General features: G+C 39.1%; 1 protein-coding gene across 1 annotated transcript; it reads right to left on the bottom strand.

The window, feature by feature from the left end:
* Positions 1-34,979: 34,979 nt before the first annotated feature.
* Positions 34,980-124,346, bottom strand: l(2)k09848 (lethal (2) k09848). Its single transcript, XM_067148843.2, has 7 exons — positions 124,217-124,346; positions 123,747-123,993; positions 101,732-101,936; positions 94,059-94,160; positions 79,327-79,430; positions 47,293-47,494; positions 34,980-35,596 (listed from the first exon to the last, which is right to left on the bottom strand). Exons 1-7 carry the CDS (start codon positions 124,287-124,289, stop codon positions 35,387-35,389), a joined length of 1,143 nt encoding a protein of 380 aa, XP_067004944.2. The 5' UTR covers positions 124,290-124,346; the 3' UTR covers positions 34,980-35,386.
* Positions 124,347-124,617: the final 271 nt, after the last annotated feature.

Below are 124,617 nucleotides of genomic sequence, written 5' to 3'. Positions count from 1 at the left end.
AATTTTATCATGGGAAATTAGTTAATAGTACAGTGTATTATCGAACTAATAACATGGTAGAATTAGATTATGGGTAGTTAACGATGTTCCCTGACAGTATTTTATGTAAATTTGTAATAAAAGGTCTTTCCTACCTCAGCAATAAATACACATTCCTGAATCTTACAGGAATGGAGATTGATTTTTTTTTTTTAAAGGTGAAGCTTTAATATATAAGCAAGTCATTTATGAATTCACAGCAAAAGGAACGTATACAGTTTAACCTTTTGTTATTTCTCGTGCCATGTATATCGTCATTGTACCTGAAAAAACTGCTATGTGACAGTGTTGCTGATGAATTACTGACCAACAGCACATATATCATTAGGAATGAGAATTCTCTAATGTAAACCATACAATATTGAATCCTAGATGACTAACCCTTTCCAGCCAGAGTTCTAAGCTAAAATATTTCCCATAGTGGTTTTTCTATGTGCAACAATGATAGATCTCTCTTATACTTTAATACCGGTACGTATTTTTAGATACCGGTATATGTTTTGTTTTGTTTTTGTTTTCTGAATGTAATGTATATGAAATATATATCCACCATGTTTTTACTTTATATTGTAAACTTGGTTTGGAGATGTTTTTATTACACTTCCTTCCATTCCTCTTCTTCATTTTGAATTGCATAACAACTAACCTTTTGATCAGTAACCAGTCAGGTACAGTAATTCATTTTTTAAACTTTATTTTTACTTCTGTCCTTATTCTCTGAGAAATCTATTGCTGCTAGATTTTGATACACACATCAAAACATGTCTTACATCAAATATGGTACTGAACACAAAACTGGACCTGCCTCGTGTAAGTATGACACATTTGCACTACAAAATAAAAACAAAATCATTTCTGTACAAGTCTGCATGTGAAGGCAATAACCTGTCCTATTATACCATGTACTGACAAAAGGGAAAGTGTGATAGTTTGGATGCAAAATTTCTACTACAAAAATTTCTCATCAGGAATGGTACTTTCAAAGAGCAAAAATGTGGTCCTCCTTTTGGATCTCAGTCTTTTACATTAATCTTGAAAGTGTTAATGGATAGCAATGGTGTAGATATGACTTCTGCTTTGCGGGGCGGGGAGAGGAGAGGAAAGAGCTATATGAATAATAATAAAATGCAGTTTAAATGGCTTACCTGTAGAAACAGACACCAGAAACAGTCATCGTGCACTTTGTAGATGACCTATCAGTGGAGGATAAAGTTACATTACAGCATTTAAGTGATGGGAAAGTATGTACTGAGAAGACAGTAACACAGGCATCCAAAACATGTCTCGCTACTTCATAATTGAGATAAATTATTACCAGTAATCTATTGGTGAATTAATTTTTTTTCCTGTACATTGCTCAGAATTTAAAAAGAATGAAATTTCTATATCGGCCATGACCACAGTAATAAGGAAATGCACTTTTTATATTATAGTAGTATTATATAGTATTATATTTCTGATCATTTATGTCTTATACATTTTTACCTTACCAACTATGATAACAGAGATATTCATGAATTTGGATTTTTGTTGCCAAGTCCATATCAAGTGCCGAGCCACGAGAAAATGGGTAAACAAAATTTCATGAAAATCAGTATGTAGAGTCGGAGAATAAGGAACTACTGTCTACACTATAAATAATTTTATTCTCCCTGATTGAAATGGTAGTTTAGGAGAAGGTGCCTGAAATTACATTTTTAATTACCTATGTTATTGGCCATATCAAATAGTTCTACAAAACTAAAGTTACAGAGAGTACAATTTCCGGTCATTTATGTCTCATTCAGTTATACCGTACTGGCTATAAGATTGGTGTTGATGGTGATTAAATTGTAAAGATAATTATAAAAATGAGAAAAACATTATGAAGGAATGATCGCTTGAATAATAAGACGAGAGGAAGTTATGAAAGAAAGGAGAACTCTCTTTACATTAGATGCCCTAATATCACAGAGTTGGAAGAAAACTAAATGTGAAGGCCTGCAATATACAAAGCTCATCAAACTTATCAACAATAACATTACATCGACCATTGTTTGTTGTGATATGCTTTGTGTCTTCTGCAGCCATTCATCTCCGATAGATGGGATTACTGCTGCGTACCGAGTATAACAGCTTGCCTGAATATTGGCGGGAAGTAGCTGGGCAGTTTAGATCTCTCTTTTAGCATGCCATTCCTCTGGTTCATAAATTTTCTGATACTGCTGGAACATAACACACTGGTTCATCATAGTATTCCAGCTACTGGATCCCTACTCTGAGGCACTGATTGGAATGAGCAGTGTGAACACTTGATGGAATAATGGCAGAGGAGTGTTTGCAGCTGTCTGCGGCCTGGTCTTTTCAGCTCTGGAACTTAGTACTGTTAGATCGGTAGCGTAGAAATGATCGTTAAAAGTGAGAAAACGTGCAGGTTTCCATTTGATCAGGTATTTCATATGATAGCATTGCTTTTAATCACGACATTCCTACTGACGCCATTGTAATGATCTATGTTGCCTTTAGTTGGGAATTCAGTTGAGAATTCCGTAGGGAAGCACAGGTACATCAGCTAGTAATAAATAAAATAAAAAGCATGAGATTCAATCACTTAACATGAGTTACAAATATATGAAGTAAAACACTTTCCTTTCAAAGTGTAAGAAGTCATAAAATCAACTCTTAGTCTTCTTTTTTGAGCAACTTTGGCAAACAACAGAGGAATTTCCTTATGAAAAGTCAGCATGGCAAGGGGAGCCTCCGTGGCTCAGGAAGCAGCGTGCCAGCCTCTCACCTCTGGATTCCGTGGTTCAAATCCTGGTCACTCCATGTGAGATTTGTGCTCGATAAAGTGGAGGTGGGTTAGGTTCTTCTCCGGGTACTCCGGTTTTCCCAGTCATCTTTCTTTCCAGCAACACTCTCCAATATCATTTCATTTGTCAATCATTAATCATTGCCCCAGAGGAGTGCAACAGGCTTCGGCAGCCAGCACAATTCCTATCCTCGCCACTAGATTGGCATTCATTCCATTCCTGACCTGGTGAAACAACTGGAAACAGGTTGTGGATTTTCATTTCAGACAGCATGGCAAGGCCATTTGGTCTTGTCTGAGAGGATGAATTTCATAAATAGGTTTTTATCCTTTCAGAGATGAAAAGGATCTTTCTGCCATGGATATTGAAACTGGTAATGTGCACAATATTTGCAGTAGTGGGGTAAATTTCAGGATTACACTGTTGAAAGGCCTCAACTGCTGTTCTGGAAACTAAGTTCTTCATGGCCAGTCTAGATTTCCATAAATACAACTCTGCGAAACTTTCTGTGCCATCTTTAGTATCGGTTCTGTAGGCACATAAATCCACAAAACAGTACTTTGTGACTTAGCAGTAGTTCTCTAGTTCAGCCATTCCCAAACTGGTCCATGGACCCCTGGGTGGCTGCGATCATAATTCAAGGGGTCTGCAGTAATAATGTATGTTGTAAGGATTTGAAGAGTGAAAGTTTATTGCTCACACACAATTCCTAGACCATTATACTAAATTTAGACATGATGTCTTCACTGTTGCATAACTTAAATACAGTATATGTAACTCAACAGCCGTGAGGATTCATTGTGCTGACCACACGTCACCTCGTAATCTGCAGGCCTTCAAGATGACAGTGGTCGCTTGATAGGCCATGGCTCTTCGGGACTGTTGCACCATGGGGTTCGGTTTTGGTATATGTAACCAGGCGCGGTTTCTCCATAAGGACTGCAGGGCTGTAGACCCTCCCAGTGCTTGGCGAAGACTAACAAAAAATATAATTGCATATCCAAAATGTTTACTTCTTTTGAAGTATTTAAGCTAGTGTAACTCATTCTAAATCTGCCAGAGCTAGAGAGGCTGAGTGCAGTAGCACTCCAAAGAGTATGTGACACACTGTCACTAGTAAGCAGCAAGGTTGGATTCCCACTGTTCGGGCTGTGCCCTACCCGCATGCTGCACAGTTCACTCTGTGCACGGAGGAAGTGGAGAGGGAGTCGGGTGTGTCAGCATACCAGCCGGACTGCAGCCTGACCAGCCCCCAGCCAAGCGGTTGCAGTGCTCTCGAAGAACAAGTAGTCTAGCCGTAATACCAGCATTTTTTTCCAAATCACCCTCACGGTTTGCCTTGTTGGATGGCATAACTTAAAGGATGACTTGCGTATGTAATACCAGGTGGAATTTTAATAGCCGACTCATTAACACAGTTTGCGAAAATAGTCTCTTCAAGAGTGTTTCCAGGAACTTCAAAATAACAGGAATCAAGCAACTGTACAAGCAGCCACAGGGCTTTTACGCATGATAAATGATCATGACTTCAATTTCTGGCTTACATTTTTCCACTGCATCATGCCTCAGGTGGACATATTGTATAGCCAGCTACAACATCGTTTTGCTAACTCATTGAGTATTCATAAGGCAGTGAATGAATTTCTCCACTCTATCAATATAGAGATAAACAAGATCCCTTTATTAGTTGATCAACTTGAAGAAAACCCTTCTCCAGCGAGGAATAGGAAAGGAAACAATGAGGACATAGTTGTAAAAGAGGAGCGTGACACTATTTCCCATCAGGCAAAAGAAAGATTTGCTTTGCTTTAACTAAGCATTTGTCCACTGCAAAGTTGTTCAGTACATCTCCTTTTTGAAGGATCTACTGACTCCCACAACTTTCCATCCAGTGAGCTTGATGTCACCATTGAAGCCTACCCATTCTTGTTCAAAGAGCGACTGGTGACCGAACTGTTTTATATCAAAGACAGGAGTTCCGAAGTCTCTCCGTACTTATGAAGATGTATGAGACAATGTTGAGCACTGGACTTCATGAATTCTGCATAGAAGTATTCACTCTGCTCTGAATAATACTGACCACACCCATGACAATGGCTGAACTTGAAAGGTGCTTCTCTACTTTAAAACGAGTGAAAATGTTTTTAAGGAGTACAATGTAAGATGAACGTCTTTCAGCATTGGCAATGATTAGTGTAGAAAAGAATCTGATGGACAGTATTATCAATTCCAACAACACAGTGATTGATAAATTCACTTGTCGTAAAAAGAGGAGAATGGATTTTGTGTATAAGTAAATGTGAAAGTGAATAAATAAAAGAGCTTTGTTAAATTAAGTGTATATTATCTCTGTGCATTAAATAATGTTACAATTTATTACAGATTTGAAAACTAGAAATCAGTAGTGTCTGATTCATCAAACTTTTAATAAATAGTAAGGATAATTTAAATGTGTTCTTTAGATTAATCATATTGCAAAGTTAGCTGCAGCCCTACTCAAAGGGAAAATCACAAGCCGCCACTGTAACTCCTAATTTGGCCGATAGATGGTACAAGTTAGCAGCAGATAAAGAAGAAATACTACAAGGTAGTGTAAGTGATGAAATTGTGAGACACTTGGAATTGCTAGTATCAACACTCAGACCATATTTTCCGCCTCTGGTTGAAAAAATCTTGTGGATCAGAAATCCCTTCCCTTGGGGAAGATCAGCTAGCTGAAGTATCTTGGCAGAGAGAAAGTGAAAAATAAACTGAAGTACGATGTGGGTGGAGATTCAGATGGAGTGGCATGTTTAGCTACAGGAAGTTCCGTGAATGTATCACAACTCCACATCTCTGATTGACTTTTGGGTCCATGACATGCCCTATACCCTACAATTTCTAGAAAGGACATACTGCATTTAATGCCTTTCACAATAACATACGTGTGAGAGTATACCTTTTCTGCTCTCACATGAATGAAAACAAAGTTCAGAAACAGAGCCAATGTAGAGGTTGACCTTTATTTTGAGTGACTATGCTTGAAAAATGCTTTGTCTTTGGAAAACAGCACCATCCATCCCATTGATCCAACAACTGCAACAAGTTTCTGCCTTATTGACAGGGCTAACGGCTCCCTGAAAGTGAGTTGACCATGGGCCATTTGTTTCCAAACACTATATTGTTTTGTTTAATCAAATTATTATTTTGTCCTTAAGCAGGGGAGTTTATATATTCTCTATTTGCTTAGGCTATTATGAATTTGAACGCTGTATTGGGCGAAGGCCTGTAAGGTTCAATGAATCATCTACTACTACTACTACTACTACTACTACTACTACTACTGGACATGTTGCTTGAGATCAAACTGTCCACCATGCGAAATGCTGAATTCCTTCTTGCACAATGTAAAAAAAACATGTTAATCACCTGAACCAGGTCTAACCCATGTTAAAGTATCTTCCTATTTCTTCAAGTACCGACTTGACTGTACTGCTATTACTTGAAGCGTTTCTTCTTCGCTGGTGAACTCATTACGATTCTCAAACTGTATGGATTCAATAAATTATCACTGCAATGAAGTTTACGAACATGTGTAAAACAGCTAATCGGAAATGAAGTATATTGACAACACTATCAATTGTGCGATCGAGTGATCTTCAGGAGTATCAATCTAAACACAGACTACCATAAAATCTGTATCTGAACAGTAATAATAAAAAATATATTCAAATTAATGTGCAATTTTGTTATATGCATATTAAGGGGAAGTATTGTGTTGAGTTCTATGATAAGCCAGTGCCAAATATTAAAAAACGGAAGAAAGTGTCGTATGGAGAAATAAAAAACTTAAGGCTAAATTAACAGTAAAAAAACATAATACAGGAAAAAAAAAAACCTGGCAACCTTAGTGTTCAATGAGCAATTTTGCAGAAGCTGCAAGAACCACACAAATCACAACATTTAAGTGCAGTGCATTGGTTGATCAGGATTGCCTTCACCACATGCATACATACTCGTCAAATTTTCTCTCATTCTAACAAACATTCGGAATTAATGCGACAGTAATCATTTGCCCTATTATACTGTATGGTAGTGATAAAATTTATGTCGACTAGTGTAGAAATAAGTATCAATCACCGCTGATCTTCATTCAATGCAGTCACCTGGGTGGCACTGCCCTATTGTTTACCTAGTCTTTTCTTAAATAATTGCACAGAATTTGGAAATTCATTGAACATCCCCTTAGTAAATTATTCTATTCTCTAACTCCTCTTCCTATAAACGAATAATTTCCCCAATCTGTCCTCTTGAATTCCAACTTTATCTTCATATTGTGATCTCTCCCACTTTTAAAAACACCACTCAAACTTATTTGTCTGCTAATTTCATTCCATGCCATTTCTCCACTGACAGCTCAAAAAATACCACTTACACGTAACAATTCTTATTTTGGTCCATATTGAAATGTACGTAAAGACAAAGAATATTACAAATGTTTATTAATTTCCACCTATCTAATACAAAGTGAGTTCTTGTGATTAAGAATTCTATTTTGTCATATTAATTACAGGGACATGTTTCGCCCATTATATGGGCATCATCAGCCTTAAACTCCTACCTGTAGGATAAAAATCAGGATCCTGATTGTTCTTAATCGAAGTTTTGAAGAGAAAAGTACATATCATAAAGTTGAGGATACTTGTTGTTGGTACTTGTTTAACATTTACGTACTAAAATACGTCTAAAAGATGAAAGAGTAGGATGACCATTGTTACAACACTCTTATAGTAAAATCTTTTTTTAAATTTTACAATAAGTCCTTTATAACTTTTAAGAATGCCCATAGCTAAAAATGTGATATCAAGTTGCATGTTAAAAGCTCTAGGTGTAAGGCTCATCTCTAAAAAGATAGTAGGCAACTTGATGTCTTTGGAGTGTACAGGCCAGGAAAGGGTAGCGCTGATGCTGATTCAAAATTATTTGATAAGATTATCAACTATGTTGGAAACTATATGGAAAGGAATGTGATAGTAGCAGGTGATCTCAATTTACCAAATGTCAATTGGGAAGGTAATGTAAATGACAGAAAGCATGAACAACAAATGGCAAATAAGTTAATATGGTAAGGGCAGCTGATTCAGAAAGTGACGGAACCAACTAGAGGGAAGAATATTTTGAATGTGGTGCTGGTAAAACCAGATGAGCTCTATAGAGAAACCGAAGTAATAGATGGTATTAATGATCACAAAGCTGTTTTTGTCGTGATTAAAAATAAATGTGAAAGAAAGGAAGGTATTAAAATTAGGAATATTAGGCAGTACCATATGACTGATAAAACAGGCATGAGGGAGTTTAAAAAAAGTAACTATGATCGGTGGAAAACGGTAAATAAAAATGTAAACAGACTCTGGGATGGGTTTAAAGCAATTGTTGAGGAATGTGAAAGTAGGTTAGTACCATTAAAGGTAGTAAGGAATGGTAAAGGGAGTTAGAAATGGCTGTGGAAGTAAGGAGAAATTGAAGGAACTTACTAGGAAATTTAATCTAGCAAAGAAGTCAGCTAAGTATAATATGATGGCAAGCATAATTGGTGGTCTTACAAATTTTAGTGAAAAATGGAAGAGTATGTATAGGTACTTAAAGGCAGAAACAGGTTCCAAGAAGGACATTCCAGGAATCATTAATGAACAAGGGGAGTGTGTATGCGAGGATCTTCAAAAGGCAAAATTATTCAGTCAGCAGTATGTAAAGATTTTTGGTTACAAGGATAATGTCCAGATAGAGGAGGTGACTAATACTAAAGAAGTATTAAAATTTACCTATGATAACAATGATATTTACACCGGGCGAGTTGGCCGTGCGCGTAGAGGCGCGCGGCTGTGAGCTTGCATCCGGGAGATAGTAGATTCGAATCCCACTATCGGCAGCCCTGAAGATGGTTTTCCGTGGTTTCCCATTTTCACACCAGGCAAATGCTGGGGCTGTACCTTAATTAAGGCCACGGCCGCTTCCTTCCAACTCCTAGGCCTTTCCTATCCCATCGTCGCCATAAGACCTATCTGTGTCGGTACGACGTAAAGCCCCTAGCAAAGAAAAAAAAATGATATTTACAGTAAGATACAAAAGTTGAAAACTAGAAAAGGGGCTGGAATGTATAATATTTCTGGAGATGTACTAAAGGCAATGGGTTGGGATATAGAACCATATCTGAAGTACTTATTTGATTATTGTTTGCATGAAGGAGCTATTCCTAGTGATGGGCAGTCTGAGACTAAGTCTCGAGATTTCTCGAGATTTCTCAAGACTAGCGCAGGCACTATTTCTCACGAGAAATTTCGAGAGATCTCAAGAGCGTTGTCCCCTCACTGTGCGGCGAGCAGCGTGTCGTAGGCCTACAGGTAGTCGGAGCTGAATGTTGTTTGTGCCAAGTATGAGAATAGCCAACCACGGGCCTTCTCCAGTTCGTAAATACATGTCGTCAAGCGACTAGGGCATTCATTTCTACCAAGGTCTATTTTGGGGCATAAAGGATACGCATTTTGTCATTGTATGCACTGGTAGGTACACGAATGAGTGGTTTAAGTACAGAAACTGATGGCTACTGTAGGTACACGTAGGCCTATCTGGATACTAGAAGCGTGCATTATTCGAACTCGAGACGAGGCAAGATGCGCCTTGTTGCATATGCCACCACCATTACGCATGAGTGGAATATGTAATCTAAAATGCTTCAGTTTGTTCCAATTCTTTCGACATATAGATGTACATTGTTATCAGACCCCACATTCAATAACATATGCCCACTGCTTGTGTTTACCGATATTTTGGTGATGAAGGAAATAATTCCTTACAATGTTATAGAGTATTCCCGTTATAATTAGGTAGCCTACTTCGATATATGACGGTGCAATGTGAAATTGTACTAGTTGTAAGCGACAACTTGAAGACGATGTCCAAAACGCAATGTAAGTCATGGACGTCGGTTATTTTGAAGAGATGCCACATAGCGCAGGTCACTGTGTTGTTTATTCAAAAGAAGTAAAATACGGTACGTCGGCAGAAATACTTCTGGGATGATCCGACACTTAAAAACACATAATATAAATGAAGAGGAATAGTCACAGAACATCTCCGGCCCGGTCTGAATCAGAAGAAGCTACCCTGCCGACAACGATTGTGAGGCATCCAGGTAGGTTTACATCCTAATAATAGTTATTAACAAATTATACGGGTTGTTCAGCTAAGGAGTCCACCTGAAATAACTCGTGAACAGTTTAAGATACTGCCATTTTGTCTTCACTTTCGTTAATGGTATTAAGGGGCTCAAGTTCAACATGTAGTGCTTTCCTAGGCTTTTTGACAAAATTTATCGTCACACATGTTTCCATATGAGAACTGCTGATGATAACTATCAAACTTACACTCGTAGTTACTGGGACGTTGCGTCGCACAGCTCGCAGCACATGAGAATCGATCTCGAGAGCGTTACCCATCACCACTGCTAATTGGAGCAAAGTCGGGCATTTTAGATTACACGTTCCACTCATGTGTAATGGGGGTTGCATATGTAGCAAAGCACATCTTCCTCGTCTCAAGTTCGAATAATGCACACCTCTAGTATCCAAGTAGGTGTACATCCTATCTACAGTTGTTCACAAATTATGCAGGGTTATTCAGCTAAGATGTCCACCTCAAATGAGCCGTGAACAGTTTAAGCTACTGACATTCGGTTTTCACTTTTGTTAATGGTATTGAGGGGTTCATAGTTGAACATGCAGTACTTTTCCAGGCTTTTGACAAAATGTATTGGCTCACACGTTTTCATATGAGAATGTTATTTCATGCAATAACTGCCAATGATATACTATCAAGTTTACAGTCTTAGTTACTGGTACGTTGCACAGCTTGCACTACAGGAGGATCAGTCTTGAGATTCTCGAGAGAGTCTCGAGATCTGCAACATCAGTCTTGAGAGTCTCGAGCGAGAGCATTGCCCATCACTAGTAATCAGCTCAAATGGGCAAAAATATGGACTCAAAGGAAAGGCTCCATAGGTAAGCAGAAGGCATCACATCTCATCCAAAGAGGCATGTTAGATATGAGGAAAATGCACATATATACCTTGTCAGTGTAATATCAATGTTAAGGGAAGATTGTTGACAGAGGAGAATAAACTGTAAAAATAGAGACTTTGTAAGCATCAGTTTACTTCATACATGCGAGTATGGATATCTCGTCACATATAGAGAGGAGCATAATGGCCGGTCAGCATGGAAAGAGGGAGAAGTAGCAATATATAAAAGGGCAAGGACAAACTCCATATCTTCATACACTGCCACTTTCATATAGAGTGGCTCACTTCACATCAATCGCAGTTCTTCAACATCCTCTTCCTTTTTTTTTTTTTTTTTTCAGCCTCCGAGTCTGTTTTTGCTTCCTAGGTTCATCAGGAGGGCTACAACAATCATTGAGGGGCCTTCTTGACAGAACTTCAGTTTTGATATAGGAAGTTTAGGATTAAAAGGAGGCCTGATAAACATAGGAGAAAAGATAACAAAATGATAAGGAATACAGACTACAGCAGGCTAGGAACACAGGACAAACACAAAAGGTGAAAAGGAATCCAGCAAGTGAATACTGTATAACTAATAGGAAGTATAGGTAGTGTATGGTAAGCTAGACCTACAGACGAAGTATTCCACGATGCTCTCTATCTGCTTCCCAACTAACAGAAATGTGCACAACTGGAGAATGATTGTGGGGGGAGGGCATGGGATTTATTACACAGGGAAAGATAAGTGATGTATCACTTGTAGATTAGAACTAGCAAATAAGTAGCTAAATTAAAATCCTCTTTATCCTATCACTTGTAACTCAAAAAATGGCATACCAGTAATACCCACTGCTATTACAGTAGAAACTCTGTTAACCAAAACAAAGGGAAGGAACAATGTTTTAGATAATCAAAATTTTGGATACTAATTGAAAAATCATTTCTAGAGGTTAAGAATCATTTTTTAAAGGTTTAGATGAAAGTAAATGAAGACAATAGGCTACATATATGATGATGATGATGATGATGATGATAGCAAACACTCGTAATCGAGTAGGTTTGTCTTCCAGACAGCATGCCTCTTCATCTATGCGTTCATAGGTGACTATACAGTCCAATGCGGGAGTTACACAATTTGTCACAGTGATGACAGGTAGTCCCAGGTGGAGCAGTCTTGTTGTTTCTATTTCTCCTCAGCACTTCTCTTTCTTTCCTAAGTTGCCTCTTGTCATTCGCTGTACGTTGGCAGTTTTCTTCAAAAGACAGTGTGCCATGATGGACTAGTGATTTCCAGGATGAACGGTCAAGGGCTAAGTTCTCCCAGTTATCGACATCAATGTTACATCTCTTCAAGTTAGCCTTGATTACATCTTTAAATCGATTCCTCTGAACGCCTACACAGCGTTTACCTACTGATAGCTCAGAGTAAACACTTGTTTGGGAATGCGATTGTTGGGCATGCGAACTACATGCCCTGTCCATTGTAGCTGACGTCTTTAAACCATCAATTCTATACTGGTGGTGTGTGCCTCTTCAAGAATGCTGATATTTGTGCGCCTGTCTTGCCAAGTTATTTGCGGTATTCTCCTCAAGCAATGCTGATGATATTGTTCCAGCTTCTTAAGGTGTCGACTGTAGCATGTCCAGGATTCAGAGCCGTAGAGTAAGGTTGGAACTACAACAGAATTGTACACAAGAATCTTTGTTGGGATACTGACAACATGACTGTCAAAAACTCGAGATCTTAACTTAGCAAAGATGCTCCTGCACGGTTAATTCTGTGTTGGATTTCTAGATCTATATTTGCGCTTGATGAGAGGGTGCTGCCAAGGTATGGGAAGGTGTTTACAACTCAAAGGCTTACTCCATCAACTGTGACATTGATATCTCTTTGACATTCCCCAGGGGCTGGTTGGTATAGGATCTGTGTTTTGCTGGTATTCAGTTTGAGTCCGATCTTGTTGTACGCAGCGGAAAAAGCATTCAGGATTATCACAAGCTCTTCTTGTGTCTGAGCTATCACAGCATTATCATCAGCGTATTGTAACTCAACTAATGTTGCACAGAATGTCCAAATTCCTGCCTTTAAACAGCCCAAATTAAAAAGTTTACCATCCATCCTATAAGTTATACTGTATGTATTCCTGGAGAGAGATCATCTCTGGCAAGTTCCATGACAGCGGCAACATACAAGGAAAACAAAGTGGGGGCTATCATACAGCCTTGCTTAACACCAGTATAGATATGGAATGGCTTTCCAATAGAGCCGTTGCCAATAACAGCTGCCATCATATTAGTGTAGAGCAATTTCAAGATGGCAATAAATTTCTGTGGAAAACCATATAGAGCTAAAATTTTCCACAAAGCTTCTCGGTTCACAGAGTCAAATTCCTTAGCAAGATCAATAAAGGCAATATACAGAGGTCAATTTTGTTCTCTACATTTTTCCTGAAGTTGACGACCTGTGAATATCATATCTGTGGTTCCTCTAGAAGGCCTGAAGCCACACTGACTCTCTGGAAGTATTTTCTCCACCAAGGGTACAATACGATTTGCCAAGATTTGAGCAATAAGCTTTCCCAGGCATGATAGTAAGGATATTCCCTGATAGTTATTGCAGTTTGTTCGATCCCCTTTGTTAAATATGGGAACTACCAGACTGTCTCAGAAATCAGGAAGCATTTCTTCAGTGCTCCAAATTTTGACAATCAGTTATTGTATGTGACTTATGAGTTCCTCACCTCCTTCTTTGAGAGTTTCCACTGGTATACCATCAGGACCAGAGGCTTTGTGACACTTTGCTTGATTGACAGCATGCTTAACTTCATCTAGTGTTGGTGGGGAGCAAAGTTCTTCATTGATGGGAGCTTGTACCTTAATTAAGGCCATGGCTGCTTCCTTCCCACTCGTAACCCTTTCCTATCCCACCGTCGTCATAAGAACTATCTGTGTTGGTGTGACGTAAATCAACTTGCAAAATATTCAAAATGCTCTTTCCACCTATTCATGAAGAAGTATTGATCTTTTAAAAGTGTACACTTATCGCTGGACCAAAGGGAATTCTTGCCAAAGGTAATGGGACCATAAACTGCTTTTCTCGCTTGGAAGAACTGTCGTGAATCTTTATCTGCTAGATATTGCAACTCTTTTGCTTTTGCTGTCCACCATGCATTCTTGAGCTCACATGTTTTTCTTTGGACATTTGCTTTGACAATACTTACAGTTTGTTTCTTAGTGTGGGAGTTCATGTCCCTTCGCCATGCTTGCAAGGCTTTTCTCTTCTCCGAGATCAATGCTTCAATTTCTTCTTCATTTTCATCAAAGCAGTCCTGATGTTTTCTGGTCTTATATCCTACTGTTTCTTTGCAAGCATCTTGAATAGTGGTCTTCAGACTCTCCCAGTGTTGTGTTACATCAGGTTGATATTCCTTCACCAAAGTCCAATGAAGGAGCTCTTTGTATTTTGAAGTACTTTCTGTATTGCCAAACTTCTCGGTGTCAAAAGTATGTCTGCAGCTCTTCTGTTGTTTCCTCCTCTGGGTGGACAGTGACAAAAGCATCACTGATCTAATAAGTCAGTAATCTGTCCAACAGTCATCAGCTCCCGCCACTGCTCTGGTGATGAGAAAATCGCATAGATCTTGCTTGCGGACGATTACATATTATAAGTTAGAAACTTCATTATGTTCCGTATTGAACTGGGATTACAGTAAACTGAAAATGTTAAGGATCCAAATTTACTGATGGGAGTTAGATCATATGTACTTGTAGGATGCTAATTAATTTATTATTTAATTACCTATTCAATACATTATAGTTTTATACAATTAGGATTTGATCTTTATTACCTTATGAAATATGAGACATGTTTCACCTTTCATAGAAGGCATCTTTAGTTATTGTACCTCCTCAAGGTTAAATCAGGCACCTGATTTATATAAAATATAATTATTAAGATTTAATATTAAGATACTTAAAATAGGAGCAGTCTAAAGGAAATTGAATAACAATTTTTGGTATTATTGTGAATAACAACAATATCAGCCGTTGGCTGTTGATTAATAGTTGTGACAAAGGTACATAGTACAGTGCTTAGCAGCAGTGGCCTGTTTTGAATTTATAAATATTACAATTTTTTGGAATGTTAGGAAAAACATTCCAGCAATATGAGAATGTTAATTGAGACTTTATTCAGAAGTAAAGTCATAAAAATTGAAAAACTATCTGTTTGAAGACTTAGGTTTGAGGCTTCTGGCTTGGAATAAGTAATTGATGATTTAACATTTGGCATAAACGGACAACTTGATTGGAGTATCTTAACTTGTTTACAACCTTAAAGTAACAGCAGTCGAAAAGAAAGAATAAACAAAATTGGTACTACTGTGAATAACAATGACAGCTGTTAGCTGTTGATTATAGTTGTGTCAAGAGTACATAGTGCAGGGCTTAGTAACAGTGGTCTATTTTGAGTTTTTAAATATTACATTTTTCAGAATGTTAGGAAAACATTCCAACGATATGAGAATAGTTCCCGTAGACCTTATTCGGAAATAATGTTGTAAAATTGAAAAAAGAAAACAACAGACTGAAGTCTTTGGCTCGTGATATTTGTCTTTTAAAAGTAATTGATGTTTTAACATTTGGTGTAGTCAACAGCAAAAGGATCAAATGTTAAAGTAAAACACAACTTGATTGGAGTATCTTGACTTAAAATAAGCCTTCTTTAATCTTGAAGTGAAGTTGTAAGTAACACAGAATGGTGGTGTTGGTGCGTGCTGGATGCTAGCGTGTTGGTGAAAAGATCTAATTTATGGAGGATGGTGTGTAGTCCATCTGTAATTAAAAAAAATTATTATTAAACTTCTTGTTCACAAGAATGAGCTAAGCAGTAGAGTAAATGTTAAGATCACTTACCCCTTAGGCCGCTAAAATGTTATTTATTCGTGTTGAGTGTTGTCGGACTAATGAACGTCGCTTGGTTCCTACTTCTCGTATTGTATCCACAAGGTCGTAGTGGAGGGGGAAGCACTTGGGAAGGAGGAACTATGGGCTTGTTGTCATGCGCAGAGGAGAGTTGACGGAAACGGGGGAGGTAGAGGGGAGGGGCGTGCCTGTCAACGTGTTGGGAGTGTTAGCTGACATGGTATTCAAGATTTAAAAAAAGTTATTGTCTTGAAAATTCATTTTTTGAAGTAGAATAGGAATTTGATCATAAAGGGGACTTTTTATATCTATTATATTATTCAAGTTTTTGTATTTGTTAAAGTGTTGGTCCAAGAAGATGCCTAGCTTTTCAAATTTGGTCATTAGCCTGCCTTTCTCAATTCTTTTTATGATTTTTTAATCCCATTCTGTTGTGGTGAAATGGTGACCGGTATTCCTCATGTGGTTACTCATCACAGAAAAATTATTATGTTTTTGAGCGTTAAAGTGTTCTAAATATCTAGTTTGGAAGCTACGTCCAGTTTGACCTATATACAAAAATTTGCATTCTGCACAACTGAGTCTATAAATTCCTGAGTCTGTGTAGCGGTTATTATTTACGTTGACAGTGTTTTGATTTTAAAATGTTTTGAATTGTGTTCCGTGTTTTGAAAGCGATATTGACTTCGTGTTTTTTTTTAAAGGGGGTTAGCTATCTGATGGATAATTGAATTAGTATATGTAAAAGTTGCAAACTTTGGTTTATTGGGGAAAGCTGTGTTGATAGTTTTACTTTGTTAATAATTTTATTAATCATGCCGGTGTTGAAGCTGTTGAATTTGGCTATTTCTTTTATGTAATCTTGTTCTTTTATCAAATTATTTGCCAAAAGGGGAATTTTTAAAGCTCTATATTTTAAACTGTAATATGAAGCTAGTTTATGGGAGTTGGGGTATAATGAATTATTATTGTTAGCGGAGTGAAGGAAAGTTTTCTGTAGATCTGAAAGTTGAATTTGTTAAAAGTGTTTAAGAATGTGATGTTATCGCTGCTATTGCATTGTTTGTCAATTATTGCTAATGCGTCGTCGACATAATGGAGCCAAAGATGAAGCCCATTAACGGTTTTTTTTTTTGGTGTGTTCCAAATTGTCCATATAAATGTCCGCTAATATTCCTGAAATGGGGTCACCCATCGCTAAACCTTTCTGGTGGTATATTTTATTATTAAATGTAAAATAATTGTCGTGACACAGGCTTTGCCACGACGAGAAATGATGAATAATCAGATTGACTTCCTCCGAGCGGTAATGAGGGGTTGTTCAATGGGCCTGGGAGATTTGCTACGTGTGAAGAGACGAAGTCCTCTGTTTCCCAAAACCTTCCTTTAATAGCAGACTGATGAGTATGTATAATTATATACAGTATTTCCTAACTTCAAATGACGCTGACATAGAAGACTTGGCGTGGTCGAAGTATTGAAGTGAATACTCTAAGTCCACACTTGGACATTATTATTATTATTATTATTATTATTATTATCGGAGACCTGACTGACAGGGCTTCCGCCCGCACTCCTAGTAGACTTGTTCCAAAAAAAGCCTCGATCAGGGTGTGTACCCCTGTTTTATACCTTCACTAACTTTCGCCTCCCTTCGAGAAGGCCATCGAAGTTCTCATCCTATGGAGACTGTCCTCAGACACACAAAAACGGAATTGCCTCCTTCCGTTCACTCTCTACCCACCTTTTCTGAAGATATACTACGCACCTATAGCAGGGTGCAGCATGTGATTCACCTACTTCGACCAAGCCTTACTTCTAATTACACAACTTGTTGCTTACAGCTTTTGGTGTGCCTTCAAACTCTTAAATCTTATATGATTCTTAAATTACTTATATCCTTCTCCCAGCATTATAATTATGATTCCTTGGCCTTACTGCCATTACATAGTCATTACTATTAGCTTATAATTTCCCCATAATATTAATGTATGTCTCAGCGACACCATTCCTCCTACGTTCCCGGTCAAGGGTTCGATCCTCGGAAGAATGAGTCCTGAGCTCCAACTGGGGTCGACACGACACCTCCCCCCTTCGGGGAAAAATGAATGCAATACCTCTGCATTCATTTTTACTCTTACTCTTACATCCTGTTAGAGTCTCCATGCTCTTGTTCGTGGGTGCGCTGTGCCAAGTTATCTCTGATAATTGCTCTACCCGTAGTAGGGCGTTCATGTAACTCTAATCCCGGCAGCGATCCTGAGTGGCTGAGGGCCCTTTCAGCCAGTCGAGGATGCTGAAAATGGACAGTAATGTCCTCATCAGAGACCTTAGCTCTGTGGTCATTAGCGATCACATTTTGAAAAATACATAAGTTGGGACAGCGCTCTCTACTGTCTTCTATGCATTTACTTAAAGATCTACACCTTCTACAGCAACCACAACAGTAACAGCAACAGACTATTATAAGTACTGCAAACAAAATAATACCAGTTACAATTTGATATACACTTGTATACTGTTGTGTCATTTGCATTTTAAATTCCTTTTCTTTCTGCATTACCAGTGCTTCTACATCCTCAGTCTTATGACTGGCTAACCTTAGGTCGCTTATATGATTCAGTAAGCTTCCTACTGTAACCCTATTTAATTCTGGTACATCTTCTAATTTGATATCACTGTCTAATTGTTCACAACAATCATATATTAGCATTATTTCTGGCACTAAGTCCTTCTTTGTTGTCGTATTCACTGAACCTGCACTCTGAATTTTACTTGTGGGACTGTAAACTGTACACAAGTCTGTGAATTGTATTATTCCCACACCATTTAAACTTATATCACTGGTGACCTTTGTTTCATGAGGCAATACAAAAATATACATATTATCATCAATAGGTATCCATATGAGTTCATAAATCGACATCACACTTTTCTTGCAGTCTTCTGGAATAAAACTAACACCAGTTAACAACTTGACAATACAACTACCTTTTGACATTACATTATTAATAGGAAAATTTGCCTTGCATAATTTCTGTCCATTGTCAGTCCGCTTGCATTGTTTCACTTGTTCATCACTTAATTCTACATATGTCTGTCTTTCTTGATCAACTAATACATACTGTTTTTCATTAGATATATACACAAAATGGTTTGGATTACTCTTCATGGGAGAGGGGAAAGGTATACAATGGTACAAATTGTACTTTATTTTGTTAGTAAGAGGGGTGCGTAAAATATACACCAAAGTATCTCGAGTTATATATACACTCACTGATGATATTTTCAGAATCAAGTACCCATAAGTGACTTGCAAATCATATGGCAGATCATAACCCTTAGGGAAATCTCTTTGGGCCTTCTTATATGCCCTTACTAGATCATCGGGACTTAACACTTGGACACTCACCGTGCCTGTCTGAGAACTTACAATACTATCTAATAAGATCTGATAATGTTCATGCAATTGCATCAGAAATCCTTGCAACTCAATTAAGTGTTTATTTAATGATATTTGCATTTCTGATTGTCTAAAAGCCTCATTTGTACCCGTTGTTTCATTCTGAATGAAACTCTTAAGTTGCTCAAAATTTTCACTTAGTTTGAGTTCATTTGCTGTGATGTCATACAGAGTATTATTGACAGATTGCAAAGTTGACTTTACAACTAACATTTGTCTTTTTGCTACTTGTATCATGGACAATTGTTCCTGTTCTAGTTTCTTAATTTTGCCTTCGTAATACATTGCATCACTGTCATCAAACGTACCAAATAACGTCTTTGCGATGGTACCAATTGCATTTATTAACCTGCGCTTGCTTCGTTTCCCGTTGCCTTCCGGTGTTTCGATCCTAGTAATTTTCCTAATTAAGTCCTTAATCCCTTGAATCCTTTGAAATTGTTGCTCTACTAACATTATCTCATGTTCGCACTTAATATGTACTTCCTTTTCTATCTGAATACAGAGGGTTTTAGTCTTCTGTAAATTTCTACGGGCTATCACAAATAGATCTGCCAAACGTGTAAGGTTAATATAAGTAACCAGTTTCCATTCTACAGTGTATAATTGTACTTCTCCTTGATAATCAAAATAGACTCCGGCTGTATTCTCGTACCATTTCATCTTGAAATCCAATTGACTGGTGGGTATGGACAGCCCTAGCAACATAACTGTGACGACCAGTATTCTCCAGGTCGTGCGGCCTGTCACCCCTTTCATCTGCTTGGTTCGCTCACTTCACTGCAAGGTAAACACGACTTTCATTTTCTTTGTTACTCTACCTTACACACTATACCGTTAGGTGTTGTGGAACCTACCCTCAACTGTTTATCTGTACCTGAATACACACTTAATGTGACTGACTGTCTTACTGTAACGTTTGTCTTCTCATAATTATACTCTGTACTAGTCTACTAGTATACTCGTGAGTAATTTAAATAAATCTACGAATTCCTTTTCGTAACTGATATCTCTGTGAAACTTCACTCTTGGGCAGCTCTAACAAAATTTTAGAGCCATCATTAGCCCATTCAAAAATTCTCTCCTTGTTTGACGTACCTGCGTCACTTCTCCTTATCCTTACGGACAGATGAAAGGCATCATTGGCAATTAAGAATTTGAATAGCGTCTGTTAAAGACTGCAGAGGATTTACCTCCAGGAATGGTTACAGAAGTTAAAGTTAAATACAGGTATGAATCTACCGAAGTGATCTTTATGGGATTGTACTCCGTACCCTTGGAGTCACATCTCACGGGACGGTTCTCAACGTGGTGAGAAAATTCCCTTCAGTGGATTCTGTTCCCACGAGAATCACACTGTTGTGGAAAATCACCGGCCTAATGGTGATATTTCCCAGGCAGAACCCGCCTCACTGGGTTCCATGCCTCACTCAGGGCGCCCGTATTCGTGCATAAAGGACTAAATACAAGGCCATTCCCTAAGTGGAACCTTTAGTCGCCTCCTACGACAGACAGGTTCGAATCGTGGTGTTATTCTGGCTGTGTAACTGTATGGGAAGAAGAGTACCGAAGTGTAGACTGTTGTTTGCGTAAATCCCCGACACCACATGGGGTTATCCTTAGGATAACGACCCTTATTTAGATATCATATGGATTACGTAAAACATTTATCTGTGAAATTTTTCTGTACCATAAATGAATTTCGTTTCAGTGGAATTAGGCTTGGCATCACGCCCCTTCTGATTTTAATAATTACAAGTAGATCTCATTTATTTTTACATACAACGCTACCTAATTTACTCATTTAATTTTCTAGTGACAGTAAGTGAAGGCTTTTTCAGAACGTGTACATAGCAAGTGTAGATAATTTTAATCCTCATTATAAACTAGAATTCTCTCCATACTCAGTTCGAACCCTGCGGTTCCTTTTTGACGAGTTGATATCTGGACATACAGTCTCGTCACCTGTAGTCTTTCTGACGGGTACTTAGGACGTACTCACAATAGTACTCCCGTACCAAAATTCCTACGTTCCTCTCTTACTTAGGTTAAAATTTCTAGTACTTTCCTGATTTCGACGCGACCTGACAGAGTATTTCAACTAACTCTATCAGCGGTACACGATAATCCACAATGCCGTTGGAGTGAGGGAAGTGTAACTCACTGCGACCTAAATAAGAACCATCACCTTACATCCTTCTCTAATTAATGTACAGTTTTAGTCTATTCTGGTGAACTATAATTTGTTTACCACGCTTGTTTACCTGTAACGTGCAATTCACTCCCGATACTTTAGTAATCTTATAAGGACCTTGATATGGTGGAGAAAATTTCCTTGAACGTCCCCTTCGTAGGGCATCGTTACGTAACAACACGAGATCTCCTACTTTGAATGAAACTTCATTCTTAGCCTTATCATAGTATTCCTAATCTCGTTCTTTGGTTTTAATTAACGTCTTTCTAGCTATTTCATGGCTCTCTTGCAGTTGTCTGGTTAACTGCTCCAAGACATTCTGGCATTCATTATAATGTGGTTCTGGTTTCCTTTGGAGAACACCAGGAATATTTGCCTTTCGCGAAAATATTAATTCAAATGGTGTATAACCTGTGCTAGTGTGCTTGGTCGTGTTATACACAAACATTGCCATAGGAAGATAACTATCCCAGTCATCTTGAGAACTGCATACATAATGTCTTAAATATTCTGCTAGCACCCTATGAGAGCGTTCCAAACTACCGTTAGATTGCGGTCGAAATGCCGCTGTATGGACCTTCTTGATTCGCAATATTCTACATAACTTCTTAAAAACATCTGACATAAAATTTGCACCCTGATCTGTCAGTATAATATTTGGTATACCGAATATACTAATTACTCTATTAATCAGAGTTCGTGCTATGGTTTCTGCACTTTGGTCCGGCATAGCACTCGCAATTAAATACTTAGACAGCTGGTCTTGACAGGTGAGTATGTACCTGTTTCCTGCTTCCGTTACATTTAAAGGTCCTACCACATCTAGTGCTATTTTCTCAAAGACTGCTTTCGGAGTATCTGTGATCTCCATCTTTGCCCTTACTTCAGGCCCAGTAATCTTATTCTTTTGACACGATGGGCATGAGCGTATATACCTTTCTACATCCTTTTGCATCCCTTCCCATTGATAGTGGTCTTTTATCCGGGCATACGTTCTGGATATGCCCTGATGGCCTGATACTAATGACTCATGACATTCCTTAATAATCTCTAATTTCTCCTGTTCTGTTAGCTCCGGGCTAGTGTTTCTAGCCTCTCCGGTTACATCCTCACTATCACTACCTTCTTCGCTTCCACTCTCAGACTCTGTCACCTCTGCCGTGGCGTCCTCGGATTCAGAGCTGAGTCTCCGTGGTTGCACATTATTATCTGAGCTAACAGGTGCTCCTAAGGGGTCATTAGCTTCACGCTCCTCATTACTAGTCTCTTGGTTATTATCACTAGATTTAACTACTCGCACTTTCTGATCAGGCTCTTCGTTTCTAACTGGAATTCTACTTAAGGCATCTGCGTTGCAGTTACGCTTGCCTTCCTTGTACACTATTTCAAAGTCGTACTCTGCTAATTTCAATCGGAATTTAATTAATCTAGAAGATGGGTCTTGGACATTAAATACCCATTTCAAAGGCTTATGGTCTGTTACTACCGTAAAATGCCTGCCGAACAAATACGGCCTAAAATACTTCACACTCCAAACAATTGCTAGTAATTCTTTCTCTGTCACAGAATAATTCTTCTCAGCCTTATTTAAAGTCCTGCTAGCGTAAGCTATTGGCAAAGCCTTACCTATCTGTCCTTGTGACAGCACTGCTCCTAAGGCCTCATTACTAGCGTCTGTGGTCAATATGAAAGGTTTCCCAAAGTCTGGGTACTGCAATATTGGTTTCTCTGTTAACTTTTTCTTTAAGATCTGGAATGCCTGCTCTTGCTTATCCGTCCACTCGTACGGTACTTCCTTCTTAAGCAGCTCGTACAGTGGTTTCGCTATCTTACTATAGTTCGGAATAAACCTACGATAATAGCCTGACAAGCCTAGAAATCCTTTCAGCTGTTTCGTAGTGGTAGGCTGAGGATATTCTCTTACTGCTTGGACCTTCCGATCATCAGGTTGAACACCGTCCTTAGTAATCACGTGTCCTAAGAAAGCTACCTCCGTTCTTAGAAATTCGCATTTATCTGGACCTAATTTGAGATTTACCTCTCTCAATCTCTGAAAAACATCACGTAATCTCTGATTGTGGTCCTCTACAGAGCTAGCATACACAATCAAATCATCCATATACGCCAAACATTTAATGCCTTCTAAGCCTGCTAGTGCCGTTTTCATCAAACGCGTAAAAGTTGCTGGCGCGTCTCGAAGTCCCATGGCTAATCTCTTGTATTCATAGTGCTTTCCTAAGGCAGAAAATGCTGTCTTTTCTCTGTCCTCAGGCTTCAGCAATACCTGATGGTATCCACTGGCCAGATCCATAGTGGAAAAATACTTCGCCTTTCCTAGGGCATCTAATATTTCAGAAATTAATGGAATTGGATACGTAGTTCCTATGGTGACGTCGTTCAAAAGTCTGTAGTCCACTACGACCCTCCACTTCTGTTTACCAGAAGCATCTAATTTCTTTGGGACTAAAAGGATGGGACTAGACCATGGGGAAGTTGAAGGAGTTATAATATCATCCTGTAACATCTGATTTATCTGGCGACCTATCTCCTCTTTCTGAGCCTCAGGTAACCTATACTGCCTCACATGAATTGGAGGTTGATCTACACGTGTGGGGATAGCATGTTGGAGTATATTTGTATGCGTTAATTTATCCCCTTCTAGGTGAAAAATATCCTGATAAGCCATGCAGATAGCGTAAATTTTCTCCCTGTCTTGGGGAGCTAAGTGATCTACTCTAAGCAGCTCCCGTATTCGCTGCGTTCGGGATTTACCTTCCTGATTATGATTATTATTATCATCCCTCTGCGCGATCGGCCTCTTGGCCTGACTATCGCCTTTTACGGCTATGGCTTCTTCAACCTTGTGTACCTCCGCTGTATTTTCGCTTTCTATATCCAATAACTTAACTACTGGGCTTTTTAATCGCCATTCCCTGTCAGTAGTGTTCAACATACTAACGAGTGCGACATAATCCTTGGCTTTCGTTAAACACTCAGCTAGGTATACACCTGGCTTTACTTCCTGCCGCTCTATCAAGCCTTCGGCTGACTGTTTGTCTACTTCTATAGCTACGATTTTCTCCACTCTTGGTTCGAGCACCACCCACATATCCTCTTTCGCCCTAGTGGGTATCTTTTTCCTGCTATCACAGCATAGCCTTCCTTATAATTTAAGACGCTGTCTCTTAACACGTCCTTTCCAATTATACCGTCTTGTTTCAATTTAAAGTCGTTGTCCACTACATGGAAGTCTGGACATCTACCACCAACGGGAATTCGAACTTTTCCTTTGGTTTGCTTCGAACCTTTCATTATGCCTCTTAACTTCAGAATTTCCTTGCGGTTAACCCGAGCACCGTAAGGAACACTACCTTCCTTAATAAGAGAGACATCACTTCCTGTGTCGATTAAAAATCTTAAGGCATCCTTAGCCCAGTTACCGTTATTAATACGGTACCCTCCTCATGCTGTCCGACCTTACTGGGACTGATGGTCTTATGGGAGATCTCAAGCGTCCCTGACTTGTCTCCCTTATCTAGTTTAAAGCCTCTCTCTCGTTTTTAAACCAGCAATCTTTAGCTGAATGCGACCATCGCTTACAAATTCTACACCGCGCCTTTTCGCGTGATTTTTCACAGGATTTATTATTATTATTATTACTGTTACCACTCTGAATATTCCTAGTTCGACTTCTAGGCAAGAATTCTGTTCTACCTTTGGGCTCCCTATCGCATCTGGTGCGACACTGCCACTGTAGGTGGCCAACTCTGCCGCAAGCATAACAACGCCTGAATTCTGGCTTCGAATCTCTACATGGGCACTCTGCCTTCTTGTGCCCTCTTTCATTGCACTTAAAGCATTTCGGTCCCACCTTATTCGCGCTCTGTTGGTAACCAGAGGTGCGCACTATGTTCACCTCGTTACCGGTCTTACCGGTCTCTTTATTCCTGTTTTGGTTATCTAATTTCTTTCTACACTGCCGTGCCCAATGGCCTGGCTTTCCGCAATAATTACATTTTATCTCTCCTGCGGCGTTTCTTCGAGGAGTAAGGGATTCCTTTGCCTTTGAACTCTGATTCTTCTGCTTACAATCTCTAGCTATATGTCCCTCCTTATTACAATTAAAGCATATTAGTAGCACCTTGTTATAATGGGGAGATTTACTAGGATTTTGCGCCCCTTGCGTGGCCTTGCCTTGCCACCGACCCTTCGTGTAGCTTACCGGCTGGGTGTGCGCGCCTTCTCTTCCAGAAGCCGTACTATTCCTGAGGAGTGCCTCTCTCTCCTTCTGGGAATTAATCATGGCTTCTTCTTGTCTAGCAATAGCTACAGCCGCCTCAAAAGTTTGAGGGCTACGATCCTGTAGCTTACCTTGTATTCGCACTGTATGAATCCCTGAGTGAAAGCCACTATTGCGATTTTCACTAGCATTCTGCGCTGCCCTGTATGATATTCTATCGGTTCATTTTCTAGGATAGCGTTCCGAAACATCAACGCCATTTCTTCAATCCGATGGGCCCACTCAGCCACCGTTTCTTTCGGTCCCTGGCTTTTTTGGAACAATTGACACAAATACAAGTCAAAAGTGCCCTGTTTTCCATAATATTCCCAAAGAGCTTCCTTAGCTCTTTCCCAGTTGATTATGTCACATCTAGATAATAACTTTTCGCGAGCAGAACCCGTAATCTTTGTCAAAATATATTTAAAGAATAACGGTTGGTCCCTATCCTTGATCATACTCTGTGCGGCATCCACATTAGCAATAAACTCACGTAATTGCTCTGGTTTAGCACCACTAAATTCATGACCTATTAACCGGTACCCTTCAGTAACAGACACGTATAAATGTCCATCCTGTGCATCCCCCGCACCATCATAGTCAGAAACATTATCTGGCACATCATTGGGTACATTGGAATCTGCCATATTTACAACACTTGTGGGTACTTACCACTGCCCGAATATCTGCTGTCTTCTCTCGGCGTCTCGGCGTTGAGCTCCTCCAGGTGCCTCCTGCTGCTCTCCTGTCCTGATGTCTGCTTCCTTCTGCGTCGGCTGGAACGGTAGGTCTCTCGTCTGCTGCTCTGGACCGGATCTGCGAATCTTCTTGCTAGAGCTAGCCTCTTCTGCGTGGCTCTTAAAAAATCTGTCTCTTCACTGAGGCGGAATCGAACCCAGTACCCCGCAGCTGCACACCAGTTTAGTTTTTCTGTCGTGACACAGGCTTTGCCACGACGAGAAATGATGAATAATCAGATTGACTTCCTCCGAGCGGTAATGAGGGGTTGTTCAATGGGCCTGGGAGATTTGCTACGTGTGAAGAGACGAAGTCCTCTGTTTCCCAAAACCTTCCTTTAATAGCAGACTGATGAGTATGTATAATTATATACAGTATTTACAATCTCCTTCCTAACTTCAAATGACGCTGACATAGAAGACTTGGCGTGGTCGAAGTATTGAAGTGAATACGCTAAGTCCACACTTGGACCTTATTATTATTATTATTATTATTATTATCGGAGACCTGACTGACAGGGCTTCCGCCCGCACTCCTAGTAGACTTGTTCCAAAAAAAGCCTCGATCAGGGTGTGTACCCCTGTTTTATACCTTCACTAACTTTCGCCTCCCTTCGAGAAGGCCATCGAAGTTCTCATCCTATGGAGACTGTCCTCAGACACACAAAAACGGAATTGCCTCCTTCCGTTCACTCTCTACCCACCTTTTCTGAAGATATACTACGCACCTATAGCAGGGTGCAGCATGTGATTCACCTACTTCGACCAAGCCTTACTTCTAATTACACAACTTGTTGCTTACAGCTTTTGGTGTGCCTTCAAACTCTTAAATCTTATATGATTCTTAAATTACTTATATCCTTCTCCCAGCATTATAATTATGATTCCTTGGCCTTACTGCCATTACATAGTCATTACTATTAGCTTATAATTTCCCCATAATATTAATGTATGTCTCAGCAACACCATTCCTCCTACGTTCCCGGTCAAGGGTTCGATCCTCGGAAGAATGAGTCCTGAGCTCCAACTGGGGTCGACACGACATAATTATTGTTTAATACAAAAGTTAATAGTTTATCAAATTCTTCAATTTCAATTTTGTTTAGTCCACTATGTTTAGAAAGGTTGTTTTTTATGATGTTGGTTGTTTCAGTAACTCGGATGTTCGGATACATGTTAGTGATATCAAATGAATGTAAAATATGGTTGGGTAACAGAGTAAATTTATTTACAGTTTCGCATAAGTCAACTGAGTTTTTAATGGGATTTTTGTTGTTGAATGTGAAATGTTTTTTTAAGAAAATAATGTAGAAATCTTGAAATGTTGTATGTCAGACTGCCTCTACTGTTGATAATTGGCTGGATAGAGATGTCTTCTTTGTGGGTTTTGGGTGAGGTTTTGATGGTGGGTAACCTTGGAATCATATTGAATAGTTTAAGATTTTCTTGGTCGTTGAAAAGGAAAGTTGAATTTTTGAGGAGTGTTTTTAAACTACATTGTATTTTTGTTATAGGATCTTTGTTCATGATAGTGTACATTTTATCCAAAAAGAAATCTTCATTTTTTTTGATGTAGCATCCTTCAAGTATAGTAATCTTCAATACGGAACCATAATGATATTTATCACTTGCAAATTTAGATCATATGTCATTTAAACAAGATTGGTACTAGTTTCAACGCTCATAGCCCATCACCATCAGCCAATGAATCAATTGAGCAAATCACAACTAATAAAAAAGATAAAACACATTATAGGCACCTACAAAGACAAATGTTAAAAAGTAAATACTGTAGTAACAAACCCTAAAAAATACCTCCTTTCTTTTTACGGACCATGAAAAATTGAAGCTTTTAAATATGAACCCAGGTCTACCTACAGCTAAAGCCCTCCCAAAGATCCATAAGGCCAATATTCCCATCCGCCGTATTATTAACTATAGGCCTAGTCCTCTGTATAAAGCTTCTCAATTTGTCCAAAGTTTCCTGGCTAAAATCTATCACTTTCTTGCCAATAAGTTCATTAACAACACCACTTAACTAATTTAAAAACTAAAGATCTTTTACTTACAACCTAACCACTCCCTTCACTCTTTTGACATAGTCAACATGTATCAAAGCATACAAACAGCAAAGCTTTTCCCATTATTGAAAGTAACTTGAAGAAATATAGTCCTCTTAGCAAACTTGAAATACAAGATTTCATCTCCATTCTGAAATTAGTCATCAATAACAACTTTTTCACTTTTGACAAAACTATTTATCAACAAGATGGATTAGCAATGGGATCACCTGCCTCTGGAGTCTTAGCAGAGATCTTTTTAGATTATCTGGAACACTCAAAAATCAACAACAACTTTCGTAACATTCTTCTATAGGCCAGATACGTTGATGACACATTCGTAATTATGAATGAAGAAATTAATAATGCAACCTCCACCCTTCAGGATCTTAACAGCATTGATCCCCATATTAAATTTACACTTGAGTCTGAAACAAATAAAGTAACCAATATTTTAGATCTGACTATTCATAGATACCCCTCCACTTTAACTTACAAAATTTTCAGGAAACCTACATAAACTGCAACTACCATTCGTCAAGACTCCACACATCCCCAAACACATAAACGTGCTATCTACAATAGTTTAACCCACTGTGCCTTCACAATACCTATGTCAAAGAAAGACTTGAACAACAAATTAATACTATTCGGGAAATTGCCAAATTTAACGGTTATAACAGGTGCTTTTTAGAACAGATAATCAATAAATTCAGACATCGACCTAAGACCACTCTTACTACAGAAAAATCTAAAGCTGCCACTTCTTCCACCTTTACTTTCAACAATGATGTCTACAAAATTACTAATCTCTTCAGAAAGCATAATGTAAAAATTTCTTTCAGAATAAATAATAGGAATTCTGAAATTCTGCACAATTCCCTGTCAGTTAATGTATCCAACACTTTTTTAAAGTCCGGAATCTACAGATTCAAGTGCAACAAATGCAGTTCCTCATATGTGGGACAGACAGGGTGCAATTTTATGGTTAGGTATTTGGAGCATGTGAATATAAAATATCATAGGTTTTCAGCAATAGGTCAACACATTTCTGACTCCTGCCACAAGTTTACCAACACTGGACACGATTTAGAGATCCTTCAAATGGCTAATAAAGGGCCTCTCATGAATATAATTGAAAATTGTTTTATCCATTTTGATCAATACTTTAATTCTAACTTAAATGAAATTTCTGAGAAGCCTAACATTCTTTTCGATTTCCTAATTAAATGGTTTAAAAATATTAGGATTCTAAACACGAGTGCATTCTTTCAAGCTGTGCGCAATACACATCCCCGTAAATTACCCCCACTACCTCATCCTTCCTCCCATGCTCTGGCTCCTCCTCTTTCCCCTCCGCTACTCGGCCTCTATTATTGCACTTTTCAGTAGCCCAGCTCCACTCATTTCAACAACTGCGCCAACATGCTGCTCAAGGTGAGTTCGCCTCTTTCACTTGACTTTCTTTTCGTCTATGTAAATTTTATCACGCCTAATTTGGATTTCAATCTTTTCATTAGGTCTCCACGATTCCATATCGAACTGGGAATCATAATATTGGTTCAAATTAATGATCCTCACACTACCACATTGTTTGCTTCAGAACCACCTCAGCTAAGCCTGTTGAATACCACAGATTAAGAGAACAAGATTTATTCTTCCCACGGATAACACATGTTTCGCAGTTTCTTTTTAAGAAAACTAAAGATACACCTTATGATCTATATGCCTCAAGCTGGACTATTTCCTTGTGTATCAAGACTTAACAACTGAGTTACCTTCTCATATTTTATAGAATTTTATATGGTCAGACGCACCATACTCTCATCATCTTGTACCACAATTTTAACTTGTTACTATTTAACATTTGTCTTTGTAGGTGCTTGTCATGTGTTTTATATTGTTTTTTGATTAGTTGTGATTAGCTCAATTGTTTCATTGGCTGATGATGATTACAGTCAAAGAGGTGCCAGTGTTTCGATCTAGGATGCTGCTATGATGTTTTGGTCAAAGAGGTGCCAGTGTTTCGATCTAGGATGCTGCTATGATGTTTTGAAGCGATCCCTTTGGCGAAAGATGGTGTTGGTGATTATCAATCCATGTTCAGCACATTTTGAGAGGAATCTAATACCATTGAAGTTTTCACTGCCAACTCCCTCCTTGCCAATGACACCATTCCATACTTTGTGGTCCTTTCCCACTCTGGCATTAAAATCACCAAGCAAGATTATTTTGTCTAGGCAATTGATGTTTGTTAGGATGTCATCCAGATCTGAATAGAATGTTTCTTTGATGTCATCATCGGAGTCTAATAAGGGGGTATATGCGCAAATTACTGTGGCATGCTGGTTGCCATTTAATCGAAGTCTTAATGTTATGATGTGTTCATTATGTCCAGTCAGAAGCTCCAGCAGGTCTCTGAGAAGCTTATTCTTGATGGCACAGCCTACTCCATGTATTCGGTGTTTGTTGGTAGGTTTATCCTTCCAGAAGAAGGTGTATCCAGCACCGTTTTCATTCAACTGACCTTCTTCAACACAACGGGACTCCTGAAGTGCTGCTATGTCTGTATTATATCTTCGTAACTCTCTACCCACAAGGGCTGTTCTCCTTTCGGGTCTCTCATTTGAAGGGTCATCATTAAGTGTTCTTACATTCCATGTAGCAAAATATCATTTCATTCTTGTTCGACCGCACTGAGGTGATACCATTGGACGCGGCTATCCAATCGGTACTAGAAATGGCTGACTATGTTTAGGGCACCTTTTCTAGCCCCTTCCCCATGTGAGGTGAGCAGAGTGGACACTAAATAGGACTGCTCAGTCGTAGATGCAGCAACTGAATTGCTCTACAGCCACAATCCTAAGCAAAACGATCGATCACACATCTACCGCCTACGTGCCAAGTTATTACTAGAAGCTTCCAGACATCGCAATCCTGCCCCTGTCGCAACTTCCTGATTGCCGCAGGACTTTTGGAAGAGTCAATTTGTTGTTGGAAGACTGCTGTGCATGAGGTTCTTTTTGAGTGAGAGTGTTGCTGCACTTCAACAAATGCACTGTACTTGATGACTAAGAAACTGTTTCGAATGGCAAGCAGATGCAAGACGACTGAAGGGTTCCTAGTCACTGCAGCCTTCGTCCGCCATTACAGCTGAGGAGGGACTTACTGTCCTATGCCTGGTCCGCCGCTGAGGACTTTCTATGCCGTTGACCAAATATGGTTCATCCGCCTTTAGGGGAAGTTTTCCGCCCTAAGGGCTAGAGAGTGCCCTGAACTATGATGAATTTATGTGTCATTTCCTACACAAAGGCTTCGTCAAACCTACTAAGGAAGAGCTCATCCGCCCATGGCCATTGGTTCTCCCCTAGTTTGCCAGGTTTGGTACTGGCCGCCTGACCCTCGGCCAGACAGTCGCAGGTAGTACCATCTATTGTCACGTATGGTAGCAGGGTGTTCCTGACCTTCGTTGACAAAGTATTTTAATACTGGAAACCCGAACTACTTAACTGTAGGATATTTACAAAACAAAACGATATTCGATAGTGCATGTACTGTAAACATACAGTAGGCCATACTTTTTCCTTAAAAAAGTGATCTAATTTTTTGTTCTTTCTTTTCCTCTTGCTTGTTATCCACTACGTTACACTACAGTTTCATTAGCAAGGCTTTGCTTCGTCACATCTTTCGACAAGTCGTAATGCTACCTGAAAATACAAAATACTTTGAGAGAAAACTCATATTCTATACAGCCCAATTTTACCAACCCACACTGTGTTTAAAACTCTTACCTCAAAGGCAATGAATATCTCGTATGTGATGCCATGGCTGGTGTTTTCTGCTACATACCTTCTTCATCGTCGTCATATGCTGTGTACTCAGCTGAATCACACTATGCGTATGATATCAGGGACAATTAGATCTACTCCCACTTTCTGGCTACCTGTTCTATCCCATATTCCACCACCTCACCTCCGTCGAGAAAATGCTCTCCTACGAGATTATAAGAAAATAACTAACAAGAGTCAACTGCCAATCCATGGTGATATGAATGATGCTCTTATTAACAGGATGAAATCTAGACACCCACCTGTTAGAACAGCCAGAAACCTAGCAGACGCTAACTTTAATCTGCTTCAGGCCTGGAAGCAAGTATGGATGTCCAGTGTTCCATCAGAATATCACAATCGACCATGGCTGAAAAACAAACCAGAGGGTTTCGATCTTCCACGGAAGACCCGGACAATTATCAACAGGATTCGCACTGGCCATAGCAGATGTGCCGACTCCCTCCATAAATGTAGAATACTTAATTTGGCGGCGTGCAGTTGTGTTGCTGTGAAGCAAACAGTTCGGCACATTGTGGAGCAGTGTCCTCTCACTACCAGGGAAACCCAAGAAACTTTTTTTCTGCTCTCACCCTTGTGTGTTGACTATGAAAATAATTTGAACCTGTAAATACTTCAAACTGTAAATATTATGTATTACTACTGTATTTATATGTAATGTGATGTTTTAGCCATACGCTAAATAAATAAATAAATAAATAAATTTGTCATGTGATTCATGGAGTACCATGTCAATAATGTCTTGGTCACTGAAATAAACTTGCAAGTCATCACCATTTACCCATTCACATACTTCACCTTTGTTGATCACTTCACATCCTAGTATCTGTACTTTTAGGTCTGTACAAGTGTCTTTCTCACTGTTGTCCTCAACTAAAATCCTGTCAAAAAGTTTATTGCCACATTTTTCCAGGGTTGCCAACTTTATTTTCTCTCAGGATTGAGCACACTGGTAAATCACATTGTTGATGCTGATGCTTTACAGGATTTCAGGAACACTTTTTGAGTTGTTTGTCTCTTGCAACATGTATCTAAGAAATAACGACTGAATTGCCTTTTGAAGCATTCCATTACAAATTGGTCTAGGGGCTGGATCAGATTTGTGATATTTGCAGGTAAATACTGAACAATGTCACCATCGTGCAGATTCTGTGGGTATGTAGGTCCTTTATCGATTAATAACAATACTTTTCTGGGAAGGTTTTTAGACTTTAAAAAAAAGACTCAACTCTGGTGACAAATTCATCTCTAAACCAATCAGTGAACAAGTGGATATCCAGGGACGTTTTTGTTTTCAGTAAAAGATAGGAAGAGCATTTGCCGAAATATCTTTCAAAGTCCTGGCTTTTTTTAGATTTTCCTATGCGCATAAGCTGCAGTTGGTGAGTTCCAGAAGCATTACTGCAGAACACAACAGTCACTCTTTGTTTGTTTGTGTCCAGGAGCACTTTCCATTTCTTGAAGCAAGTGGTTTTCTGGGTAAAATTTTAAAATTCAAACCTGATCTTGAAAATCATCTGATCTTTACTGTATCCTTGCAGAAATGCATCCATTTTGGTTTTGAAAATGTCTGCAGCATTGACATTGGCAGACAACATTGCCACACAAACAGTTACTTGATACAAGCCATACTATATTTCTGCTTTTCTAGCCACCTTGCACTGGCTTTAAACCCTCCTCGCCCATCAGTTCGGATAACATTTGGTCCTCATAATGTATTCCCTTGTGTCTCTGTTGCATAAACCATGAAAACACAGTCTCATTTATTTATCATTTTGACAGGTCTTCATGTTTTTCTTGTAGGCATTTTTGATGTACGCTCTTCAAACTTTCTTTTCATTTTCATTCAGTCAGAAACTGCGGAAACACTAACACCAAAATGGGCTGCCACAGCACGCAAAATCTCACCATTTTAAATTCTTTTAACTGCTTCTAACTTTTCTTCTATCATTATCATGACCTGTTTCCACTTGGTTGACACGACATACAATAAAAGAACTTCACTTAAATGTTCTATCACCACCACACGAACAGATACTGTACTACCACACGACCGATGTTGACAAAGGAGAGAGCCAAAGTGATCTGTTTTAGCATGTGTGGCAGCAGTTAAGGTTAAATTTCATGCATTTTGCTACTCATCCCCGTGTAGAAGGGTTCGTAGTAGGGTAGGGACTTGAACTTTCTTTTCCTCACTCGCTCTCTATTTCATACAAACGGATTCATTTGCTTGAAATACAACGAACATACAGAATAACATAAATTTTATTTACTTCGTTTTTTCTAATTTAACAAAAAAAAATTCTGATCATTCCAGTTCAACGGTATTGCAGTTAAAGTGTTTCGGATAACGGAGGTTCTACTGTATATAGGCACCGACACAGATAGGTCTTGTGGCGACGATGGGACAGGAAAGGGCTAGGAGAGGGAAGGAAGCGGCCGTGGCCTTAAGGTACAGCCTGGTGTGAAAATAGGAAACCACGGAAAACCACCTCCACGGCTGCTGACAGTGGGATTCGAACCCACTATCTCCCAAATACTGAATACTGGCCGCACTTAAACGACTGCAGCTACTGAGCTCTGTACAATGAAATTCCAACCCCTCAATAAAAGCACACGTATAAGACTGAAGAATTTATTTTACAAAAACATTTTTTCTTCTCACATTTCCTGAAGTAGCATATTATTTAGCTGTTATAAGTAATATATTTTGATAAAAAGTATTTATAAGACAGGTAAAATGCACAGTTCAACAAAATTATCATGTTAAATAAAGAAAAACTGCTTAATATTTCACACTGCACCCAACAGTTACGATTGCTCAGCCCCCCACAAATAAAAAAAATTTAAAATAATTGTAAAGTACTGATAAACTGAGTCACTCCACAACGAAAAATTCAATAATATTTTGCCTTTTCTCTTTAACCTCTTGGAGGAATTGTAGAAAGATACTATCTTGTTTAACCTGTACATACTTTACATTAAAAAGCAATAAATAAAGCCATAATCCATAAACTCAGGAATTTATTCTTCTTTTTTTCTTTTTAGGAACAGGATCTTCTTCAATAGATTCCATGTTTTCAAACAAGTCATTAATTTTACTTTCATGGTCAACATTGTCACTTACAACAACACAATCCCTATCTGATTCACTTTCGTTTGATGTTTTTTCCATAAAGAACTTCTTTCTAACTAGGACACAATTCAGTCTGGATCTCAGGTAATCCTGTAACAAAAATTAATTTTATTTAGCAACAGAAAAAAAAAAAAAGACCAACACACATCTTTGTACATTAAGCAAGTCTAATAAGCTGTGGTACTATGACCTATGTTCAACTGAGTAGCAAGTTAAATATAAGGAGAGATAGGAACAAGAAAGGAACATACAATAAGACAATAGCAGTTCAGTGTGGAAATAGGGAGGAACAGGAAACAAGGCCAAACAAGAAAACACACAACAACAAGAACAATCACCACATCTTCATACTCTGCCATCTTCAAGTAGATATGCTCTCTCCTCATCAATCCCAGTTCAACATCCACATTTTCTTAGCCATGACGAGCTTGTTTCTGCCTCCCAGCTTCATCAGGAGGGCAGGCATCAACACTCGTTGAGGGGCCATCCTGACAGATCTTGTCTTGTTATGGAAGAAAGCCAGATAAGTACAGGAAAAGGAGAGAAACATAAGACAGTGATAAATACAGGTGGTAAAAGATTAGGAACACAAAAGGAGAAAAGGATCCCATTGGGATAATGTAAATATTGGAAAGGAACAAACAAGCAAATCAAGTTCTAATCAGAATTAACAAAAGATAACCAACATGTGGGTACATTAACAGACCTTTTGACATAACCAACATGTGGGTACATTAACACACTAAGAGGAGTCAGTTAAAATTATAGAAAAACATCTAAAAGAGAGCAATTCAACATGAAAAACAGAAGAAATAATTACTGTTAAAAACAACCTTAAACCAAAACAGTTCGAGCCTAACAAGAAAATGTATTCACAAAATGAACGATTAGTCATGAGTTCATCAATATCAGGAATAACAGGAAACATATTCTTAAATAGCATTGAGAACAACTCTTAACCGACCAACGTGCCAAAGTACACGTGGATGACATAATATGCGTGTATGATAATGATGTCACAAATGTAGAACACTTACTTGAAACACTATATGCACGATGCAATCAAGTTCACAATGGAACCAGAAACAAATGGATCGACTTTTTTGGACATCACAATCAGTAGAAATAAACTGTCCTACAAGATCCAGAAAAACTGAGAAAAGCCATTATGGTCTCAGTTTCAATGACGGTGAAATCCTGACATTCACCTCCCCGTGGTAGAGAGGCAACGGATGTTTATGACAATTTAGTTATATGCAGGCGGCTAACGAATGAAGGGACCGAGTATCTTCCGGTATAAGAAGATCCCCTCTACCAAGTGCCAACAGTCTCCTTGAGGGTGGATGAGCGAGTAGAGGTTAGGGCACTCTATTGTCCTTGGGACAGGAAATGGTCCCAAAAGGCGGAAGAACCTACAACTGGTCAACGGCATTAGAATGCAGAAGGCAACGGGAAACCACTGCATTAAAGATATTGAAGGATATCCCTTTAAGTTCACATGGCATGGCTCTTTAATGTAAAATTATTATCCGGAGTTTCTATTCCCCCATTCGGATCTCTGGGGCAGTTTTGGAAAGATCAAAATGTACGACGACAAAGTTTGAATTGAAGGACATCTGAAGACGGCACAACTGCACTTCAGAAGATACTTTCCATGCTGCAACATCACGTTCGGAGCTGGCTATGTGGACCGCCAACCTCCACTAGGAGGAGGTGCCTCAAGAAGAAGACAAGATATACAGGAAACCTACTCAAACAACAAACACAACAGACAATTCCAATCACGCAACCACACACAAATTAGCAGGACTGAACGTGATGATACATAGAGCTATAACCATACCAATGAGCAAAACAGATTTTAACAATGAAATACAAATAATACAGTAGACTGGCTGTTAAAAGAAACTAACAGAAAAACCTAAACAAATCCCTACCTGAAAACATTAACTATGTAGTTCTTAATTTTGTGAATAAAAACACTTGCAAAATAACTAACATATTCAAAAAGGAAGGATTTAAAATAGCTTTCAGAACAAACAACACATTACTAAAACAAACTGATAAATGTAATCTAAATAAAAAAGATAATTTCTCCAAATCAGGAATATGTGAACTTAAATGCCAAGAACCAAGGGCCCGGTTCTATTCCTGGCTAGGTCAGGCATTTTTACCTGGATATGAGGGCTGGTTCCAGGTTCACTCATTCCATGATTACCTTTAATTGAGGAGCTATTTAATGGTGAGATGGCGACCCCGGTCTAGGGAGCCAGGAATAACGGCCGAGAGGATTTGTCACATTGACCATGTGTCACCTCGTAATCAGCAGGCCTCCTGACCAAGCAGCGGTCGCTTGGTAGGCGGAAGGCCATTGGGGCTGTAGTTTGGTTTGGTTTAGGGGTGTTTGTAAGATTATAAGTATGCATATTTCATTTTTGTGAAGTTTAGCCATATAGTTGATCGTTCATTCATTCCCGGATTTTCAGTTTTCCTCCGTTGTACGTTTTTTTTACCAGGGTCCCTCTAAAAACGGGGAATCAAGGTTTCACTGTAGTTAACTAATGTGTAACAAGTGAAATTAATTTATCATAATAATAATAATAATAATAATAATAATAATAATAATAATAATAATAATAATAATAATAATTATTATTATTATTATTATTATTATTATTATTATTATTATCATCATCAACTGAAGAAGAAGCATAAGAAGAATAAGAATTTACGATGTTATTTTAGAGAAGAAGAATAATGGTGAAAAATGAAATCAAAATATTAAATCGATGATGATTAAGTGTAACGATAATGATGCTCTCCACTGATGAAAATAATAATAATATTTTTTTAATTATTCTGGGTGATGATGTGGTCGGAGACTAGGGAAGTCATCTGGCGAAATGACGTAATGTCCAGTTGTTGTAAATAATAAAGTTTGTGATGTTAAATGTGATGGGAAATCCCTACATCTGGATCATTAGGTCAGAGTCCCTTTGTCGTTTCCTTCAGTTAATGATAGCATATCTTGGTTAGGAACCGGGGGGCGGTATTGTAATATCCCGGGTTGGTCTCATCTCAATCAAGGTGGAGGCGATGACATAATTCATGTGATCACGCCCACCTTGCCAACAGGTAACGGGTCTCAACCATAAGTGGCCGTGATGTTGTCATGAGGGTCGTGTTTCAACCCTCAGCAATCAACGGTTCAACCACCCAATTGAATGAGTGGTCTACAGTGTCAAATTTATTATGTAAATTTTCAGGAATGATTTGCCAAATTATGGGCAAAATAAGGGTCAACAAATTTTTGTGTATGTTCCAGTTTATCTTTAAATAAAACACTCCTTCAGCATTTGCAAGGAAACAGTACCAAGTTCTTGTTCTTGTAGAATAGTAAACCCTTGGTGACCATTTAAAATATCTGTCCCCTTTTCTAGGAAGGAGACTCCAATTTTTCTCTTTAATCTGTTTTAATGTAATTTTGTTTGTGTTTTATGACGAGCCTTAAAGTTAATAATTTGAATGCCCCCTTCAACCCTGTAGTACTGATTAGATGGCGCCAAGATAGTTAATTGGAGATTCCATATCTTCATTTTTTTGTTATTAGTTGCGTTAGATTCGAACCGTAACACCTCTGAGATAAAGGCTGGTTGGGACTCAAGCTTTGAGCGGGTGCAATATGTCGTGCGACTTGCGGTCTATTTCCTGTTGCCCTGCTTACTCGTAACTTATGCTTAACTTTTGGACACTAGTGTAAATGAGATGAAAAAGTTTTTAGGACTAATGTTTGTAACGGGACTAATTAAAAGAAAAAAATTTGAAATGTACTGTACAGAGGACATTATTTCTGGGGCACCTATTTTTTTCAAAAACTATGGCACAAACCTGGTTCGAAAACATATTTTCATTCTTGCACTTAAAAGACATTATGAGGGGAATCCTGATAGATTACGCAAAATTATGCCAATTTCCAAAGGGCTCAGCACTCAATTTTCTGTTTTGTATACTCCAGATTGGAAAATCACCTTTGATGAAGGAATGTTAGCTTGGAGGGGCCGCTTACGTTTTTGAGTTTACAGTTCAGGAAAAATAACAAAGTATGGGATCCAAGTATGGGATTTTAGTAAGGATGGTGTCTGAATCTCCTGCAAGGTACATATGTAAGATGAAGATCTATGATGCAAATGGCATGAACATCCAAGACACTACATTTGACTTGTTAGATACCTACCTTGGCCAGGGGTACACAGAGTATATAAACAATTGTTATAATAGTGTAGACTGAGCCAAGGAACTGCATGAACGAGAAACGGCTGTGAGTAGTACAATAAGGCAGAATAGGGAACTTTCTAAGGAATTCAGTGAAAGGCAGAAAAACTTGAAAAAAAGGGGAAATGACTTTCGATAGGGACAATGAAGTATTGCTATGTTGATGGAAGAACCAAAAGGAATTACCATGATTTCTCTCTCTCTTTTTTTTGCTATTTGTTTTACGCTGCACCAACACAGATAGATCTCATGGCGATGATGGGATAGAAAAGGCCTAGGAATGGGAAGGAAACGGCCGTGGTCTTAACTAAGGTACAACCCCAACATTTGCCTGGTGTGAAAATGATGGGAAACCATGGAAAAACATCTTCAGGGCTGCCAACAGTGGGGTTCGAATCCATTATCTCCCGGATGCAAGCCCACACTCATGGTTTCAATAATACATTCTGCAGAAATGGCTGAAGTTTCGAATAGGTTTGGGAAAATAAAAATGAAACCTGTAAGCATAATTGATTATAATTAGTTTATGCATGGAGTGGATACAGGCGGACAGTATTTGGCAATGTATCCATTCATGCGACAATCAGTGAAGTGGCCAAAAAATATGTTTTTCTACATTTTGCAGTGTACATTTTTTAATGCATTCAGGCTTTTCCAAAAATCCAATCGAAATTAAAAAATAAATTTTCTGACATTCATGCAGATAATATGTAGAAACTTCTTACATGATAGTGAACAATCAGAAGCATCAGAAGCTCCGAATATTTCTGTGTTGCTGGTCCCATTTCAGTCTTTAGTAGAATCATTAGCATCTATGTGTAGCCCACCGGTGCAGACCCCTAGGCAAACTCCGGCTAATGATCCACCATTTAGACTTGATAGGAAAATAAAGAAGCATGAACTTCATAAATTCCCAGACATTAAATCAGTTTCGCAGCTAGATGGTGCAGAGTGTGCACAAAAATCAACTTCTGGCATGAAACCAGGTGCTTCTGTGGAAATTGCGGTGTTCCTCTGCATCCAGGAAAATGTCAAACCCAGCACCATAGCCTCAAGCACTAGTAGTAATCATCCACAAGGTACGTTGACATTTTCAATATTATACCTACAACTGTTTTCTTACAGTAACATTTAATGTAAAATAGTGCACTATAGAGCTGAAGGGACTTAACCTTTTCACTGCTGCGATCAAGTATACTCAAGCTGCCTGAAATAGCCCGCCAGTGCTGTGATCGAGTATACACGAGCCAGACTGTACGCCGCCAGTGCTGCGATCGAGTATACTCAATCTGCCTTATAGCTGTGTTATATGCTTCTGCAATCTATTAGTCACACTTTAAACTAAGTAGTTTATATTATTTCTACGAGAAGTTCTACAGGAATACATTTTTCTTTTATCACACAGTTGTAAACATAGTGTTTGAATGATGGCTGCCACGTATGAACGTAAGATGTGTCTGGAGGAAATCTCACACTTTTAGAGGAGACTGAATAGTGAAGAGATAGCGAGTGATAATAATGTTGATAGTGGTGATGATTTGCTGCCAAAGAGAGAGGAAGAAATGACACTGACCTAGGCCTGCCCACATGGTCACATGACGAGTTTGCACCGAAGGCACTTGGATTTCAAGCACCAAACCTAGCTATATCAAATAATAATTTAATCCCTGAATGCCCTGAAATTGATTATTTCGAGGTATTTGAGAATGAAGATATGTCAGCACAGGTAGCGGACAAAGCAAACAGATTTTATAAACAGACAGTTGATGCTGAGTTTAGTGAGTCTGATAGTTCTGTGTGCGTGATGCTAGAGGGAAGAAGACACGAAGGGAATCCAGGTACATGTGTAAGGAGTGTGATGTAGCACTGTGTGTTGATCCTGGTTTTAAGGGCATTTCACACAGCTACAAACATATGAACAATGTCTTTCTTGTACAGTAGTGAGTGTCATGTTATCTTACTTGCCATCTGTTCAGTGCTGTGTTATTTATTTCACATGTAAGTTAAAAGAAGGACCCATAAAAATATCACGAGTATACTCGGGATTTTAAAACAGGAACTTTTCAGCGGCTTATACTTCATTGTTAAGTTCGCAAAATTTACTTTCATTGTTACCACTGCCACAGTTTTTCAATAGTGTGTCCATTTTAACAATAAAAAATGTAGATAAAACAAGAATCACAATTTTGTAAATAAATGCTATGTTAAGAAGTTAAAGCACCGGCTGAGGATCTGGTAGTGAGCGTGTTAAAATCACTGAAAACTGACTGTGTAAGAACTCTGCGCCTCAACAGAAAGGACATCCCGAAAGATCTGATCAACATGAAACAAAAACAACAATTACGAGGGATGTTTTGTTGTTTGTTTATAATGTATTATTTTTTATTTCATTTGTTCCCGCTTAATTTGTAAATAACTGAAAAGAAAACTTAATTAGTGTAGTTATCAAGGTTTTGGCTGATAAAGTTTACTGGTTTGTGGAAGTCTGGGAAGTGATTGAAAAGACTTCACTTAAAATATTGATGACCGATGTGATTATTTTGCATATTTTATGAGAGAAGACACAGAAATTCACTACAGTAGAACCTCAATGCATCGTTCCCAGAACTGTCGTTTTCTGTATTCATCGTTCAATTTATTCGATCTCAAAAATGTTCCATATAAACCAATGTCAAATTTCCCTGCATTATCATTCCTTGAACTATCGTTTTATCGCATCGATCGTCAAATAAATAGAAGTATTCTTATTTACAAGGATTAAAATATAGGCACTGTAAAACTCAATTTTACCACCATATTTTGTGTTGCTATTGACCGGCTAGGGCTGCCACCTTCGTTGAAAATGAGAAAAATCGCACAGCTTAAAATAGTCAGTGTGTGCTGGGTACGTTTTAATTAGTCACAAGGTAATTAATTGCATCATATCTTGTGGAGTGTGTGGGATGCTAGAGGCCTGCTGACCACTTTGTTGCCCCCTGCCCAACTGTCTTGTTACAAGACAGACCTAACCAAGCCAGACCAATAATCTTTTCACTAGCCTGGTCTTGAAACTAGTTCCTAAGTTGGCAGCCTTGCATAACCCATTGTTACATCATCCAAGATGCTTTCTAAGCTCTGTGACATCGCCCGAGCTGCGTTGTGTGGGATCTCTAACCTATCGTTCACAAAGGGTCTACGGAACCTTTACCACAATACAGGTTATTGCCGTAATATTCATGTATATCATTAATAGAGCCCGGAGAATATGTAATAAATTTTTAAAAACGTAACTTAATATATAAGCTTTATCTGATGTATTCTTGTACACAGAAAAGGAAACAAAACCGAAAAAAGTTAAAAGTGCACATGTTATCCAACCTCAACATTTAATTTGGAGGCACAATTAATTACTAAATATTTTTCCAAATTTTCTGCGGTCATCGAATCCTGTCTGTCTCTCAGGATGTTCTTATACATAGAAGAAGGCCTTTCAACTTCACATGAAGTCACGGACATATTTCAAATTTCCTGGAAAAGAAATATTTAATTGTGGACGTGCTCAAGCAAGGAAGGTCTTTATTAAGAGAGAAGAAATTTTATCTCATCAAACACAAATATGCTTATTAGAAAAATGTTTCTGAAGACTTCTATATGGAGTGTAGCCCTGTATGGAAGTGAAGCATGGGCAATAACTGAAGAAGGAAAGAAAGGAAAGAGGGGCTTTTGACTTATGGCATTAAATCGAGGACTGGACAAGGGATCACAAAAGAAGAGTCACTAAATCTGAGAGCAGAACAATGTGACAAAGTTTGTGCAAGGGAAGATTGATAGACACAGCTCGAGACACCCAAGACTTGCACCATCAACATAACTAAGGGATGCGATTCATTGACAGAATACCTCACTTTAAATTATTAAATTATTTTTAAATGTTAGAGAGGTACAGGCTTTTCAAACTATTTTAAAGTGTTTAATTAAAAAACCTAAATCGATATAAAATTAGTGAAAGAAAGAATTGTGTTTTCTTTCAAATGCGCTATAACCTTCAAAATATTTAAAATATGTAATATTTAAAATATTTACTATGCATCAAAATATGTAAAAACATGTAGATGTAAACTCCTGGAATAATGGTCCTTTTAGTGTGATTCACTGACATTTTTGTTTTTCTTGTAGCTACATATATGGGAACAGAATATGTAATTACCTATAATCCAATAAAGACATTTATCTATCTATCATTAATCTGCAATAAGAGAACTGACCTTAAAAGTTTTCAATTATTCATCATCATCATTTCCCCTTATCCAGCTCCTGTCGGGTCGGGGTATTTATGGCGCTTCTCCATCTTCCTCTTTCCTTCCACCATTCTTCTTCCACGATCTTGTCCCAGTCTAAATTTTGTCTTCTTACATCGCTCTTCACTGTTTCAATCCACCTTGTTCTAGGTCTTCCTCTTGCTCTCTTGTCCTCACATTTTAGCTCCAGCATCTTTCTTGGAATTCTATTCTCCTCCATCCTCTTTACATGTCCAAACCACCTTAGTTTATTCTTTTCAACTCTCTCATTTAGCTTTCCTATCCCAACTTCCTTCAAAACACCTTCATTTCTCACTCTGTCTTTCCTTGACTTTTCTATCATACATCTTAGGAATTTCATCTCACTGACTTGAATTCTACTATCTTGCCTGCTAGTCAAAAGCCCAAGTCTAAGCTGCATAAGTCAGTATGGGTACATAGTATATTTTGTACATTATCTCTTTACGTTTCCTTGGTACTTCTGTGCTCCAAACAAGTTTTCTTATCCTTTCGTAGAATGCATTACTCTGCTGTACCCTCCTGCTAATCTCCATGTCCACCCCAGCATTTTGTATTAATTCACTTCCTAGGTATTTAAAGTTGTCCACAATTTCTAGATAGAGGAGGAGACTAATGCTAAAGAAGTATTAAAATTTACATATGATAACAATGATATTTACATAAATTATGTATCACTGACTGGCCGGTACAGGGAAACGTGAGGCAGGGACGGGATTGATGCTCTACTTCATTTCAACATCGGAAACAGTGTCCGGCGTGCTGGCCTTTGGTCACAGGGGTCCCGGGTTCGATTCCCGGCAGGGTTGGGAATTTTAACCATAATTGGTTCTAATTTCCTGGAATGTTTTGCATTCCGTACAAATGTCAACACCATCAGCTTCGTGCAAGTACTGTATCACAACTTCCTGGTGACAGACTATGTGACGCTGGAGGGTGAGAGGGGAATCACTCGCTCGGCCTTGGCCTGTCTTACTGACATCTATGTACCCGCGATGTAACTATCAGTGGAGTTAGCTGTCGACAGCAACGAGACTAGTGGCGATAATTTGAAATAAAATGTGAATCTAGAACTGACTCCGGCCGCCTCTTAAGTGGCTGTTCAGCAGCCTATAGTCTTATTTAAGTGGTTGAAGGAGTGAAAGTCGAATGTGTTATGATAAGATAACATTCTTCTTTAAGTAGTTGTTGGAGCAAGGAAAAAGTATTCGGCTGTCTATAGACGTATTTATCTTGTTTGAAGGAGCGAAGTCAAAGGTATATTGACGTTGATAGAGCTTTTTGGTGTGAAGTCTGTAACAAGAGGAGAGTGAATGCTTAGGAAAGGTATTTTTGAAGAAAATGTGGGTTTAAAAAAAGAAAAAACATGGAAAATGTATAAAACACTTACCCTTTCGTCTGTAAAGATGTAAATCAGTTACAGAAAGGTTGTTGAAGAAAAACAACGTTATGTGTAGGTTCATTTATGTCTTTGACTGTTATGGTGTTAATCAGTTGCTATGGTAGCGTTGAATGACTGACAGTTGTGCTTTTAGTATTGTATAGAGTGAGATTGGCGGAGGAGGGTGGGTGGAGGGGAGGGGATAGGCGGGGCGTTAAGTTTATGTGTTGTTGGTTGCGAGAGATTTGCGTGGTCGGACAGGGAGGGAGTCGTGTTGGGTTGCGGTAGAATTGCGGGGGGCGGACATGAAAGGAGTCAAGTTAGTTAAAGTAGTGGAGATTCTAGAAGATGTTAATTTAAGATTTTTAAGAATGTAGTTATGTTTTGAATTTAGGGTTTGCAACAATTTGGGTAAACTTTCGTATAATGTATTCTTGACTTCAATTAAATCATTGAGGTTTAGATTTTTGTTGTAGTATTGGTCAAAAAATATATAGATGGTTTCAAGTTCATTCATCAACTTTCCTTTGTCTACTCTTTTAATATTTGTGAGGTCTTGTTCTATCGTTGTGAAGTGATGTCCTGTTTCTTTCATATGGGAGCTCATAGCTGAGAATTATAAAGTGTAAGTGGTATGTTCCGAGCTGTCAGCGGAGAGATGGCATGGAATGACATTAGTAGACAAATAAGTCTGAGTGGCATATTCAAAAGTAGGAAAGATCACAATATGAAGATAAAGGTGGAATTCAAGAGGACAAACTAGGCAAATATTCATTTTAGGAAGGGGAGTTAGGGATTGGAAGAAAAACGTTATGTGTAGGTTCATTTATTTCTTTGACTGTTATGGTGTTAATCAGTTGCTATGGTAGCGTTGAATGATACCGTTATATGTAGTATGACCCTATCCGGCTCCATGGTCAAATGGTTAGTGCGTGTTGGCCTTGTTCAATAGATTTCCAATTTCTTTGAAATAATTTAAGAAAAGGCTAGGAAAACAACAGATAGGGAATCTGCCACCTGGACGACTGCCCTAAATGCTAATCAGTATTGACTGATTGATATTGTACAGAGTGACTTCCAATTTTCACAGTGCCCTTTCCTTGCCATTCCCATCTCGACATCACCAAAGTCTTGCTTTTCTCTGTACTGACTTTCATGCCATGTATTTTTGCATTCAATACATCCAGTTGTTGCACTTCTTTGCTGTCCTTTCCCCAGATCACATCATCATCTGCAAATAGCAGTATCTTCATCTCTTTATCTCCATAGGTTTCCTTTGTTTTCCTTTACAATTTCGTTCATGACCATAACAAAAAAAAAGAGGTTATTACGAGATGTAAAGAAAAGTGAAATGAAACTGTGTAAAAGTCATGTTTTTTATTTTCATCATATATATCATGGTTGCTATATTTTGATACCGTTATATGTAGTATGACCCTATCCGGCTCCATGGTCAAATGGTTAGTGCATGTTGGCCTTCGGTTCAAGGGATTGACTCAGGGATTTTTAACTTTCCTTGTTTAATTCCCATGGTTCGGAGGCTGACCTGCACCCCGCTCCAGAGGCCACACACCATTATTATTTTTGTTATTGTTGTTGTTATTATTATTATCATTATATTTACATGTCGAAAAATGCCCAAATACAGTACCCTTCTTTTACAATTTTCTTTTCTCCCTATTTTTTATGTTACCCGCATTTATCGTTTTCACACATCCAGCATCATTTTCCCCCTCCCCTTGAAGAAAGATGCACTGAGGTTTTACTCTATATGCACAAACTAAATACAGTACTATACACTTTAAAAATGATTTATTCTTTTATTGCTTGAAGGTTACCTTGTAAAGCAGCCTGCAATTGTTTAAGTTGTGTATCTTGATGTGTCGATCAAGACCCACACTCACGATATATGGTTCAGATGGATGACAGACAATGGAACGAATGCTTCCTGCCGATCCTTTATAGTGCTTAGAGATGATACCCTTGCCACGTAGATCCACCAGCATCATATGGCCAGTTCCACTGCCCACAACAACATGACTGCAACAAATAAGGTTTCAGCTTTAAGTACAAATAATATGCAGGAATTTAAAAAGAGCAAAAATTAGATCAGAAAGGAATAACAGAGAATGTACAAGAAAAACAGTTCAAAGAATATTAAATTCATTTCTTCCACTAACAGAGAAAAGCAGCAGAAAGCTGAAAAATCAATTAAATACAGCAATTGTATTTTTGTTTCTAGTGTCAATGCTCAGGTGTACATTCATAAAATAACCAGTAATTGATCTACTGTTTTCTCATTTTCAGGACTACACACTGACATAGCTCACCAACCAAACTCTAATACAATGCTAATATTATAGCTTTAGCCAAGTCTAAGGATATTTGGTCTCCAAAATACATATAGACAATGCTTACCATCTTTCATTCAACAGATACAGCTAAGCACTTGCAACAAGAATGTTAGTTAAGATTCCCAGCTCGAACCAGATTCAAGCCATGCCAGAAGCAGGAAAGGAATGAATCTTGTAACACAAATAATGTAAATTCAAGTATGAAAAGGATCTCTAGAAGAATACAATCACTTCAAAAAATTTACCCAACATCCAAAAAGACTGACTGGCTGGAAATAAGCAAGAAGCTTGTAGTTTCAAGCGACTATTAATACTGAGATCATAACTACAGTAGACTCCCTCTAGTGCAGCATTGGTTAGTTCGGCCGCTGGAAAGTCCGGCTGGCACCTGTCCTTGAATGAAGAGGGAAAAATAAGTCACAATGAGGGAAATGCAGCTTTACAATCGGCAGCGACTTATATCGAGCAACAGACAGAAGCAAAAGTAGCTGATGTAATGTTTATAAAGAAGTGGTGTGATATTGCTTTTAAATCTCCAGTACTAACATCCGATCTCTAAGACCGACCGCAGAATTATTCCCCTATAACTTTAGTGCGCATGCTTCGTTTAAGCTTTGATCATTGGCAGCTTAAAATCGGTCAGTTTACTTATTGTTGCGTGAATGTTAAGTGCCTGGCTCAAGTTCTTACCAAGAATTTCTTTATTTTGGTCCTTCAGACCAAAGTTAGTACTCGTGCTACTATCTCCTGGAAATGAAACGAAATGAATTATGAACGTGAACAAGAGTACGTGCTGAAATTACTACTGGAATATGAAGAGAATGACGTGGGTGAAGAAGATTTTGTAGAAGAAGATCACTTTGAATGTCGTGACAAAGATTCGGAGTCAGAACAGGGCGTGGAGGACGTTTTTGGAAAAACCACTTAAGGGAATCAAAAGAATTGAAAAAGCAGGTGAATTTTTAAAATGAGTACCGGTATATCTACAGTGTATGTCGAAAACTTTACATATTACACACATGGAACTTGGTACTTGGAATGTCCTTCAAAAATAAATAAACAGGTCACTCATTTCTGTTTTCAGAAAATCCATGTAGGTGGGGGTGGGGGGAGGGCTGATAAAGGGGTTGAATTATTTTTGTGCGGATACTTATATCTCAATATCTGAAGATGTTACAGATGTGGAAATATGTACAGTAAAACCTCGTTAATTCGAAGTCGTTGGGACTCAAAAATCGGACTTCGAATTACGTGATTTCGAATTAACCGCCAATTCGCAATTCAGAAGTACCAACCCTTGCTGCATTACAAAATATTCTAAGGCTCATTACTGCATGCGGTTAACCTTGATTCACAGTTTATACCTTTCAAATGCCATGAAAAAAAAAAAAAACTATTTCCAAAATGTATCCAAAAAGGTGCATTTACAGTATTCAAATAATGCACTTGGACATCTCACTGGCAAACATAACCTCACGCAACGAAAGGAAAAAAAAGCACGATTCAAATACGAGAAGAAATCTATGCTGGCTCCCATGTGCAAGTACTTTATTCATTGGATTACTATACTGTATGCATTTTAGATGCCTTGTATTTACACAGAAAGTACCCGATGACCTTAAAATAGAACTATCCTAAGAGTATCCTTGTACGATTTCCCACCATGGCACTTCTCTCGTACTTCAGAAATGTAAACACTTGCCGCATCACCAAGTATTCTAAGACTCATTAATACATGCAATCACCTCGATTCACGGTTTAAATCTATCAAATGCCATGGGAAAAAAACTATTTCCGACATGTATCCAACAAGGTGCATTTACAATGTTCAAATAATGCACTTCGATAAATCACTGACAAACATAACCTCACACAACGAAAGAAAAAAATCACACAATTCAAAGACGAGGATAAATTATGCTGGTTCCCCTGTGCAAATGCATTATTTTTTGGATTTCTGTACTGTTTGCATTTTTAGATGCTTTGTACCGGCATGGAAAGTGCCCGACGCCCTTAAAACATTGTGGCTTATCGAACTTTCCTATGACGAGGGGATAAAGTTTCTCGTTTCCATGTGAAATGCAACGCACTACAATGAACCCCATCCCCCACTCTTGTACGATTCGCCAGCTGGCACTTTCTCCTTTAAAACCATAAGACCGTTTGGGTTCACATTAAAATAAAGCAATGCAGTTTCATCGGCAATGACAATATTGTTCGGTGCCTACGAATTTATTATATGAACCACGTTTTTTCGTCAACTGTCGGCATCGCCAGTGTTCACGGATTCTGTTTTTTCACACACTGCCTGTTGCGTGACATTACAGCGTTCCTTAAAAGGTTGAATACAAAAGAATTCCGAATTCATTCAACTTAGTAATCATGAAGCACACTGTAGACTCACCGAAGTGAGTGTAAATGCGGAAAGCTACGGTAGCCCTCCACGTTCCGGAACACGCGTTCTTTTATGACGCGGATAAATTTTGAGTTGAAATTACTCTGTAACATACTATTGTTTTAAAATGTAAAGGCAGTTTCGAATTAAAAGTCTGAATTTCAGTAATGGGGCCGACATTGTACTTCGAATTACGAATTATCCGTATTTCGAATTAAACAATTTAAATAACACGCAAAACTGTATCTCACGTTTCCGGGAACGAGACCTTCTTTGAATTAGGCGGGATTTTTGAATTAACCGATTTCGAATTATCGAGGTTCTACTGTATTTGTAATCTCCTTTAAAAATAAAGAAACTTTTTTTTTTTTTTTACTTGAGAGAAGACGTTCTCACGTGTACAGTTCTATGTCGCATGGTCATCTCAGCCCCAAAAGGCAATACCACACACTTGGTTTACAAAGAGTTTCTGGGGTAAAAGAAACTCAATTTTTCAGTGAGGTTTTATACTTCAGGGATTTTCAGATAATGTCTTAGTACGGTACCGAGGAATGATTACTTTTATCAAATTACGAAATACACGCAAGAAGCCGCGGGTAACTGCTAGTGTGTACATAAAGTCCACTGCAGATCGTACAGCACACAAAATTAACGTATTTCCCATCACCGTCAACTGCAGGCTTGAATACCAACCAAATACGACTTTTAAGTTTAGGATCCGGTTCAGAAGTCTTGTATTGTTCCTTCTTTTTTTTTACTTCACGATTTTTTGCCACGGTTTCCTTTCTTTAGGAACTACAATCCACATTCATTTCCGATAACAGGAGATGGAGAAGTCAAACTGAAAACCACAGCAAATTTAATCGGCTCCACTCGATCGTAATGCAACGCGCTCCGCGGACACGCAGTACACTGTACACATCGAAGCAGTCAGCCCATAGAACTACCACAGCGCTGTCCTTGGCTCACCGCGTACGAACGACAGAGCGCTGGCCCAGACCAGCGCGTGCGATGACGTCACGGGCTTCTTATGTTCAAGCCTTTCAAAGCCCATTGCAGCCTACTGCCGAGGCAGCTCATGGGCTGGACCTCTCTGCAGGACTCTGAACTACGTTGTCATAGTCAGTGAAGTACGAGAAAGTTGTGGAATATTGTTGGCGAATAGTGCTGTTCATACTTTATAGTGTTGCTTTAAATGATTCATACTTGTATTTTAGAGGTGTATATAGTTTTCAAACAAGTAGTTTAATAACTGGCTCTAAATAAAAGTGATGTGTGGACATACTTCACAAAAATCAATAAAAGTGAAGTTAAGTGTAATACATGTACCAACATTTTCAAAAGTTCCAGCAATACCACAAATATGAAGGCTAATTAAATAATAATGTTATCTGCTTTACGTCCCACTAACTACTTTTACAGTTTTCGGAGACGCCGAGGTGCTGGAATTTTGTCCCACAGGAGTTCTTTTATGTGCCAGGAAATCTACCGACACGAGGCTGATGTATCTGAGCACCTTCAAATACCACCGGACTGAGCCAGGATCGAACCTGCCAAGTTGGGGTTAGAAGGCCAGTGCCTCAACCGTCTGAGCCACTCAGCCCGGCTGAAGGCTCATTTGAAGACACATACATTAAAACATGAAATATTATATACATTGCCTGTTAAAGGAACTTCAAGCACGAAAGGAATATAAGTCAGCGGCAGGGCACAGCAAATCGTTCTTTAATCTGGTGAGGCTGAAGCCCCTCCTACAACATCCTTAGCAGTGTCTGCATCTGTATCATCACTGGGAACTGCTACTGGGAAGTTCATTACATCCACTACATTGGTGATCAACGCTGAGTTGTCGTCACCAAGTACGTCTACAACTATACAGCAATCATTAGGAGACATAAAAAAAATTTCAGGTTAGTTTTACTAAACACTTTGGCAATTTATTGTAACTATGCAGCCGGAATTTTAACCATTTAAGAGATTGTCGTTTTTATATATAATTAATGTATTTTTTAGACCTATTAGCCCTATGAGCCCGGCGAGTCAAGATAGCATCCCTACCCTGTGCTGGCGTGATTTAAACTGTAAGAATAAATCACAGTTTTGTCCATTTTTGCAGTATAAATAAACAAATTTATATACATATTCTAGAAAAAGTGGACTGTCACAAGAAATCAATTTTAAAATGCGTACCTTCAGCATTGGAAATAATATCAGGCTACAATATTGGTATATGCTGTTATCCTTGTTGTTCACGTACTTGAATTTCTAATTCACTCAGAAAAGTTCGATAGTTTTCCGTCACTGAACAACAGAATTACACATTGTTATTCCCAATACCTAGCTTTGGTATTGTAACACTCAAAACATTCTCCTATGCAAAGACCTATATCATATTTACGGCAATATACGGTCGTCATTTTCTTCACAGCACTGTCGGTGTTGTGTTTGGACTCGTAGTAAACCTTGAACTACGCTGCGAGTGTCCTTCCTTCTTCATGCCCACTGCAATATTATTCTGTGTGGAAAATAATCTCTACCTACTAGCCTTCCAGCAGATGATGCTTGTGATTCTTCAGTAATTTCAGTAGCAACATTTTTCACCAAATCATTTGCCAAACGTTCACAAAATATCGATAGGGGAAGAAAAATCGGGCCTGTTCACAGGAGCAATATCTTGTTTCCATTGTGTTCGCATGCTTCTCACTTCCCTTCGTCTTTTTGCGACTGGTTCTTCTGGTGATGAATATGATAATTCATCATCCTGAGGTACTTGTAGATTTTCATTTTATTCTTCACAATCACATTCATACAGATCAGAATCCGAATCGTTTACAAGTTCCGTAATAATCTGTTCACTTATCCGTGGGCTGTATGCAAGCATAGGATTTCCTTTACTTGTACTAGGTCCGGAATCCATATCTCGATATACAGTATCAATCAACTACTTGAGAGATGATTGCAGACTGCTGACTCACTAGACTTTCATTCTAAATCTGTGAAGTCATATACCGGTAATCCATCATTAGAACACATGCACATAAATGTGAGCTTATCGAACCAGAGCGTGGGAGGAGTACGTATGTCAACAATTAGGTAAGATCTAGCTGAGCGCACATGGCTACAAAACTTTGTCCCAAGGTTGCACCACCAATCACTATCGATCGATAACACCAACTATCAATAGTAAAGGAAATCGACAACACGTTAAAACAAAATCTAATTCGGTAACATGAATAGCTTTCGAGTGACTGAATTTCAAATTTCATGGTAGTAGTATTACTAACAGTGGCACTCAGGCACACGCCGCATGGTAGTAATATTACTACCGCAGGGCGCGTAGTGTTAAGCAGAAAGTAAGCCTATTTTTTAAAGAGACATTAGTTGTCTATTTTAAATTCACCCTTCTGTTCTCTGTAGCAATACCTTTCTGGTTTTGTTACAGAATGAGGTTCGCGGCACTGTAACATCACTGAAGGACTTCTATACTTTATTTGCAAAGATGGCATGCCTTTGTCTGTGGCTGAAGGAGAAGGATTCCAGCGTCTTATGAAGGAAGCAACTCCTCTCTATAAAGTGCCCACCAGAAACTCTGTGAAGAGCCTGATTAACAAAAAATATTTGCTAAGCTCCAATTTTAAGATGACCAAACATGTAGAATACTTTACAATTACAACGGATGTTTGGTCTGAGATGATGACAACCACCAGCTTTCTTAGCTTGACTCAGCGCTCCGGAGAGTGTAATCTTGTGAACTTGTGACATGCAGTTTGATACTACGGTTTTAACCAAGGACATTCTTATAATTTTATGTTAGACAAACACCTACATTGATATCCTCTTTTTACGATTTGTAAGAACAATCAGGATCCTGATTATTCACCTTACAGGTTTGAGTTTGAGGCTGATGATGCCCTAAAAATGGGCGAAACATGTCCCTTGTAACCTTTTATGATAAGATTTAATTTACTAGATATCTTTGTATTGAATAGGTGGATATTAAAATTACACTTGTAACATACTTTGTAGTTACATACATTTCAATACGGACCTAACATGAGAATTATAACGTGTAAGAGTAGACTGTGTTCACCGTATATTTTAGATCACCATAGTTGATGTTGATTACATTCGGGAGATTAGTTGACTGTATCTACATTTAAGTTATCAAGAGATATTATTGTCTTATTCCACCCTCATTTTGCTATTAATGGAGACCAAGCAGATAATTAATTCTATGTCTGATATTATTGAATTGAGACTTTTTTCTTTGCTACTGGCTTGACATGGCACCGACACAGATAGGTCTTATGGCGACGATGGGATAGGAAAGGCCTAGGAGTGGGAAGCAAGCAGCCGTAGCCTTAATTAAGGTACAGCCCCAGCATTTGCCCGGTGTGAAAATGGGAAACCATGGAAAACCATCTTCAGGGCTGCTGACAGTGGGGTTCGAACCCACTATCTCTTGGATGCAAGCTCACAGCTACGCATGGCCAACTCGCCTGGTGACACTTTTCTTATTTTTTTAAAATTTATATTTCCTTCCTTATACATGGGTTTTTCCTTTGGTCTGTTTAGAGTTCTTTATTTTTTATTTCTCCCTTTCATGTGGCTTAATCTTTATTTGACATGTGTAATCATACATTATCCGCCCGACTCGTTGGCTGAATGGTCAGCGTACTGGCCTTCGGTTCAGAGGGTCCCGGGTTCGATTCCTGACTGTGTCGGGGACTTTAATCGCTTCTGATTAATTCTTCTGTCTCGGGGACTGGGTGTTTGTGTCCGCCCCAACACTCTCCTGTTCATATTCGCACAACATACTACACTACCAACCACCACAGAAACACGCAATAGTAATATCATCCCTCCATATAGGGCTGGCGTCAGGAAGGTCATCCGGCCATAAAACAGGGCCAAATCCACATGTGCGACACAGTTCGCACCCGCGACCGCACAGGTGTGCGAAAAGTGGTAGGAAAAGAAGAAGAAACATACATTATCCAATAATTATATACGGCAACTTCGAGTGCCTCTCTGGCTGATGGGATTAATATCTGTTCAACTTTGTCATTCTGTACGACATCTTGGTATATACAGTAACATTTATGGTACAATAAAAATGTGAGATTTCTGTTATTTATGGTTGTAATTGTGCATTAATTTGTCACAGTTTTCAGTGGAGCATTGACATGTTTAACTTCTTTTTATTTGATCTTACATTGTTGCACGTTCTCTACGTTCTTTTGTTTGTGGGTGTTTCTCTTATTATGTCGGGTGCCTTGACCTTTACATTTGTCCTTGATATGTGGAGGCGTAGCTTTTGTTTTTTGGTGATTGTCGCAGATCTTGGGAATGGTGAAGATGGATTTCAGATTTTGTGCATAGATTATTATCCATTTCCATGTCCATGTGGTGTACCGTGTTTCTCTGAATCCAAAACGACTTTTTTTTTTTCCTTCCCTCAGAATCTCATGTGAAAAATCAAGGGTCATCTTGCATTCGCAACCTAACAGTAATGAACACCACTGGCAACTACCACGGTAAGCACGCTGCTTCCTTTCACCCCTCACCTGCAAAACTCATTGACCATCAACGTCTCCTTCTTTATTATACATCGTTAGTTGTGGCAACCGGTTGTACAGTCCCTCTGTGTAATGTCACTGGTTCTTGGGAAATAGTGACGAGAGAATGACATTCTATTAGCCTCTACAAAAAGTTCCTTAGCAGATGGTGCAGGTGTAACACACTCCACACAGAAGCCGAAGAGAATGAACTTCCCAAGACAGTACTCAGGCTGAGTAATAGAATGCACTGAGGCAGACTTTATGTAACCAGAAGAGTTATTTAATCGTTCATAGTTCATCCACAATTAAGATTCAGAGGGGATGGCAATTAATGCTGAGGTCTATCTCTGTAACACAATAAATTACAGTATGTCATAGGAATAAAATTAAGTAGAATATAGTTTGTGTCAACACAATTAATCAAGTCTGGAAATGTAATTGCTGATCAGGACAAATTATTAAATTACTGTAAGCAATACTTCGATTCCTTGCTGAATTGTGATGATCCAGAAACCTGTATTGGTAAACCATCCAGTTCCCCATCAGAAGAACAAATACCAGAGCCATCATATCAAGAGGTATTACAAAGTATTATACGTTTAAAAAACACTAAAGCTTCAGGTAGTGGCAACATTCCTGCTGAGCTTATTAAATACGGTGGAGAAAGATTACATAAATACACATATAAGATCATTCTACGGATATGGCACGATGAAGTGATTCCAAAATAATGGCAGGAATCACTTACTGTCCCAATTCATAAAGGAGGAGATAAGGAATAACTTCAAAATTATCGTGGCATATCTCTTGTAAACACAGCCTACAAAATTCTGTCTTTTATTCTTTTACAGCGTTTAAAACCATTTGCTGAAAATGTTATTGAGGACTATCAGAACGGTTTTCGTAGTAACAGATTCACTACAGACAACATATTTGCAATTAAGACTATGAAAGATAAGGTGTGGGAACACAAGGAGTCTGTTCATTATCTCTTTATAGATTTCTTCAAGGCATATGATTCAATCCATAGAGAAGGGCTGTGGAACATCATGATGGAGTTTGGCTTTCCCATAAAATTAATTAACATGTGCAAAATGTGTACGGATGGTAATGTTAGCTGTGTTTTACTCAAGGGCAGAAAATCAAGTTCTTTCCAGAATAAAACTGGTCTGAGACAAGGGGATGCACTATCTCCTCTTCTATTCAACATTGTACTGTAGAAAATTATCAGGAAATTAGCTCTTGTACCTGCTGGCATCATATTGGGGGAGACAACATAAAGTCCTTGCATATGCGGATGATATTGTTCTTATTGGCCACAATGAATTAGAAATTAGGAAGTTATTTGTGGAACTAGAGGAAATGGCAGCAAAAATTGGCTTACGGGTAAATGATAAAAAGACGCATTACAAGATTGTACAGAGACCAAATCATGAGGAGGTTGACAGATTGCCTTTGACGATTGGGAAATATATATTTAAAGACTAGAGGAGTTTAAATTCCTTGGTGTATTAATCGATAAGCATAATTGAAGGCAACAGGAACACCAAGCTAGAATTAAGAATGCAAATAAGACATCTTACTCTATGAGCCCTATAGTACGCTCCAAGTTTTTAAAAAGGAATGCAAAAATGATTATATACAATACAAACATTCGACCAGTACTTCTGTACGGTTCCGAGACATGGAGTATAACCAAGAAAGAGCAGCAGCAGTTGCAAGTCTTCCAGAATAAAGTTTATAGAAAATATTTGGCCCATGGTTTGATCCTATATCTCAAAGCTGGCAGAAAACATCTAATTATGAGATTTACACCCTCTCTCAACAACACACTATAATGGGTGTGATAGAATCCAAGAGACTGCGCTGGGCTGGAGATGTACTGAGGATGCAGGATAACAGAGTACCAGTAGATCTAACCAAGGGATCTCGTATTAATGGGAAAAGACCTTCAGGAAGACCCCGAAGCACCTGGAAGAAGGAGACCAACAAGGTATGCCGGAACCTCCAAATTGATAACTGAGAAGAGCAGGCTCAAGATCGAAAAGGATGGAAGAGGATTGTGAGATCGGCACGAGAACTTCACAACCTCCGAAGCCTACGGAGTGAGTGAGAATATAGTTTGTTTTCTTAGGTTCAAGTTCCAACAAACAAGTCCATAACATTTGTTATGAAACAAGCTGATTAAATTGAGGTAGCCTGCTCATATGAAAATAAAACATGAGAAGGCATGGCGAAATAAATGCAAATTCACATGTTGAACAATATCGAAAACATGGATTTTGTGTAAGTTCTAATAACGCTGTGCTTTATAAATACTATGACACAAGAGTTGAATGGATAAGGCATGATGCTTGTGAAAGCACATTAAAAACAAAGGGCCATGTTAAGTGAACGGAAGATTCAGTTAAAACAAGTTACGCATCTAAGAGACAATTGAGCATCATGTTTGGCTTTGCGCACAGAAAAAGGCATAAAATGACGAAGTGGAGTTTCCTATGAACAAGGTACACTGAACATTCTACAACACACGCAAGGGTAGTACATGAAGCAATTCAATTCTCGAAATCTAGCTCAAATCTGAAAGCTACTACATTAACTACAAATCTACAGCAAACACAAGATACCAAAGAAATACAACCTGGGAGGCAAAATCTTTTACAATTAGAACGTTAATAGACACACTTTGTAACTACAATGCAAACAAGGTCAAAGCTAATCAGTTATTGGATTGCTTCAATCAACAAGGACTTTGATGCACCAAAGGGACATTTTAGATCACATCATGAGACCTATCGATTTTCAGTCACAAACAAAAAAAACCATAGGATCCTGAAATTTCAACATGTCATTTTATATATAAATGGACTTATCTGTGTTTTTTTAAATAATTATCATAATTTTAGTTATTAAACACAGGGCAATACTATGAAGACAACCTTTCAAAGTCAAGCAAAACGTAAAGCTCAAGAGTTTCAACTATAGCTTTTAGATTATTTTAAGTAGAAATGATTTTATAGGTCTAGACATGCTAGGAGAGTTTTTATAGTTTTTATGAAGAAAATGCTAATGTTCTCAAAACAAGTACTCATGACATTACGCAAATAATAAATTTGAGATGATACTTGTATTGGCAGAAGCCTCCGTGGCTCAGACGACAGCGGGTCGGCCTCTCACCGCTGGGTTCCGTGGTTAAAATCCTGGTCACTCAATGTGAGATATGTGCTGGACAAAGCAGATGCGGGACAGGATTTTCTCCAGATACTCCGGTTTTCCCAGTCACATTTCATTCCAGCAACACTCTCCAATATCATTTCATTTCAGCTGTCAGTCATTAATCATTGCCCCAGAGGAGTGCGACAGGGCACAGCCGACACAATTCCTATCCTCGCCACAAGATAGGGGGTTTCATTCATCACGTGGTTCCCAAGTTCGCTAAACCAAGCAGAGCGCCGTTAGTCTAGTGATGGTGTTTACCTTTGCAACAGTGTAAGAGTTTAATTTTTCTGTGCTGTGCCATGGTGTGTTGTGCTGTTGTCGGTTGCTCCAACCACGATAGACACCAGAACGATTGACACTTTTAATTTCACCGTTTTCCAAAAAAACAGTAACATTAAATTAAAGTGGATTAATGCCTCTAAATGGGATGACTCATTTACTGTTGAGAATGCTCATGTGTGCTCTGTACACTTCGACGACTCGGACTACATGAGGGACTTGAAGAATAAGTTATTAAACCTTCCATTTAGATGTGATTTAAGGCCTGACACAGTACTACATTTAAATTTGCCAGTGAGTGGTAATGATTTAGCGAGTCAGTTCTGTAAAGACCGTGAAATAAGGGCACAAAAGCGAAATCATTGTAAGGAGATGCGGAAAATGTTACAATAGCAGGCACCAATTGAAGCAGAAAATATTAATAATGCAATCTTGAGAAGAAATTAGATAACAAAAGTAAACATCAATGTTTTTGCGATGAGAAAATTGCTGAAATGACTGCAGAATTGGAGTTAGACTAAAAGATTGTGATTTGAAACAGCAAAATAAGGATCATCAGGACTGTCTTAGTGCTGCTAATACAGAGATAATAAAAATTAAAAAATAATGTCCAAGCTTTTTAGGATAGTTTTTCTAAAAGACAACAGCTAGCTTTAGTAAAGCTGGTCCTCTGAGGACATTGCTAAGGCGGTCACCTTATGGTCTATATCATATAAAGCATTATGTTTTGTTAGAGACATGATTAATTACCCTCTTCCTAGTGAAGTTACAATCAAACGACGGCTAAGACACTTTTCTAGTTCTCCTGGATTCATTGAGTGGAGCATTAATATCTTCAAAACCCAATCTAGTCGTTCTACAAATTTTGAAAGAGATGTATTAGCTTTAATGAAATGAAGGTTAACCACTTGTGCTTTGATCAAAATGAAGATATGATTAGTGGACTCCCATGATAATGTCCAAGTCATTGTAATAAGAAGTTTAGCGCAAAAGTGGATGCAACCTATCTACTACAACTTTGATACATTGCTGTCAAGAGAACTGTTAGTAGAAGTAATTCATGTTGTAGAAAGGACTGGATTTAAAGTTAGAGCAGTTGTATGTGACACGGGACCTTCAAATAGGAAATGTATGACTGATCTGAATATTTCGTGGGACCGTCGCTGGAAAACCCATCAAATAAAGAACGTAACAAATGATTTTTTTTGTGATGTGCTTCATGCCTTAAATTACTGCAGAATCAGGATATCAACTTGAATGTGGGCAATGTGTTACAAAAGAAGCATTTACAAAATTAATTGAAATGCAAAGTGAGGGCGAAGACCTTCAATATGCGCATTAGCTTTCAATGAAGAATATTCTTGTGACAGGAACGGAGAGACAAAATATGCGGAAAGCCACTGAACTGTCATCACTGCCACAATGTCCCAGAGCTCAGCTATGTAGGAGAGACTGTAATCACGATTAATAATGGATTTGACATCCTGAATTCCCATGTGTGGTACAAACAGCTTAAAAATGGCATTGGGAATTGTATAGAGCAACATAATGTAAAATGTATACAGTTTTAATACATCATGATAATTAGGAGTATTTATTAGGTGTTTTTAAATATTGATCTTTAGATCACATTTCCTGACTGTAAGACTTTTCTCTGTACCACAGGTCTATATGGCCTAAGCTTGTGGAAGCCTCTTTCGCCCAAAAAATTGTGACCCCTGATATGGAGGAAGAGGTAGACGTTTCTTTAGGGGCTTTTTACCAACATCTCACTGGCCAATACACATTTATAAATAATTACTTATACAAAAATATAATATTCTGTGTTTACAATACTACTTAACACCAACAACCTGCCAAAACAAAGGTAAAAAATCCCGTGCAATTGGTCATGTTTCCTTAATTTTAGTAACTAGTTTTAGAAATAAAACTACGTATAAAATCGTTCTCAAATCACTGGATGGATAGAAAATATGAAAACCAAACTGTAAATAGTTTATTTGTGAGGCGAAAGATTATTTAGTACTGAGAAAGCTACTGGAATACTCCATGTTAAGTACAGTGTTATTATATTACTTGTAATGTTCTGAAAAGTACTGAAATAAAGTACAACATAATTATCTACACATAACATCTGAAGATGAAGAAATTGAAGAAAGGAAAGAATGCAAAAAGATGGGATCTAGACAAGTTGAAAGAAAAGAGTGTGAGGGATTGTTTCAAGGAACATGTTACACAAGGACTAAATGAAAAGGCTGAAGGAAACACTATAGAGGAAGAGTGGAGAGTCATGAAAAATGAAGTCAGTAGGGCTGCTGAAGAAATGTTAGGAAGGAAGAAAAGATCAACTAAGAATCAGTGGATAACTCAGGAGATACTAGACCTGATTGATGAACGACGAAAATACAAGAATGCTAGAAATGAAGAGGGCAGAAAAGAATACAGGCGATTAAAGAATCAAGTGGACAGAAAGTGCAAGGTAGCTAAGGAAGAATGGCTGAAGGAGAAGTGCACGGATGTCGAAGGCTGTATGGTCCTGGGAAAGGAAGATGCTGCATACAGGAAAATCAAGGAAACCTTTGGAGAAAGGAAATCTAGGTGTATGAATATTAAGAGCTCAGATGGAAAGCCACTTCTAGGGAAAGAAGACAAAGCAGAAAGATGGCAGGAGCATATCCAACAGTTGTATCAAGGTAAAGATGTAGATAATTTGGTTCTGGAACATGAAGAGGCTGTTGATGCTGATGAAATGGGTGACCCAATTTTGAGGTCAGAGTTTGACAGAGCTGTGAGTGACCTCAATAGGAACAAGGCACCTGGAATTGATGACATTCCCTCTGAATTACTGACTGCCTTAGGAGAAACCAGCATGGCAAGGTTATTTCATTTAGTGTGCAAGATGTATGAAACAGGTGGAGTCCCATCCGATTTTCGGAAGAATGTTGTTATACCTATTCCCAAGAAAGCCGGTGCTGACAGGTGTGAAAACTACCGCACCATTAGTTTAGTATCTCATGCCTGCAAAATTTTAACTTGTATTATTTACAGAAGAATGGAAAAACAAGTTGAAGCGGAGTTGGGAGAAGATTAATTTGGCTTCAGAAGAAATGTAGGAACACGTGAAGCAATCCTGACTTTACGTCTGATCTTAGAGGATCGAATCAAGAAGGACAAGCCCATGTACATGGCATTCGTAGATCTAGAAAAGGCATTCGATAATGTTGATTGGACCAAGCTATTTATGATTCTGAAGATGATAGGGATCAGATACCGAGAACGAAGAATTATCTACAACCTGTATAAAAATCAGTCTGCAGTGATAAGAATCAAGGGCTTTGAAAAAGAAGCAGCAATCCAGAAAGGAGTGAGGCAAGTCTGTAGTTTGTCTCCTCTCCTTTTCAATGTTTACATAGAACAGGCAGTAAAGGAAATCAAAGAGAAATTTGGAAAGGGAATCACAGTCCAAGGAGAGGAAATCAAAACCTTGAGATTTGCCGATGATATTGTTATTTTATCTGAGACTGCAGAAGATCTCGAGAAGTTGCTGAATGGTATGGATGAAGTCTTGGGTAAGGAGTACAAGATGAAAATAAATAAGTCCAAAACAAAAGTAATGGAGTGCAGTCGAATGAAGGCAGGTGATGTAGGAAATATTAGATTAGGAAATGAAGTCTTAAAGGAAGTAGATGAATATTGTTACTTGGGTGGTAAAATAACTAACGATGGCAGAAGTAAGAAGGACATAAAATGCAGACTAGCACAAGCAAGGAAGAGCTTTCTTAAGAAAAGAAATTTGCTCACTTCAAACATTGATATCGGAATTAGAAAGATGTTTTTGAAGACTTTCGTGTGGAGCGTGGCATTGTATGGAAGTGAAAATATGGACGATAACTAGCTCGGAAAGAAAGAGAATAAAAGCTTTTGAAATGTGGTGTTACAGAAGAATGCTGAAGGTGAGATGGATAGATCGAATCACGAATGAAGAGATACTGAATCGAATTGGTGAGAGGAGATCGATTTGGCTAAATTTGAAGAGAAGAAGAGATAGAATGATAGGACACATCTTAAGACACCCAGGACTTGTTCAGTTGGTTTTTGAAGGAAGTGTAGGTGGTAAGAATGGTAGGGGTAGACCAAGGTATGAATATGACAAGCAGATTAGAGCAGATGTAGGATGCTTTAGTTACGTAGAAATGAAAAGGTTAGCACAAGATAGGATGGCACGGAGGGCTGCCTCAAACCAGTCTATGGACTGATGACTCAAACAACAACAACAACAACAACAACAACAACAACAACAACAACAACAACAACAACAACAACAACAACAACAACAACAACAACAACAACAACAACAACAACAACAACAACAACAACAACAACAACAACAACAACAACAACAACAACAACATCATCTGGCAATTATATTAGACAAAATTGAAAAATATTAAGCAAGTGGTTAAATAAAAACAAGTAAAACATTAACAGAAAGCCACTAATACAATGGGTCATCTTCACTGCAAGCCTGGCAGTGAGGGCCAGATGACGTAACCAGCCAAAGCGAGCTTGCGCGTGACCCCTACCGTCTTGTCTAGTAACCGTGGCCTGACCCACTATAAGGACCAACAGCTAAGGGCGAAGAGTCCTTATAGAAGGGAAATCCACCCTCAGGGAGGAAATGCCACTGAAACCCCATATCAACTGTAGTGTCTGTACTCCAGAGGAGCGGCTACAAAAGGCGTCTGTTCTCCATGTTAGGAGCGACCTACAAGTTTCGGGTGGCAGTAGCTCTAAAATGCCTTTGGGAGTGGCGAACCCATCATAATAAAAGCCTATATGATGACAAGTATACTGAAACCTCGTAAAATACTAGGGTGTTCCCCACAAGCAGTGTGCAAAATGCTAGGACGTTCCCCACAAGCGATGTGCAGTTCTTGTGATGCTAGGAGGAATGGGAGACATAGGCGACCTGCAAGCAAATACATCAAGATAGCGACCATCAATATAGTGACACTAACAGGGAAAGTGGAAGAAATTGTAGATTTTATGGTTGACAAAGATGACAAGGACAAGGTGACAAGAAACTAAAGAGAGGATACATCTTATACTATAGTGGAGGAAGAGCAGCCAAAAATGGTGTAGGTCTCATAATTAGAAAAGACCTAAACAAATACCTAGAATTGGTGGAAAACATAAATGACAGGTTGATTAAGGTCAGATTGAGACTTGAAATTGGTGTTACAGATATAATTCAAGGGTGTGCTCCACAAACAGGAAATATAGACACAGATCTAGAGGAATACCTTGAATATCTGGAAGGCCATGTACAGGGCAAACAAGTTGTGATCAAAGGAGACATGAATACCCAAGTAGGTCAGGAATGAAAAGGAGATGAAGAGAAACACGGCTAGAGATATTTTGGTAGGATGAGCTGATCATTGGTAACACATGGTTTCAATAGAAAAACAGTCAGAAGATAACATGATATAGTCGGGATAACAAAAGGGGAAGTACACGTTACTACTCCCGCTCCAACGGAAGAGGGCGGAATACACGGTACCATTATCACAAGAGAGGATGAACAGAGACCGTCTACCAAAGTCACATACCGAAGGAAACGCAGGAACAGCGAGACAATTACTGGAACCAAGGAACCGGAACCAAATAGTCTTCGAGCTGGAGAACGAAGAGCCTGGCTGTATGTCGGGCGCGTACATCACTTGGTGAAGAGGGAAGACCTGATAGCCCACATAAATCAATGTGGTATCACAGGGCAAATAAAATGTGAGCAACTTGAATCAGTGAGCTTCAACAAAGCATACAAAATTGGTATCCCTTTTGACAAAAAAGAGTTGATAGAAAAATCCGACGCTTGGCCAAAGGGTATCATAGTAAGACGTTATATTTTTCGGAAATGGAGATGGGAAAGAAGTAGAGCATAGCGCAAAGGATGAGAATGACACAATTAAGCTCTTAACAGGGAATGTAGAAGGTTTGACGACATTGCCAAATATAATAGGGACGCAGGAGCGATACTCCAATAATAGCCCAAGTGACGCATCAGACGACCCCATAAGCTTAATGTTATGGAACGTAGAGGGCCTAAGAAGCGACCTAAATCAAATGCCAGTGAATATTATAGACACGGACATAGTAATACTAGTAGAGACGTTCTTAACAGATCCATTATCAATACAAGGATACTACACAACACACAGTCTGGCACTGCAAGGGGCAAAAGGACGACCCAGTGGAGGAATTTCTTGCTTCGTAAAACCGGAACTAACTCCAATGAGAACTATATACAGAACACCGCACCTATTGCTGGTCAAAACCACGTTTACATCATTGATATGTGCATACTTTCAGCCAGATACCCAAGAAGACATCATAATAGACTCACTAAAAGAAGCAGTAAACATAATAGGAAAGAATGAACCTCTCATCGTAGCAGGTGATCTAAACTGTCGCATAGACGTGCCAAATCAGAAAACACAACTGGTGAAAGGATATCTAGAATCTGAAGGACTCGGGCTAGTAAACAAGCCAACGGAACCAACGTACATCTGTCACAACGGACACAGTATCATAGATTTTGTCTTCGTAAACCATAAAATTACTGTGAAATCTCTCCAAGTTATAGACGATTCACCAACGATCCCTATCAGAAAACATCTACCTATCAAGATGACTTTAACAGTGAAACACTTTGAACCGAAGAGCCAACAGGTGAAGACTAAATACAAAAGAGTAAACAATCTAACAGCCTTCCAGGGAATCGCTCCAACATTGGAAATTATTCAAAACGACATAACCAAAGGCAACATAAATGAGGCAACCCAGGAGATAGAAAAGGTAATACGAATGGGAATGGTAAAGATTGAGGACAGGACGAGGAAAGCAAAATCATGGTTTGATCAAGAATGCTATATTCTTCGGAAAGATACTCTTATAGCTCTCCACAAAGCAAGGCGCTCACACAAAGAAAGCGAATTACATATCTACGCGATGAAGAGAAGAATATATCAGGCTTTATTAAAAGAAAAAAGAGAAAAACATATAGATGAAGGAGGAGAGAAACTCGAAGAGGCAAAAGTAAATCCGTTTATAGCTCTAAAACCAAGAAAGCCGCACTTCCCTCATGATATTGCCATAGAAGACTGGGAAGAACATTTTAGGAAAGTGCTGAACACGGACAACTTATCTGTAACTACAGTAGATAATATCATACATGGAGAACAAAAACTCTTTCAGGACTTCACCGAAGAGGAAGTAAAAAATTCCATAAGGGACTTGAAGGCTGAGAAAGCTTCAGGAATTGATGGCATTTTCAATGAACATATACAAACTACAGAAAATATACTACTAACAACGTGGACATCGCTCTTCAATAAGTGCGTGGAAATGAACGAAATTCCCGACACCTGGTGACACGCAATGATGAAGATCTTATATAAAGGAACGGGAAACACGAGTTGCCTAGATTCGCACCATGGAATTGCCTTAGAAAGCAATATCTTTAAACTCTTTACCAGGTTACTAACAACGAGACTGATACAAGAGGTAGACCACGCCTTACCGGAAGAGCAATTCGGCTTTCAACAAGGGAGATCCACAATGAATGCGATAAAGAATCTGATTGACGACATAACGGATACCCTCAGACATCCAAAAGGGAAACTTTACGCGATCTTCGTAGACTACAACAAAGCGTTCAACCTAGTGGACAGGGAAAAGCTACTGAAGAAACTGGGAAACATAATAGGATATATGAATCCTTTAACGAACATCATTAGGACCATTCTTGCTTATAATTTCATCTCTGTAAACGAAAACGTCTCTATCTCGAATCCCATAACGCAGATGAACGGAGTACTACAGGGTGATCCAATGAGCCCCATACTCTTCAATATAGCGGTCTCAGACCTAATACCCACTATAAAGGTTGAAGGCGACAAGGTACATATATACATGTATGCAGATGACATGGTACTCGTATCAAAAACACACGAAAAACTACAGGCTGCTTTCAACAAGCTGAACATTTGGGCAGAGGACAATAAATTCAGAATTAATCGACAAAAGACGGTACAGATGATCTTCCGCAAGGGAGGCAGAACAGCATTAAAAGAGAAAATTCAGTATGAAAATGGAGGAGAAACTATGCCATTAGTAAACAACTTTAAATATTTGGGCATTACATTACAGACGTCAGGAACTACTTATACCAGACACATCAAGGATAGAGTGGCTGCGGCCGTAATAGCAATGTATGACATCTTGATCTTACGCAAACTTTCGGTTGAAGTCGCTATGAAATTGTTCCATGCAAAAATATCTCCGATAATGACGTATGGACTAGAATTGATATGGGAACATCTCACTAAAGGAAATATTCGAGACACTGAAAGTGTAAAAACAATCTACATGAAAAAGTTATTATGTTTGTCCAAATTCACCCCTTCAAGACTATGTTATGAGCTGACAAGAGAACTCTTCTATGCAGAAGAACTACGTCACAAACTAATATTGCCGTCTACAGATGCATTCAACCAGTTACAAACAGAGCTGCAAACCAAGAAGGGAGATATATGGGAAACATTTTACACCACAGAGGCTATGACCAGTACGGACTGGATGAAGGCAAACTATGAACTCAGGCACATAGTGACTAGATTAGCAACACACGGTTTTCATCATCGTGTGTGTGCTAACAAAACTTTCCACACCCCGAGAAAGGAATGTATATGTGTTCTGTGCGAGAAAACTTGCGACTTATATCATGTGATGACGTGTACTAAAAGACAGATGGGACTAACCAAATTCTGTTTGATGTAATTAGTCATGTAAACATATTTTAATGGCCATTGGCTGCAGTAAAATCTTTATTATAACAAAATCAAAACTCTGATAGATTACATTTTGGTCAAGAAAAGTAACAGGAAAATGTTGGTAGATGTAATAGCTCTCCCCAGCAAATCTTTTGAAGGAGATCACAAAGTTGTGATAGCTAGGTTAAAGATGGGAAAGATACAAAAGATGACTGAGATTAGGCAGAGAAAGCTAAGGGTATGGAAATTGCAGGAGAAGAAAATAAATGAAGAGTTCCAGACACACATTAAAACAAGTACAGTAAAGCCTCTCATTAAGATGTTTCCGCAAAGGACAACAAAAATGAATGTGTTAAGCGAGAAAACGTACTACTAAATATACAAATAAAATCTATCCAACAGGGATATGGACACACTACATACGATTTTTTTCCGACATGAAGGCATTTTACGTCGTGTGTCCATAGGTACAGTGAAAACTATATCCATCATTTCTTAAGATGAAAGGAAAGTATTAAAAGGTGTGAAAAATACGAGAGAACAAATATGAAAAACTTCTCTGCTGGGGCTTATAAAATAACAAGTTCACTGAATGGTGTGAAAAACACCAAACAACAAATACCATAGAAGTCCGCTATAGCGAGTACGGCATATAACAAGAACCCCGTTATACTGACAGTGTTTTGCTGTTCCTTCAAGATTCCTATATTAAACTGTGTATTATCCTTTGGTTACAGCAAGAGCCCTATCACTGACGCATCCGTTATTATGAGTGATTAAGCGCGCGCGATTTTTTTCTGTTACCAATATTTATGCACCCCAGCGATTATGTTGCATGCAATCGATTAATAAATAGAATTTAACTTTTGAGTCAAAAGGCTTAAATGAATATGAAAGACGAGAAGACCCTATAGATCTTTATATGGAATTGTACATATTTTGTTTGGCGGTATTATCTTCAGTATCGTTTCCTCGCTATGTCTACTAGCGAGTTCTCTCATTGACATTCAAACGCGATGTTGGAGTCAATTAGTAATACCCGTCAACTGCTGTTCCGTAAAGAAAATTTGAATTGAAAGAGAACATATTTTTGTAATAAATGCGTAAATAACCTGTCCGATAACAGTTCTTAATTCATTAAAAATAAAGGCTGACTAAATGAATGTGTTAAGCAAGAAAATGTACTACTAAATATATGAATAAAATCTATTTTAAGGATAAAATACTGCAATTAAGTAAAAATGGGATACAGCTCGAAATACAGCAGAGTGCATAATTGATTTCAGAGGTTAGTTTATATTCCTCGCGTCTGGTTAAATTACGAAAAGGTTATTATCATGTACATTTATAGCGAGAAGGTTATCATTTCTCTACTGGCGCTTGAAGTATGTTTTCATCATGTATAGTATGATTAAGTTTGAATAAGTTTGAATAAGGAAATTGAAACCTTTGCCACAAAATGCGTTTGATCATCTTTGGTACAGTATAGTTTTCTCATTATGTGCATTTGCGAGCTCTCTCGTCGACATTCAAATGTGATGTTGGAGTCGATTAGTAATACCCCACGACTGCTGTTCTCTACAGAAATTTCGAAATGAAAGAGGATAACAAGTTTTTGTAATAAGTACGTAAATAACATGGCCGACAGCAGTTTTTAACTCGTTAAAAATAACGGCTGAAGTAAACGATATCTTAATGTTATATATATTGAAATTAATTAAGAATGTGATACACCTCAAGATATAGCAGAGTAGGCCTACCTTACCGATTTCAGAGATAGTTCATATTTTCTCGCGTCTAGTTAAATTTCGGAAAGGCTATTCACATGTAAATTTTTAGCAAGGATAACTCATTTTTCCACATGCGTTTCAAATATGTTTTCATGACAGATTTACGGTTAGGTTAGGTGACGCCATTTGAAGAAGGAAACTCTGGAGTGATACCGTATTTCTCCAAATCCAAGGAGACGTTTTTCTCCTCAGAATCTCATGCGAAAAATAATGGTTGTCTTGCATTCGCGGCCTAACAGTAATGAATACCACTGGCAACTACTGCGGTAACCACACTGCTTCTTTTCACCCCCGCACGCGCACGCACACACAAAATTTGTTGACAATAAACGACCGCCTCTTTATTATACTACCAATATACAGTATTTACTCATTCGGAACAAATATTTCAGATTCCCTATGGGAATCAACATCTATATCATCTTTATTATACATCGCTAGCCATGACAACGGTTGTACAGTGCCTGTGTGTAACGTCACTGGAGCTCGGGAAATAATGAAGAGAGAATGACATTCTATTAGCCTCTACAAAAACATTTCTCATATCTGCAGAATGGCAACAAAACATGCGAGCCTTCGAATTCTTAGAAAGGCCACGGCTACTCAGTGGCAGAGTTATAACGCGTCTACTGTACCTGACTCTTAGTAAATGAAGTTTTATAGACAGCAGGAATATTTTCGAGATGGATAGTCGTAAAGATACGTGGAACAGGCATTGCCGGCAAATTTTCAACAGGTTCTCATCGATATTATGATGTCAATTTTAAGTTAATTGTTAGTAAACACTCGGAAAGGTAGAATAATTGTGTAGCCGCAAGAAAATATGGCATAGGACTAAGTAAAGCCAATATTTGGCGTCAGCGTGAAGACAAAGATAGCTTAAAAAATGTGTACTGAACAAAATACGCATTCAGTGGTCCGCAACAAGGACGCTTTAAAGAAGTCGAAAATGAAATTGTGAGGTATGTGCACGAAAAAAACAAGGGTCGAATGGCCATACCGTGGCGCAATAAACTCGTTCATTGACAACGTCCGCGTTAGGCCTATACATCGCTAGCCGCTGAAATTGGACGAACCCAGCAAGCGAGATGTGCGTCTAGCGGTAGGCAGTTATATCTGACGCTGAGTAAATGTACCGTACCAGTTTTACAGACAGCAAGAATATTTTCCTGACGGATCGCCGCATTGTAGAGACGCATGGAATAGGTATTGCACGCAAATTTTCAACGGGTTCTCTTCGGTATTATGATGATTTTAAGTTAACGGTCATTAAACCCACAAAAATAAAGAATAATTGTGCAGCCGCAAAAAATGCGGTATAACGAAAGCCAATGTTCGGCATCTAAAAATAGTCTAAAAATGCGTACTGTACAACAAAGGCATTCATATGATTTTACAAAGCACTTCTTGAGATATTCAAATTTTTTGAAGGAAAAAGTGGGGTTCGTCATGGATTTGAAGAAGTACGGTACTGTAATTTTTAAGAATGAAGGTAAACATACAATTTCACGTAGTATCAGATTTCGAAAAATAACAAACAAGTAAGCCATAGTGTGGATATCATCCGCGGAAACGTACGTTTTGAACAAACAAGTTGAAATACAAGTTCAATAATAGGCTCACTTTTTCCGTAATCACGCAACTGCGGCGACGACTCTTACCTGATTTGTAATTCATGGTTTTTTTACAAGGGATAATAAATAACATTTTCGGGGCTAGGAAAAATGTGATCATACTCGTAGCAAGCATAATAGCGAAAATTTGTGATGCGATGGGTATGTTTATATGTTCCTAATCCAGATATAAGCAACAGTATCACATGACAAATATTCACTACACTTCACTGTACTACTCAACACCAAATTAATTTCTAACTTCTGAACGGAATGCGAAATACAAGCACAAATAGACTCACTGTGTTATTCAGCAATCTTGCTGCTAACCAGCAAGCAAAATTGAACATTCCTGAGGCTAACAGCTTGCTCCTCGGATGTGCAACTTATCCTGTGAAGTTCAGAAATTTAAGGCCTTGTTCTGTAATTTTTTTTTTATTTTTTTTTTGCTAGGGTCTTTACGTCGCACCGACACACAGATAGGTCTTATGGCGACGATGGGATAGGAAAGGCCTAGGAGTTGGAAGGAAGCGGCCGTGGCCTTAATTAAGGTACAGCCCCAGCATTTGCCTGGTGTGAAAATGGGAAACCACGGAAAACCATCTTCAGGGCTGCCGATAGTGGGATTCGAACCTACTATCTCCCGGATGCAAGCTCACAGCCGCGCGCCTCTACGCGCACGGCCAACTCGCCCGGTGTTGTTGTTCTGTAATCAAGCAACTGTGGTGACGGATCTTACCCGAGTTGGAAATCACGTTTGCTTCACAAGGGATGACAAATAACATTTTCAGGGCTAGGAAAAATGTGATCATACTAAGGGAAAATTCGTGACGTGATAAGTGAGGCATTTTTATAGTTTTAATATGATGAGAATCGGGACTTCGAATTTACGATGTGCTAAGCAGGAAAACATCAGGAGGGTCGAAGAAGAATACTTTAAAACAGTCATGGTTGAATCTGCAGAAAAGACCTGTGGAAGAGTATCAGGAAGGAAGAAACATCAAGAAATGCCCTGGTGGAATGACAGGGTAAAATATATACTGTAGTTAAAAGGAAGAAACAAGCTTGGAAAAAATGGCTAAGAAACAGAACAACAGAATACAGGCACTGCAAGGAGTGGTTTAAGGAGAGAAAAAGAAATGTTGGCAAAAATTCAATGAATCTCTGCAAGAAGATACAACCGGAAGCCAAAATACCTTATGCCAGTGGGCTAAAAAGAAGAAAAACTCAGGTGAAGGTGCTAACTTCATTAAACATGAACAGGAGGAAGTGATGACACTGAAGCAGGATATATTGCAAAGGTGGGGAAAATACTTTGAACAGCTTTACAACGTGCAAAATAGTTCAGTGCAAGGAGAAATCCTTGTCCTACAGTGGTTGTATAGACTCTTCAGGGTGATATGGAGAGAAAAGAATGTTCCAAAAGAGTGGACGAAAGGGGGTCATTATACCAATTTTCAAGAAAGGAGTCAGGGAGCAATGTGAAAATTACAGAGGAGTGACACTGATACCTCACACAGCTAAGATCCTTGAAAGAATCTTGGATAAACGAATAAGAGACAGAGTACAGGAAAATAGGCAGAACACCAGTATGGATTCAGAAGAGGCAGGTCCACATTTGACCCAATATTTACATCGCGTCAAATGATTGACATGGCAGTAACGTTTCTAGATACTGAGAAGGCATATGACAGTGTCCCAAGGACTTTGGTATGGAAAATATTGACAGAGGCACAGATTGGGAAACAATGCAGATGGTAATAGCATTATATCAAAATTGAAAAAGCTGTATTAGAACCAAAGTGGGTCAAACTGAATGGTTCAGAGTTAAGACAGGCTTAAGACAAGGAAGTGTATTGTCTCCCTTACTCTTCATTATCATTGTTGTATCCACAATGACACACATAAAATGCTGTCAACTTATGTACACGGATTTATTTACAATTATTTACAAATTAAATGCTCATAACAACAAAACACTTCACTCCGTAAGCATCAACAAGCCACCATTTCTAACAACTGCCTATCATGAAGTACCTTACATGGAGACTGCAACAGCTGCATGTGAACTACCAACTTTACTAAGCCAATTCACATACTTCAAACACTCATTAGCGCAGTGCACGTCTGGTCAGAACAACTCCTGTTAAACCATGACTCTTACTAAACAATAACATGTCTCTACCATCAAGATCGGCTCATTATATAGGTACCTGGCCAGGCTTCAAGAAAGATACGTTACAAAAATACCTTCTCGTAAATTCTCGAGTGCCTAACAACAAGGTTATAATGTACAGAATATTCTACCATCATCACGTCTGGTCTAGTACCATTCTGGATGTTACAGTGCATTACACAATTCTGTAGTGGATTACAAATCATATAATAGGTAATAATAAATTATATACAGGTTCTTACATTAATTGAACTCATATAAATGTCTATACAGGGTGAAGCGTAATTCGCGCACTCGGGCGTCGCAGCGCGACTCCTCACATGCCAGCAATAAAAAAATGTCTCTTACAAAATTTCATCTTGCGAGTATATCCGGCAGAAAATCGACGTTGAAGAGTAGCAATCTGGCAACACTGTAACCACATGTAGGGTAACTACCTCTGTCAGCAGAAGTTAGTCGTATTGTACAGTTGGTGCAATGGGTAGAGTTTTGGGTTAGCATGCAAGAGGTCGAGTGGTCGATCCTGGGTTGAGGCATATGTTTTTTATTTCGTAAATGTAGTCCAGGTGGTATGGTATCTTGCATCTTAATCGTCAACAGCGATTGCAGAGGGTCCTCTAGAAACCATTTGCACTTACATACTACGATCCTAGAAATGGACGAACAATCGTTTTCATTGGTCAGCTTTGAAAGGCGCCCTTTCCACGTCGTGGGCGTGAATTTATTCGCACCACTTCATCTACTAGATGTGAAACCTGTTTTTTTTTTTTTTGTACCCTCCTCCAATGGTCCCATAGATTAGTACCAACTATTATTCTTGCCTCGTTCAGATCCATTACATTTCGTTAGGGCCTTACGTTACCAGTAGGCCTAGGAACGTGCTCTGCGAATAATGTCCAAACTCGGTTACAATTTGTATGTGTTATCACCATGGTCCCAATAATTCTGCCTTTCAACACTGCGTCTGGTAACCACATGCTGTTTAGTACGTATCTCAATGCATTATTATTATTATTATTATTATTATTATTATTATTATTATTATTATTATTATTATTATTATTATTATTATTATTATGTTGTAAATGTAGGATACATGTGACCTCAGAAACGGTGTCTTACTGTTTTACAGTAGGTAATGTCAGATGGAAGGCCGCCTCTGTGGTGTAGTGGTTAACGTGATTAGCTGCCACCCCCCCCCCCCCCGGAGGTCCGGGTGCGATTCCCGGCTCTGCCACGAAATTTGAAAAGTGGTACGAGGGCTGGAACAGGATCCACTCAGCCTCGGGAGGTCAACTGAGTAGAGGTGGGTTCGATTCCCACCTCAGCCATCCTCGAAGTGGTTTTCCGTGGTTTCTCACTTCTCCTTCAGGCGAATGCCGGGATGGTACCTAACTTAAGGCCACGGCCGCTTCCTTCCCTCATCCTTGCCTATCCCTTCCAATCTTCCAGGCCGCCTGGGCGAGGTACTGGTCATACTCCCCAGTTGTATCCCCTGACCAAGAGTCTGAAGCTCCAGGACACTGCCCTTGAGGCGGTAGAGGTGGGATCCCTCGCTGAGTCCGAGGGAAAAGCCGAACCTGGAGGGTAAACAGATGATGATGATGATGATGATGAATGTCAGATGGAAATTAGCAAATAAAAAATGCGCCTCAACCCAGGATCGAACCATCGACCACCTACTTGCCAACCAAAAACTCCATACCACTGCATCAACTGTACAGCACGACGTGAACGTGCTGACAGCGGTAGTTACCCTACACATGGTTACAGTGTTGCCAGATTGCTACTCTTTAACGTCCGTTTTCTACCGGATATACTCGCAAGACGAAATTTTGTAAGAGACATTTTTTTATTGCTGGCATGTGAGGAGTCGCGCTGCGACGCCCGAGTGCGCAAATTACGCTTCACCCTGTATACAGTACATGTTTCACGACATAACCTCACAAACACTGCGATCATTCGACTACGTAAATAATAATAATAAATGGATGTAAACACTCCATAGCCATACATTACATGTAATAATAATAATAATAATAATAATAATAATAATAATAATAATAATAATAATAACAATCATTCAAGCTCGATACTTGCATTATTTACCTATGAGTTAAAGACTATTGTTTTCAAGTTATATCAGTATATTACACTTGCATCATCATCATGGACAGAATTCTACATAATGTCAAGGAGAAGATGATGGGCGAGCAAATAAAGGTTATGCTTAGAGTTCGTGGTTTATAGCATTTAAAAATCAGTGATTTAGCGTTTTGATTTTCAAATTTAGTGTTTTGTAGCATCTAAACTTCTCAAATTTAGCATTTTGTAGCAAATTGGTTAAAAATAGGCATAATTTGCTAAATTGCACACACAACAGTTGGGAGTAAAATCATACTGTTTAATCACACATTGCTCGTCATGCAGTTTTGAATTCACTATGGAAAATAAGACAAACATCAACATAAGACTGCAAGAAGTATTAACGCACACACAGGAATATGCTTATTTTCAAATTTACAAACACAATTTCAAAGTGAAAAATACTATTTTGAACGTATTTATTTATCACAGTACAACACACCTACAAGGAAGAGGAATTTTAATGATGATTTAAGTACAACATGCCAATTATTTAAAAGGTGTCCTCCTTCATTTGAGACCGCCTATCAGTTACAATTATGTTGTACTTGCTAAAAAAAAACTCTACATCGACACTGTCCGTAGAGGCCCAAATGCACAGAAGTGCTGCCAATGAAAGCTTGCAAAACATTTTTTTTCTTCTTCAAGTTTTTGATTGCAGAGTCGGCACATCAATATAGGCCATCTGTATCCTTACATAAAAATGTCCCGATTTGTGACTTTCGGCATGCTGTTTGATCGTCACTTTACTTCTAGCCATGGCTAACAGACAATAAAATAAATCGCTACCGTACTTTTAAACAGAACTACTACTCAACACCAATGTCAAGAATAACCGACTAAGATCAAGGGTCAACACACAAAGAGAATGAACGTGGTGCTTGAAAGTGTATTTGCTGTTTGACTGACTGGTCTTTGCAGTGCTCTTTAGCCAGTGAAAGAAATTCCGCACATTGAATGATTTAACCCTTTGGCCTGCCATTACTTGTGAAAGGAAATATTCCCTTACATACTATTTATTTTTTGTCACTTTAACATAAATTTGATTAAACACATAGGCTACATAAGAACACACAAAGCAAAGTGAGCTTTTAGCTCGTCTATAGTAACAGGAAACCAATGTTTTTGTTCGTAAGTATTACTGGATTCAAGGGAAGCAGATAAATTAGCAAGAAATGTAGAGGCATAGGTATTGGTTTCCTTAGTAACGTGATCCCAGAACTGTGGGGTTAGAAATTCATTCCCTAAGTCCATTTCTTTCAGATTATTACCCAACCCTCTCCTCACTATAGACTGAATTTCAAAAACTGGTTTACACGTTACAGAAAGATGCTTATTGTCAACAAGATCATAATTCCAAGTATCATTTTACTAGACTTCTCAACGGGCGAGTTGGCCGTGCGGTTAGGAGCGCGCAGCTGTGAGCTCGCATCCAGGAGATAGTGGGTTCGAACGCCACTGTCGGCAGCCCTGAAGATGATTTTCCGTGGTTTCCCATTTTCACACCAGGCAAGTGCTGGGACTGTATCGTAATTAAGGCCACGGCCGCTTCCTTCCCATTCCTAGGCCTTTCCTGTCCCATCGTCGCCGTAAGACCTATCTGTGTCGGTACGACGTAAAGCAACTAGCAAAAAAAAAAAAAAATAGGGAAAACTAGACTTCTCACTCGCTCTTGTTGCATTCTGGTTTTGTCACGTAGTTTCAATTGGCATATCATCTCGGAACTGAAATCGGAATCACTTTCATCACTGTCATTTGAAGAAGAAGTATTTTCACTTTCCAGAGAATCTTTTCCACTTTCAACATCACTATTTTCAAGCCAGTTACGAATAAACTCATCCATGCCGCGCTTGGATGCCACCATGATTGTTTACAACGAGCGGCAAAATGAGGTGCTTTTTATTTTCCGTATTTCAGCTCAGAGTTACTATTTACACAGAGAAAATAGCTTCAGGTATCATCTGACATCAATCGGTTAAGCTGCAAAACAAAGAGAATAAATCTCTCCGACCAGCTAACTGAGATAATGAACTTACAGATGTTCCGTGCACCAAGACGGAAGTGTCCGTCAAAGCATGTTACCGCTTTACGATCGCAATGGGCGCCGTAATAATTATTTCTCCTGAAATAAATAACATTTATATCTTATTTTTAAGAAAAATGCATAGTTTTTAAAAATATATGTTTATTTCGTATAAAACTGAGAGTTTTGCATCTATTTTGCATAAATTGTATAATTTCGCATTTTGAACCAATTTCGCATTTTATCGCGAATTCGAAATCGCTAAAAACCACCCGTACGGGTCATATAAGATGAAGGCACATACACTGACAAAGTTTCGGCATATTTCGCATTTATCGCAAATGCTAAAAATCACAAACTCTAGTTATGCTCTTCGCTGATGACATTGTAGTTTGGGGAGATAATGAAGAGGAAATACAGACACAAGTTGATTTATGGAATGAGGAGATACAAAATTTTGGAATGAAGATTAGTACTGCGAAAGCAAGACTTTGATCATGATGAAAGGTAACAGAAAATCCAGGGGAGTGATAAAAATAGGAAATGAACCTCTTGATGTAGTGAAATTTTTTAAATATTTGGGTAGCACGATGTCACAAGATGGAAATTTGAATGGAGAAATTGATTTACGAATACAGTAGTCTGCAAGTTTCTACCAGTGTGTGAGAGACATTGTATGGAACAAAGATGTGCCAATGAAGTGCAAGAAGGCTTTATACTCATCCTATTATAAACCTATACTGACCTATGCTTCAGCAACCTGGACGCTGACTAAGCGGAACCAAAGTAACATACAAGCAGCTGAAATGAGGTTCTTGAGGAGCATAAAGGAAAGACAAGACGAGACAGAAAACAAAATGAGGAAATAAGGAGAAGCGTGGGAGTGTGTAAACTTCAAGAAGACACTGATATAACAAAGCTAAAATAGTTTGGACACATGATGAGAATGCCATGGGAGAGAATAACAAAGAGAACGTTCATGGATACAGAGACTGCAAAGAGACCAAGGGGACAGCCTAGAATGAGATGAAGGAGTTCTGTTGTGGACTGTTTCGCAAATAGAGGAGTCGACAGCAATAAAGTACTAGAAGAGGAGTGGTGGAAAGATCGAGTAAGGTAGGCTTTGGTACATGACCCTACCCAGAGAGAATCTGGAAAAGGGAATGATGATGAAGAAGAAGAAGAAGAAGAAGAAGAAGAAGAAGAAGAAGAAGAAGAAGAAGAAGAAGAAGAAGAAGAAGAAGAAGAAGGAGGAGGAGGAGGAGGAGAAGAAGAAGAACAACAATAAGAAGAAGAAGAAGAAGAAGAAGAAGAAGAAGAAGAAGAAGAAGAAGAAGAAGAAGAAGAAGAAGAAGAAGAAGAAGAAGAAGAAGAAGAAGAAGAAGAAGAAGAAACTTTTATTGGCAAGGTCGATCCAAAAAAGGATGAATGAAGTTACATCTATGAACTACCAGCTATAGATCTTTTCATAAAGATAGTGTCTTACTTTTCTCTGGATGGTACAGAACATATAGCAGTCAGGACTCTTTCAGGAATTTTTAGGTTGCATACTGGTCGCCTCTGCGATGTGCTCGAGTCATATAGCCGTACCTACAGATAAACAAGCAAACAATTCCTTAGTTCCATGTCAACAAGGGAGATAACTTACTAAAAACCAAGCATAAACCATCTACATGAAAACCAGTAAGGATAGTAAAAACATTATAGTTATGACTGAAGTCCAGATTTTTAAGTGAGTGGCTAACATCTTCCAGCCCACACAATGCTTCTGCAGCAAGATTTGCATAAATATTAGGGAAGCAGCCTAAAGAACACCAAAGAATTCATGCAACTCACCAACATAACTGAAGAGCAGGCCACCACTTGACACTTGCCAAATAAGTGGGCACTCTAACCTATTAGTGCTTAAAAATCCAGACTTTAGCCATGGCATGTAGCCTTCTTTTTTCTATCTACTTGACATCCCTTAAAATAAACCTTCAGGAAATAAAACTCATGGTAATCAGTAAGCAGATAATCACTAACACTGTTATCACACTGGATGGAAACACCATTGAAAGTGTCACATTTCAAGTACCTAGAACGTTGGCTAACATAAGAATGGGATCCAGATGTAAACATCAAAACCACAATCAGTACTGCAAAAAGTGTATTTCTGAAATGAAAACATCTTGCAATCAATGACTTCTGATTCAAAACTCATTGGCGTGTTATTAAGTGATGTGTAACTAGTACTGCTATATTGTCAATATATTCAACTGCAGAAAAACCAAACCAAGGGAAGAGCATCCTAATGTAGTCATAGATGCACCCTAAAGAATACAACAGAACATCTGCAGAATGTTGTAGCAAATTCTGATCTTAGTAGCAGCTTTAGCTAGTGTTGCCTGAATGAATTTGTCCGATCTGTTACTCTCAAGTACTTAGGATAGTCACTGTGCCTGAAGGCAAGTTTAGAGTACTGCTTGCCATATTGTTATTTAAATGGAAGCAAGAAACCTCAGTGTTGCTGGTGCTAGGTTGGAGCCTTCATTTCTCAAAGCACACACACTGAGGCTGGAAAGATCATCAGTTAAAATGTTCTTTTCCTCCACATTGCTATGACTGGTAGCTAAAGCTATGCCATTAGTAAAGCTCGGATAATTATGTGCTTAAATATTTCTTTATTAAACTAAATATGTTTCATTTATTTGCTTATTTCTCCCACTTTTATAATTAAAGAGAGTCAGGCTGAGTAGCTCAGACGGTAGAGCACTGGCCTTCTGAGCCCAATTTGGCAGGTTCGATCCTAACTCAGTCCAGTGGTATTGACAGATGCTCAAATATGTCAGCCTCCTGTCGGTAGATTTACTAGAACATTAAAGAACTCCTGCAGGACAAAATTCTGGCATCTCGGCATCTCCGAAAACTGTAAAAGTAGTTAGTGGAATGTAAAATTAAGAACATTATTATTATTAAATACATATTCTGGTGTATTTATTCATAAGTATTCAGGAATACATTCTACTTCTTAGATGCCTCCAGCTCACATTTTTGATCCTTGGCAACTCCAACAATCGACTCATTTTGCTTCCCATATTGTAAGATTTGAAACCTGTTCCAGTTCTCACAAGATATTTGTACAGCATTTCTTGCGACTGATATACCACTTAACAAACTGTAGTATCCCATTATCCTGACAAGTCAACCTGTGTACCCTCCATTTGCTGAAACTCCTTTGCCCCTCTACTTGTCCGTACCTTAACACTAGAATGGCCGACACTCTGGCACTCCTAAAACGGCCGCGGCGGTCAATTTGACCGCTGTATTGAAATTTAGTGTTTGGAAAGATTATACGGCATATCTTAATAGCAAAATTTCTCAGGAAATATTTCCAAACTATGTCATCACTATGCTTTATTTACTGTTATTATACAACAATACAGAACTTAACATTATTGGTATGAATTAAATCCTTTCATCTTACAGGGTAGGCCTACAAGTCTTTCTTGCTGTGATTAGCTACTTGACATTACCATTCACGCACACAAACTCATTCTGGACCTTGTCCGTGCATTTTACTCACACAGCTTTGTTACACAAAGTGCACACATCCATTGTTTTGTTGCCATTATAACGTGCTATCTGACACTGACGCCTTTTCATTGTAGTAGGTTCTTCCTTGTTTCCTCGTGACATTTCTGGATCATGGATTGTTGCCTTTTGTGGTTTCTTCCTTACGTACGAGTCTCTTAGTTCCTGAGCCAACTGAAGCAAAAATGTTCTTCGACTAATTTTCTTTCCAGTGACACCTGTATAGAGTACTCGGGGCATTTATCCCTGCAAAATCTAGCATATTGTAGAAAACCTGAACCGGCCAACGTTGGGATGGTGCTTTCATAGTGTAAAAGCTCGCCATTTGATCTACTACGTCCACTCCGAGTTTTGTTGCATTGTAATACTTATTTGTTTCAGGCAACTTCTTTTTGTGACTGCTGTCTACACTTACATTTGGATGCACCATACTCGAAATGATAACATTCTTTCATTTCTTCCCTTGATACACCGTGAGTGTAGTGTCACCATGCTTCAAAACTAAGGCGCTATATAAATCTGCATTCGAATTTCGCACTGCCTCAGGAACTTCTCGCCGCAATTTATTCATTGTACCCACAATACTTGTTCTCCTCTCTTTCAGTTTTTCCGCAAGACTCACCAATGTAAAAAAAACTGTCAGTTGTTACATTTCTTCCCTTGTCCATGAATGGAGCAACAAAACGTAGAACTACATTCTCAGATAATGTCTGGCCAAATGGTCGTAATTCGTCCTTTCCGAGGTAAGGAAACGCATTCAAGATATATTTCGAATTTACATCCACGTTGACCCAGAATTTGATGCCAAACTTGTCAGGTTTGTTTGCCATGAATTGGGTGAATCTACATCTGCTTTTAGTAGGAAATAGTTGTTCACCAATGCACATGTTTGCATCTGGCTTGCAGCATAGTTGACAGTTATCTATGAACTTATTCCAGACCTCTGACATAAGTGCAAACTTATCATTCTGCAGACGTTCTGACCTTGTAGATTTCATGTCGAAACGCAGGTAACGCATAATACTTTTGAACTTCTGCCGTGACATTGTCTCACTAAAGAAAGCTGGGCCCCAGTTTTTCGACCAAAACAAGCCGATAGATTTTCCCTTCACACCATATACACCACGAGCATAAAGTAATGCAATAAATGCATCCAACTCTTCCAGTGAAATGGTCCAGATATTCTCTTGAAGTCTCCTCTTAGCCTCTGCCTCAGTACATTTTTTTTATATGACGAAGAATTGATTCGTCAATCAACAGCCAAAAAGCACTCGCTACATTATCACAAACACCGCGTTTAGCAAATGCAATAGGACCACTAGCTTCATGTAAGATGTTCTGCTCAGTACGTTTTGATGTTGAAGAAGCACCAACTTCAATAACATCCCATGGTAAACCATCACGAGCAATCAACTGATTGTTGACATTGTTCACAGGGAGTGTACTATTAGTTTCAGGAAGACCTGACAACTGCTGAAGTGCACTTTCAACTGGAAAAAGGGAAAGAACTATATTAGAAATTTGATAATTCCCTCATATTACTGAAAATAAGGTTCTATAACTAACAGAACAACGAAAGCTGTATGTGAAACCCTACAACTAGAACTAAATAATCATATTAGTGCACTAACAATAAATCTCGTCATATTACATCATGATTTTTACTTACCTGATTTTCCTGTATTTTGGGGTGCATAAATTTCATTATCACACTCCATGATATCATCACTATCCCCACTTTCATTCTCGGAATCACTGTGAACTGTACTTGGAATGTATTCCAGATCATCACTATCTGCTGAATCATCGGATTCTTCAGGACCAGACTCATTTTCTGCAATATTCTGTAGTCTACAGAGTATCTCCTGCTCACTGAGCCCACGTGAACGGTGAGACATACTACTCCCAGTACACAACCACCAGGTGCGCGAAAAGAATGGGTTGGATGTGTTTATCTTGAGCAGGATCAAGACCATTGTCGTAACGGTCTTATTTATTTCTACAGTTCTAACAAAGTGCAGTGCTCCATTATTGTGTATAAATTTGTATTATTCTATAACAGTATCGTAGCTCAAACACGAAAGCATCGATCTATAAAATATTCCCGGTCAGTTTGACCACTCCGACCGTTCTAGGTAGGTCGATGATTTTTATGCCACTGCTTGAAGTTTTCAGTATAAATAAAACATTAACGAGAAGAACAGCTCACCACATGAGCATTTCGGAAACCTCCGGTCATAGGAATAAAAGTCATGGACATGGCAAAGTATTAAAATTCCCCATCGGTCAAATTGACCGCTGCGGCCGTTCTAGTGTTAACAGGAAATTTTATCTGAAATTACAGTGGATTGCAAAAATTGCAAGAGATTGACAGCATGGAGCTATCGTTTCAAGGAATAAGATGTGCCCCAAAAATGAGAAGAGTGTTACTTTGAACTGTTTTGTACAGGAGTTCAGGGACGTTTTTAAACTGGTGTTATTTTGCAACATTTTTCTGCGAAACCTGTAGCTGCAGACATGTGTGCAAGTTATGTAATATATTACGACAGCAAAAGATATGAAATGTGAATCGGTAAAGAATCTGACACAGTCTTTGCTTACCGAAATGAGAGTTTTGGAACCTGGTCCAATTATCACAAGATATCTGTCAAGCATTTCTTGCGGATGAAATACCATTTATACTATGCACTGCTTTACTTCCGAACTGATTTTTTGGCTGATTTTGGGTCTGTCTGGTAGTTATGTTCTGAAAGACATCCAACCAATCTCAAGCTGCCATTCGTATCAACTTATATCACCAGAGTGCAATCTCGAAACCTAGTTGCCAACGCTAATATTTACATTCACCACATGGTTAACCTATCTCGCTCAGTGTTTACAGTTCACGATCTTTTGCATTTTTATTCAGTAATTAGTATTTCTCATGTTAGTCTTTATCTCTCTAGTACAGTAGAACCTCAATAATTCAAAATCGGTTCATTCAAAATCTCGCCTAATTCGAAGCACCTCTCGTTCCCGGAAACATGAGGTACTGTTTTGCATGTCATTTAAATCGTTTAATTCAAAATACAGATAATTCGTAATTCGAAGAACAATGTCGGTCCCGTCACCGAAATTCAGACTGTTAATTCAAAACTGCCTTTAGATTCTGAAAAATATAGTATTTTACAGAGTAATTTAAATTCAAAATTTCTCCATGTCATGAAAGGACACGTCTTCCATAACGTGAACGGGTAACTTTGCGCACTTTCATCTACTTCGGCGTGTCTACAGTGGGCTTCATATCTGCTATGCTCGAGCGGAATCGTAATTAATTTGTATTCGGCGCTTTAAGGAATGCCACAATATCACATAGCAGGCAGTGTGAGAAGAGGTAGAATCCGCGAACACTGGCGATGCCGACAGTTACCAAAAAGTCGTGGCTTGTAGCCTATAATCAATTTGTACGCACCAAACAATATTGTCAATGCCGATGAAACTGCATTATTTGTTTGTTTTATTTTTTCTAATGCTGAGGCCAAACGGACTTATGGTTTTAAAGGAGAGAATCGCCAGCCGGGAAATGTACTGTGTTGCTATGCAGTGCACACGGAAGTGAGAGACTTCCTTCTCCTGTCATAGGAAAGTTTAAAAAGCCACGATGTTTTAAGGGCGTCTGACACTTTCCATGCCAATACAAGGCATCTAAAAATGCAGACAGTACAGTAATCCAAAAGATAAAGCATTTGCACAGGGGAGCCAGCATGATTTTTTCTATGTCTTTGAATCATGTTTTTCTTCCTTTCGTTGTGTGAGGTTATGTTTGTCACTGTTTTATACAAGTGCATTATTTGAATAATGTAAATGCACCTTGTTGGATAAATTTCTGAAATAGTGTTTTCCATGGCATCTGAAAAGTTTAAACTGAGAATCAAGGTGTTCGCATGCATTAATGGGTCTTAGAAGTGCCATGGCGGGAAATCGTACAAGTATAGTCACCGTACTGTTGTATTAATAATATGGACGGAAGCGAGAGACTTTCTCCCCTGAATCGTGTTTTTCTTCCTTTCGTTGCGTGAGGTTATGTTTGTCATTGTTTTATACAAGTGCATTATTTGAATAATGTAAATGCACCTTGTTGGATAAATTTCTGAAATAGTGTTTTCCATGGCATTTGAAAAGTTTAAACTGAGAATCAAGGTGATTGCATGCATTAATGGGTCATGGAAGTACCATGGCAGGAAATCGTACAAGTATAGTCACTGTACTGTTGTATTAATAATGTGGACGGAAGCGAGAGACTTTCTCCCCTCGTCATAGGAAAGTTTGAAAAGCCACGATGTTTTAAGGGCGTCGGCACTTTCTATGCCAGTACAAGACATCTAAAAATGCAGACAGTACAGTAATCCAAAAGATAAGGTACTTGCACAGGGGAGCCAATATACATTTCTCCTTGTCTTTGAATCATGTTTTCTTTCGTCTGATTTCATTGCGTGAGGTTACGTTTGCCGGTGAGTTTTTTTTTGCTAGGGGCTTTACGTCGCACCGACACAGATAGGTCTTATGGCGACGATGGGATAGGAAAGGCCTAGGAGTTGGAAGGAAGCGGCCGTGGCCTTAATTAAGGTACAGCCCCAGCATTTGCCTGGTGTGAAAATGGGAAACCACGGAAAACCATTTTCAGGGCTGCCGATAGTGGGATTCGAACCTACTATCTCCCGGATGCAAGCTCACAGCCGCGCGCCTCTACGCGCACAGCCAACTCGCCCGGTGCCGGTGAGTTATCCAAGTGCATTAGAATACTGTAAATCCACCTTGTTGGATACATTTTGGAAATAGTTATTTCCATGGCATTTGAGAGCTTAAAACTGTGAATCAAGGTTAATTGCATGCAGTAACGGGTCTTAGAATATACTGTGGCGCTGCAACGGTTGGCGTTTCCGATGTATGTGTTGGCGGTTAACTCAAAATCACGTTATTCGAAGTCTGATTTTTGCGTCCCAACGACTTTGAATTAACGAGGTTTTACTGTATACAGTAGTACAGTATAGCATAGTTTTCAGTTTTTCATAGCTTCAGTTAGTACAATACAGGTTTAATAGTGTATAAAAATAGCTGTAGTTTTATTTACATCCATGCATTGGTTAATGTACTTAGTTTGTGCGTGTTTTGCATGTCTTAGTATAGTTTGGGAAAGACAAGTGGCACGAAAGTGACTCTGACATCAGTAGAGTGCTCTCTCTGTAGGCCATAACCTCCTTCCTAGGCCAGCCATTAGTGGTGAGTGGTGTGTTATTTCCTCATTCTCTTTTATTCTTAACAATGTATTCTCTTTTTAGTGTTGTTAGTAAGTGTAGCTTTTGTGAATTAGTTTTCAATTCCGATTCATTAGCTTTTCTGAGTATGGTAATATACTTTACAAGGGCTGTTTAGCGCCGTCGTATTGCATCAGCTGTTCTTGCGGTAGTAGCGTGCTGGCAACAAAGGTAAGGCAATGCTCTTTTGTTACGTAAAACGTCAATTTAGAAGTAAGGCTGTGCGGAGTATCAAAAGCAGCATCCAGCGCTAAGTGAAGTGTTACAGAAATACGTCAAACCTTCTTTCCCTGACGAGTCAAACGGCATAAGATGACGATGAGCTTTTTGAATGATTTGGAGTTCTACAGCTGTTAATAAATCTTATTTGAGCAGTTACTCTCAACAGCCTTGACAGTGTTGAGTGTTTTACCATCCATTCATCATTCAACTTGGTTATCAGAAGAGTAACTGTTGTTCTTTCTGGGATGGTTTGTGGTATTTTCACCTCTAAATTTGGCCACGTTGATGGTTCTCCTTCAAACCATGGTGGACCCTTCCACAGCAAGCTGCAATTATCAAGTTTTCTGCACTAATGCCTCTAGAAATCAAATTGGCAGGATTCAAAGAAGATGGGACATGCCACCAATCTGTAATGGCTGTGTTCTCTTGAATTATGGCAACTATGTTACCTACGAAGTTCTTCCACTTAGCTGAAGGACCTGCAATCCATGTTTAAAACAAGTGCTGAGTCTGTCCACAGAAATACCTGGTTGATGTTAAGTTTTAGAACTAAAGCAGTTTTCCTTAATAACGTTGCTAATAGTACAGCTCCACACAGTTCCAAACAAGGAAGAGTAGTGCGTTTAACTGGTGCAACTGTTGTGTTCAAGCACACCAAGGCACTGTAACGGTTCAAATCCCGTTACAAGATGATATCTGTATTATTATTGTTGTTATTTTATCTGTGATATTATTATTATTATTATTATTATTATTATTATTAGTCTCCACGACTCAGGCGGCAGCGCGCTGGCCTCTCACCGCTGGGATCCGTGGTTCAAATCCCGGTCACTCCATGCGAGATTTGTGCTGGACAAAGCGGAGGTGAGAGAAGTTTTTCTCTGGGCACTCCGGTTTTCCCTGTCATATTTCATTCCAGCAACACTCTCCAATATCATTTCATTTCATCTGTCATTCATCTATCATTGCCCCAGAGGAGTGTGACAGGCTTTGGCAGCCAGAACAATTCTTATCCTCGCCGCTAGATGGGGGTTTCACTCATTCCATTCTTGACCCGGTCGAATGACTGGAAACTGGTTGTGGATTTTCATTATTATTATTATTATTATTATTATTATTATTATTATTGTTCAATTCAATTCTGTAATGATTATCACGTGCATTTAGCGATATGCTCATTTTTTGGAAACACCTACAACTGCCCCTGGCAATTTCACCATAGTATGTAACATTTGTAGCTGGGTGGGAGTAATATCATAGTTATTTTTGGAGATTGCGTAGGCGTGTCAACTAATGGATATAAATACTAGGACCAGCGTCTTATAGCGTCAGTCATTAGGAGAGTGAGGCCACAGTTGGTTGGTCAGTCATATGGATGGAGTGACTCGCCAAGGAGTGTTGTAGTGAGGAGTCATTTGGATGAAGGAGTTGAATGGAGAAACTTGCCATGAAGTCAGTGGAATACCGAGCCTTGCCATATGGAGTACTACCGAGATGGTAGTAGTCAGTCAGGGAGATGGAGAAGCAGCAGTCACATGGATACTTAAGTCGCCAGTCACCATATGGATTAATTATTCGGAGTGCAGGAATACGTCATAATAACACTCAAAGTGTTGAAGGTACAGTTCGTGAACTAGTGAGGGATAAATTTCTTGTACAACTTTTAAATGTCCGGTCAAGAGGAAATCAAATTTAATGCTTAGTTTTTTTTCAGTTGTAATGTCATAATTTCATTTTCTCATCTGTTTTATCGCAGCAAGTCTTACTATTTTTTCGATACAAATTAAAGAAGATATTTTGTTCAAATCAAATTAATTTATCATTTTATTTCAATGGTAGAATTAGTTAACCTCAAATTTAATGGGAAAACCGAATGCCAATATCCTTTTCCTAGAACCTATATGGTATGTTGCCAAAAGTAAGCTTATTACCCCACATCCTAGAGATATTCAAGAGACCCATTCTATTATAGCTGCACTGAGTTGTAGCTGGTACCCATTAAATATTGTATGTGTAAGTAATCAGGTAAGAACCAAGTGTGAGTACATAGTCCGACGATCGAGTATGTTATTTCATGAATATGTTAATATTTTTTCATTGTAATTCTTTTTTTTTTTTTTTTCATTTCAATTCAAGATTCATCTATATATAGTTGCATGTAGTTGTGACCCTTTAAAAGTCACAGCACAGACTATCTTTCCTTCGCTGTCTCTTGAACGAAGATAAATGCATGATCCATAAGCCCTTCCATTACTATCACAGAAACCATGAAGCTGAAAGTTTGATACATTGCTACACAGTACCTTACAATTGATTTTAATACTGGATAAGGTATAAAGTGAGTTTGTTAACTTTATCCAATGATTTTGAAGCGGTGGTGGTAACAGTTTATCCCATTCCAATTGGTGTTGCCATAGTTGCTGAAGAAAAATTTTAAAGTTCACAATTGTGGGATTGAGCAATCCTAAGGGATCAAATATTGATGCTGTTGATGAAGCACCCTTTGTTTTATTGGAGTTTGACCCTCATCACTAGCAGTGTTTGTAATTTTAACCTGAAACTGATCAGTACTTGGATGCCATAACAATCCTGAAATAGTTATGTGCATATGTTCATCAAGGTCTAAGGCCTCTTGGGTCTCTAGAAAACAAGTGGGAATTTTGGACAAGAGCCACTGATAATTCAAAGACCATTTTCGAAGAGGAAACCCTGCTTGGGCAAGTAGGGATGTTAGGTCTTGTTGGATCCAAGATGCTTCTTCACTAGAGCTGCAACTACTAAGATGATCAACAACATAAAAGTCATCTCTGAGAATATTAGAAATATCAGGATGGGTTAGTTCATTTTCATCTGCTATCTTGAGACATCTAACAGTAAGGAATGGCGCTGAAGTAGTAACACAAGTAACAGTTTTGAGTTGATAACACTCTTACTGGGTCTTCTGTTCAGCTATGCCATAACATGCATTGAAGATCTTAATCCTAAAGATGTACTAAAATTTGCCTGTACATCTTGGCAATGTCTGCCTTTAAGGCTACTTCATGAGTACGAAAGCGTAGGATGATGTGATGCAAAGATCTTGCTGAATAGTAGGTCTAACTGTTAAAATATAATTTTGTCCAATTCCTGTTGAAATCTTGGTCCCGCCATCAAAGACAACTCGTAGAGAGGTTGTAGTGCTGTATGAGGTAGATAAAACACAGTCTTCTGTTTGCTGTCATCTAAATCGCCTAATTCCATGTGTTCCATATCTTCATATTCCTGCATGAATTTTTCATATTCAGTTTTCAGCCATGGATTCTTGCTGAATCTTCACTCCATCTGCAAAAGACACTGTAAAGCTGTTCCATAAGAATCTCCCAGTGCATATAGATCATCCCTTTTGGGAAGACAAACCTGGAATCTGCCGTTTGGCACATTTTCTTTTTTTCTGGTGAAAGTATAGGTTGGTTGATTGCCCGAAGTTCCCGAAATCTCTTCAATTGGCATTCAAGAGTGCCCTCTGTTTGCATGAAAAATGTGTGTTTAGGTGCACCTGTTTCAGCAATTCAAGTTCTCCACAAAACTATCCACCCTAAAACTGTCTCTTGAAGTACTGGATGTTGTGTTGTAATTTGCTAATTCTAAATTTTCATAACTGGAGTGCAATTTATTTGTGTCTACCAAGGAGAGTTTTGTGCCGATTGTGTATCATTGTCCGCATTATTAAGTGGTGCATTTTTCGATGGGTCGATGTTGGCTGTGTGGGAAGCAGCCATCCATAGTTTTGATAGATCGAGTTTTTATACAGGTACTGATAACGATGTTGTCTAGGTTAGTGTGACTAGACCACTGCCTGTTTGTGAATGATCTGGTCTGTTTGGAGTTGTATATGACTCTCAGATCATTTGCTTCTGCCCATTTTCATTAGTCTTACTATATCTGTGACTGCTGAAGTTGCTTTCAATAATCTTTGCACCTTGGTTACTGAAGTTTGCATGTTCTGTAAAGCCAAACTGTCTTGAAGGTGGTTTGTAGAATTAGGTTATGGCGACACCTTTGGTTTCTATGGTTAGAATTTTAGTATCTTCCTTCTCACTGACATCTTGGGAAATAGTATGAGTACACTAATTCATCAGCAGCATTTGTGTCCCATGTTAGGGGCAGCTGCAAGGGCATCTGTTCCCCATGTAAGGGGCGGCCTGAATAACTGCTGACAGTAGCACTAAAATTCCTTTGGGAGTGGCGACCCCGTCATAACAATAGCCTAAAATGAGTGGTGGTAATTATGAGCCTCGGAAAACGTACCCTGTTCAAAACAAAACGCAGTTCTTGTGCTGGGGGAGCTGTGACACCTTGGTGGAATGAAAAGGTGAAGGAGGTTGTTAAACAAAAGAAGAAAGCATGGCAAGAATGGAATAGAGATAGGAAAAAAGGAAGTAAGATTAAGTATTAGGAAAATAAAAGTGTAAAAAGTGGTAAATGAGGAAAAGAAAAAATGTTGGGAAAGATTCACACAAGAATTGGAAAAGGATGCAAATGATGGAAAAGGATGTTGTATGGATATATAAAAAGATAACAGAAAAGAAACGATCTACACAAAACAATTGAAGGAAGAGAGTGGATATGTAATAACTAGGGCCCGGATTTTTAGGTGGCATAAACCTTCATTTTAGGTTTTTTGTATTCTTAAAATAGGTTATTTTAGGTTTTGCCTCCAGGCAGCAATATTTTTTGGTTTTGGTAGTTCTGTAAACTTTATTTATGTACTTATTTCACAAAAGTTTACATTGCTATATTCATAAAAAATACACAGAGAATACACTGTACTGTTTCCTTTGTAAGTTATTTTTTGGCATTGCAGTAAATAACGTACATACCCAAATTGTCTGGCGTAAATGATTTCCTGTTGTCACGTAACACATTCTTATATGACGAAAAAGCTCTTTCAACGGAACACAACATCATTGGAGCGTAGTACATAGATGCTAATGCATGAGGTTGTAGGGGTAATTTTCCTGAATACTTTTCTCCCTGTAATACTGAATTGATGACTTTCATATCTTCAAAACCAGGATTGCGTTGAAGAATCTTCTGTAGCTTCGAAGAACATGCCACTCCCAATGGCCCAGGTATTTCTCTTCTGGAAACATTGCCAATGATATCCAGGGAATCAGGTTGCACCTTCCAACTGGAGAATAGCTTCTGGTATAAAACAAAAATGTGTCTTAATATATGCTAGGGAAGCGAAGAGGGTCGGGCACTCGAGCAATTTCTTGGCCTTTGCGATGCAGGAAGCTTCTGTTTCATCCAAGTCGTTGACAACATTTTTAATTCCTTCTAGGTGCTCAGCATAGTAAATAGCAGCAGACAACCAAGTTCCTCAGCGGGTAAGTATCGGCTCAGGTGGAAGAGATGTTGTTGGTAGTTTCTCTTTGAATAACCGTATACGTGTTGGGGCTTTGAGGAAAATTTTCTTGACTGAAGAAACCACGCTGTTGACGTCACTGAAGTTGCTTCTAATCTCCTCCGCAAGGCGGTGCAGGCCATGGGCCAAGCACGTAATGTGTAGCATGCTTGGGTTGAAGGACTGTAGAACCTGCCCTGCCTTCAAAATGTAAGCAGCACTGTCTGTTACTAACAAAAGGAACTTACTATCTTCATTCTCTGCTGGCCACAATATGCGTTAAGCATCCCTCACAGTGCACTCTATTGTGCTGTTGTTAGTTTGTTCTATTTCTTTACACAGAATTAGATGAGCGTTACCTGGTTCGTTTTGATCCAGCTTACCTACTACCACATTCACAATGAAGCGACCGCAACTGTCAGATGTTTCATCGACAGAATACCAAATATAGCGATCGCCTATATCTTCTCTTATTTCATCTAATGCCTTCTGATAAACAGGATGCAAATAATTCTTCCTTAAAGTGGATTCATTAGGTATACTGCGGCCGCTGATGTCTCCTAAGAATGTTTTCATGGGCAGGTTACTTAGCACGTTCCATGGGACGTTTGCAGACACCAACGCCTGACATAGGCGAAAGTTAAAGTTATCTTCAGGCTTGCCAACTGTGGAAGAAATAAACGTTTGCTTACTGTTGCTGCTGGACTTATTTCTCTTCGCTACGCTAGCTATGTGAGCCGCTGCAGATTTATGCTGCTCAAGATGGAATTTCTGCTCACATTTAACCTGAAATGAAGAATCCAAATCCTAAGTACTCTTCAGTAAGCGAGCTAGGGTATTGCAATGCAGGTTTTAGATAAGTTACGAGAAACTTACTTCTTTGGAGCATGCCTGACAGAAGACTACTCGACCGTCTGTAGTGAAGTGTCCATCTGTAGCAATCCATTTTCTCAATAAGTGAGATTTAGGCATTGTTTCGCTATACAGCAATTACCGTTAGAAAATACTGCAGGAACCAGTCACCACACACTCTGGCGGCTATACTCTCTATGGACGACTGGAGGCGAAACTGTTTACGTTCCTCATGACCTTCAATCAGATGCATCAAGGAGCCACTAGATGTCACATATGTAGTGGGAAACATGGGATATGCTGCATTTAACGGTAGTAACATCAACTATCTCCGTCCTACTGCTTGTAATTGGGCTGGAAATAATTTTACAATGAAGGGAAAATAACATTCTTTATTTGAAGAAGGTAAAACAGCTATTTAGGTTATTTTAGGTGTCAACCCCTCATTTAGGTTTTTTTAGATGCAATGAAATTCACATATTCTGCTCCAGGAAGTGTGAAACGAACAAATATATTGAAATTTGTGAATTAAATAGCGAGGAAAAAAATAGGTTAAAACCAAAAATCCGGGCCCTAGTAATAACAGACCCAGAGTAGGCGGAAAGATTATTTTGATAAACTCCTGAATGTGAGAAATGATGCAGAAGAACAGAGATTTCAAGTCGTAAACAAGAATCTAAATCAATTCTTAGTATTACCATGAAGTACATTATCGCAACAGACCTGGCCATCTTATTTGGAAAAAGAGATAAAGCATTCAGATGCATTAGGAAGATTTACAGTCTTCAATCTTCACATACAATAAATGGCTACATCATCAAACTTACAACAAAACAGGGTTAATAAATAACACAAATGTGTATCTTTTAGATTCAGTTATAATTAACTTACATAACCAAACCTAGAGCATACAGCCATCCTGTTCTTACTGGAAAGAAAATCTACATCTGACACCCAAACTGGTTCTCGAAGTTCAAGTTCATTGTGTCTGACCTGAAACATTCAAACAATATAAAATTACTTCATCAGAAGTACAGGAAGGTAAGTTGTGTAAAGACAATAAAATTGTCTCCACATTAATATACAGTAATGATATATTTATAAATTAGGCCTACAGCTCCTTCAAAAGCAATCTATATACAGTGTTATTCTAAATTAGTTACCTGAAAGTATCAATTAATAATTTCGAAACTATTGATCAAAATTTATTCAAACGCATCTCAAGCCTCCAACCATATCAGCAAGTTTTGGCCTAGCTGAGAGACAAAATCTCTCATAATGCACTGGCACTGTCGGTGGCTCCAAGTAGCCTACGCAGTGGTCTCCATGGTATGCACTAGCCATGTTCTTGGCAGGTGTGTTATTTACCAACTGATGAGCCCAACTTAGCACACTGGGGTGAAACACTCCCAACCAAGAATGAGTTAGCTGGAAAATGTATTATGTCCAATAATGGACCAATCATATTGGTATTATAGCTGAGAGACTTCGCTCCATGCACTCCCCTCGCTCATCTGGCAGGAAACGTGATTCAGTCACCATGGAGATATACAACAGTGCGGAGCGTGCGCATTGTTGTCTGTGGTTTCTTGAAATGAAATCGCAAATTACCGTTCAAAGATGTTACAGAGCAGAGTATCAGAAAGCTCCACTACAGGTGAAAACCATCAAAGCAGGGTATCATTGATTTGTGGAAACAGGTTGTGTGGCACACTGAGAGAAAGGACTCTCTTGGGACACTTACAGCTCCTTCAAGAATTTTCCCTTTTGGGCTGAATGTATTAACTCCATGTCATTAGAAATGAAGTTTGTTTTAGGTTTGTCATTTATCACAATGTCCACTTCTGGCAGCAAGAATAAAGTTGTTCATAGTCAATGAAGAGAAATAATTGTGGCAAATGTTATAGCTTTTTGCAATTTGGAGAAAGAGAAATTTGTTTAGCTTACCAGTTTTGCAAGCAACAAAGTGAGCTGCAGAAGCAAAGAAAGCTTTATAAAGAACATTAGAAAGGAGCTTAAAGTGTCCCAGGGGAGTGGAATAAAATTAAGCACCCCAGGTAAGAAGCAAAATGTTAATTTACGCATTGTACTGGACATGAGTAAGTGTATTATTCAGACAAAAATACAGGAATCTTATACCATAAAGAAAGAGGCTCCTACTTTACAAAACTTTCTAACGGTGCTACAGAAAGACACTGAGTATGGAGGAAGCAATGAACATCTTAGGCAAACATTGCATTCAATCGGTTTTTGATTTAGAAAATGTCAGAAGAGAAGAAAAATTCTCACGGAATGAAGTGACGTTATGTTCAAATGGTCATGTTACCTAAGAACTCTGTGGGAAAATGACAAATTATGAGAAAACAAAATACAAAATAGACCTACCATATATCTCGACAAAAGTTATACCCACCCAATTTAAACAGTCAAAAAGTGTTGGCAGTATGATGACATTGCCGGTGTTTTAACATCTGATAGTGCCGGGAAAAGGTGAATTATTGTTCATGCTGGCAGTGTGGAAGGTTTTATTCCTGGAGCACTGTCAATGTTCAAGTTGAAGACAAAATCAGGGGACTAACATGACGAGATGAATAGCCAAAACTTCATGAAATGGTTCAGGACCCAGCTACTGCCGAATATTCCTGAGGCTGCTATTATTCTTGTGCACAATGCACCGTACCACAGCCAGTAAATAACTAAACCACCCGCTTCGAACAGCAGGAAAGAGAAAATGAAGACGAGGCTGTCTCAAAATAACAGATTTTCCACCAGATGCAAGAAGGTGCGAGTTACTTGATATCGTATGGTATAAGAAATCGTCCCCAATGTTCATTGTGAACGAGCTTTAAAAATCTGCTGGGCATACTGTTACAAGGTTGCCCCCCTATAACTGCGACTTACACCTGATAGAATACATCTGGAGTAGTATGAGAGAAAAAAAGTCACTCATAAAAACGTAAACCAATCAAATGCAGAAATAGAAACCATTACCAGGGAAGCATTTGCCAGTGTAACAGACAGATGAGTGGAAGAAACTTGCGAGCATGTGGATAAATTACGAGCTATTTACTGGGAAACGATGCTTTGCTGGATGATGTACAAGAACAGCTGATCACTAGAATTAGTGGTGAGAGTGACAGCATTTCACACAGCAGTACTGGACCAGACGAAAATGACTCCAGCAATAGCAATTCTGTTACCAGCCAAATCTCAGGTACAGCACCTTTGGAATAGGGCTGTGATGCTCTTTAGTTGGTCAGGTTTCGTTTCCGCCCCGAAATGCATGGGTTTTTAAAGATAAGGACATTGGAGTATTTCATCTAAAATGTTCCATTTCCCCTCTTTCATCAATCAATCAATCAATCAATCAATCAATCAATCAATCAATCAATCAATCAATCAATCAATCAATCAATCAAGGGAAGAAGAAACTAACAGTTAGTATAGCTGGTTGAGCCATTGAAAGAATTATTACAATATATTTGTGTAAAATATTTACTATTTATTAAATGCTCATTTGATACATAGGCCTATGTGTGTTTGTTTTGTTTTTTGCCCATCGTGCACTGAGTAGAGCCTACTGCAACGGTGATATTGGTGTAAATAGCTTATACAACATTTCTCTCACTGAAGTATTTGGCAGATATTCCTTGTGTCACCCTGACATCCGTCAGTGTTACGCGAATCCTTACGTGAGTGACATAACCTTGCACAGGAGTCCACGGAAATCTGTTTAAAATGTACTAGTTCACACCACTTATTCGAGCTGCCTTGTTACTATTTAATACACGATAGTTTTATCTGTGATTGATGTGTTTTCTGTTACTATTTGTTGACTTGGCAACGGCGCGTTAGTACTGTTCTCTCGCTTGCTCTCTCTCTCTGAAGTCTCTGTGCTCTCTCTCACATGGGGTGGAGTCACTGCTCACAGCACAAATAGTCCAGAGCTTTACTTGCATTTGCCAGGCTAGATGTGTAAAGGAGGCACTGAATGAGCAACATACAACCGAAATACAAGCAGCTGGTTCGACTTGCAGATTTCTGATTGGTTTATGAAACTGTTTTTACCATATGCAAAAATATATATATATTAATGGGGAAAAAAGTTGTAATTTGTGACAATGTATCCAGTCATCTCTCAACAGATGTTGTCTGTGGGTGTGAGAAGAATATGTTTTGTTCTCCTTCCTCCAAATGCAACACATTTATGCCAACCTTTGGATTTCACTTACCTTCAACCTTTGAAGATCACTTGGCAAAAAGTCCTGAACAAGTGGGAAAAAACCAACCAAGGTGCCATTCAGAAAAATGATTTCCCTCATCTTTTCTAGAAGACCTTTGACACTGTAAGGCTAAGGTCTGCACTTAACGTAATAGCTGGTTTTGAGGGATGTGGAACAATTCCTTTGGACCCTGAAAGAGTTTTGAAGATCCCTGAAATGGAAGATGATGAAGGGTCTTCAAGGAAGATTTCATGAACTGCAACACTTGTCCAAGCACCTAAAACGAGCTCGCGTAAGTGACTTCACAGCCACTTCTACACTAGGAAAGAGAGGTAAGAGGCTGAATATACCTCCTGGTAAAGGAATTGAAATCAGACGCTTCACTTCACACTCCAAGAATGATATCGCAGAGATGGATGAAGATTCTGGCACTGAAACTGCTGACATCAAAGCAAGTGAATTTACTCCATAGGCTAATGGAAACAGTAAGAAGTATACAGAGAAGGTAACTTTATTCTTTTCACTCTTAAAACTGAGTATGGTCAATTGCCCCTATTACACCCGGAAAATTACATATACCATAAAATTTAACATATAAATGAGCACAATAATAACTGATGTTCACTATATTTTCCCTTAACAAAGGATAAGCAGTTCTTTCCGTATAATTATTTAAATTGCAATAAACATAACCATATGTTTACAACATGGTAGCCATTTTCATTAACTTAAGGATCGTCAAGTAAGTTGACCAATGAAAAATCAATCTTCAAAGTTGAGGCACAATTTGATGATCATCAGTGAAAATGGATGTTGAAGAAACGTAAAAAGTGGATTTGACAGACTGTCAAATATTTGACGATCGTCATCTCCCTTTTTTATTTGTTACATACTATCTCCCTTGACGAAGGTTGGTGAAACTGGGCATTAGCTTTTTTAATTGAGACCACTATCTCACAATCAGATAGCTCCTCAACTGTTCTTATAAACTGAGTGGATGTTGAACCAACCCTCAGATCAACCCCCAGAATGCGGACCCAGCCTGGTTAATGTATATACAGACATGCCAACTTTCAAAAGTGAAAAATCAGGAGAAATTTTGCAGCGAATCGCGTCGTATTACGACACATCACTGATGGCAGAACATATACAAATTCATTATAATTCAATACATTAACAATTCTATTTGCCCATATATATTTTTTTCATCATTTACATGTGAATACTAAATACTGGACATACCTGAACTGTAGGAACATGTGACTTCTCATCCTTCAACATGGTGATCACATTACGACTAATTGTTGTTCAACACACCAGTAACTGACTTAGCCCTCTTCAGAAACTCGGAACTAAATTTTTGCTCAAAGCACTTGTCTTGCTGAACTGATTTCAAGGTTAAAAGTTTCTCCAAAGTTTGTTCAGACAGCAAGGATCTGAACTGTGTTTTTGTCTTTGTGACACTGCTAAAAATCCTTTCACATTCTGCATTGCTATGTGGAATTGATAAAATAGCAAGCATCATCTTAGAGAGTCTTGTCATATTTAAGTACACCATCAGCTGATTTCATCTGACCTACCAAAAAGAAGTCATGGGAAGATTTTGGTAACAACATGGAAAGGCTAGGTCAAGCAGCAGGGAAACCTTTCTGGACAGTAATAAAGAATCTTAGGAAGGGAGGGAAAAAGGAAATGAACAGTGTTTTGAGTAATTCAGGTGAACTCACAATAGATCCCAGGGAATCACTGGAGAGGTGGAGGGAATATTTTGAACATCTTCTCAATGTAAAAGGAAATCATCCTGGTGGTGTTGTGAACAGCGAAGTTCAAAGGGAGGAGGAAAACGATGTTGGTGAAATTATGCTTGAGAAAGTGGAAAGGATGGTAAATAAATTCCATTTTCATAAGGCAGCAGGAATAGATGAAATTAGACCTGAAATGGTGAAGTATAGTGGGAAGGCAGGGATGAAATGGCTTCATAGAGTAGTAAAATTAGCGTGGAGTGTTGGTAAGGTACCTTCAGATTGGGCAAAAGCAGTAACTGCCCCTATCTATAAGCAAGGGAACAGGAAGGATTGCAACAACTATCGAGGTATCTCACTGATTAGTATACCAGGCAAAGTATTCACTGGCATCTTGGAAGGGAGGGTGCGATCAGTCGTTGAAAGGAAGTTGGATGAAAACCAGTGTGGTTTCAGACCACAGAGAGGCTGTCAGGATCAGATTTTCAGTATGGGCCAGGTAACTGAAAAATGCTACGAGAGGAATAGGCAGTTGTGTTTATGTTTCGTAGATCTAGAGAAAGCATATGACAGGGTACCGAGGGAAAAGATGTTCACTGTACTGGGGGACTATGGAATTAAAGGCAGATTATTAAAAGCAATCAAAGGCATTTATGTTGACAATTGGGCTTCAGTGAGAATTGATGGCAGAATGAGTTCTTGGTTCAGGGTACTTACAGGGGTTAGACAAGGCTGTAATCTTTCACCTTTGCTGTTTGTAGTTTACATGGATCATCTGCTGAAAGGTATAAAATGGCAGGGAGGGATTCAATTAGGTGGAAATGTAGTAAGCAGTTTGGCCTATGCTGACGACTTGGTCTTAATGGCAGATTGTGCTGAAAGCCTACAGTCTAATATCGTGGAACTTGAAAATAGGTGCAATGAGTATGGTATGAAAATTAGCCTCTCGAAGACTAAATTGATGTCAGTAGGTAAGAAATTCAACAGAATTGAATGTCAGATTGGTGATACAAAGCTAGAACAGGTCGATAATTTCAAGTATTTAGGTTGTGTGTTCTCCCAGGGTGGTAATATAGTAAGTGAGATTGAATCAAGGTGTAGTAAAGCTAATGCAGTGAGCTCGCAGCTGCGATCGACTGTATTCTGTAAGAAGGAAGTCAGCTCCCAGACGAAACTATCTTTACATCGGTCTGTTTTCAGACCAACTTTGCTTTACGGGAGCGAAAGCTGGGTGGACTCAGGATATCTTATTCATAAGTTAGAAGTAACAGACAAGAAAGTAGCAAGAATGATTGCTGGTACAAACAGGTGGGAACAATGGTAGGAGGGTACTCGGAATGAGGAGATAAAGGCTAATTTAGGAATGAACTCGAGGGATGAAGCTGTACGCATAAACCGGCTTCGGTGGTGGGGTCATGTGAGGCGAATGGAGGAGGATAGGTTACCTAGGAGAATAATGGACTCTGCTATGGAGGGTAAGAGAAGTAGAGGTAGACCAAGACGATGATGGTTAGACTCGGTTTCTAACGATTTAAAGATAAGAGGTATAGAACTAAATGAGGCCACAACATTAGTTGCAAATCGAGGATTGTGGCGACGTTTAGTAAATTCACAGAGGCTTGCAGACTGAACGCTGAAAGGCATAACAGTCTATAATGATAATGTATGTATGTTTGTATGTACCAATGCCCATTGGGCATCAATTCTTCCTTTTGCCAGGTCTGTTTCTTCGAGCTGAAAGTTACAGAACTGGGAGTGAAAAATGGCGGTCTTCTTCTATATAACAGAGAAGCTACCATAGGACTTTAGCAAGTCAAACAGTCAACACATCCTTTTACCACAACCCAAGAGCAATTTTCGGAAGTCAAACTGTTAACATGGCCTTTTACCATAACCATACGAGCAACAATTAAAGAAGATATTCAATACAAATTATAAACAACAAATACCTGAAGACCGGTATACAATGTACATAGACTTTTATTCAAGTACGAGTGTTTAAAAAAAAAAAAAGTGCCTCAGCATAGACGCTTTAGGATATTTTTAAATACGTTTATTAGAAAACAAGGTTTTTAACATCATTGTAGACGCGAATTTTAATTAAGTATTCTTCTCACAAATGCCCGAAGATTGTTACAAATACTGACTTTTTATTCATGCCACCTAGAGTCATTACAAAGTATTTCACCATAGACGCTTTTAAATATTTTAAATATGTACTTTAGTATATAAGTTTTTAAACATAATTGTGGACGCAAATTGTAATTTAAGTATCATTCACACATATTACATTACCCCCCTGCCCCCCCTCTCTCTTTTCATTTAAAGCACCTAGAACAATAGTTTTTAGGATCCCATGGGACATAGTGTAGTTTGAAAGTCTAATGTGCTTACTGTACAAATGTTCTCATCTAAGATATTTATATACAGCTGAAGATGACCACTAAGTGGTCGAAACATACCTGTGTGTGTTAACGTATTTTTAATTTTGCCTAAGGCAAAATAAATAAAGTATCGACTAGGTGGCTTTTTAGATTAATTTGTTGATTAAGTGCATGCTATCAACAAACCAGTCACCAAAGACCTTATTTGTACTCACATTTTTTGCAGTAAAAGTACACTTCTGGGTCTCCAAGTCCCACTGTTGAAGGTCTTTTTCTCTCCCTCCAGTTGCAATTATATTACCGTCAGTTGAACATTGCTTCATTTTTTCTAAAGGACCACCTGTATCTATATTACAGTTCCTTTCTTCTTGGAATGCCCACACTTTTATTTTTCCAGATTTAACTGCTGTGAAAATTGTTCTGAAAGGAGATTAAAAATAAAAGGTGTAGTGAAACATGAAATATCAATACGGTCCCCTTTTTATGCCACATCGGTAAGTGCCACAAACTAGTCAGCGGATCCCAGACGTGCACAGTCGCAGTTAAATAAATAATATCTAACTTAAATTACACCCTGGATTTGTGATGAGGCACATATATTTACTACAATGGACAAGTCAAGAAAAAATATAGCTATAAATGATAGTAGGCAGACCATAACGGGATTGAGGGAATCATTTATTACATAAAATAAACAAGACATTAAAATGATCAAACACTACAAGATGTGACATGAATAAGAATATTATTTTCCCAAGTTTCAAAATAAAGTTCACTTTGACTTAAATAAAGAACAGCAATTATGACCTGACACAAGCATTTAATATTAATCACTTTTAACTGGGCTTGTGTGATTACGCTACACTCCTGGCTCACTTTGTTTATTTATTCAACTTTAAAAATGAGTATTTGTCTCGTTAAATGTCTGGCCATTTAATCTGCTATGGTAATGGAGTAAACCATACAGCCAGTGTCTCCACGCCGAGTGTTGAGCGGCAGTAAATAGCCTGACCCACTATTAGGACCAACGGCTAAGGGCAGAGGAGTCCTTATAGAAGGGAAATAGACCCTCGGTGGAGGAAATGCCACTGAAACCCCATATCAACTGTAGTGTCTGTACTCCAGAGGAGCGGCTACAAAAGGCGTCTGTTCCCCATGTTAGAAGCGGCCTAAAGGTTTCAGCTGGCAGTAGCTCTAAAATGCCTTTGGGAGTGGCAAATCCATCGTAATAAAAGCCTTTATGATGACAAGTGTTCTGAGCCTCAGAAAATGCTAGGGCGTTCCCCACAAGCGACGTGCAAAATGCTAGGGCATTCCCCACAACCTATGTGCAGTTCTTTGTGATGCTGGGAGAAATGTGAGAAAAGGGTGACCAGCAACCAAATACATCAAGATAGTGACCACCAATATAGTGACACAAACAGGGAAAGTGGAAGAAATTGTAGATTTTATGGTTGACAAAGATATAGCATTGCTGGGAATCAGTGAGACCAAATGGAAAGGAAAAGGTGAGAGGAAACTCAAGAAGGGATACACCTTATACTATAGTGGAGGATGAGAAGCCAAAAATGGTGTAGGTCTCATAATTAGAAAAGATATAAAGGAATACCTAGAATTGGTGGAAAAACATAAATGACAGGTTGATTAAGGTCAGATTGAGACTTGAAATTGGTGTTACAGATATAATTCAAGGGTATGCTTCACAAACAGGAAATACAGATACAGATTACCTTGAATATCTGGAAGGCCATGTACAGGACAAACAAGTTGTGATCATAGGAAACATGTAGATCAGGAAAGAAAAAAAAGATGAGATTATACGACCATTTGAATATGGGAAGAGAAACAAGGCTAGAGATATTTTGGTAGACCTTTGTAGCAGAAATGAGCTGATCATTGGTAACACATGGCTTCAAAAGAAAAACAGTCAGAAGATAACATGATATAGTTAGGATAACAAAATCAAAACTCTGATAGATTACATTTTGGTCAAGAAAAGTAACAGGAAAATGTTGGTAGATGTAACAGCCCTCCCAAGCGAATCTTTCGAAGGAGATCACAAAGTTGTGACAGCTAGGTTAAAGATGGAAAAGATACAAAAGATGACAGAGATTAAGCAAAAAAATCTAAGGGTGTGGAAATTGCAAGAGAAGGAAATAAATGAAGAGTTCCAGACACGTATCAAAACAAGTATACCTAAGGAAGACATCGGAAGGGTCGAAGAAGAATGGGCATACTTTAAAACAGTCATGGTGGAGTCTGCAGAAAAGACCTGTGGAAGAGTATTAGGAAGGAAGAAGATCAAGAAACGCCTGGTGGAATGACAGAGTAAAAGATATACTGTAGTTAAAAGGAGAAACAAGCTTGGAAAAAATGGCTGAGAAACAGAACAACAGAATGCAAAACAGAATACAGGCACTGCATGAAGGAGTGCTCCAAGGGAGTTCAACAATAGAAAAAGAAATGCTGGCTAAAATTCAATAAATCTCTGCAAGAATATGCAACCGGAAGCAAAAAAGAAAGGCTAAAAAGAAGAAAAACCCAGGTGAAGGTACTAACTTCATTAAAAATGAACAGGAGGAAGTGATGACACAGAAGCAGGATATATTGCAGAGGTGGGAAAAATACTTTGAACAGCTTTACAATGTGCAAAATACCTTGGTACAAGAAGAAATCAAAGAACCAGATTTAGTGCACATGGAAGATAAGGAAAACAAGACATCCACAGCAGAGACTGAATGGGCCACTAAAATAATGAAATGAGGCAAGGCAGCTGGAATTGACGAGGTCACCATAGAAATGATAATAGCAGCAGGTGCAGTCGGTCTACAGTGGTTGTATAGACTCTTCAGGGTGATATGAAGAGAAAAGTATGTTCCAAAAGAGCAGATGAAAGGGGTCATTATACCAATTTTCAAGAAAGGAGAAAGGAAGCAATGTGAAAATTACAGAGGAGTGACACTCATACCTCATACAGCTAAGATCCTTGAAAGAATCTTGGATAAACGAATAAGACAGAGTAGAGGAAAATTGGCAGAACACCAGTATGGATTCAGAAGAGGCAGGTCCACATTTTACCCAATATTTACATTGCATCAAATGATGGAAAGTGTACCAAGAGGAACTCTCCTTCGTCATGAACTTTTAAATTTACAATTCATACAGATCGATCTGCATATATTATATCTTTGTAACATGTGTGTTTTTTCTTCCTATCTTAATAAAGTACAAATGTTGTCCCGTTCCCTTATGGCCCCAGGGAAATGCGAAATTATTTCCGCCCTGGTGGCACCCTCCAAATTGTGTTGGCAAGCCTTCCTCCGACCTGCGCACTTGTCGTGTTCTCTCTCCACCTTGCCCCTCCTCGCCTCTGCCGAGGGATGGCACGGTGCTCGCAGTAAACTTCGTTCAGTTCGCTTGGAGCGAGCAAGCAGCTTGGTCATCTAGCCGCGAGCGTGGAGGTAGGAAAGCTTACCAACCAACGTTAGGCTTAGGGAGGGAGTTGCCTTATATTGAGAATGTAACATGTTTGTTCTCTTGTTAATAGAGGCTAAGAGCCTCAGTAAATAGTAAGAGGGTTTGCTTCTGTAAAAGTTAATGTGTTAACGGGGTTTCTTTTAATTCAACATGTTGTTACTAAAAGGAGTTTGTTAAGAATTGAGAATTGAGAGTTGTAATATTTGAATTGTTGGAGGGCAGGTCCCCCAATGAATACGGACTTTATTTGTGCGCACTTATTATTGTAATAAATGTTCAGCATTACAACGACTCGGTTTTCGCTGACTGCGTTATGGCTCTCCTTGCCCGTCACTGGTATTCAGCCTTCGGTCTTGAAGCCCGCACCTTCCTTATTTCCATATCGCTGCCAATTTTACTTGGTGCAGCAGTCTGGTAGCAGAGCGTGGTTTGTGCTCCTACCAGTTCTTTCGGGCAATTTTGAGTGTGCGTGGTCTCTCTCTCTCTCTCTCTCTCTTTCGGTTACGGTGTTTCTCGTTCAGCTTGGTGGCCGGCGATATCTTTACCATGGCTACTCGAGACGTGGCATATCCTGGGTCTCTTAGAAAAGAAGAGTTGTTATACGAACTGTCAATTCGTAATGTAGAGTCTAAAGGGACAGTTAAAGCGGATGAGTTATTATTACGAACTAATTTAGATAAAATTGTTGTGGTACCCAAGCTCTCTGACGGTGAGGCTGCGAGTGTGGCGTCCCTTATTCAGGCCAATTTGACTGAAATATCCTCAATTATGGATTTTTTAGAGAACGATGTAGCGTCTCTCCATCAGTTAAAACGAGTCCAGGGGCGTCTAACCCATTATGTTTATCGGACGGAAGATTTACTCTCCTTAGAATTAAAGGAGGAACTAGTAAGTCAAATTGGAGCTTTGAAGGACAAGGCGGTCCAACTTTTAGGAAAGGTTGAGGCTTGGTTGGCCGCACTCTCCATTAAATCTAAACCTGTCACTCCTTCTGTTAATCGGGTTGACGAGGAACCCAATAAGGTTATTGGTAATCCTGAGTTGGATGGTGTGCAAGGCTTGCTGGAATCGCAGCAAGGTTCTTTACCTAGGATTCTCCCCCAGGCTAATCTTCCAGTTCAGCAATCGATCTTGCCTTCTGTGAATTTGCCCTTTTCTAGTATCCCTCACCCGTTAAGTAGTATGTTGAAAAACGTTCCTCGTTATTCGGTAAATTCTGCCGATGATGTAGTTACCTTTTTGCGATTTTTTGTGGAATTTCAGGATCATGCTCTTGTGTTCGGGCTAACTCACGTTCAAATATTGCAAATTCTTTATCCGTATACTACAGGGGTGCTTTCCAATAAAATAGTTAGTGCTATTTCTGATCAGTTGTCACTTCAGCAGTTTCATGCTTATTTGCTTACTCATTTTATTCCGGCTAGGGCTCTCAGCTCTCTAGTGCTGAAATTTTATTTCAGGGTTCAACGCTCGGACGAGCCTTTAACAGAATATGTTGCTGATGTTAAATTTTACGCTAGGGTGTTTGCGTTACATTATACAGAAGAGGAGATCGTTCTCACGATCGTAGAGGGCATTTCCCCGTTATACCGCTCCTGTCTTTGTTTTGCTGCTCAACCTCACAGTTTTGCGGAGCTCGAAGCGATAGTGGTATCGGCTGAAGGTGTTCGCCATGCGGACTCACTTCGTATTGCTAGCTTGCCTCCGGTTGGTTCTAATGACAGGGAGTCTGTGGTGGTTCGTAAGCCTAACTTATTAAGAAAGTGTTATAATTGTGGTGCTTCTAATCATTTGCGTAATAAATGCCCCTCTCGGTCTCGTAACAACAGTCAGGGTGCTAGTGCTGGTTCTAGGGTAGAGGTTCCGCCCAGAACCAGTAATATTGTATGCTTTCGGTGCGGGGTCGCAGGTCATCTTGCGCGACATTGTACCACCCATTCAAATAGCTCTTGACTACAGCGGGAGGTGGTGCAGGACAATGGTACCGCCTCGCCTTCCCCTGTTATTAATCAAACATCTTGTTCGTTTGGTGAACCGGCTCCTATTTGCCCTGTGGGCTGTTTAGAGATATCTACGGAAATTAAAGGTTTGAGTCCGTTGGTTGAGGTCGAAATAAACAATGAGCCCATTTCGGCCCTTCTTGATTCTGGTAGTGTGGTGTCATTTATTAGTGAAAGATGGTTTGCTTTACATAAAGCTGTCTGTAAATTTCCTCATTTATCTCCGGTTTTGCATTCATTTGTACCAGCCAATTCTTCCAGAATTGAAGTCCTGGGACTGGTAAAATGTAAAATTCGTCTTTCCAATTTTACTTGGAAATTTTCCTTGTATGTTGCGAGTAATTTACCGTATCCTGTCATTCTTGGTTCAAATTTTTTCGAACATTCTGGTTTAGTCTTAGATATTCAGGAGCGTTCATGTTGGTTTAAGTTTTCACAAATGAATAAAATACCTTTGCACATTAGTAATTCTGCTTCAGCGTCCTCGGTATCGCCGCCTCAGGATGAAGTGGTGTTAGATCTTAGCCATTTGACTGAGGATGAGGCGCAGCGTGTTAGGGAGTTGTGCGAGGCCTACCCGGATGTGTTTACTGAGAAATTGGGGATGACGAATATCTTAGAGTATAAAATAGAGGTCACGGATTCGGTCCCTGTCAGATTTCCGCCCTACCGTTTATCTCCTCCTAAGATGCAGGCATTAAAGGAGATCATTAACAACATGCTTGAGGAAGGGATCATCCGGCCCTCTACTTCGGCTTACTCTTCCCCCATTTTCCTGGTGCCCAAGCCCCAGGGTGGTTATAGGCCTGTTTTGGATTACAGGGCTCTTAATCGTAAAGTGGTCTTGCAGTCTGTCCCGCTCCCGGATTTACATACGTGTTTTTCATGGTTCAAGAGGGCGAGGTACTTCACTGTCCTGGACCTCAATCAAGCTTATTACCAGATTCCGCTCGCGGAGGAGTCTCGTCATCTGACGGCCTTCGCGACGGACTGGAACCTTTATGAATTTTGCCGGCTGCCTTTTGGGATCTCGACAGGCGCCGCCGTTCTCACGAGACTCCTTGATCAGTTGTTTTCCGACATTAAATTTGACTTCCTTTATCACTATCTTGATGACGTAGTTTTGTATTCGGAGACGTTCGAGGATCATCTCCAGCACCTCGATGAAGTATTGTCACGCCTGAGGAAGGCTGGCTTGACAGTCAAATTGTCCAAGGTCTCGTTCGCCAAACCTCAGATGTCCTTTTTGGGGCATATTGTATCCTCTAACGGTGTCTCGGTCGATCACTCCCGCACTCAGGCCATTCAGGATTTTCCTCCTCCGCAGGATGTGAAAGGTGTGTCCCGCTTTGTCGGAATGGTTAACTTCTTCCGAAAATTCGTCCCGAATTTTGCCAGTCGTGCGGCTCCTCTTAATGCACTCCGGCGTAAGGGAGTGAGGTTTCAGTGGGGAGCTTCTCAGCAGGCTGCTTTTGACGATCTCAAGCTGGCCATTTCTAACGCTCCGGTGTTAGCTATGCCGGATTTCACTAAGGTTTTCATAGTGCAAACCGACGCTTCTTCGTCAGCTGTCGCAGCCGTTTTGCTCCAGGAATCTGAGTTAGGGAGACGCCCCATTGCTTATGCTTCACGAGCTCTTACCCCTTTAGAAGCTAAGTACTCCGTGTACGAGCTTGAAGGCTTGGCTGTTCTTTTTGCTCTAGAACGCTTTCGTGTGTACCTAGAGCATGTTAAGTTTGAGCTTGAAACTGACAACCAGGCGTTAAGTTGGGTGCTTGGGAAACCACGGAAAACTGGTCGCTTGGCTCGTTGGGCCATTAGAATTTCCGCCTTTCAATTCAACGTCCGTCATATTCGGGGCTCTGAGAACGTTGTAGCGGATACTCTCAGCAGGATGTTTTCTGAACAACCTATTCTTGATGACGAACCAGGTCCTTCTGAGTCCTCTCTAGCAATATCTTTGGTTGGAGCGATTTTATCTGATACCCCTCTCTTGTATCACGATATAGGTAAATTTCAATTGGAAGATCCGCTCTTGGCTCCTATCGTCCAAGACTTGAAGGATGGGAAAATTGTCGATCCGTATGTATTGAGGAATGGAGTTCTTTGTTGCCCCTCCCGTCATGATCGTAAGATGAAGGTTGTAATTCCATCTGTGTTGGTCCCTATGATCTTTAAGTATTTTCATGAAACTCCCCTCGCAGGTCATCAGGGAGTATTTAAAACAAGGGAGAAGATCAGAGAAAATTTCATCTGGAAGGGAATGGACGGAGACGTTCGCGAACTTGTTAAGGCTTGTAAGATTTGTAGGATTAGTAAGCCATGTGTTAATTCTCGGGTTGGGTTGCTATCCTCTACCCAAGCTACCCGTCCTATGCAACGTCTATATGTTGATTTCGTAGGACCTCTCCCGAGATCAAAATCTGAATCAAATAGGTTTATATTGGTCTGCGTGGATGGCTTCACTCGTTTTACATGGTTATTTCCGACGAGGATGGCCAACGCTGAAACAACCATTAGATGTTTAAAAACCATATTTTCATCATTTGGTCCTAGCCAGTATTTGGTTTCAGACAATGCTAAAGCCTTTACGTCTAATCTATTTAAGAACTTCTGTTTTAGCCTGTCGATTACTCACGTCACGACTTCCCCTTACTACCCCCAGCCTTCGTACGCGGAGAGAGTTAATAGGAATTTACGCTCGGCCCTCATTGCTTTCCATCACCACGATCTTCAGAGGTGGGACACCACTTTGCCGTGGCTGGCTTATGCTTTTAATACTGCGGTGCATGAGGCGCACCAGTTTTCCCCTTTCTCTCTCATGTTTTCGTTTCTTCCGAACTCGCCGCTTTCCAATTTGTGGCATATTGATGATTTGTTGCCTGAGAGGGTGGATCCTCTTAATATTCGCGCGAACTGGAAGAAAGCTAAAGAGAATCTTCAGATCTCCTACCAGAGGAAGAAGGAGCGCTACGATAAGGGGCGTCAGCCTACCAGCCTGGCTGTCGGGGATGAGGTATTCATTAAGAATTTTGTTCCCTCTGGGAAGTTGGCACCCAGGTTCCGTGGTCCTTTCCGGATTATTGATTTTCTTACCCCGGTCACCCTGTTGGTGAGAGACCCCGTGACCGAGGGAGTTTTTCGTGTTCATCTTTCTCAGCTTCAATCTGCTCAATGAAGTTTTTGCTTTAATTGGTTGGCGAGAACCGATACGTCTGTGGTGTTAATGTTTGCGGGGTTTGTTCCCCTGTTGTTTTGCTAACTTCTGTATTTTATAGGGAGTTGTATTTTACTTAGTCTGTAAGAGTTTTTAAATTTGGTATGTGAGCCCTCCTGCAGCCCTACCTAGCCTCCTACCTCCACGCCCGGCGCGCTGACCCGGGATTGTCTTCCTCCACCTTGACTCTTACATCTTATCGGCTCTTGTGAAGACAAAACTGCTGGCCTTAAACTTGTATGTTTCAGCATTATGGAGGTTCCATCTTCACCGTCGCTCCGTGAGAAGGGCCCCTCATGTGGGCGTGTTTTGGCATGCGCTGACTCCATCGGCCGTCCTTCCGGGCCGTTTTTCTGCATGTTGTATGTTTGGCGCTGGCTAGCATTCGCCGCCAGTTGTGGCACGCATCGTCCATCTGGCTTATTGCATCTTGGTGTGCCTGGTTGCCGTGTGTTCGGCATTCGTCATTCATTTCGAGCTATGCCAGTTTCGTCCTCACTTGGACTTGCAAGCCGGTAGCTCGCCCGGCGATTCTCCTTCAACTTATTCTAATCTTCGAGATGTGCATCTTGAAATATGGATTTTCACGGACTGGCTTTTATTGCCTTTCGCCAAGCTAAAAGGTGTTTACCTAATGAAATGTTAGGCCAGTTGTTGGTGTATCCTAAGCAAAGACTCTTTCTCCAAGCGTTTTTAATTGCTTAAGCAAACTGTTATTTATTTGTTTGGAAAAAAGAACCTTTTATCAAGAGCTCTTGTGGTGTCTAAAGTAAAAGGAGAAAGACTTTTTCCAACCTGGTTGGAAACTTAGGGAGGGAGGTCTGTACCAAGAGGAACTCTCCTTCGTCATGAACTTTTAAATTTACAATTCATACAGATCGATCTGCATATATTATATCTTTGTAACATGTGTGTTTTTTTCTTCCTATCTTAATAAAGTACAAATGTTGTCCCGTTCCCTTATGGCCCCAGGGAAATGCGAAATTATTTCCGCCCTGGTGGCACCCTCCAAATTGTGTTGGCAAGCCTTCCTCCGACCTGCGCACTTGTCGTGTTCTCTCTCCACCTTGCCCCTCCTCGCCTCTGCCGAGGGATGGCACGGTGCTCGCAGTAAACTTCGTTCAGTTCGCTTGGAGCGAGCAAGCAGCTTGGTCATCTAGCCGCGAGCGTGGAGGTAGGAAAGCTTACCAACCAACGTTAGGCTTAGGGAGGGAGTTGCCTTATATTGAGAATGTAACGTGTTTGTTCTCTTGTTAATAGAGGCTAAGGGCCTCAGTAAATAGTAAGAGGGTTTGCTTCTGTAAAAGTTAATGTGTTAACGGGGTTTCTTTTAATTCAACATGTTGTTACTAAAAGGAGTTTGTTAAGAATTGAGAGTTGTAATATTTGAATTGTTGGAGGGCAGGTCCCCCAATGAATACGGACTTTATTTGTGCGCACTTATTATTGTAATAAATGTTCAGCATTACAACGACTCGGTTTTCGCTGACTGCGTTATGGCTCTCCTTGCCCGTCACTGGTATTCAGCCTTTGGTCTTGAAGCCCGCACCTTCCTTATTTCCATAGCGCTGCCAATTTTACTTGGTGCAGCAGAAAGGTATTGGGAATATGGAAAGGACATGATAGTAATGTTTCTAGAATGGTTTTCCGTGGTTTCCCATTTTCACACCATGCAAATGCTGGGGCTGTACCTTAATTAAGGCCACGGCCACTTCCTTCCAACTCCTAGGCCTTTCCTATCCTATCGTCGCCATAAGACCTATCTGTGTCGGCGCGACATAAAGCCCCCAGCAAAAAAAAAAAAAAAAATGTTTCTAGATACTGAAAAGGCATATGACAGTGTCCCAAGGAATCTGGTATGGAAAACAATGACAGAGGCACAAATTGGGAATGAAACAATGCAGATGGTAATAGCATTGTATCAAAATTGTGAAAAACTGTGTTAGAACCAAAGTGGGTCAAAATTAATGGTTCAGAGTTGAAAGAGGCTTAAGACAGGGAAGTGTATTGTCTCCCTTACTCTTCATTATCATCATGGATAGAATTTTACATAATATCAAGAAGGTGAGGGGTGAGCAAGTAAAGTCTATGCTCTTTGCAGATGACATTGTAGTTTGGGGAGATAATGAAGAGGAAGTACAGACACAAGGTGATTTATGGAATGAGGAGATAAGAAATTTTGGAACGAAGATCAGTACTGCGAAAAACAAGACTTTGATCATGACGAGAGGTAACAGAAAATCCAGAGAGTGATAAAAATAGGAAATGAACCTCTTGAAGTAGTGAAAAATGTTTAATATTTGGGCAGTGTGACGTTTGAAGATAGAAATTTGGATGGAGAAATTGATTTAAGAATACAGCAGTTTGCAAGTTTCTACCAGTGTGTGAGAGACATTGTATGGAACAAAGGGTAGAAATTCAGTACGAGTTACATTACTTTTATAGCATGATAAGGATGTAATATGTTGGAAATCTTAAGTGAGCTTGCATCCGGGAGATAGTAGGTTCGAATCCCACTATCGGCAGCCCTGAAAATGGTTTTCCGTGGTTTCCCATTTTCACACCAGGCAAATGCTGGGGCTGTACTTTAATTAAGGCCACGGCCGCTTCCTTCCAACTCCTTGTCCTTTCCTATCCCATCGTCGCCATAAGACCTATCTGTGTCTGTGCGACGTAAAGCCCCTAGCAAAAAAAAAAAAAAAAAAAATCTTAAGTGGAATACCTTGTAGAGGAGAGATGGGTTCACTGCGACAGCTAAGAACCCACCCGCCGTCCCCCAGAAGTAATTTTGCTTTTATAACCTAATACAATTCATCACGTGCCATAGTCCATCGCCTATGTTGCAGCATTTCCATTGGGTGAGACACAATGGGATATGACGTCACTCGTAGCAATGACGTAAATGAATTCCGTTACCAACCCGCGCACAAGAAATATACAACTGCCCAGACCAATGGAGGTTTCATGCGGGATACTAGATGCCTAGGGCCACTTTGCGGCTTCTAACCTGGGGGCTTACGCACCCAGACCCCCTCTGCTTGATCCAGACCAATGGTCTAAACAATCCAGACCAATGGCTTTGTCACTGAATAATGGTCTAATCAATCCAGACCAAAGGAGGTGTCACGCGGGATACTAGAGGCCTAGGACCGCTTCGCGGCTTCGAACCTGGGGGGCTTACTCCCCCAGACCCCCTTTGCTTGATCCAGACCAATGGCTTTGTCACAGACCTATGGTCTAACCAATCCAGACCAATGGCTTTGTCACTAACCTACCCTAACCAATCCAGACCAATGGAGCCACTTGGTGGCTTCTAACCTGGGGCTTACACCTCCAGACCTCCTTTGCTTGATCCAGACCAAAGACCTAACCAATCCAGACCAATGGCTTTGTCACGAGATTCATAAATTCAAAAGTAGTGCCGCTGCACTAGGACTAGTTCTTTATATGAACAGTTGACAGCTCTGTCCACCGCACGATCAAGCCCTTCGCGAGACGCGAACGAGAGAGAAACAAATGACAGTGCAATCGCGCCTAGATGCGTGCGCTGGAAAATGTAACCTGTTCTGAAGTTTTGCCGAACAAAGATGTGCCAATGAAGTGCAAGAAAGTTTTATACTCGTCTTTATTATAAACCTATACTGACCTATGCTTCAACAGCCTGGACGTTGACTAAGCAGAACCAAATTAAGATGTAAGCAGCTGAAATGAGGAAATAAGGAGAAGTGTAGGAGTGTGTAAACTTCAAGAAGAGATTGATGTAGCAAAGCTAAAATGGTTTGGACACATGATGAGAATGCCAGGAGAGAGAATACCAAAGAGAACATTCATGGATACAGAGACTGGAAAGAGGCCTAGGGGTGGCCTAGAATGAGATGGAGGAGCTCTGTTGTGGACTGTATTGCAAATAGAGGAGTCGATAGCAATTAAGTACTAGAAGAGGAATGGTGGAAAGATCAAGTAAGGTGGAGGGCTTTGGTACACTACCCTACCCAGAGAGAATCTGGAAAAGGGAATTGAAGAAGAAGAATTGTCTCGTTCCTGCGCACTGAATATTGCAGTGGAGATTCTAATCTGTCACATTATCTAACTGCTTCAGGAAAATTTCTACGCCAATGGTACACAAATACCTGAGTGCAGTGGTGTATTCAACTATATACAACTCTCACCAGAGTAACAAACAAGAATGAATGAAAATGTGGGTTGAAACCACACACTACAAATTACATCAATAAAATATACAAACAAATCAAAGAACATTCACATGTTGTCATATTTTCCACGTACACAAAAACCAAGCATGAAACATTCGTATTGGTTCACTCAAATAACTCCGATAGAAGGAAATCAAATAACAGCACACCCTATAAATAACACATGTTGCACAAAAACCATCGGACATCTGAATCAACTCAACCCCTATTCAACATGGATATCCTGAAATAAAACACATGACACAAATAAATAACACAGCGGACCTTAAGTCATTCATTAATTCAATGTTGGTTCCTGAAAATAATCACATGACATGAATATAAGCCACACCTGATTCCACACCGAAAATGGACAACTCAAATGGTACACTCAAAACTATTAAATCTCGAAAAATGCAAATCTTAATAACGCTGACATTGATACACAATCAGCACAAAAACTCCTTGGTAGACACCAATAAATTGCATGCCAGTTATTAATTGCCTTCATTACTCCTATATTTGAGTGGGTGGAGAACCACAAGGGCCTCCTGTAAGGAGTGACTGCTCGTATTAAGTCTCATCCAAACGAGTCGCATCTAGTGAACATGGACAGCCGGAGACCCCAGCCATGTCTGAAGAGTCTTTCTTTTTCACATCTTCAATGTGCTAGTAAATCTTCTGATACGCCTTTATCATTTAAACACTTATACATGCTAACTGCACCAAGATTCAACTGTGCAACACTGAGCACAAGAGGCAAGTGCCTAATCAACTATAACACAATTAAAATTGAAATAATTCATAAGGAGATTCCACCTATTCAATACCAAAGAATAAGAAATGTAGTGAATTACATTCTCATTTAATAATAATTAGAAATGGTACCGGTTTCGACCCTAGTCCAGGTCATCATCAGCCGATTAAGAAATGGAAAACAATGCATAGGATCAGTAGAAGAGGCAATATGAAAAGGAAAAGAACGCATGCATGGTTCAGCTGAGGATGACCATATGTAAAGGGTCGAAACTGGTCCTGTAGCATAATAAGTGCAATAAACAAGTATCAATAGGTGGAAATCCTTTCCTATTTCTAATTGAGGAATGGTCCCCTGCGAAATGTGAACAGCTTCAAATAACTGGGCGCTACATTACAGTTTTCTGGCAAGGATTTTACGCTGCATATTAGGGAAAAAGTAAATGCAGCAATAACGGCAATGAATGACATCCGGTTCCCACACAGGCTATCACTAAAGACAGCCTTGGAACTGTTTAAACTGAAGGTAACACCCATTATAGCTTACGGCCTTGAAATCGTATGTCCTCATTTAAAGAAGAAACACTTAGTGTTAATAGAAAAGTTAAGGCAACTTTCTTGAAGAACATTATGTGTGTTTCTAAATACACCCTTTCACATCTGGTTTATGAGTTAAGAAGGGAACTGTTCTACACAGAGGATCTTCGGCTACAAATGCCTCTTCTGTCCATACAACAATATGATCAATTACTGAATGAACCAAAATTTAAAAAGAATAGCATATGGAGAGACTTTTATGCTACTGATGCAATGGTCTATAAAGACCGGATGCAAAAAGAGTATGACCTAAGACACCTAGTCACTAGGTACGCCGTACATGGTTTTCACTATAAACTGTGTATAATAAAGCAGTTTCATCAGCCTGATCCGAACTGTGTGTGTGATTGCTGTGGAAACCCTTGTGATCGATATCATGCTTTGTACCATAGGCTTTGATGAGAATCATGGAAGGAATTTTGTTCAGACAAGCATTAGTTTGTGTAATTTAATTATTATACTATTGTGACATGTTATTATTGCTCTACACAACTGGCTGCAATAAATGTTCTATTATTTAAGTAAGAGAAGGGAGAAAACTAGACTTATAAGATTATATAGAGCCTATACAGGAGAGGAAGCATGGAGGAAATCCGTGAGAGGCTTCAGTTGGAAAGTAATTATATCGGCAGGGCTGACCACAAGTATAAAATTAGGCGGGATTTTATCAGAAATGACTGGCAGTAAATTTTCATTCATTGGGAAGGGCGTGAAGGAGTGGAAAAGTTTAGCTGGGGAAGTGTTTGATCCTTTTCCAAAATCTGTACAGATATTCAAGAAAAGAATAAACAGCAACAAAGAAAATAAATGTTAGAGAGCATTTGACCTGTGTGCGTTATTGTAAATAAAGAATTTTTATGAATAAATTAATTCCATCCCCTTGTCTATGGAGATTGGACAGCTGAAGTAGGGGACTGCCTGTAGGGGTGAAGTACAGTGGGGACTTTCAAGTGCCCTGGCAGCGCTACGCTAGCTGTGAAGGCCCTTCAGGAGCTCTGAAAAGCAGTGGCAAAAAGAACTCTGGTTAAGATGCAGCAGGCTGTTATGCACGTTAGATACCAAAATAGGTTAAGAAGCAATGTAAATTTAAATCTTATAGGAGTTGTATATTTGAAGTGATTCAACATACTGTATATGAGTTGATTATGTGTGTAAGTACAGAAGATATGAGTAGAATCTTGTAAATAATATAAATTTATTAAGGACGAGCTGTGTGTTTAATAGAAAAATTGTTAATGTAAATTGTATAATACTGTATTTTAGGAAAATGTCTTCTTTTCTTTTTAATTTAAAATTTAGTTGTTGAGAACAATGTTTTTTCATGTATCATTTGCCACCGAGGTAGACACCTCATTTGCAAAAATAGTATTTTGATTTGATTTGACTGTTTTCCAGTTTTAATTTTTCTTAAGTATGTTATCAGCAGTGAAAACATATACCATTGTAGTTTGCAGAGTATTGATGTGTAAATTATCATTCACGTAAACACCAATGTATTTATAAATTTGCTGATGCACGCATGTTAACAGCTTATTATTTGAATCAGCTGATGTGACACATGGCAACACAGCTCAGCTGTTCCAAGTTTATGCCTAATGTGTCATGTTCATACTTTTGAAAGTAGCACTGTAATGAAGCTGATGTAAAGGAAGAGGTTAACATACTGGTGCCAGAATGTAACTGGTGAAGGTCTGAGAGAACAGAACAAGTTTGTGCAATATATGCCAATATTTATTTATTTATTTTGTGTCAGTGTTGAAAAAACGTAAAATATAAATAAGATATTATATATAAACAAAACACAGTACATCTTATGTCACAAACATGTTTCACACGAAGTCTGCCCAGAAATGGGCAACAGCAATTCCCGCAGGACTGACAGTCATAAAGATAGTTCGTTGCTCTCCACAATTGCAGAAGTCTGACTGATCTTTCAAATAAACCCATTTTTTTAGGTTATCCTTAGATTTACTAACTCCACTCCTCAAACGATTCAGTGCTTTCAGATTGTCCATTTCAAATTATGACCAGGGGGTAGAGATTCAGAAGGCACCATCCAGTCGTCAGAAAGATGCTCCATTTTTGCTCGCCACATATCACAACGTGTTGGTAAGAGATATCAGAAAGTATGGATGAGAAACGTGCATACCTTACTGAAGAGCAAAATATGTTTGATCATGTGGTGATTGACTGATTGCGACTGTTGCTGTAAGGAGCAAAACAGCGTGATTATCAGCCTGGTGGAGTAGTCAGAAGCCACGTTGGATCAAGGTATAGTCAACATAACAGAAGGTGGTCAGATTGTAGAGCAGTGAAGAACATAACGTAGATTTTGGTGAAAGCCTACACCCATGCAACCCATACCATGCACCCAACTGCTAGGCTTCCAATGAGAACATCAAGTACAGTACTTCGATTGAGAAACAGGGATGTCAAGATGGAACAAAAAGATATGTTAGGAATACATGACAAAAAAACAATAAGGAAGTAGGATTTCCATCAAAACTTTGGTGTACAGTGCACAGACACTGATTAGTAATACTTCCACTTTGACAGTGTATTTTCACTTCACACTCCAAAACCCCTTGCAAGATAAATGGATCTGCTCCACCTCTCAAGCCTTATTCTGCTACTCACAGACTTACCATACATTATCAAACGTCTCTGCCAATAAGAGAATGGTAACAATAATAAATTTAATTAATTAATGATGATAAAATTGCATAATGTGCATTAAACAGATCGAAATTTTGTTAGTAACATCTTGCTTTCTCTACATACTAACATAATAAAATTAATATATTTTCAATAGAAAAATGGTTATTTCATTTCAGTGACTAAGGATATTAGGCTAAACTGTTAGTAAAGATAAGTGTCAATGGATCTTGTGGCATCAGTTCTGTTTGGTGTAGGCTATTTGAAAATAATATGAGGCAAAACATTACAAGATCTTGGATTAAAATCAAAGCAGTTTTCTGAAGGTAGAAATTTATAAACCAAAGTTGGTCCCAAATTCATTGACATATGCCCCATTAAAAGGAGCACTTTAAGTAGCTCATCTCTGATTGTTGATAAAAGATAACCAGAAACTTAGAAGAAGAAAAAACTGTCCAGAGAATAACTAATAAAAGTTCTCTATGCACAAAAGAGCAAAATTACATGGAGCATGCCAACGTTTGCACCAATTTACCTATAGCTAGCATGATAGCGGGACAGCTGAGCAGAGTAGGCTTTGGCTTAACAGTGTCCACCATGGCACACAAGCCAACTATCTCCAGTTCATTTGCAGGCACCGTCATATGCTATTAGATATGTTCATTATGGTACAAGGAAGGAGTAGAGGTGCAAAAATACTAGGTTTTTGTACTATTACCTGACATACAGAACACTGAAGAGTACACTATATAGGACTGGTAGAGCACATGGCGACCATGTTTACTTGGTGACGAAGGGGTGATGAGGTCATAGGGTGTTAGAGAGATAAGGAATTAATATCCAAAAACTAAGTCCGAATTAACGTTACTGCATATGTGCGACTAATTTAATTATTTAACATTTCACCGTGGAAAAGAAAAATAATCGTGACGTCAGAAGTATGACGTCACACCACGCCGTGTACCCCAATGGACAGTACGTGGTACACCTGCGAGAATGTGACATAAGCAAGGGCCGCCAATCCCTACTCGAGGAAGGAAGGGAGCGTAACACCCACAGTCCTTATGAGCTTGGGTTCATCTTAATATACACATATGCGTGGCTCGTAATGGATTATAGAAAAAAATGCATAACCATGGCGAAAAAACATTGTGAAATTTTAAAGTACAAATGTAATCATATGATTCACTTTCTTCGCCGATAAACAGGTAAGTACTGGTGTTAGGGGTTGAAGGCAATCGCCAAGTGGTTACAATCATTAGGTTGGTACTTCTCATGCGCATATGTAGATCGAAGATGGAGAAGCAATTACTTGCAGCAATTACCACGTGGTTGTGATAGTTGTGCCATTACTGTCAATTCAAGTTATCATATTTATTTAATGGTTCGTATATGCACATTGTGCGGCATTATGCAGTTAACTAATTAAGGAATGATTTGTACCTTCAAGGTGGATGTATGTGCGCTTTTGGTGTTTAATTGCATATCAAAGCGAGATGAAACTAACCTCGAGTGCTTTCAAATGAATGCTAGCTAGCTTCGTAGGTGATTGCAAGATCAGCTTCATTTCCCGTATCAAATCCTATTTACAATTAATCAATAACAGTAAATTTCCACCTTTTTCATACTTATGTTTACATTAAGAAAATCAGTTAATCATTTATAGTACATGTTTTATTCCATTTGGAACATCTTCAGCTGTTTTACAATGCTTTATGAAACGATACGTGACACAGAGATGAGGAGAAATCCTTCCTTTATGCTTGCCAGGGACCCACCGACCCATCCAGAAAAGTGTTATTACCCACACAGAAAACGGAGGCTACATTACATTGCAAGTTCATACAGTAGCAAGAATAGGAAGTAGGCCTAGTGTGTTCAAATGGTACTCACAGAAGATTATTTAGGTTCCATTGCACGTACTGCCAGCATCGTCTACGAACAATGAATCAATAATAGTAAATTTCCACCTTTTTGATATATTTGCATTAAGCAAATCAGTTTTTAATCATTTACAATACATGTTTCATTCCATTTGGTTTACAACGCTTAGGTGAAATTACAAAGTAGGCCTATTTATCTTCTTAAAGAACCTCTTAATGAGTACCTTGTTTTACTTAAAATCTACGTGAATTTAAAAATTAAAATAATTAAAATCAATGTGGATGGTTGAATGGGAAGGAAAATGGATTTAATTATTTTAGCCTATTGCGGTTAGAGGCGCGCAGCTGTGAGCTTGCATCCGGGAGATAGTGGGTTCGAATCCCACTGTCGGCAGCCCTAAATATGGTTTTCCGTGGTTTCCCATTTTCATACCAGGCAAATGCTGGGGGGCTGCACCTTAATTAAGGCCACGGCCGCTTCCTTCCAACTCCTAGGCCTTTCCTATCCCATCATCGCCATAAGACCTATCTGTATCGTTGCAACGTAAAGCCATTAGCATTTTAACCTATTTTAAAACTATATTCATTTGAACAGATGTTAAAAAATGTTTTTGTTTCCAGCATTTTTTCCACTATGATGTATGATATTACTTCATTACTTCACAAGACAGAAGGCTGTATCAGCCATTGCTCCTCCAAGGACACAGTAAATATGTCAACAACAAGATTTCGGGGAAGCTCTTTTAATAATAGTATGACAGCAATCAGCTTCAGGGATCCTGAATTAATCCAATTCAAGAAATACTTTTATAAAATTGAAACAAACAATATTTGCTTTGGAAAGAGCAAGTGAAGAGAACATCCTTGTAAAATATAGAACAGTGACAAAGGAAAATTATTTTTCAGAAACCTTTTGTTAGTAGACGAGTAGAATATCATACATCATAGTGAAAAAAGTGCTGAAAACAAAAACATTTTTTAACATCAGTTCAAATGAATAGATATAGTTTTAAAATAGGCTAAAATAAATTCATTTTCCTTCCCATTTCACCACCCAATTCAATCATCCATATTGATTATTATTATTTTAATTTTTAAATTCACGTAGATTTTAAGTAAAACAAGGTACTCATTAAGAGGTTCTTTAAGAAGATAAATAGGCCTACTTTGTAATTTCACCTAAGCGTTGCAAATCAAATGGAATGAAACATGTATTGTAAATGATTAAAAACTGATTTGCTTAATGCAAATATATCAAAAAGGTGGAAATTTACTATTATTGATTCATTGTTCGTAGATGATGCTGGCAGTAAGTGCAATGGATAACTAAATAATCTTCTGTTAGTACCATTTGAACACACTAGGCCTACTTCCTATTCTTGCTACTGTATGAACTTGCAATGTAATGTAGCCTCCGTTTTCTGTGTGGGTAATAACACTTTTCTGGATGGGTCGGTGGGTCCCTGGCAAGCATAAAGGAAGGATTTCTCCTCATCTCTGTGTCACGTGTCGTTTCATATCTTTTGTACATGCATTTCTGATTCCTAAACATGCACCCGCGTTCATAAATTGGGAACTGTAAATTGCTACATAATGCTCGGGCACTCAAGCGGTATCGAAGTGATCTATGTTTTCTACCTTTGTTATTAAATTCCAGTATTTTAGTGGTTCATTGTGATTTCTATGGTGAATTTATATCATCAGTATGCATTATGTGATGTGAAGTGCTCATTTTCTGCTGCAACCCATGGGGTGCTTAGTTTGTGTTTTTATGTAGGCCTTATTTAAATGTCAGATGTTGGCTCGCGACGTCATAGTTTCATCATTGCTGACCTTCCACAGGTTGAAGGGATGAACTACGACGTCATAAACATGGCTACCATGGCAAGAGAGTCGTAGCGCTTGGCAAACAATTGCATTTAATAATTACTTACAAATTGCGGTAGAAATATAATAACCGGTACTCAAGGATTATTACATAAAATGTTACTTTAAATACTGCTATTCTCACCTTAAAATGATCGTGGAAGAGAGATGTGTTCAATACACTTGCCAGGAACCAACCCCCCCCCCCCCCCCCCCTAGAAGTGCATTTACTTTCATAACTACAAATACTTTTTTAGACGCCATACTCCATTGCTTATAACGGTGATTGGTTCACGTATGGAAGAGGATGACGTCATTGACACTTAGGATGAGGCCAAGATTTTGCAACCAACCACTGCAGAACAAAAATGAAGTGGCCAGGGGAGTTTAAAGGCCGCGGCGCATACTATTCACACAGCAAGAAAAAGGTAGTTTAGTAGTTGTAACCTATCTTTGCACATCCAGGCCAATCTCTGTCATGAGAGGCTCTTTTCTATCGCCGCGGCGCATACTGTCCGCACGGCAAGAAAAAAAAAGTACAGCCATATCAAACCAACAACCAACAATTGGCAATATTGTCGTTCCTCTCGGCGCTCGCTCTCAGTGCTACTAGTGCGACAGTCAACTCGCGTGCGCCACTAGTGGTAGCTTGTGTTACCAAACCTTGAGTACCGATTACTACAGTTCTGCCCAAATTGCAAAAAATCAATGTTTGCATATAAGTTCCTCTTTTGGACATGGTAGAATTCGCCCTTTAGGTTAAACTATTTCTGAAAACGAAAGTGGAAATAGTCGGATTGTGTACCGGACCAATCACAGCTTTAATGTGGCTCTACAGCTCTGCATTCGGGAGGCAGCAGGCTGGTTCTCCCATCGGCTGTCCTGAGAATGGTTTTCCATGATTCTTCATTCTCCTCCACAAAGGCAAATGCCACGACAGATACTTTTACAGGCCACGACCGCCATCCCTTCACCTTCTCCGCGTCTCAAACCTTATTGGCCTGAGAGAGGGCAGAGCCCTCTTGGAATGAAACCAAACACCATGGCACAACAGCCCTGAGGGGCCATGTCCTACCAAGCAACCTCTGCTCAAACTGCAGGCCTGCAGATTACGAGTCGTCGTGTAGTCTGTACGACGAATCCTCTCCACCGTTATTCTTGGCTTTCTAGACCGGAGATGCTATCTTCCTGTTAGATAGCTCCCGGATGGTAACCACGTAACCAAAGTTGGGCCCAAATTCATTGATATTGCCTTACCTAGGAGCACTTAAAGTAGTCGATCTACTCTAACTGGTGATAAAAATATAGGCAGTAACCAGTCCTCATATACAGGCAAAAGTCCCCGACCTGGCTGGGAATCGAACCCGGGACCTCCGTGTTAGAGGCAGGCGCGGTATCAACTATACTGCGGGGCCGGCTCTAGGAGTGAAAGCTGCTAAATAAATAAAAAAGCAGGGAGAACTTTTCTGTCAAATCAATCTAAGGAATAGCTAGAGGTCAGTAATGTACCTGTACGCCTGAGCTGCTTTTCTTTTATCACAATGTGTTATTATGAATAAAATGTTAAAACTACTTATTATACTTACCCCTTGACTCTTCCTACGCCACATATAGGTCCACTGCCCAATTTAAAATCCAGAGAAGATGTAAAACCTCGATATTCTGTGTCGTATACTTTAACAGTCTGATTGGCCAATCCAAGAATGATATCCGATTCTTCTGAATCACCCCACGACATTGCTGTTATTTCACTATCTTTATTCAGCACTTCAACTTTCTGAAGATTCTTCGCAATCCCTTTCCACTCGTCATCTATAATCTCAACTTTGATTCCTAAAATATATGCACAAAATTAATCAAAGGTCATAACTCAAATATATTAATACAGTCATCTCACTTTTTGAATAATTCATTTTTCTTTGTTTCCTCTGTAACTAAACAAAATATATTGTAAACATAGCAAAAGAAACATAACCTTCAATTCGCAATTATAGTCCCAGAGAATCAGAGGACAAACATCTTGTTCCCACAAAAATCAACAGATTACAGAAATTACCTTTTAAGATGCCTAATTTTCCACCCACAAAAACATTGAAATCTCTTTTATAATCCATCTTTATCACAACCATACCAAGCACACGAAACCCACGTGCATTTTCTTTGAACCACCGCCGTCTCGATCTATTCTACCCTCTTTGGTCTCGATCCTGCGCAGCGTTGCCAACTGAGGCTGTAGGCCAGAGCTGATTTAGAGAACGAGTGGTAGTATGCAGCGTAAGTTCAATACAACGGGAATAAGTAGGATAAACTATTATACCGTAGTAAGCATTGTATTACTTTTACTACTACTACTACTATTCTCGTTTTCATTCCCCACCCTGAAGGGTTGGGGCGGGCCACCTAAAGGGTTACGCCCTCGCTCTGGCCAAGAGGTGCGGGCGGATCAAGGAGATGTGT

The sequence above is a fragment of the Anabrus simplex genome, chromosome 1, assembly GCF_040414725.1.
Source record: "Anabrus simplex isolate iqAnaSimp1 chromosome 1, ASM4041472v1, whole genome shotgun sequence".
Taxonomy (NCBI): domain Eukaryota; kingdom Metazoa; phylum Arthropoda; class Insecta; order Orthoptera; family Tettigoniidae; genus Anabrus; species Anabrus simplex.
This window is presented reverse-complemented; position numbering and strand designations above follow the sequence as displayed.